Source organism: Coregonus clupeaformis, unplaced genomic scaffold (genome assembly GCF_020615455.1).
Source record: "Coregonus clupeaformis isolate EN_2021a unplaced genomic scaffold, ASM2061545v1 scaf0007, whole genome shotgun sequence".
Lineage (NCBI taxonomy): Eukaryota > Metazoa > Chordata > Actinopteri > Salmoniformes > Salmonidae > Coregonus > Coregonus clupeaformis.
The window spans coordinates 1,736,240-1,860,731 of record NW_025533462.1 but is presented as its reverse complement, the minus strand read 5'-3'; the positions used below and the strand labels follow the sequence as shown (position 1 = coordinate 1,860,731).

The 124,492-nt window shown below is 44.0% G+C and overlaps 4 protein-coding genes across 7 annotated transcripts; 1 reads left to right on the top strand and 3 right to left on the bottom strand.

Moving 5' to 3' along the window:
* Positions 1-50,646: 50,646 nt before the first annotated feature.
* On the bottom strand, positions 50,647-61,893 carry mtfr1l (mitochondrial fission regulator 1-like). Of its 2 annotated transcripts, none has more exons than XM_041847119.2 (8): positions 61,784-61,893; positions 60,650-60,798; positions 60,324-60,431; positions 60,071-60,183; positions 59,595-59,806; positions 55,887-56,262; positions 53,251-53,401; positions 50,647-53,028 (listed from the first exon to the last, which is right to left on the bottom strand). In XM_041847119.2, exons 2-7 carry the CDS (start codon positions 60,662-60,664, stop codon positions 53,278-53,280), a joined length of 948 nt encoding a protein of 315 aa, XP_041703053.1. In that variant the 5' UTR covers positions 60,665-60,798; positions 61,784-61,893; the 3' UTR covers positions 50,647-53,028; positions 53,251-53,277. The 2 variants fall into 2 exon arrangements, with proteins under 2 accessions (XP_041703053.1, XP_041703054.1); XM_041847120.2 differs by having other exon boundaries at positions 60,324-60,410.
* A 165-nt stretch (positions 61,894-62,058) lies between these two features.
* On the top strand, positions 62,059-104,197 carry si:ch211-15d5.11 (nuclear receptor coactivator 7). 2 transcript variants are annotated; one of them, XM_041847121.2, is made up of 15 exons: positions 62,059-62,479; positions 64,039-64,252; positions 66,103-66,293; positions 68,405-68,484; positions 73,764-73,937; positions 74,363-74,494; positions 76,153-76,337; positions 78,311-78,714; positions 79,004-79,166; positions 79,431-79,611; positions 80,201-80,317; positions 83,362-83,514; positions 83,856-83,951; positions 101,218-101,291; positions 102,792-104,197. In XM_041847121.2, the coding sequence occupies exons 2-15, from the start codon at positions 64,188-64,190 to the stop codon at positions 102,925-102,927; spliced, it is 2,151 nt and encodes a 716-aa protein (XP_041703055.1). In that variant the 5' UTR covers positions 62,059-62,479; positions 64,039-64,187; the 3' UTR covers positions 102,928-104,197. The 2 variants fall into 2 exon arrangements, with proteins under 2 accessions (XP_041703055.1, XP_041703056.1); XM_041847122.2 differs by lacking the exons at positions 62,059-62,479; positions 64,039-64,252; positions 66,103-66,293; positions 68,405-68,484 and adding an exon at positions 68,683-68,758.
* On the bottom strand, positions 103,820-110,630 carry selenon (selenoprotein N). The gene is made up of 12 exons (XM_041847123.1): positions 110,158-110,630; positions 109,260-109,377; positions 109,006-109,136; positions 108,501-108,713; positions 108,117-108,241; positions 107,883-108,020; positions 107,575-107,656; positions 106,491-106,679; positions 106,221-106,326; positions 105,872-105,984; positions 105,402-105,503; positions 103,820-105,191 (listed from the first exon to the last, which is right to left on the bottom strand). Exons 1-12 carry the CDS (start codon positions 110,377-110,379, stop codon positions 105,024-105,026), a joined length of 1,707 nt encoding a protein of 568 aa, XP_041703057.1. The 5' UTR covers positions 110,380-110,630; the 3' UTR covers positions 103,820-105,023.
* Positions 110,631-116,640: 6,010 nt separating this feature from the next.
* znf593 (zinc finger protein 593) lies at positions 116,641-118,003 on the bottom strand. Of its 2 annotated transcripts, none has more exons than XM_041846884.1 (4): positions 117,893-118,003; positions 117,316-117,545; positions 117,152-117,214; positions 116,641-116,965 (listed from the first exon to the last, which is right to left on the bottom strand). In XM_041846884.1, the coding sequence occupies exons 2-4, from the start codon at positions 117,513-117,515 to the stop codon at positions 116,839-116,841; spliced, it is 390 nt and encodes a 129-aa protein (XP_041702818.1). In that variant the 5' UTR covers positions 117,516-117,545; positions 117,893-118,003; the 3' UTR covers positions 116,641-116,838. The 2 variants fall into 2 exon arrangements, with proteins under 2 accessions (XP_041702818.1, XP_041702819.1); XM_041846885.1 differs by having other exon boundaries at positions 117,836-117,942.
* Between the last annotated feature and the right edge of the window lie 6,489 nt (positions 118,004-124,492).

The window sequence follows — 124,492 nt, the reverse complement described above, 5'->3', positions numbered from 1 at the left end:
CCCAAGAACACAGTGGCCTCCATCGATCTTAAATGGAAGAAATTTGGAACCACCAAGACTCTTCCTCCAGCTGGCCGCCCGGCCAAACTGAGCAATCGGGGGAGAAGGGCCTTGGTCAGGGAGGTGACCAAGAACTCGATGGTCACTCTGACAGAGCTCTATAGTTCCTCTGTGGAGATGGGAGAACCTTCCAGAAGGACAACCATCTCTGCAGCACTCCACCAATTAGGCCTTTATGGTAGAGTGGCCAGATGGAAGCCACTCCTCAGTAAAAGGCATATGACAGCCCGCTTGGAGTTTGCCAAAAGGCACCTAAAGACTCTCAGACCATGAGAAACAAGATTCTCTGGTCTGATGGAACCAAGATCTAACTATTTTGCCTAAATGCCAAGCGTCACGTCTGGAGGAAACCTGGCACCATCCCTACGGTGAAGCATGGTGGAGACAGCATCATGCTGTGTGGATGTTTGTCAGTGGCAGGGACTGGTAGACTTGTCAGGATCGAGGCAAAGATGAACGGAGCAAAGTACAGAGAGATCCTTGATGAAAACCTGCTCCAGAGCACTCAGGACCTCAGACTGGAGCGAAGGTTCACCTTCCAACAGGACAACGACCCTAAGCAGACAGCCAAGACAAAGCAGGAGTGGCTTTGGGACAGGTCTCTGAATGTCCTTGAGTGGCCCAGACAGAGACCGGACTTGAACCCGATCGAACATCTCTGGAGAGACATGAAAGTAGTTGTACAGCAACGCTCCCCATCCAACCTGACAGAGCTTGAGAGGATCGGCAGAGAAGAGCGGGAGAAACTCCCCAAATACAGGTGTGCCTAGCTTGTAGCATCATACACAAGAAGACATGAGGCTGTAATCGCTGCCAAAGGTGCTTCAACAAAGTACTGAGTAAAGGGTCTGAATGCTTATGTAAATGTGATATTTCAGTTATTATAAAAAACAGTTTTTGCTTTGTCGTTATGGGGTATTGTGTGTAGATTGATGAGGGGAAAAAACAATTGAATCCATTTTAGAATAAGGCTGTAACGTAACAAAATTTAGAAAAAGTCAAGGGGTCTGAATACTAGTGAAGGCACTATATATTATTACCCTTACAACAACAAAACATTTCCTGTGATAGATTCTTTACATTTGCATTTTTCGGAATCAAAGTTTGTTTGTTCACAACATTAGTATTGTAGTCCTAGCACATGAATAGCTGAGAGAAAACGGGATTGTAATGTATTTGAGAATGTGTGAAAGTGTTTGCTATTGCCATAATATATTTGGCGGCAGGTAGCTTAGTGGGTAAGAGCGTTGTGCCAGTAACCGAAAGGTTGCTGGTTCTAATCCCAGAGCCGACTAGGTGAAAAATCTGTCGATGTGCCCTTGAGCAAGGCACTTAACCCTAATTGCTCCTGTAAGTCGCTCTGGATAAGAGCGTCTGCTAAATGACTAAAAATGTATGAAGTTTTAGTTTTCCGTTTTCTTTAGCGATGTCACTGCATTGTAGCATACTCTATTCTCTGATTTCTGTTCTCTACTTAGCTTTATTTGTCAGAGAAAGTAATGCATCGTTTGCATCCAGGGGTGGAGGTGAAGACCTTGAGGGAGACAGCAGAAACAAACTTTCAAACGAAAGGAAACTTCTTGGCAGGGAAAAAATACATTTGAATAAATTATACGATTTAGAGTTAAATCCTTTGTTGTTGTTGTTGTTGTTGTAATTCATTACAGTCATGTGTTTTTCATCGTATTTTGAATAACTTGTAGAAAATACACTTTATGACACTGTAAAGAAGCATTATTGCCATCATAATCATATAAGCCAGATAGGCCTTATGTCTGTCATCAGTCACAAAGAGGGTGTCTGCTCCTGCATTCATCCCAGTCATCAGCAACAGAGCATTAGGGTATGTCTGACATCAATGTGTGCCAATTTTAATAATAATTTAATATGGTACATTTCAGAAAATGTTATATAACATAAGCATACTGTTGACAAGTAGGCTATGGTGTAATGGAATGGTTTGCGTTGTGTGGAAGGTTTTGAGGGGTTTGATACTCTTATGTAGGTGTCATAAGCAGCCATAAAATAATGCAATATATGTCACAACAGGTCTAAATATATGTGTCATGACAGTGGTATGACCATATTATGACATGTTATGACAAGTCATCTCAGCTGTTATGACATATTATGACATGGTTATGACCGTGTCATAACGTGTTATGATGCTAGGTGTCAAATAAAATGTTACCATAATAATAGTAATAAAATATGTATTTTATATAGCGCTTTTCATACAGAATCTCAAAGTCGCTTTAAAAAACAAACAAAAACAAATTCAGGCAGTTGGCAGTTGATGGGAGATGGTCTTCCACAGCTAGATGATGATGCTGTTCATGGGTGATGGTCTTCCACAGCTAGATGATGATGCTGTTCATGGGAGATGGTCTTCCACAGCTAGATGATGATGCTGTTCATGGGTGATGGTCTTCCACAGCTAGATGATGATGCTGTTCATGGGTGATGGTCTTCCACAGCTAGATGATGAGGCTGTTCATGGGTGATGGTCTTCCACAGCTAGATGATGACGCTGTTCATGGGTGATGGTCTTCCACAGCTAGATGATGATGCTGTTCATGGGTGATGGTCTTCCACAGCTAGATGATGATGCTGTTCATGGGTGATGGTCTTCCACAGCTAGATGATGATGCTGTTCATGGGTGATGGTCTTCCACAGCTAGATGATGATGCTGTTCATGGGTGATGGTCTTCCACAGCTAGATGATGATGCTGTTCATGGGTGATGGTCTTCCACAGCTAGATGATGATGCTGTTCATGGGTGATGGTCTTCCACAGCTAGATGATGACGCTGTTCATGGGTGATGGTCTTCCACAGCTAGATGATGATGCTGTTCATGGGTGATGGTCTTCCACAGCTAGATGATGATGCTGTTCATGGGTGATGGTCTTACACAGTTAGATGATGATGCTGTTCATGGGAGATGGTCTTCCACAGCTAGATGATGATGCTGTTCATGGGTGATGGTCTTCCACAGCTAGATGATGACGCTGTTCATGGGTGATGGTCTTCCACAGCTAGATGATGATGCTGTTCATGGGTGATGGTCTTCCACAGTTAGATGATGATGCTGTTCATGGGAGATGGTCTTCCACAGCTAGATGATGATGCTGTTCATGGGTGATGGTCTTCCACAGCTAGATGATGACGCTGTTCATGGGTGATGGTCTTCCACAGCTAGATGATGATGCTGTTCATGGGTGATGGTCTTCCACAGCTAGATGATGATGCTGTTCATGGGTGATGGTCTTCCACAGCTAGATGATGATGCTGTTCATGGGTGATGGTCTTCCACTAGTCTTGCGTTGCCATTCTTCCAAAATCACCTTGTTGTCACGCCACGCCACCCTTGGAGGTCTGGAGAATTTTGTATTGCAAAAACGGTTTGAATGGTCCACTGGTTCCCAGCAGCAAGATTTTGATTGAATGTTACATTTCAAGAACCCTCCCCCCACACACCCATAGAAGTGGTGCTGTGTGTTATGTGTCACTGTTTCCTGTGCGAGTAGGACACATTTTGTAGAGAGTTGTTGCGTATTGTAGTTTCAAGTGCTGGTTTCAAGTGTGGCCGACAGTCTGCAATTTACATTTATTGAAACTGAAAGTGGATTACGTTGTGTTTGTCACTGCTTTGGTGACAAACACATTTTTTGCCTCCATTCGTCCACATGGCTGCAGGCTGCGCTTTGCTACCACCGGAAACATTTTGAAGATTGACCATTATTTCAGTTTGACCCAAAAATGGAGGCAGTGGGAGAACCTACAGTATATATACAGTGAGGGAAAAAACTATTTGATCCCCTGCTGATTTTGTACGTCTCCCCACTGACAAAGAAATGATCAGTCTATAATTTTAATGGTAGGTTTATTTGAACAGTGAGAGACAGAATAATAACAAAAAAATCCAGAAAAATGCATGTCAAAAATGTTATAAATTGATTTGCATTTTAATGAGGGAAATAAGTATTTGACCCCCTCTCAATCAGAAAGATTTCTGGCTCCCAGGTGTCTTTTATACAGGTAACGAGCTGAGATTAGGAGCACACTCTTAGAGGGAGTGCTCCTAATCTCAGCTTGTTCCCTGTATAAAAGACACCAGTCCACAGAAGCAATCAAGCAATCAGATTCCAAACTCTCCACCATGGCCAAGACCAAAGAGCTCTCCAAGGATGTCAGGGACAAGATTGTAGACCTACACAAGGCTGGAATGGGCTACAAGACCATCGCCAAGCAGCTTGGTGAGAAGGTGACAACAGTTGGTGCGATTATTCGCAAATAGAAGAAACTGTCAATCAATAACTGTCAATCTCCCTCGGCCTGGGACTCCATGCAAGATCTGACCTCGTGGAGTTGCAATGATCATGAGAACGGTGAGGAATCAGCCCAGAACTACACGGGAGGATCTTGTCAATGATCTCAAGGCAGCTGGGACCATAGTCACCAAGAAAACAATTGGTAACACACTACGCCGTGAAGGACTGAAATCCTGCAGCGCCCGCAAGGTCCCACTGCTCAAGAAAGCACATATACAGGGCCGTCTGAAGTTTGCCAATGAATATCTGAATGATTCAGAGGAGAACTGGGTGAAAGTGTTGTGGTCAGATGAGGCCAAAATTGAGCTATTTGACATCAACTCAACTCGCCGTGTTTGGAGGAGGAGGAATGCTGCCTATGACCCCAAGAACACCATCCCCACCATCAAACATGGAGGTGGAAACATTATGCTTTGGGGGTGTTTTTCTGCTAAGGGGACAGGACAACTTCACCGCATCAAAGGGATGATGGATGGGGCCATGTACCGTCAAATCTTGGGTGAGAACCTCCTTCCCTCAGCCAGGGCATTGAAAATGGGTCGTGGATGGGTGTTCCAGCATGACAATGACCCAAAACACACGGCCAAGGCAACAAAGGAGTGGCTCAAGAAGAAGCACATTAAGGTCCTGGAGTGGCCTAGCCAGTCTCCAGACCTTAATCCCATAGAAAATCTGTGGAGGGAGCTGAAGGTTCGAGTTGCCAAACGTCAGCCTCGAAACCTTAATGACTTGGAGAAGATCTGCAAAGAGGAGTGGGACAAAATCCCTCCTGAGATGTGTGCAAACCTGGTGGCCAACTACAAGAAACGTCTGACCTCTGTGATTGCCAACAAGGGTTTTGCCACCAAGTACTAAGTCATGTTTTGCAGAGGGGTCAAATACTTATTTCCCTCATTAAAATGCAAATCAATTTATAACATTTTTGGCATGCATTTTTCTGGATTTTTTTGTTGTTATTCTGTCTCTCACTGTTCAAATAAACCTACCATTAAAATTATAGACTGATCATTTCTTTGTCAGTGGGCAAACGTACAAAATCAGCAGGGGATCAAATACTTTTTTCCCTCACTCTATATACACTACCAGTGAAAAGTTTGGACACACCTACTCATTCAAGGGTTTTTCTATATTTTTACTATTTTCTACATTATACAATAGTAGTGAAGACATCAAAACTATGAAATAATACATATGGAATCATGTAGTATCCAAAAAAGTGTTAAACAAATCAAAATATATTTTATATTTGAGTTTCTTCAAAGTAACCACCTTTGCCTTGATGACAGCTTTGCACACTCTTGGCATTCTCTCAACCAACTTGTCCCAAGATATACCCATGGTATGTCCTATATGCCATGGGTTATACTGTATGTGTAGGTCTACCTATGTTAGCACATGTTGTATACAAAAATACAGTTAAACATCACACACAATGTATAAACAATTGGAGCAGGCCAACGCTGCTGGGTGTGCAGGGTTCTGTTTCAGCCCAGCAATAACACACATAATTCAACTTATCAACCCTAATGAGTTGATAATCAAGTGTGCTATTGTTGGGCTGGAATAGAAGTCTGCTCACCCAGTAGATCAGGAATCAGTGGAGCAAGGTTGGCCACCGCTGGTATGGAGTTTTTGTTGTTGACCTGAAATGATGCTTTAGTAATAATAACCTACTGGTTACTACTCAATGATCTATTGTTGTTTAGACTAAGATGTCTAATCTTTAGAAACATGTTTGCTTATTTGTACATTTTGTAGTGATGAAGTGTTGATTCTTTGAAGTAAAGTGTTCAAACATGTTTTAATTGTTAAACTATTATTCAAAATGAACTAGTGTCAATGTTGATTGATCACATATCACAATTCTGCAATAAAGAGTGGCATGGGTTCTGTCTCTAATGTGTATGTGTTTCTGTGTTGTATTCTCAAATGAACATTTCCTTTTTGTCTAGTTGTAAGATCTCCGATCTGTTTTATTTGATTGTCACTCTGTCTCAGTATATCAGCTGTGTGAATCCATTTTGCAGCTTATCGTATGGTATGCATTGCCATTGCAGCCATAGGCCTATAGAATGATGGCATTACTGGCCTTGTGGGGATCTGTCATCTGAAGCAGAGCATAGCTAAACTCACACATTGAGCTACAGTAAATGTTCTCAATTTAAAATGATACCAGTAGACAATGTACAGTATATGAGGCAAACCATATACCAGATTTTGTACATGCCTTTTAAGTGCTGACATAAAATTGTTTAGTGCAAATCCAACCCTTGTAATTTAGATACAGTGTGAAAACATGGAGATGACAAGTAGGCTACAGGAGATGAGCATTACAGGTAACCTATTATGAGGTTCAGTTTATTAATATTAGCAATGTCGCTTGTAAAAAGGTTGCAGTTGTTCCCATAGTAGATAGAGTCCAGGGGTATTCAACTCTTACCCTATGAGGTCTGGAGCCTGCTGGTTTTCTATTCTACCTGATAGTTAATTGCATCCACCTGGTGTCCCAGTTCAAAATCAGTCCCTGATTATAAGGGAACAATGAAAAAAAGCAGTGGCAGTGGCTTGGAGGTCCAGAGTTTGAGGGAGATAGAGCAACCATGTACTCTCTATGTAGGTGTCACAGATCCCCCCGGTACTGCTGCTCATTCCGTTCACCAGCTCCGGAGGTCTACGTCACCGGCCTTCTAGGCGTCACTGATCTGGTTCATTACCATCAACCCCAGACTGTCTTGTCTCATTACGCACACCTGGTTCCCATTCCCCCTGATTAGTATGTGTATATATGTGCCCTCTGTTCCCCATTGTCCTTGTCGATAATTGTCACATGTCCGTTGGTCTCGTGAGTACCGTGTATTGTGCTCTTGTTGTTTACGGGTCTCGTCCCGTGTATTGTGTAGAGGTTACACCTCGCTCTTTGTTTGGGTTACATCCCTTTGGTATATACGTATTCCTGAGCCTGTCTTCTAATCATTATACAACGTGACAGTAGACTTATCACTGACCCTGGATAAGCTAGATAATGGGCTCACATCTAACCCTTTAGGCCAATAATATGCTGTTTTTTATTAACATTTTGTTGGCTTTATAATCGTGAGAGAAATGTAACTAGTTAGTATAGAAACTTTTCTCAAAACGAATTTGTATTACATTGGGCTGAACTACACTGCAATGTATTTTGTAACATGATACTTTCGAGAGCTGTAATTTGTATTTTCAAAATAAATTTCTATACCATTATTTTATAGCGGTTCACCATTTTGTGGCCCCCTTTCACCCTGCATTGGTATCAGAAGTCTGACACTATGGTGTGATAAGAGCAGCTGCTAAATGAACTAAATGTGTATGTAAAAATGTACAATTGCAAAGCATGCTGAGTATTATTCTAATGAGCGCCGTCTCAAAACAAGGTTTTGTCGAGAAGGGATACAGCTTATGTCAAAATTTACTTTTCGTAGCAGGTTTAGGAGAACTTTCGTAGAAGGTTAGGATAATTAATGTAGCAGGTTAGGAGAATTCGGTTAAGCTGTATGCCATCTAGACATGACCCTGAAACAAGGCCAATAATAATACCCAGTGTGCTTTGCAGTTCATTTTGGTATGTTCCTTTTCACATACATTTACATTTTGGTAATTTAGCAGACACTCTTATCCAGAGTGACTTCCAGTCAGTGCATTCAACTAAGGTAGATAAACAACACATCACTGTCATAGCAAGTCAAATGTTTCTGTAACCGTTACTGAGAATATTGTTGCTGTTTGGGGGGGCTACTTGCAAATGTATTTTAAAATACAAAATGCATGTATTTTAATTGAATACATTTCAAAATACAAGTATTTTGTAGTTTATTTTGATACATTGATCTTTATGGTATTTTGTCATTGTAATTTGTCATTTTTGATGATGCAGTTTATGAGAGATGGTCTTCCACTGCTAGATGATGATACATTTCACCTAAGGTGTAGCTTGAGTGCAGGTGGAGTCGATGGTACAGCCAGGGAGAGAGAAACATCACACAGGCCGCGATCAGGCACCTCTGTTCTTTGAAGTTCACAGCTACTCCTCCTCTGTAGGTAGGCTGGAACATCCACCACCGAATGTGTAGCACCCACCTGGGTGATGCTTCGGCAGCTGTAAGCGCCCGAGATACCACCACAACTCAGCAGCAGTCTCCCACGAGACGAGCCTCTGTCATTCCCTCACACCAGTGTTGTGAGATTTGTCCAAACAACACTATGCAAGTACTAGTCTTCAATGGACTGTCTGTGTAAATGTTCACACTCTGTTCTGGTACCAGAATCATAATACCAGCTGCTTTATGGAATTCTATTTGCTAGATGGGATGATGAATGCATGAATTAACTTGGAATTACCTGTCAAGCACTGCATGACTGAAAGTCTTGAATAATGAGAGGTCGTGATCATCCACTTCTCAACTGGATATTACAAATAGGTGCCAGTTTCATTTTTAGAACTGTAAAAAAATATCCACTTGAAATAAAGGTGACATTCACAAGTTCAATGTTTGAGAGCACATTCCATGTGGTTCCCCTGGCAAGGCTATTCAAAGGACTGGTGGTCATAGTATTTACTAGATGGATGTTGTGTCCTACACAGAGAATAGAGAAGCAATAGGTATGGATGTGTAGGCTTTGAATGTTAGCAGTGAAGTCTTTTGCTATAACGGTCAATGCCTTGGCAGTGCCTTTCATGATTTAGTCCTTGTATGTTGAATCAGAATCAATGCTGTGCTGTGCCGTCAGGCCCATTGCCTTCCGAGAAAATACACACACACATACACACACATATACACACACACTCTAGAGCCCACAGATGCTACTCATTAAGGGAAGGTCATTTCAAGTCTCTCAGCTGCCTCATCACCTACTTTACCAATATGACACTACTTTCATAGTCATTACAAAGGAAAGCGAGAGTGAAAAACAAAAAAAAAACAGAAAATTAAACTGAACATATTTTGGGAATATATAAAACAGAAGTTGGGGGAAAAATCACAGATTTTGTAGGGCCCCCCTTAGTTGTTTATGAACCATTATTTTACCAGGTATATTGACAGAACATAGTGCACTGCCTTCTCTTGTACACTAAGGACCTGGGGAAGAGTTGCAGGGGAGAGGAGAAGAGCTGAAGCTGGAGACTTATCTCCCTCACTAACTTTAAGCATCAGTTGTCAGAGCAGCTTACCGATCACTGCACCTGTACACAGCCATTCTGAAATTAGCCCACCCAACTACCTCATCCCCATATTGTTATTTATTTTGCTAATTTGCACCCCAGTATCTCTATTTGCACATCTATCATTCCAGTGTTAATACGAAATTGTAGCTATTTTGCACTATGGCCTATTTATTGCCTTACCTCCATAACTTACTACATTCGCACACACTGTATATATATTTTCTGATGTATTTTTGACTTTATGTTTCGTTTACCCCATATGTAACTCTGTGTTGTTTTTATCGCACTGCTTTGCTTTATCTTGGCCAGGTCGCAGTTGTAAATTAGAACTTGTTCTCAACTGGCTTACCTGGTTAAATAAAGGTGAAATTTAAAAATTTTAAAAAAGAGAAGAATGTGCCTATTTGAAAGCTAGAAATAAATGTGTAGCTCGCAACATGTTTCATTTTTTAAAAGTAGCTCTCATGCTAGAAAAGGTTGGAGACCTCTGATCTACACATACTCGTCTAAGACCACAGCCTTTCTTTGTTAAAAAAAAGTATATTTATTGACGTTTTTCACATTTATAATCATAAATAGTTCACATAAATACAAATCAACTTTCACATCAATACATTTGAGTTCATAATTACATAACATGATTTACAGCCTTTCTTTCCATCAGTCCCAATAGACGGGTGGATTGTTTAGCAACAAAACCGATGTGTGCGCAACTTTGGGGTAAAACAACTGTCAACTCCAAAGGATTATTGACAAGGTTAACTATATTTAGTCTACAAATATTTATTGAAAACATAAAATGTGCACAGTAAGTGCTTGTTGTCTCTCGAATACATCATTACAGTTGGTGGTTAGCTAGCTAGCAAATCTGATCCATATTAGCATAGATGTGACAGGTCAAAACACCTCAAAACAAGATACAGTGGGGAAAAAAGTATTTAGTCAGCCACCAATTGTGCAAGTTCTCCCACTTAAAAAGATGAGAGAGGCCTGTAATTTTCATCATAGGTACACGTCAACTATGACAGACAAAATGAGAAAAAAAAATCCAGAAAATCACATTGTAGGATTTTTTATGAATTTATTTGCAAATTATGGTGGAAAATAAGTATTTGGTCAATAACAAAAGTTTCTCAATACTTTGTTATATACCCTTTGTTGGCAATGACACAGGTCAAACGTTTTCTGTAAGTCTTCACAAGGTTTTCACACACTGTTGCTGGTATTTTGGCCCATTCCTCCATGCAGATCTCCTCTAGTGTCACGATCGTTAGAGTGAGTGGACCAAGGCGCAGCGTGAAAGGTGAACATATTTATTAAATAATGAAAACACGAACAAAAACAACAAAAGATAACGTGACATCCTCGGTCAAACACAAACCACACTGGAACAAGATCCCACAACCACTGTGGGAAAACAGGCTGTCTAAATATGGTTCCCAATCAGAGACAACCAGCCACAGCTGACACTCGTTGCCTCTGATTGAGAACCATTCTGGCCAACATAGAAATACAACAACTAGACACGAAAAAACAAATGAAAACTCACACCCTGGCTCAACATACTAGAGTCCCCAGAGCCAGGGCGTGACAATACCCCCCAAAGGCGCGGACTCCGACCGCGCCAACCAAACACCACAGGGGAGGGACCGGGTGGGCACTCCGCCTTGGCGGCGGATCCGGCTCCGGGCATGATCCCCACTCCCTCTCTAACCCCCCAAAGTACCCCTGGTCCGGTCTGGCCCTGCTGACCGGAGCTGGACTGCACACTGGTGGAGCGGATTGCTCTAGCTCCGGCGTGAAGCAGCTGACCCGTGCCGAACCAGGCACCGGTGGAACAGGCACGGGCTGTGCCGGACTGACGACGCACACCACTGGCTTGGTGTGGGGAGCAGGAACGGGCCGAGCCGGGCTGACGAAACGCACCCCTGACTTGGTGCGGGGAGCAGGAGCGGGCCGGACCGGGCTGACAAAGCGCACCACTGACTTGGTGCGGGGAGCAGGAGCGGGCCGGACCGGGCTGACGAAGCGCGCCACTGACTTGGTGCGGGGAGCAGGAGCGGGCCGGACCGGGCTGACGATGCGCACCATAGGTTTGGTGCGTGGAGCAGGAACAGGCCGGGCCGGGCTGACGACGCGCACCACAGGCTCGATGCGAGGAACAGGACCAGGCCAGACCATACTGGGGACACACACCACTGGCCCTACGCAGGGATCAGGAACGGGCCGGACCGGACTGGTAACACACCCCAGTACCTCTCGCCGTGCCTCTACACTTTCCCTCTCCTCTGTGACCAGTGGCCCCCTTAACCTGGCGGCCTCCTCTGCAACCCCGCTGGACCGCTCTATAGCGGCCTACTGCTGCCCCGTCGTCCACGGCATGAGCCCCCCCCCTAAAACCCGGGCGGTGTGTTTGGGATCATTGTCATGCTGAAAGACCCAGCCACGTTTCATCTTCAATGCCCTTGCTGATGGAAGGAGGTTTTCACTCAAAATCTCACGATACATGGCCCCATTCATTCTTTCCTTTACACGGATCAGTCGTCCTGGTCCCTTTGCAGAAAAACAGCCCCAAAGCATGATGTTTCCACCCCCATGCTTCACAGTAGGTATGGTGTTCTTTGGATGCAACTCAGCATTCTTTGTCCTCCAAACACGACGAGTTGAGTTTTTACCAAAAGGTTCTATTTTGGTTTCATCTGACCATATGACATTCTCCCAATCCTCTTCTGGATCATCCAAATGCACTCTAGATTTGAGTCCCTGGTGGCGTAGTGTGTTACTGATGGTAGGCTTTGTTACTTTGGTCCCAGCTCTCTGCAGGTCATTCACTAGGTCCCCCCGTGTGGTTCTGGGATTTTTGCTCACCGTTCTTGTGATCATTTTGACCCCACGGGGTGAGATCTTGCGTGGAGCCCCAGATCGACGGAGATTATCAGTGGTCTTGTATGTCTTCCATTTCCTAATAATTGCTCCCACAGTTGATTTCTTCAAACCAAGCTGCTTACCTATTGCAGATTCAGTCTTCCCAGCCTGGTGCAGGACTACAATTTTGTTTCTGGTGTCCTTTGACAGCTCTTTGGTCTTGGCCATAGTGGAGTTTGGAGTGTGACTGTTTGAGGTTGTGGACAGGTGACTTTTATACTGATAACAAGTTCAAACAGGTGCCATTAATACAGGTAACGAGTGGAGGACAGAGGAGCCTCTTAAAGAAGAAGTTACAGGTCTGTGAGAGCCAGAAATCTTGCTTGTAGGTGACCAAATACTTATTTTCCACCATAATTTGCAAATAAATTCATTAAAAATCCTACAATGTGATTTTCTGGAGAAAAAAAATCTCAATTTGTCTGTCATAGTTGACGTGTACCTATGATGAAAATTACAGGCCTCTCTCATCTTTTTAAGTGGGAGAACTTGCACAATTGGTGGCTGACTAAATACTTTTTTCCCCACTGTAGATGTAGGATTTTAATTTGATGCAACGCAGTACATTTAAAACTTGTATTGTATCTGAGGTTTAAAAAGGCTTCTGATATTTGAAATTTCAGACTTGATTTTCCCTTACAAAAAATTCATCAACCCCTACAAAAATGGCCATTAATGTTGCGCTATGCAGAAATCACTCCGTCATTTCCTGGTTGCTAAACCTCTAATAGTTCACCTAATTTCAGTTTATGTGACAAAATATGCTAGTATGATGTAGAGAATCATTGTACCGTCTAAAATAACATCAAATTGATCAGAAATACAGTGTAGACATTGTTAATGTTGTAAATGGCTATTGTAGCTGGAAACGGCTGATTTTTTTTATGGAATATCTACATAGGTGTACAGAGGCCCATTATCAGCAACCATCAGTCCTGTGTTCCAATGGAACGTTGTGTTTGCTAATCCAAGTTTATCATTTTAAAAGGCTAATTGATCATTAGTAAACCCTTTTTCAATTGTTAGCACAGCTGAAAACTGTTGTGTTGATTAAAGAAGCAACAAAACTGGCCTTCTTGAGACTAGTTGAGTATCTGGAGCATCAGCAATTGTGGGTTCGATTACAGGCTCAAAATGGCCAGAAACAAATAACTTTCTTCTGAAACTCGTCAGTCTATTCTTGTTCTGAGAAATTAAGGCTATTCCATGCGAGAAATTGCCAAGAAACTGAAGATCTCGTACAATGCTGTGTACTACTCCCTTCACAGAACAGTGCAAACTGACTCTAACCAGAATAGAAAGAGGAGTGGGAGGCCCTGGTGCACAACTGAGCAAGAGGACAAATACATTAGTGTCTAGTTTGAGAAACAGACGCCTCACAGGTCCTCAACTGGCAGCTTCATTAAATAGTACCCGCAAATCACCAGTCAACGTCAACAGTGAAGAGGCGTCTCCGGGATGCTGACCTAGGCAGAGTTGCAAAGAAAAAGTCCAGTGTCTGTGTTGTTTTGCCCATCTTAATATATTCTTTTTATTGGCCAGTCTGAGATATGGCTTTTTCTTTGCAACTGTTGACGTTGAGACTGGTGTTTTGCGGGTACTATTTAATGAAGCTGCCAGTTGAGGACCTGTGAGGCGTCTGTTGGTAAAGATGACTCTGCCATTGTAATAAAAGAAAATCGCTATTAAAAGAATATACAAAAAATATAAAAGAAAAAAATATAAAACAAAATAAATCATTAGTCTGCCAAACCACATGTTACACATGTGACAATGATGTCATTGTCACTGCCAAACCGCACCCAATTCAAACACGGTACAATGCTTATGGAGGAAAATCTTGATTCTGTAGCCAATATCTCTGTTATGTCTGGTGACCATCTGCGTCTGTGATTACCATACCTAATGATGACATAGGTTTCAGAAGCACTAAATAAACCGAAGGCTCAACATTCTCCGTATCTTCACCAGGCTGTCAGATTTCTTGGTTTTATTTTGGGACCTGTCGAGTTTAGCATGTGTGAATGATGTACTGGGGTAGTTGTGCTCACTAGATGTTTGCAGGTTGGCTTCATGGACCTGTGAATACTAGATATACACGGTTCCAATTCCACAATCAATATTTAATGATTTCACACACATACAGTTGAAGTCGGAAGTTTACATACCCTTAGGTTGGAGTCATTAAAACTAGTTTTTCAACCACTTCACAAATGTCTTGTTAACAAACTATAGTTTTGGCAAGTCGGTTAGGACATCTACTTTGTGCACGACACAAGTAATTTTTCCAACACTTGTTTACAGACAGATTATTTAACTTATAATTCACTGTCTCACAATTCCAGTGGGTCAGAAGTTTACATACACTAAGTTGACTGTGCCTTTAAACAGCTTGGAAAATTCCAGAAAATGATGTCATGGCTTTAGAAGCTTCTGATAGGCTAATTTTCATAATTTGAGTCATTTGGAGGTGTACCTGTGGATGTATAACCTGAAAGACTGCTCAGCAAGGAAGAAGCCACTGCTCCAAAACTGCCATAAAAAAGCCAGACTATGGGGACAAAGATCGTACTTTTTGGAGAAATGTCCTCTGGTCTGATTAAACAAAAATAGAACTGTTTGGCCATAATGACCATTGTTATGTTTGGAAGAAAAAAGGGGAGCTTGCAAGCCGAAGAACACCATCCCAACCGTGAAGCTTGGGGGTGGCAGCATCATGCTGTGGGGGTGCTTTGCTGCAGGAGGGACTGGTGCACTTCACAAAATAGATGGTATCATGAGGAAGGACAATTATGTGGATATATTGAAGCAACGTCTCAAGACATCAGTCAGGAAGTTAAAGCTTGGTTGCAAATGGGCTTCCAAATGGACAATGACCCCAAGCATACTTTCAAACTTGTGGCAAAATGGCTTAAGGACAACAAAGTCAAGGTATTGGAGTGGCCATCACAAAGCCCTGACCTCAATCCTATAGAACATTTGTGGGCAGAACTGAAAAAGCGTGTACGAGCAAGGAGGCCTACAAACCTAACTCCGTTACACCAGCTCTGTCAGGAGGAATGGGCCAAAATTCACCCAACTTATTGTGGGAAGCTTGTGGAAGGCTACCCGAAATGTTTGACCCAAGTTAAACAATTTATAGGCAATGTTACCAAATACTAATTGAGTGCATGTAAACTTCTGACACACTGGGAATGTGATGAAAGAAATAAAAGCTGAAATAAATAATTCTCTCTACTATTATTCTGACATTTCACATTATTAAAATAAAGTGGTGATCCTAACTGACCTAAAACAGGGCATTTTTACTAGGATTAAATGTCAGGAATTGTGAAAAACTGAGTTGAAATGTATTTGGCTAAGGTGTATGTAAACTTCCGACTTCAACTCTATGTGCTATATTGAAATACAGCTGCTCGGTTCCCTCCCTATGAAGTGTAATCAATGCCCCAATATCTTCTAATATGAGTATTTCACCTGGTTAGGGAATATGGACAAGATTATGTTTGTCCTGACAAACAAAAAACACCAGTACTGATATAGCACATACAGAAAGGCTTTTTATGGCTATTTGTTTTACCTTTTGTTTGAGATTGTTTTACATTACAGTAGAACACATTTCCCTATGCAGGCTACTAAATTCTCATTCCACACCAAAAGCAGTGCCAGAATATGGTAAAAAGTACTGTAGATTGGCAAGGGACTCTCTCTCTCTCTCTCTGTGCTTCATGAATTATATTTGCCTTGATGCTTTGTAAAATATCAGGATGTATAAAAAAAAACATCCAATGCATCAGAAGCTTTGACACCCTTGTTGGCCAAAATCTCAATTTCCCTCTTTGTGATTCTCAGCTCCTGTGAGAGACTGAACGTGTCATTCGCACATGGTGTTAACTGCCTTTAGAGGGGAAAAACAAATCATATACAGTATCCATCACTGTTTTGAAGTAGAAGTGAGAATGTCTAAATCATTATGCTGACACCACCCTGTGAAAAACGTCCTGTAAAAATCCAACAAAATTGACCTTTAAAGATGAAGCACTGCAAATGAATCTGCATTTCAGTGAAATTTCTAAGTTATGGATGAAAGATTGCTAATTCCCTTCATAATTGCCTTTCTCTGGCAAGAGTTCTCTCTGATGGGCATATCAACTATTACAGGCTGTGGGAATTTCAGCACTCCAGTTATTCTAACAGAATTTTGATCAGGACGCTAACAAGCTTTGTGTCTCACACTGACAGAGACCTCAACCCCAAAAAACATGATGTTGAAACCAAATATGTGACCGAAATATACTGTGTCCCCACATGACATGAAACACACCTCCCTACTGTCTGTACCTACTGGGGAAGGCAGAGAGAGGAACAGCGTGGGTTTGGAGTAATGGGTAAATGGATTCCCTAAGAAGCTCTTCACTGGCACCGGGCTAATTAACTCATAATGAGGAATCCAAGGAATGGTCTCAGCAGGGAGGGAGACTGATGAGAGATAAAAGACAGAAACTATTATTTAATTGAGCAGGGTAATTTTGTGAATGTATCTTTTAAGATTACACAAATTATAATCCGTGCACAGCATCACTTTTTTAAACAGAATAATGTACCATGGTCAAGTGGCTGTGTAGCACTAAATAGTACTTCGATATCACCATTTACTTGACTATCCTTTTATTAATAACTCTCCCGAGTGGCGCAGTGGTCTAAGGCACTGCATCGCAGTGCTAGCTGTGCCATTAGAGATCCTGGTTCAAATCCAGGCTCTGTCGTAGCCGGCCGCGACCGGGAGACCCATGGGGCAGTGCACAATTGTCCCAGGGTAGGGGAGGGAATGGCCGGCAGGGATGTAGCTCAGTTGGTAGAGCATGGTGTTTGCAATGCCAGGGTTGTGGGTTCGGTTCCCACGGGGGGCCAGTATAAAATGTATGCACTCACTAACTGTAAGTCGCTCTGGATAAGAGTGTCTGCTAAATCACTTAAATGTAATAACCTAAAAATGTAACAGTTGTATGTATTTGTATTGGAAATGCACTGCCTTAATTCTCCGAATGGGGAAAATACAGCAACGAACTGTCAACAAAGTAATGCTCCCTTTTCAGTGTCGTTGCCGAGTGTCATGTTTTAAACCTTCCATCCTGTGTATTTTCATCTGCTGACGCACACAACTGAACCCCAAAGACCATGATGCTGCTGGTCTCCAGCTGGTCACTCCGTCTCTGTGTGCAGCAGCCAGCATTAATGAGGCTGCGTACGGGCTAAAAACAGCACGCAGCAGCAGCCCCCTGCCTCACTGAAAGCATCTCTCTTTTAGAGTAGGCCTGTGCTAAAGGCTGCCTCACCCCAGGGAGAGATGCAACACACAGTGAGGGCTCACACAGTGAAGATGGTCTGGTAGTGAGGGCATTGACAGCATGCAACCTGGAAAACCCCAGGGTTGAATTCTTTCCCCTTTAACATTTATGTACCGCGTTTTCCTCTCAATCCACACATTTCTCATTCTTAGTTGAAGTGATAACCTCTATATACATTGTGTTCAGAAAGTATTCATATCCCTTGACTTATTTCACATTTTGTTGTGTCACAGACTGAATTCAAAATGGATTTCATAGATTTTTTTTATTTCACCCATCTCCACACAATACCCCATAATGACAAAGTGAAAACATGTTTTTAGAGGTTTTTGCAAATTTGTTGAAAATGAAATACAGAAATATCTCAGTCAATACATGTTAGAATCATCTTTGGCAGCGATTACAGCTGCGAGTCTTTCTTGGTAAGTCTCTAGGAACTTTGCACACCCTGATTGTAAAATATTTGCACATTATTCTTTTTTAAATTCTCCAAGCTCTGTGAAATTGGTTGTTGATCATTGCTAGACAGCCATTTTCATGTCTTGCCATAGATTTCAAGCCAGTTTAAGTCAAAACTGTAACTAGGTCACTCAGGAACATTCAACGTCGTCTTGGTAAGCAACTCCAGTGTATATTTGGCCTATTGTTTTAGGTTATTGTCCTGTTGAAAGGCGAATTTGTCTCCCAGTGTCTGTTGGTGTCAGAGGCTGATGTGGATGCGGTGTTGGAGTCAGGCGCAGGACACAGAAGCTTAGTCGATCCGACTTTAATAGTCACAGAGGCAAAATACAAAACAACGGGCCTCAACAAACAGGAGGCGAGCGATTACGCAAACAGTGCGTAAAGTGCGTAAAGCACGAACAACAAGAAAACAATAAACCTACACCAACGGACAGGCGTACAACAACACACAACTACAAACAAAACCAAAGGAAACTTATAGGTGACATAATCAATACTGTTATGATTTAACTGGATAAGAACCCAAATGCAGACAAGTACACCAAGCCAGAGAAGTTTTAACAGGTTTATTTACAATGTTCAAAGTCCAGGTTTCCAAATATATGGGAAGAGCAAGTCCAGGTACAGGGAGGGTAACAGATCCAGATCAGGGCAGGTGTGGTACCGTAATGTCCTAGTGTCCGTGGTGAGTCCAAAAGAGAGGTCCGGTAATGGAGAGCAGGATGGTGGTGGCAGGAGTGAAGCGGAGGCAGGAGTCAGGTTCCAAATATCTGTGGCACAGGAGAAAAAGTAAATAGAACAGACCAAAAACTCAAAGAGCAAAAATAACCAGGTTGAGTCGGCAGCGAGACTAACATGGTCGTCTTGACTCTGATCTGACGATGAGTGGTAAGTTTGACCGGGTCTTAAAGGCTGAGGTGATATGGTGAATGAGCTGCAGCTGGAACCCTGACTCCCGCACACCAGACTTCACTCCTGCAATCAAGGACAGACAGAGGGGAGGGAGAGAGCAGAGAGAGCTACCTATCAGCAGTAGGCCTAACAGTACCCCCCTCTACGGACGCCACCTGGCGGCCGACGGGGTTTATCGGGATGTAACCTATGAAACTCTCGGACCAGATCAGGATCCACAATGAAGCTCCTGGGCACCCAGGAACGTTCCTCGGGACCATAACCCTCCCAATCCACCAGGTACTGGAAACCACGACCTCGGCGGCGAACATCCAGAAGTCGCCGGACAGTGTAGACCGGACCCCCACCCACGATCTTGGGCGGAGGAGGGGGACGAGAGGGCGGGCACAAAGGGCTAACCGACACAGGCTTAATCTGGGAAACATGAAAGGTGGAATGAACCCGTAGGGAGGCAGGAAGCTGTAGCTTAACCGCGCAGGGGTTAACAATAGACAGTATCTTGAACGGTCCTATAAAACGAGGCGCCATCTTCTTAGACTCCACCTTCAATGGAAGGTCCCGTGACTTCAGCCATACCTCTTGACCAGGAGAGTAACCGGGAGCCTGGGACCGGTGACGGTTGGCTTGCCTCTGCATGTACGCCGAAGCTCGGGACAGAGCTACCCTGGCCTTCCTCCAGACCTTGAAGCAGCGGCGCATGTGGGACTGCACCGAGGGTACCGCAAGTTCCCTCTCTTGGGAAGGGAACAGGGGAGGTTGATAACCCAGAGCACACAGAAAAGGAGACAAACCAGAGGAAGCGTTAGTCAAGGTGTTATGAGCATATTCCACCCAGGGGAGCATGGAGCTCCATGACCCAGGGTTAGACCCAGTGACACAGCGAAGAGCGGTCTCCATCTCCTGGTTCGCTCTCTCGGCTTGCCCGTTGGTCTGGGGGTGATATCCAGAGGACAGGCTGGCTGTAATGCCCAAAGCTTTACAGAAAGCTTTCCACACCTGGGAGACAAACTGGGGACCCCTGTCAGAGACAATATCCGTGGGTAGACCATGAGAGCGGAACACATGTTCAACCAAAATATCAGCCGTCTCTCTGGCAGTGGGCAGTTTAGGTAGGGCCAAAAAATGAGCGAACTTAGAAAACGATCAATCACCGTAAGAATGACAGTCTTACCAGATGAGGGGGGAAGTCCAGTGACAAAATCCATAGCGATATGCGACCAGGGCCGGCTGGGTATAGGTAGAGGTCGTAGATGACCAGCGCTGGCCTGGGTGGAGTTTTTACTTCGTGCACATACCGTACAAGCAGCAATGAAGGCTCGAGTGTCCGCCTCCATCGTGGCCCACCAGAACTTCCGTCGCACAAAGTCAAGGGTCCGCGAAACTCCAGGGTGACAGGTAAGGGGAGACGAGTGAGCCCACTGAAGTACCTGGGAGCGAGCAGACTCAGGGACAAACATCCGGTTAGGAGGACCCCTCCCAGGGTCAGCTTGATGATGTTGAGCCTGTCTAACAATCCCCTCGATGTCACATGTGATGACTGCAATACTGCAGGTAGGAGGCAAAATGGGTTCAGGGTTACTACCAGTATCAACAGCCGAATGAACACGAGACAGGGCGTCAGGCTTGACGTTGCGTGACCCAGGACGGTAAGACAGAGAAAAATTTAATCTCCCAAAAAATAGTGCCCACCTGGCTTGACGGGGGTTGAGCTGCTTCGCTGACTGGAGGTAAGCCAGATTCTTATGATCCGTCCAAACGATGAAGGGTTGTTCCGCCCCCTCCAACCAATGTCGCCACTCCTCGAGAGCCAGCTTAACGGCGAGCAGTTCACGATTTCCAACATCATAATTCCTCTCTGCCTGAGAAAGTTTCCTTGAGAGAAAAGCACAGGGATGCAGTTTGTTATCTTCAGGAGAACGTTGTGACAACACTGCACCTACCCCAGTGTCGGATGCATCCACCTCCACGACAAACTGGCGGTCGGGGTCCGGCTGCATCAGAATGGGAGCCGAGGCGAAGCGATGTTTCAGTTCTTCGAACGCTGATTCGGCCCCCTTCATTCCAAGCGAACGGTCGTGAGATGGAGGTGAGAGCGGTGAGTGGCGCCGCAATGCGGCTGTAGTCCTTGATGAACCTCCTATAGAAGTTCGCAAACCCCAGGAATCGTTGAAGTTGTTTTGCGGGTAGAGGGAGCTGGCCAGTCCGTGACAGCAGAGATCTTAGCTGGGTCCATCCGCAGCTCCCCCTGAGCTATGATGTAACCCAAAAAGAGGTCTCAGACACATGAAATTCACATTTCTCCATCTTCACAAACAGTTTGTTCTCCAACAACCTTTGCAACACCTGGCGCACATGCAGTTCATGTTCCTGGGAGGACTCTGAGAAAATCAAGATATCATCCAGATAGACAAAAACAAACCGATTCAACATGTCCCGAAGGACATCATTGACTAGTGCCTGAAAAACAGCAGGGGCATTAGACAACCCAAAAGGCATAACCCGATACTCAAAATGTCCCAAGGGTGTGTTGAAGGCAGTCTTCCATTCATCACCCTTACGAATGCGCACTCAGGTGATACGCATTTCGTAGATCCAGTTTCGTAAAGATGGTAGCACCATGAAGGAGGGGAAAAGCAGAATTAATCAAAGGCAGAGAATACTTGTTCTTAATGGTGATGTTGTTAAGTCCACGGTAATCAATACAGGGTCTGAGGGTCTTATCCTTCTTAGCAACAAAAAAGAATCCCGCTCCTACAGGTGACGAGGAAGGACGCATAATACCTGCCGCCAAGGAGTCCCGAATGTAGTTCTCCATAGCCTCCGTCTCCGGCCGGGAGAGATTGTACAGGCGACTGCTGGGGAGCGGGGCTCCTGGCTGGAGGTCAATGGCGCAGTCGTAAGGCCGGTGAGGAGGAAGAGAAGTAGCTCTGTGTTTGCAGAAAACGGATGCCAGGTCATGATACACGTCAGGAACAGCAGAAAGATCCATGGACTCCAGTGGAGGTTGAGGCACAGTACTGGCAGGAGTCTGAGCAGAACACAAACAATTCACATGACAAAATGTGCTCCATGAAACAATGCTACCTGTCACCCAATCAATGTGTGGATTGTGTTTTATGAGCCAGGGGATACCAAGGACCAGGGGAGTCTGTGGGCAGTCGATAATATGGAATTGAATGTTCTCCTGATGATTTCCCGACACTCTAAGACAAACAGGAACAGTCTGATGGGTAATGCGGGTCAACAATTGTCCATTTAGACCCTTAGCCTGCAGCGGACAGTCCATAGGAACAGTCTCCAAATCCATTTGTTGAGCCCACTCTCTATCCAAAAAGCTTTCGTCGGCACCAGAGTCAATCAGCGCACTAACAGAGAAATTCTGGGACTGCCACTGGAGGGATGCCTGGAGCAGAATGCGGGAGAAGAGGAAGAATCCGCTGCTCGGCTCACCAAAACTTCTCCCATTAATGATGAGCCGGCCCTTTTCCCGGACGAACTGGGCAGGAAGGAACGAAATGACCAGCTTCTCCACAATACAGGCAGACCCGAGCCTGAATACGACGTGCACGCTCCTCTGAGGACAACCGTGCACGACCCACCTCCATGGCTTCGGGTTCAGTGCTCCTCGTATCGACTCGGGAAGACACGGCTCTCTCCGTAGGGACGATGCAGGAAGGAGTTTGTTGATGACAGACAGGTTGCTTGGAACTAACACTCCTCTCCCGGCGGCGCTCCCGAATCCGATTATCCAACCTGATAGTGAGTGAAATAAGATTATCCAGCGTAGGCGATTCATCATATGACACCAATTCATCTTTTAAGGTCTCAGACAAAGCATTGATGAACACTCCTTGTAATGCCTCGTCATTCCAACCACTCACTGCTGCTAAAGTCCGAAACTCCACTGCCATCTCCGCCACCTACGAGCCCCCTGCCGAAGAGAAAACAGCCGTTTCGCAGCCTCCTTGCCTCGTACGGGGTGGTCAAAAACCTTCCTCATCTCCGTGGTGAAGGCAACGTAAGCGTTGCAAATGTCCGACTGACTCTCCCAGACCGCGGATCCCCAGGCACGAGCGGAACCGCTAGTAGAGTTGATAAGGTAGGCAATACGGGCTCTTTCTGAGGCGTAGGTGAGGGGCTGTTGTTCAAACACTAACGAGCATTGAGTCAAAAAATCGCCACAGGTTCCCATGTTCCCGTCATAGCGCTCTGGAGCAGGAACAAAAGGCTCTCTGATCTGGGCTGAAGGGGTAGTAAGGGCAGATACTTGATTGGAGAGTAATTGAACCTGATTAAGCAGCACCTGACTGTCCTCAGCAATCGTTTTAAACAGGGTATCATGTTGGCCAAGTAAAATGCCCTGATTGGCTATGGCAGTCCAAATTTGAGTGCACTCTGGGGTGGTATCCGAGCTACTGTCTGCTGGGTTCATGTTGGTCAGATCATACTGTTATGATTTAACTGGATAAGAACCCAAATGCAGACAAGTACACCAAGCCAGAGAAGTTTTAACAGGTTTATTTACAATGTTCAAAGTCCAGGTTTCCAAATATATGGGAAGAGCAAGTCCAGGTACAGGGAGGGTATCAGATCCAGATCAGGGCAGGTGTGGTACCGTAATGTCCTAGTGTCCGTGGTGAGTCCAAAAGAGAGGTCCGGTAATGGAGAGCAGGATGGTGGTGGCAGGAGTGAAGCGGAGGCAGGAGTCAGGTTCCAAATATCTGTGGCACAGGAGAAAAAGTAAATAGAACAGACCAAAAACTCAAAGAGCAAAAATAACCAGGTTGAGTCGGCAGCGAGACTAACATGGTCGTCTTGACTCTGATCTGACGATGAGTGGTAAGTTTGACCGGGTCTTAAAGGCTGAGGTGATATGGTGAATGAGCTGCAGCTGGAACCCTGACTCCCGCACACCAGACTTCACTCCTGCAATCAAGGACAGACAGAGGGGAGGGAGAGAGCAGAGAGAGCTACCTATCAGCAGTAGGCCTAACAAATACATGATATGAAACAGGTGCACCAACCAGACAAAACCAAACAAACATAGAGAACATCAAACGGTAGCAGCTAGTACTCCGGGGACGACGAACGCCGAAGCCTGCCCGAACAAGGAGGAGGAGCAGTCTCGGCGGAATTCGTGACAGTACCCCCCTCTTGACGCGCGGCTCCAGCCGTGCGCCAACCCCGGCCTCGGGGACGGCCAGGAGGACGTGGAGCAGGGCGCGTAGGATGACTACGGTGGAACTCAGTCAGGAGGGATGGATCTAAAATGTCCCTCCTAGGCACCCAGCACCGTTCCTCCAGACCGTACCCCTCCCACTCCACGAGATATTGTAGACCCCCCATCCGACATCTCGAATCCACGATGGACCGGACTGAGTACGCCGGAGCCCCCTCGATTTCCAGTGGGGGCGGAGGGGTCTCTCTTATCTCACTCTCCTGGAGTGGACCAGCTACCACCGGCCTGAGGAGAGACACATGGAACGAGGGGTTAATGTGATAGTCATTAGGCAGTTGCAACTTGTAACACACCTCGTTCAATCTCCTCAGGACTTTAAATGGCCCCACAAACCGCCGGCCAAGCTTCCGGCAGGGCAGGCGAAGGAGCAGGTTTCGAGTCGAGAGCCAGACTCGATCTCCAGGGGCGTAGACTGGACCCTCACTGCGGTGGAGATCGGCGCTCGCCTTCTGCCTGCGGATGGCCCGCTGCAGATGTACGTGTGCAGCGTTCCACGTCTCCTCCGAGCGCCGAAACCACTCATCCACCGCAGGAGCCTCGATCTGGCTCTGATGCCATGGTGCCAGAACCGGCTGATAACCTAACACGCACTGAAAAGGGGTCAGGTTAGTAGAGGAGTGGCGGAGAGAGTTCTGAGCCATCTCTGCCCAGGGGATATACCCCGACCACTCCTCCGGCCGGCCCTGGCAATAGGATCTCAGAAACCTACCCACATCCTGGTTCACTCTCTCCACCTGCCCATTACTCTCAGGGTGGTAACCCGAGGTAAGGCTAACCGAGACCCCCAAGCGTTCCATGAACGCCCTCCAGACTCTAGAGGTGAATTGGGGACCCCGATCAGACACTATATCCTCGGGAACCCCGTAGTGCCGGAAGACGTGGGTGAACAAAGCCTCAGCGGTCTGTAGGGCAGTAGGGAGACCCGGCATTGGAATGAGACGACAGGCCTTAGAGAACCGATCCACAACGACCAGAATAGTGGTATTCCCCTGAGAGGGGGGAAGGTCCGTGACAAAGTCCACCGAGAGGTGAGACCACGGCCGTTGTGGAACGGGCAGGGGTTGTAACTTCCCCCTGGGCAGGTGTCTAGGCGCCTTACACTGAGCGCACACCGAGCAGGAGGAGACATAAACCCTCACGTCCCTAGCCAATGTTGGCCACCAGTGCTTAACACTAAGGCAGTGCACTGTCCGGTCAATACCTGGATGTCCAGAGGAGGGTGACGTATGAGCCCAATAAATGAGACGATCACGGACCTCGAGCGGCACGTACATCCGACCCACTGGACACTCTGGGGGAGTAGGGTCGGTGCGTAACGCCCGCTCAATTTCCGCATCGACCTCCCATACCACCGGTGCCACCAGACAAGACTCCGGCAGTATGGGAGTGGGCTCAATGGATCTCTCCTCTGTGTCATACTGCCGGGACAGGGCGTCTGCCTTACCGTTCTGGGACCCTGGGATGTAAGTGATCTTAAAAACGAACCGGGTCAGGAACATGTTCCACCTAGCCTGACGAGGGTTCAATCTCCTAGCTGCCCGGATGTACTCCAGGTTACGATGGTCAGTCAGAATGAGAAAAGGGTGTTGAGCCCCCTCAAGCCAATGCCTCCACACCTTTAGGGCTTGAACCACGGCTAACAGCTCCCTGTCCCCTACGTCATAATTACGCTCCGCCGGGCTGAGCTTTTTAGAATAAAAAGCGCAGGGACGGAGCTTAGGAGGCGTGCCGGAGCGTTGCGACAGTACTGCCCCAATACCGGCCTCTGACGCGTTCATCTCTACCTGGAACGCTAAAGCGGGGTCCGGGTGCGCCAGCACCGGAGTCGAAGTGAACAGGTCCTTCAGTTTACAAAACGCCCTGTCCGCTTCAGCCGACCACTGCAAACGCACCGGGCCCCCCTTCAGCAGGGAAGTAATGGGAGCTGCTACCTGTCCAAAACCCCGGATAAACCTCCGGTAGTAATTGGCAAAACCCAAAAACTGCTGCACCTCTTTAACAGTGGTTGGGGTTTGCCAGTTACGCACGGCTGACACCCGGTCAATCTCCAACTTCACCCCTGACGCGGACAACCGATGACCCAAGAAGGAGATGGACTCCTGGAAAAACAGACATTTCTCTGCCTTGACATACAAGTCATGCTCCAACAGCCTACCCAACACTCGGCGCACCAGGGCTACATGCTCGGCTTGTGTAGCAGAGTACACTAGGATGTCGTCAATGTACACTACCACTCCCTGCCCATGCAGGTCCCGGAAGATCTCGTCCACAAATGATTGGAAGACTGAAGGAGCATTCATTAACCCGTATGGCATGACAAGATACTCATAATGACCTGAGGTGGTACTAAATGCCGTCTTCCATTCATCTCCCTCCCTAATGCGCACCAAGTTATAAGCGCTCCTGAGATCCAGTTTTGTGAAGAACCGCGCTCCGCTTAATGATTCAGTCATACTCGCAATCAGAGGAAGAGGGTAACTGTATTTCACAGTGATCTGATTGAGACTACGATAATCAATACACGGGCGCAAACCTCCATCCTTCTTCTTCACAAAAAAGAAACTTGAGGACGCAGGGGAAGTGGAGGGCCGTATGTATCCCTGTCTCAGGGACTCAGCTATGTATGTCTCCATAGCCGCCGTCTCCTCTTGAGACAGAGGATACACATGGCTCCGCGGAATGCCGCACCTGTCTGGAGGTTTATCGCACAATCTCCCTGCCTATGAGGTGGCAAACGCGTCGCCCTCGTCTTGCTGAACACGAGTGCCAAATCCTCATACTCGGGGGGAATGTGCATTGCACTTGGTTCGGACTCTCCACCGTGGTCGCCCCAACGGAAACACCTAAACATCGCCCAACACACTGGCCAGACCATTCCTTGAGAGCCCTCTGTTGCCAAGAAATGGTGGGGTCATGGGTGATTAACCAAGGAAGCCCCAGCACCACGGGATACGCAGGAGAGTCAATTAGGTACAACTGAATAATCTCCTCATGACCCCCCTGCGTCTTCATCTTTAGTGGCGCTGTGACCTCCCTAATCAACCCAGATCCCAACGGGCGGCTATCTAGGGCATGGACAGGAAAGGGTGCATCAACGGGCAGGAGGGGAATCCCTAACTTAGAACAAAATTTCCGATCAATAAAATTCCCAGCTGCGCCTGAATCGACTAGCGCCTTATGCTGGGAATGAGATGCAACCTGAGGAAATACCACAGGTGTACACAAGTGAACTACAGAGAGCTCTGGGTGAGTGGGGCGCCTACTCACCTGAAATGACTCCCCAGTGCGCGACCTGTTGCCCCGATTCCCTGGAGACCCTCCCCAGCACCTAGCCGCAGTGTGTCCTCCACGGCCACAGCTGGTGCAGGGACGGCCCCCTCGGGTTCTCTCTCCTTCTCTCTCTAGCGCCAGCACCCCCGAGCTCCATTGGGCTCGGCTCGGAGGTGCTGGGGGATGGAATGGACGGCCCCATCTCGGGACGTCCGCGGGTGGCCAGCAGGGTATCCAGACGGATGGACATGTCCACTAGCTGGTCGAAGGACAGATTGGTGTCCCTGCAGGCCAGCTCTCGACGAACGTCCTCACGCAGGCTACACCAATAGTGGTCGATGAGGGCCCTCTCATTCCACCCCGCATCCGCCGCTAGAGTCCGGAAATCCAGGGCGAACTCCTGTACGCTCCTCTTCCCCTGTCGGAGGTGGAACAGACGCTCCCCCGCCGCTTTACCCTCAGGAGGGTGATCGAAAACAGCCCTGAAGCGGCGGGAGAACTCCGCGTAGCTGATGGTGGCGGCGTCTATTCCCCTCCATTCGGCGTTGGCCCACTCCAACGCCTTGCCGGAGAGACAGGAGATGAGGGCGGAAACGCTCTCGTATCCCGAGGGCGCCGGGTGTATGGTGGCCAGGTAGAGTTCCACCTGAAGGAGGAACCCCTGACACCCGGCTGCTGTGCCATCATACGCCCTCGGGAGCGAGAGCCGAATCCCACTGGATTCCGGAGCTGGTGTGTTGTTCTGTCAGAGGCTGATGTGGATGCGGTGTTGGAGTCAGGCGCAGGACACAGAAGCTTAGTCGATCCGACTTTAATAGTCACAAAGGCAAAATACAAAACAACGGGCCTCAACAAACAGGAGGCGAGCGATTACGCAAACAGTGCGTAAAGTGCGTAAAGCACGAACAACAAGAAAACAATAAACCTACACCAACGGACAGGCGTACAACAACACACAACTACAAACAAAACCAAAGGAAACTTATAGGTGACATAATCAATACATGATATGAAACAGGTGCACCAACCAGACAAAACCAAACAAACATAGAGAACATAAAACGGTAGCAGCTAGTACTCCGGGGACGACGAACGCCGAAGCCTGCCCGAACAAGGAGAAGGAGCAGTCTCGGCGGAATTCGTGACAGTTGGAAAGCAGAATGAACCAGGTTTTCCTCTAGCTCTATTCCGTTTCTTTTTATCCTAAAAAACTCCCTAGTCCTTGCCGATGACAAGCATACCCATAACATGATGCAGCCACCACCATGCTTGAAAATATAAAGAGTGGTACTCAGTGATGTGTTGTGTTGGATTTGCCCCAAACATAACTCTTTGTATTCAGGACATAAAGGTTGTGTCTACACTTGACACTTACATGCGACTTCTGTTATCAGAATAAAAGAAAAGACGGGTCTAGATGCACAAAAGTTGCTTTGTGGTCTAATTGTGTTCAGATCTGGCTGACCAATTCAGGAGGTGGTCAGGGATGCATTGTGTGCAGATTTCTCCTCAGTCCGGACGTATTCAGGGTACCGAAACACATACAGTGGGCGACGTCATCAGCACTTCTCCCACAAGTCTACAGAAAATGTGTGTTTTGGGACCGAGAGGCACCTTTTCATATAACGTTGGAGGAAAATACGTTCCTAGCATGTGAGGAACGTGTTTGCTGCGGGTAGTATTCAGACGCGCCCCCAACATCAGTCAAATGGTGGTGAGGCCACGTAGCACCTTCCTAGACAATATGCCGGACGGTAATTACACATGTTGCCAATGTACCCAGTGCAAGTTTACGAACAAATGCACAATGTTCAATCACCCTTTCAGAGAATTGTATGGGACTCACCTTTTGTGCACCATGTCTCCTAAAGGTCTGAACCAAGAGTTTGTTATCAGACCATTTCTTACATGAATATGTCACGTTGATTTGTCTTGCCTTCCAGGTCTCCTACTTGGTCATTTTGTACATATATATTAGATTCTGTAACTACTACATGTGCCCATCTCATTGATATCACATTATTAGAGATACACAAATTGTTTTTGGAATAGGAATGATATCTACGGCCACCACGCCCCCTGCGCGTAATGGTCATATGGGCGAGTATTCCAACAGTTTCCAACAATCTTTTTTTACTGTTGCCTAGGTTTTAACTTGAACCCATTTGTATGTATATAATCCTTTATGACCATATGTACCTCTTTGATTAATTATGATTGATTGTGCACAAAAGTGAATTGAATTTTTTCCACCATGCATCATGTGCGTAATGGTCATGTGAGGTGAAATGTGTATATTTTGGGAAGTGAGCACTCAGTTTGACCTGACGAAGATCCGATTTGGATCGAAATGTTGTCAATAAAGCGGTGAATTGGGAGCTTTAACAATGTGCGGGCCTTCTTGTTTTTTACAACGTGTTTGCTGGCCTCTTAAATGCTAGCCAGCTAGCTAATATTTAGAAAAGCAGTTTTTTGTTTGGCTAGACTTATGCTAACCCGTTTGCAATCCCTTTAGCGTTGCTTGCTAGCTTGCTGGCTAGCTACAGAGGTTAGCTGGCTAGTTAGCTACAGTAGTTACCTACTGCCATCAGTTGTTGTGTTATTATCATATTTTGCCTATTCCACCGTTTGTAGAATGTATACTAGCGTTTGAATATAGCGCAGGAAAAGGGAATCCGGACACACTGTGGACATGGTAGACACATTTAAATGTAAGCGTAGACTGATGACGCGTTCGGAATTCCATGATCAGAACTCTACGATCAGAATACTAAAGCTGCATGAACTGTCAAGTCTAGACACAGCCTAAGTTCATTTTTTGAGACTTTTTTTGCAGTTTTACTTTAGTGCCTTATTGCAAACAGGATGCATGTTTTGGAATATGTTTTATTCTGTACAGGCTTCCTTCTTTTCATTTGGGTTAGTACTGTGGAATAACTACAATGTTGATCCATCCTCAGCTTTCTCCTATCACAGCGATTAAACTCTGTAACTGTTTTAAAGTCACCATTGGCCTCATCGTGAAACTGAATTAGGATGGGTGCCAGTATCTTTATAGTGACTGGGTGTATTGATACACCATCCAAAGTGTAATTAATAACTTCACCATGCTCAAATGTCTGTTTTTCTACCAATAGGTGCCCTTCTATGCGAGTCATTGGAAAACCTCCCTGGTCTTTTTGGTTGCATCTGTGTTTGAAATTCACTGCTCGACTGAGGGACCTTACAGATAATTGTATGTGTGGGGTACAGAGATGAGGTAGTCATTCGAAAATCATGTTAAACACTATTATTGCACACAGAGGGAGTCCATGCAACTTATTTTGCGACTTGTTAAGCACATTCTTACTCCTGAACTTATTTAGGCTTGGCATAACAAAGGAGTTGAATACTTATTGACTCAAGATATTTCAGCTTTTAATTTTTTATACATTTGTAAAGATTTCTAAAAACACAATTCCACTTTGACATTATGGGGTATTGTGTGTAGGCCAGTGACACAAAATCTAAATTTAATATATTTTAAATTCAGGCTGTAACACAACAAAATGTGGAAAAAGTCAAGGGGTGTGAATACTTTCTGGAGGCACTGTAAGTGCTAATTGTCAGAAGGTATTATGAGTGTAGCAAAATAACACCTGCCACCTGTGAGTAGGCACCCACCAGGATGATAGAATTTCTTCAACATATGGTGCTGTGCTGAACAACATCTAAAAGCATTACATACCTAAGAGCAAGTTCCACAACAACACGTTATCTAGAGAAATCTGTCAGTTGCTCCACTTTCATCAGGAGGTCTACATTTGAGTGGCTCAAGCGTGTGTCTGAACCTAACATATTGGCATTGTCACGACTTCCGCCGAGGCTGCCTCCCCTCCTTCAGGCAGGTTTCGGCATTCGTCGTCACCGGCTTACTAGCTACTGCCGATCCATTTATCATCACTCCATTTGTCTTGTCTTATCAATCACACACACCTGGTCCTTATCCCTGATTAGTCATTGTATACGTGTTCCCTCTGCTTCCTTGTCTGTGTGGGTGATTGTTTGTAGTGAGCTGTGTGTAGCTTGGTTGAGCTACCCTTACCTTGTTGTTGCCAGGGTAGATTTCCCCCTGTGCCTATGTATTATTGGATTCTACCGTTACAGTGTATTTGCCAGGGATGAGTGATTTCCCCTGTGCCTGTTTCGTTGATCGCTATTTGAGCGCATTTGTGTGTCATCGAAGGAATAAACTCTGTATTCGGTGATTACCCTCCTGCGCCTGACTCCTTTCATCACACTCATCCCAGGCATATGGCTCTAAATAGCACAATGTGTGGCCCCTGGCTGTTGCCGGACTCCCTGCAGCTGTGTGCTTTAAACGGAGTGCCAGCGGGAATGCTCTCCTAACGCTCCCTTAACCTCCACCTACCTAAATCTCTAATGAGGTATGCGTTGGTTATTAGTTAACCTCTACGGGATCGGTGTCCCGTATATGGGACGGTTGAGCTAACGTGCGCTAATGCAATTAGCATGACTGTTATAAGTAACAGCAAACTTTCCAGGACATAGATATGTCTTATATGGGCAGAAAGCTTAAATTCTTGTTAATCTAACTGCACTGTCCAATTTACAGTAGCTATTACAGTGAAAATATACCATGCTATTGTTTGAGGAGAGTGCACAACAACAAAACTTATCACGGCAACTGGTTTGATACATTCACCTCTGAAGGTAAATAATGTACTTACATTCAGTAATCTTTCGCTGATTTGTCATCCTAAGTCCCAGAGATAAAATGTAGCATAGTTTTGTTTGATAAAATCCATTTTTATATTCAAATGTAGGAACTGGGTTCTACAGTTTGAACCCATGCTGTCTCTGGCTCCAAACCCACCCCGCCCGGCCATTTAGATGTGTGAAAGTTAGTGTATAAGCTAATGATCCATAATGTATGACATTCCTGGGAGTGTGTAAACTTACCTTTTGTTTTACCATATCATTTTTGTATGTTCTCTATAGTTATGTACTTGAAAATGTATCACTTGACCAATTCGGCACATTTGGGCAGACTTGATACAAAATAGTCCAGTATTGCAATGCTTCACTGGATCAATCTGAAACTTTGCACACACACTAAATTGCGCCTAAACTGCAATATTATATTGTGGCCTTTCTCTTGCATTTCAAATATCTTTTACCAGATCTAATGTGTTATATTCTCCTACATTAATTTCACATTTACACAAACTTCAAAGTGTTTCCTTTCAAATGGTATCAAGAATATGCATATCCTTGCTTCAGGTCCTGAGCTACAGGCAGTTAGATTTGAGTATGTCATTTTAGGCGAAAATTGAAAAATATAGTGAACCTTAAGAGGTTAACATAATGTTGGCACAAGGTCTCACAGGCAGCACTAAAGACATATTCCATACTGAATGTATACGAAAAGAGTACTATCTGCTTTACTTTTCCTCAGTTGTTAACGGTGATGGTAAACCATTGTCTTTTTGATATTCTCATTAATGGTAAGAAATTGTGTTATGTCATTTTGACTCTGTTTTGTTTGCTTCATATACCATCACATATAAAAGCATAGTGTATATTGCTTTCATACTTCAGAAATATTAATGTCCCTTTGATCTAAATGGAGAGAGCTTAGATAAGATGTTTAAACTTAGATTTATCAAAAGCCATACATGAAAGCAAAAATATGTTTAAACGTTTTTTTTTCTCCAATGTTTTTAGGAATATCGCTAGCAACTAAAGAATAAACTAATTTTGAATTACATACATAGAAAATAAGATAACGTCTTCTTTATAATGATGTCAACTTTATTTCTCAATTTCTAATATTGAGCAAATTACACTCACTGTAGTATCTGACATAGGCTTTGAAAAAGCACAGGTGAACAGGCTACCAGTGCGGGAAGTGCCGCTGGCTGCTGGTAAGCTTTCTTGACTTAGACATACATTTTTGCCGACACATGGCTTACCTTTGTTTACAGTACTGCTTATTCTAATTGTGTCTTTTTGGTCGAATTCAGTGTCAGACCCCATATTTACAATGGGGAAAAAAAGTATTTAGTCAGCCACCAATTGTGCAAGTTCTCCCACTTAAAAAGATGAGAGAGGCCTGTAATTTTCATCATAGGCACACGTCAACTATGACAGACAAATTGAGGAAAAAAAATTAAGAAAATCACATTGTAATTTATTTGCAAATTATGGTGGAAAATAAGTATTTGGTCAATAACAAAAGTTTCTCAATACTTTGTTATATACCTTTTGTTGGCAATGACACAGGTCAAACGTTTTCTGTAAGTCTTCACAAGGTTTTCACACACTGTTGCTGGTATTTTGGCCCATTCCTCCATGCAGATCTCCTCTAGAGCAGTGATGTTTTGGGGCTGTCGCTGGGCAACACAGACTTTCAACTCCCCCTCCAAAGATTTTCTATGGGGTTGAGATCTGGAGACTGGCTAGGCCACTCCAGGACCTTGAAATGCTTCTTCACGAAGCCACTCCTTCGTTGCCCGGGCGGTGTGTTTGGGATCATTGTCATGCTGAAAGACCCAGCCACGTTTCATCTTCAATGCCCTTGCTGATGGAAGGAGGTTTTCACTCAAAATCTCACGATACATGGCCCCATTCATTCTTTCCTTTACACGGATCAGTCGTCCTGGTCCCTTTGCAGAAAAACTGCCCCAAAGCATGATGTTTCCACCCCCATGCTTCACAGTAGGTATGGTGTTCTTTGGATGCAACTCAGCATTATTTGTCCTCCAAACACGACGAGTTGAGTTTTTACTAAAAAGTTATATTTTGGTTTCATCTGACCATATGACATTCTCCCAATCCTCTTCTGGATCATCCAAATGCACTCTAGCAAACTTCAGATGGGCCTGGACATGTACTGGCTTAAGCAGGGGGACACGTCTGGCACTGCAGGATTTGAGTCCCTGGCGGCGTAGTGTGTTACTGATGGTAGGCTTTGTTACTTTGGTCCCAGCTCTCTGCAGGTCATTCACTAGGTCCCCCCGTGTGGTTCTGGGATTTTTGCTCACCGTTCTTGTGATCATTTTGACCCCACGGGGTGAGATCTTGCGTGGAGCCCCAGATCGAGGGAGATTATCAGTGGTCTTGTATGTCTTCCATTTCCTAATAATTGCTCCCACAGTTGATTTCTTCAAACCAAGCTGCTTACCTATTGCAGATTCAGTCTTCCCAGCCTGGTGCAGGTCTACAATTTTGTTTCTGGTGTCCTTTGACAGCTCTTTGGTCTTGGCCATAGTGGAGTTTGGAGTGTGACTGTTTGAGGTTGTGGACAGGTGTCTTTTATACTGATAACAAGTTCAAACAGGTGCCATTAATACAGGTAACGAGTGGAGGACAGAGGAGCCTCTTAAAGGAGAAGTTACAGGTCTGTGAGAGCCAGAAATCTTGCTTGTTTGTAGGTGACCAAATACTTATTTTCCACCAAATAAATTCATTAAAAATCCTACAATGTGATTTTCTGGATTTTTTTTTCTCAATTTGTCTGTCATAGTTGACGTGTACCTATGATGAAAATTACAGGCCTCTCTCATCTTTTTAAGTGGGAGAACTTGCACAATTGGTGGCTGACTAAATACTTTTTTTCCCCACTGTGTATTTGTGGATAAATCAAGCACATAGTTAACGTGAGGGCAGACACAAACACTCATGTAGTAGGTAACGTCACAAAAGCATGAATCATCTCTGACTGGAAATGACTTATTTGTGTTCTGATGCAAGAAATTGCCAATTAGTCACCAGTAGTTAATATTTATATTAGACAAAATGGGTTTATTTATGTGTATGACTCAATAATTCACAAATAATTCCACTTGCCTTCTGTAATTGTTTCTTCATTAACTCACTTTACTCTCATTTTGTCACGATCATTACTGGATGAAGCGGACCAAGGCACAGCGTGGTAAGCGTACATATTATTTAATTAACGTACTTAACACACACGAACAAAAACAACAAACCAAACAATACGTGAAGTCCTAGGTTAACACCAAAACAAACCATACGGAACAAGATCCCACAAAACATACATGCCAAAAGGCTGCCTAAGTATGGTCCCCAATCAGAGACAACGAGCTACAGCTGTCTCTGATTGGGAACCACCCTGGCCAACATAGAAATAAACGATCTAGAATGAAACACAAAGAAAACTAAACAATAAACCTACACACCCTGGCTCAACATTAAAGAATCCCCAGAGCCAGTGCGTGACAGTACCCCCCAAAGGCGCGGACTGCGCACTGCGCCAACCAAACACAACAGGGAAGGGGCCGGGTGGGCATTCCGCCTCGGCGGCGGATCCGGCTCCGGGCGTGACCACCACTCTCTTTCTACCCCCCCGTAGCGCCCCTGTTCTGGTCTGGCCCCGCTGGCCGGAGCTGGACTGGACAACGGTGGAGCGGAATGCTCTGGCTCCGGAGTGGAGCAGCTGACCAGTGCCGGACCAGGCACCGGTGGAACAGGCACGGGCCGTGCCGGACTGACGACGTGCACCACTGGTTTGGTGCGGGGAGCAGGAACGGGCCGGACCGGGCTGACGACGCGCACCACTGGCTTGGAGCGGGGAGCAGGAACAGGCCGGACCGGGCTGGCGACGCGCACCACTGGCTTGGTGCGGGGAGCAGGTACGGACCGGGCTGACGACGCGCACCACTGGCTTGGTGCGGGGAGCAGGTACGGACCGGGCTGACGACGCCGCACCACTGGCTTGGTGCGGGGAGCAGGAACGGGCCGGACCGGGCTGACAGACGCGCACCACTGGCTTGCGCGGGTGCAGGAACGGGCCGGACCAGGCTGGCGACGCACACCACTGGCTTGGTGCGGGGAGCAGGAACAGGCCGGACCGGGCTGGCGACGCGCACCACTGGTTTGGTGCGAGGGACAGGAACATGCCGGACCGGGCTGGCGACGCACACCACAGGCTTGGTGCGAGGGACAGGAACAGGCCGGACCGGGCTGACGACGCGCACCACTGGCTTGGTGCGGGGAGCAGGAACAGGCCGGACCGGGCTGACGACGCGCACCACAGGCTTGGTGCGGGGAACAGGAACGGGCCGGACCGGCTGATGACGCCGCACCACTGGCTTGGTGCGGGAGCAGAACGGGCCGGACCGGTTGACGCACGCGCACCACTGGCTTTGTGCGGGGTGCAGGAACGGGCCGGACCGGTTGGCGACGCCGCACCACTGGCTTGCGCGGGGAGCAGGAACAGGCCGGAACGGGCTGGCGACGCGCACCACTGGTTTGGTGCGAGGGACAGGAACAGGCCGGACCGGGCTGGCGACGCGCACCACTGGTTTGGTGCGAGGACAGGAACAGGCCGGACCGGTTGGCGACGCGCACCACAGGCTTGGTGCGAGGGACAGGAACAGGCCGGACCGGGGCTGACGACGCGCACCACTGGCTTGGTGCGGGGAGCAGGAATGGGCCGGACCGGGCTGGCGACGCGCACCACAGGCCTGGTGCGAGGGACAGGAACAGGCCGGGCTGGACTGTGGAGACGGCCTGGAGGTCTGCAACGGAGAGCTGACACAACCCGTCCTGGCTGAATGCCTATTTCCACACACTCTGTGTGAGGCATCAGCACAGGACGTACAGGGCTGTGCACTCGTACTGACACTACAGCACGCGGCACTGGCGCAGGATATCCGGGACCGAGGAGGGGTACTGGAGGCCACGAGCGTTGAGCCGGCACACTCCGTCCTGGCTGCATGCCCACCTTAGCACGACACGTGCGTGGTGCTAGCACAGGACGTACAGGCTTGGTGCGGGGAACAGGAACGGGCCGGACGGGCTGATGACGCGCACCACTGGCTTGGTGCGGGGAGCAGGAACGGGCCGGACCGGGCTGACGACGCGCACCACTGGCTTGGTGCGGGGTGCAGGAACGGGCCGGACCGGTTGGCGACGCGCACCACTGGCTTCGTGCGGGAACAGGAAACGGGCCGACCGGTCTGATGACGCGCACCACTGGCTTGGTGCGGGGAGCAGGAACGGGCGGACCGGGCTGACGACGCGCACCACTGGCTTGCGCGGGTGCAGGAACGGGCCAGACCGGGTGATGACGCGCACCACTGGCTTGGTGCGGGAGCAGGAACAGGCCGGAACGGGCTGGCGACGCGGCACCACTGGTTTGGTGCGAGGGACAGGAACAGGCCGGACCGGGCTGGCGACGTGCACCACTGGTTTGGTGCGAGGGACAGGAACAGGCCGGACCGGGCTGGCGACACGCACCACAGGCTTGGTGCGAGGGACAGGAACAGGCCGGACCGGGCTGACGACGCGCACCACTGGCTTGGTGCGGGGAGCAGGAACGGGCCGGACCGGGCTGGCGACGCGCACCACAGGCCTGGTGCGAGGGACAGGAACAGGCCGGGCTGGACTGTGGAGACGGCCTGGAGGTCTGCAACGGAGAGCTGACACAACCCGTCCTGGCTGAATGCCTATTTCCACACACTCTGTGTGAGGCATCAGCACAGGACGTACAGGGCTGTGCACTCGTACTGACACTACAGCACGCGGCACTGGCGCAGGATATCCGGGACCGAGGAGGGGTACTGGAGGCCACGAGCGTTGAGCCGGCACACTCCGTCCTGGCTGCATGCCCACCTTAGCACGACACGTGCGTGGTGCTAGCACAGGACGTACAGGACTGTGCCGGAACACTCGCGGCACAGTAAGGTTCATTTGACCTTTAGTCCTGCGGCAACATAACATGTCTCCGATACGGACTTCTAACACAGAAGCCATGTTGCCAGAGTACCATATGTGGAAGACAACTGCCTCGCATTAATTTCTAATCGAAACGTGACCCTGAGCTGAGGAGGAGGGGGAAAAGACTTCACAATTACTCCCTGAGGAGGAGGGGGAAAATACTTCACAATTACTCCCTGAGGAGGAGGGGGAAAAGACTTCACAATTACTCCCTGAGGAGGAGGGGGGAAAAGACTTCACAATTACTCTCTGAGGAGGAGGGGGAAAAGACTTCACAATTACTCCCTGAGGAGGAGGGGGAAAATACTTCACGATTACTCCCTGAGGAGGAGGGGGAAAAGACCTCACAATTACTCCCTGAGGAGGAGGGGGGAAAATACTTCACAATTACTCCCTGAGGAGGAGGGGGAAAAGACTTCACAATTACTCCCTGAGGAGGAGGGGGAAAAGACTTCACAATTACTCTCTGAGGAGGAGGGGGAAAAGACTTCACAATTACTCCCTGAGGAGGAGGGGGAAAATACTTCACGATTACTCCCTGAGGAGGAGGGGGAAAAGACTTCACAATTACTCCTTGAGGAGGAGGGGGGAAAATACTTCACAATTACTCCCTGAGGAGGAGGGGAGAAAATACTTCACAATTACTCCCTGAGGAGGAGGGGAGGAAAGACTTCACAATTACTCCCATTGTCTCTCTCCTCTCTTCTCCCTTTTATCAGCTATGGGAGGCAGCTGGCGGTGGAGGCAGGCTAGGAGCAGGAACTGGGCCCCAAATCAAACCGTTTGCTACCAAGGTGTCAGATTAACGCCAAATGACCCCCACGAGGAGACGGCTGCCTATAGCAGGACATTGATGATGACATGCTCCAATTAACGGTGTAACTGATGGTTTTGAGCATCCCAAAATATCTGGGGTGTAGGTATTGTTTTCAAACAAGCCCAGCAAGCCCTAATACATACAAAAACCAAATCAAGCGTCATGAACACATTGTGAATCTAATTTTAGTCAGACTTGGGGTCAATTTAATCTTTCTCAGTCATGTAAGGAATTTAATCACATTCCAAAATGGTGTGATGCCATGTCCAGAACATCTTGGAATAATGCCATATCAAGAATAACAGGAATTGAATATGTAAATGTTCTGCGGATCTAGTGATCTAAGAACACACTGGAGAAGGACGCTATCCCTGATCAAATGGGTAGGGGGGGGGGGGACTCTGGATGAGACACTGCTTGCGCTGTTAGACCACACTGACAGACCACAGACAAGGACATACAGCGAGACGAATGATGATCAAAGAATCCTGTTCACCCACGGAACCTCCCTGACTGTCCTGAGACCTTTCTTGACTTTTGGTCTAGAAAGGTCATTCATGATTCACGATGACACCACAAAATACTAAAGTCATGAATCACATGTTTGGTTCAAGTGATAATCTTTATCAAAACTGATTGATTAAATCTTGCATACTGCTCCATTTCTCACCTATACATAAAATATAATTAGTATGGACTACATGTTCAAAATACTTTCAAATCAGCAAAGCCATAAGGCTATGTAGTGAAGAAAACACTGTTCATTTCTGAGATCTCAGCTCAATTAACATGTAATAGGAGGATTAATGGAGCTCAGAAGAAGAAGAAATAAGTGAGTTATTGTGGCAGCTTTCAGCCAACACTGAGTTACAATAGCTAGTTGAAGGTCAACAACATTAGAACAATATTTTTGCAATATACAAAGCAATATTTTGTGATAGTTCTCTAGCGTTAGTCCATTTCCTGAGTGCTATGGGCCCGATCCCGATTTAGTAATGTATGCTTTTCCGACGCACGCCTTTCCTACGCACTTCTCAGTATTTGGTATTCAGACTTACGTGTACCTTATTCAGTCACTTAACACGCTCTGCAGGTGTGGCTACCTTGTGCGCTCTGAATAAATTTCATTCCATCACTGAAAACACTACACTTTTCTTATTCAGTTTTCATTCAATGGGGTTTTCAGTACATTTATCTTAAGCCATTACTTTAAATATGGTGTACCTTTAATTAGAATTTTGGTGACAGACTCAATAGAATACATTGAGAGAACGGGGTCAGAATATAGGGATCAATGAAAGAATGCCATCCATGCATATTCGTCTCCGTTTCAGCACCAATTGGTAGATTTAAAAATAATTGTAGATTATTTAGGCAACTTTAAGGGTTAGGAAAGTCTGTATAAACACAAATAAAAAACAGTTTGGAGAGCCTTTACGCACGAAATACTGTATATTGATGAATAAAAATTACAGTGGTTGGATTCACCCTGAAAGTTGTCATATTCACGTTCAATCCATGAAATATTGGAAGGTAGAAAAGTGTACAATAGGGGTTGAACAATAGTCCTATTAATCTACCCAAATTCTCACTTATCATGGAACTGTATGACAACAGTCCAGTCGTCGTGAACCGTGCGCCAGGCTCCAGGTTTAACCTGCTACGTGTGGTCTGAGTTCCATAATGATTCAAATAGGCTACATGTCCCAAATTATTGCAAAATGTTAGCCTAATATGATCCACTAATGCTAGCAACCCTCAGGAACAACTTACAGAGACGTGACAGAGGAAAGAAAGGTAAACAGAATGGAATGGAATGATGCAAAAATAAATGTATATGGGTATTATTGACGGTTTCTCCTGACAGTGGCTAATATTTGACATGCTACAAATTGTCAAATAAAATAGAGGAAAGCCCAGGCATGTAATCAGAACATTCTAAAGTGCATGCATCAACTCGGCAGATTCATCCCTACAGAAGCCTATAGGTTGGGTGTGGAAATTTCATCCATGCAAATTATGAGGGCAAACAATACAAATTCTGAATAACGGCACAGCAGCTATTTATATCCTATTTCACTGTGGAAAAGGGGCCGCAATACGTCATGTTGATATGATTTCCAGTTTGCTTCCATATGGCTGGTTTCACATTCGTCTCCAGGGATCATAAAGAGAAATCATCTAAAACAATTGCTATGTGATTTTACAATCCCCTTCTCCAAAAGGATGACTCATTTACCTAGCTCTTATCAATAGCTCTTATCAATAGCTCTTATCCATTTAGAAATTGCAGTACATGGAGAATAGTGTTATTTCTATCAGAAAACATAAAGTACAGTTGAAGTCAGAAGTTTGGTCCTCTGTAGCTCAGCTGGTAGAGCACGGAGCTTGTAACGTCAGGGTAGTGGGTTCGATCCCCGGGACCACCCATACACAAAAATGTACGCACGCATCACTGTAAGTCGCCTTGGATAAAAGCGTCTGCTAAATGGCATATTATTAAGTTTACATACAACTTAGCCAAATACATTTCAACTCAGTTTTTCACAATTCCTGACATTTAATCCTAGTAAAAATTCCCTGTTTTAGGTCAGTTAGGATCACCACTTTATTTTAAGAATGTGAAATATCAGAATAATAGTAGAGATAATTATTTATTTCAGCTTTAATTCTTTCATCACATTCCCAGTGGGTCAGAAGTTTACATACACTCAATTAGTATTTGGTAACATTGCCTTTAAATTGTTTAACTTGGGTCAAACGTTTCGGGTAGCCTTCCACAAGCTTCCCACAATAAGTTGGTTGAATTTTGGCCCATTCCTCATGATAGAGCTGGTGTAACTAAGTCAGGTTTGAAGGCCTCCTTGCTCGCACACGCTTTTTCAGTTCTGCCCACAAATGTTATATTTTAAGCCATTTTGCCACAGTCATTGTCCATTTGGAAGCCCATTTGCGACCAAGCTTTAACTTCCTGACTGATGTCTTGAGATGTTGCTTCAATATATCCACATAATTTTCCTTCCTCATGATGCCATCTATTTTGTGAAGTGCACCAGTCCCTCCTGCAGCAAAGCACCCCCACAGCATGATGCTGCCACCCCGTGCTTCACGGTTGGGATGGTGTTCTTCGGCTTGCAAGCAACCCCCTTTTTCCTCCAAACATAACAATGGCCATTATGGCCAAACAGTTCTATTTTTGTTTCATCAGACCAGAGGACATTTCTCCAAAAAGTAAGATCTTTGTCCCCATGTGCAGTTGCAAACCGTAGTCTGGCTTTTTATGGCGGTTTTGGAGCAGTGGCTTCTTCCTTGCTGAGCAGTCTTTCAGGTTATGTCGATATAGGACTCGTTTTACTGTGGATATAGATACTTTTGTACCCGTTTCCTCCAGCATCTTCACTAGGTCCTTTGCTGTTGTTCTGGGATTGATTTGCACTTTTCGCACCAAAGTACGTTCATCTGTAGGACACAGAATGCGTCTCCTGGTCCCATGATGTTTATACTTGCGTACTATTGTTTGTACAGATGAACGTGGTACCTTCAGGCGTTTGGAAATTGCTCCCAAGGATGAGCCAGACTTGTGGAGGTCTACAATTTTGGCTGATTTCTTTTGATTTTCCCATGATGTCAAGCAAAGAGGCACTGAGTTTGAAGGTAGGCCTTCAAATACATCCACAGGTACACCTCCAATTGACTCAAATGATGTCAATTAGCCTATCAGAAGCTTCTAAAGCCATGACATCATTTTCTGGAATTTTCCAAGCTGTTTAAAGGCACAGTCAACTTAGTGTATGTAAACTTCTGACCCACTGGAATTGTGATAATGTGAATTATAAGTTAAATAATCTGTCTGTAAACAATTGTTGGAAAAATGGCTTGTGTCATGCACAAAGTAGATGTCCTAACCGACTTGCGAAAACTATAGTTTGTTAACAAGAAATTTGAGGAGTGGTTGAAAAACTAGTTTTAATGACTCCAACCTAAGTGTATGTAAACTTCTGACATCAACTGTTGATGCTTTTTCCACTTGGAACTGGCAGATTCCCTCAACCTTAATCATGGTTTCCTTCCTTGCATCAATTGCGACAGCTAGTCTTACTGGGGTCTGACACAGTGAAAAAAAACATTACAGACAAAATACTTTACAATTTACATACATTTAAAAACATTAACATGTAGTTTGTGTGTGTGTGTGTGCATCTATCAGTTACACATACATGTCAGTACATACACAACAAGTAGGTCACATCGGGGAGAGACGTTTATGTCAAGGTCAGAATATGGCGTATCTGTAGACACACCTCTGCCACACCTTCATTTATTAGAGCTCCACATCAAATTAATAGCGGTTGAATAGCCTGTTATTCTCATGCTTAAGTTCAAGGTCAGAAATCGCATTGAGAGAAAAGCTCATAGAAAGGGAATTACATTCCATTTACGCGGGTTTAACTCAGGTTCGGAATCGGGGCCTATCTGAGTACCCTTAGAGAGACACTTTATTTTCCATTACAAAGCATCAAGAGGAGAAGGCAAACACATTTTCAAAAGCAGGAGAAAACAGAGCGCTGAAAATAGATCCAATTGAATATACAGTACATTCAATAAGGAGACCCTCTTTGTTGTTGAGGCTTTATTTTCTTGGCTGTGACTCATAAGCATTTGGTGTTTTGAGGCGACTGAGGCGGGGTTTGAGGCGGTGGGGGGTGTTCCCCAAGACTGTTGTCCTCCATTTAGTTTAACAACATCCAATTGGCTGTTGCTACAATACCTCCTCCCGATGTGTGATGTCAAGAGGCAAGAAATGACTCCCCGGGCAGACACAAAAATGATTGCCAACTTTTCATACACATCCTGGGAACCCTTTATTGCATGGCAACATACTTACTCATCACGCACATCTTTGAATAAGTCATGGAGGCCTACAGTGCCTTGCAAAAGTATTCATCCCCCTTGGCATTTTTCCTATTTTGTTGCATTCAACCTGTAATTTAAATGGATTTTTATTTGGATTTCAAGTAATGGAAATACACAAAATAGTCCAAATTGGTGAAGTGAAACTAAAGAAATAACTTGTTTCAAAAAATTATAATTGTAATTGCTGCAAAAGGTGGCTCTACAAAGTATTGACTTTGGGGTGGGTGAATAATTATGCACGCTCAAGTTCTGTTCTTTTGTCTTATTTCTTGTTTGTTTCACAATAAAACATATTTTGCATCTTCAAAGTGGTAGGCATGTTGTGTAAATCAAAGGATACAAACCCCCCAAAAAATCAATTTTAATTCCAGGTTGTAAGGCAACAAAATAGGAAAAATGCCAAGGGGGGTGAATACTTTCTGTGGGGGTTATCTAGATTCAAACCAGTCCATGGTGTATATTCTTGTCATTATAACAATCTAGAAGTTGTGCCAACGAGTCTGAACCCCTTTGAGGGATTGCTTTAGTTATAGTTCTGGTATTTTAGATATTGTTAAGTGAGTGATTACTTTATGTAACCCATGGACGATAGCACTGTATATTCCTGCGCCTCCATCTAACCCAGAGGTGGGCAAGTTTTTTTAATGAATTTTCTTGGAGTGGGGGGTGATTCTTTTTGGCTAAAAAAACACTCCAGGCTACACTTGAACATCGATAACTAGATAGAAGGTATGTAGAAATGATAATGGACATATATATTTTTAAATAACTGCCATTTTTTGGCTCGCAAATTGATTTTGACAAACACATTTCTAAAAAATAAAAATAAATATGAGTGGCCCTCGGTTGAATTTCAAAAAGTTTACCCACCCCTGAGCTAACCATTTAGTAGACAGCTGGGCCCTATAAAGCAATCATAATAAGACAGAGGGCAGAAGCAAGGTGCTGTCAATGGATTTCATTCATATGAAATACTGGCGTAGGGTGGGTTCTTGAAGGTAATGTTCTCCTGCTAATCTGTTGCTATGGGTATGGTTGGGACAGAGTTCAGACTGTCATGCTCATTAAGCTGGCAGCTGGCAGCTGGCAGCTCTCTGTCTCTGGTATTTTCATTCATATTGTGATTGTCTTCCAATTACTGTCAGACGCAAATGAATTTGAGCCAACTTTTTGTATAAAACACACTTTCTTATCGCTCTTTTGAGTTTGATATGACATTGTGATAAAAAGACAATACAACTAATTTACAAAAAAACAGAGCTAGTGTACATTAGTACAAACATCATGCAGTTAGTTTCTGCTAGAATGGGTATGAACCATGGATGAGGACATTCCACTGCGCTGAAGTGACTTTCCCTGAAAGCCCAGAGAGGGTGTAAATCTGCCTAAATGACAGCTTGCAGTTTTACAAGACTGATGACCGTTAGGGCAATCTCTCTTCCCCTGGTTGGAGCAGAGACGTAGTCAAATCGCTCTTTGACCTCAGCCAAGCCTAGCAAGGCCTCAGAATGACCTCTCTGCTCGGTCTGCTGCAGTGCCGTGCCTCAACTCTCTCCACATTTGTCAGAAAGATAGATCGAGGCTAAAGTTGCCACTTCATCACTTTGCTGAGCAAGTGTCTTGTTCCCCGGACACTTTGAAGACCGACAACTAGAGAACAACACTTACAATCACAGTGTGGGACTGGGACAAATGGACAAGTTGTAAATGGTCATGGAAATGTCTGGGAACATTGGGAAAGTTTCCAGCTTAATGACTTGTCTGTTTATAAAAGGTTTCCGGCAAACGAAAAAGGCATTGATGAAAAACACTGTAGCTGAACAAGTTGAAAAACCATGTTGGTTTATATGACAGATAGGACCACTCTATTCCGGAAACCACTAGCTAGCAGCCTAGTTGAAATGGCAAAGGAAGTGTAGGAACAGTTTAGGTGTTGGCTTGACAGTTGCTGGAGCCGGGGCTACCCCCCGAATTCGCTACAATATACTTCTATGGTTGGTTTCATTGACTCTCCCCTTTAACTGCCCTTAATTGACCTATTTTTAGCTACAACTGCTGAGTCCGTTGGAGACGATCAGCTTGAGCAAATTGAGGTGTAGTATCACTGATCTACAAATAGTATTCCCTGCCAAATAATAGGCTGTTGTTCGATTATGATTTACAGAGCTACCCCTCCCCTGGCTTAGGCCATCCCCCCACCAAAACACACACACACACAACCAGACATTGATTGATTGATTGATTGATTGATTGGAGACAGCTTGCATCAATTACAGAACATTTCCTAGGATTTCCCACCTGCAGCAACACTAGTGGACAGTTCTGGAAATACCGGTAAAAGTATCCCCAAAAAGTGCCCCCAACCTCCTGGCCCCACCCATATGTAACATGGTGTCAGAAGTGGGATCCATAGTGATTTTGGCAAAATATATGGATGAGACTGAGAGAGATGAGTAAAGTTAAGATGTTTAGGACTTTAACATGGATTATTTGAGAATATAATACGGCAACAATACACATCAAGTATCCAAAGTCTTTGAACTTGACCCACTATAGAATTGACCCTTTACAGGACAAGTTGTAAGGGAGTTTAAATCAAAAGGCCCAAATCTCCATGTCACATTATTGCACCCACTTAGTGTAGAAATGTTACTAAGGCCTACCTTGCAAGGGAAAGGAAAGACGTTTACTAGGCCAGACTCATAATGGGTTCCGAAGCATATTGAATACCATCTCTCATGGTACTTCTCATGTCACAGTCCGTTCATTTTCTCTCAGAAGCACAGTAACCTGCTTTGAGGAGCTTTACATATATCTTGGATTACGAAACCGTCTCAATGTCACCCTAAGGTCTGTATTAATAGTTTTAACAATGCCACGTTGTGACACAGAGCTCTATCAGATCAACTCTCCACAGACATCTCCCAGCATCTAAAATAGCTAGGAAGGTCTTAGTGGAGGTGAGGGTGGAGAGACGAAGTAGGCCAAGGACTAACATGGAAAATAGACTGGCCTGGATCATCTTGGGCCATCGCGAAAGAGAGAGAAAAATAACGAGGTTAACTAGAATCTTCTAAGTTATTAGCCTCCCTCGGGTATGAAGGAGAGAGCTTTCGAAGATTGTCAAAGAACTGAAGGTATCATGGTGGATAGGTTTTTAGGGCAGGTGACAAGAGATCATCTTAACAACAGGGCAACAAGATCTGAGCTAATTACAACTGACTTGTTTTTCCATCTGTGCGCTACTGTCCACAACAGATTTGAGCTTGGGGCCTTGCCATTTCAGAATTAGTCTGGAGGATGTTTTATATACAATGGTACTACTGTCACTATTTTTTTTTAAATCAAGCATTTTGTACCACAGTATATGCCTACACACTCAAGAGGAGAAAGGGGATATACATTATAATACAAAGTATGTGCTTTACCACTTAGCTACATATTAATAAAATGTACACTGAACAAAGATAGAAATGCAACATGTAAAGTGTTGGTCCCATGTTTCACCAGTTGAAATAAAAGATCCCAGAAATGTTCCATATGCAGAAAAAGCTTATTTCTTTTAAATGTTGTGAACAAATTTACTGGTGGTAGGGAAGACTACTGACCCTATCTATGTGGGTTAGGGTTAGAGTAGAAATTGTCTGTCTCCTGAGTTGATACCCCTTCGAGGCAACCAGCTATGATTCTCTATGATTTTGCCTGGCATATAAAAAAGAAAAGTGATATACTGAACAAAAATATGAACGCAACATGTAAAGTGTTGGTCCCATGTTTCTTGAGCTGAAATAAAAAAATCCCTGAAATGTTCCATACGCACAAAAAGCTTTTTTCTCTCAAATTTTGTTTACAAATTTGTTTACATCCCTTTTAGTGAGCATTTCTCCTTTGCCAAGATAATCCATCCACCTGACAGGTGTGGCATATCAAGAAGCTGATTAAACAGTATGATCATTACACAGGTGCACCTTGTGCTGGGGGCAATAAAAGGCCACTAAAAGTTGTCACAACACAATGCCACGTCTCATGTTGAGGGAGCGTGCAATTGGCATGCTGACTGCAGAAATGTCCACCAGAGCTGTTAGAGAATTGAATGTTAATTTCTCTATCATAAGCCACTTCCAACGTCAGTTTAGAGAATTTGGCAGTACGTCCAACCATCCTCACAACCGCAGACCACGTGTAACCATGCCAGCCCAGGACCTCCACATCCGGCTTATTCACCTGCAGGATCATCTGAGACCAGCCACCCAGACAGCTGATGAAACTGAGAAGTATTACTGTCTGTAATAAAATAATTAAAATATATTCTGATTGGCTGGGCCTGGCTCCCCAGTGGGTGGGCCTGGCTCCTCAGTGGCAGCACCCCTGCCCAGTCATGTGAAATCCATATATTAGGGCCTAATTTATTTAAATTGACTGATTTCCTTATATGAACTGTACCTCAGTAAAATCGTTTAAATGTTGCATTTACATTGTTAAGTATAAATACATTTACTGACTTAATTCTTGTTACAGTATAACAGATCAGTAGATAGTGAACCTACACTGCCACCCAGTGGTGATTTAGTGCCACTATACGGAAATGCACAACTATACAAAAGGTGGCCATTTTGGCCTGTTCTGTGTTTACAATCAAATTATCAACCAACTGTCCACACTATTTATAGCAATTAAAACTTGGATATATATTACAACATTCTGAAAGTCAGCAACAAGAGCTTTTGAACGATGGTCATGTGTAGCTCAGTTGGTAGAGCATGGCGCTTGCAACGCCAGGTTTGTGGATTCGTTTCCAAAGGGGGGCCAGTATGAAAAAATGTATGCACTCACTAACTGTAATTTGCTCTGGATAAGAGTGTCTGCTAAATGACTAAAATGTAAATGTACTATCAAAGGGGGGTGACAAGGAATGAGTCTGGAGTTTAAAACATCAGCCCATCTTTATTTACGTTTCAAAAGAAGACAGACAAAGAGCTCTTTCTTCCATTTGGCAGAATACAAACAGACAAATATGGCGGGCATATTATCAGAGACTATTATGTGGCATGGTCAATAGTTATCCAAAACAAAAATTGTGGCAAAGCAGAACAAAAACAAAGCTGGTGACCGAAAGGGTCAGTAAAGATCCCTTTTTAGCAATCGGAACGCCGGTGCACCAAGAATAGTAATAACTGCACTGGTTCCGTTCCCTACTATGGGTTTCACATAAACTCCTGTAAAGACAATAGACTCTTGACCACATATGAGTAATGCCAAACCTTAAAAAAACTAAAAAACATCTGAAACATACTTATTTGTGAAATGCTCAGCTCAAAGCTTTGCTTCTCTCTATTTTGCACACTCAAAATGGGAATACTTGTTAAAGACTAAGAGGAGCCAGACACTGAAGAAAAAAAACAGACAAAAGACCGTAACACACAGCTGGGCACATCCTTATTTCGCCCCATAGATAACGTTGTGGGACCTCGCCTTCACTGCAAACTAGAATTCCCCTTCCCAGACGCAAGTTGCTATTAACATATCTCAACAAAGTGTACGGTAATAGAATTATGAAACATCCTGATATTATAAGAACTCATAATAAGTGGAGAGAAGCATTTCTTCTGTGAAGGGGGAGGGGTTTCATGATAAAGAATTGACACATGATTGGCTCCCAAAGCAGTCAAGTCAGTCACTTGATTTATGCAAATGTCATCAAAAGTGTGGAAGTTGACAGAGAATGATAGAGGTCTCTAGATGGATAAAACCAGTTTTTACATTGCCATTGAGGGCTTCCACCATTTTAAAGTAGTCAACTTGGTGGGACTTCCTATGGGTTAAGGAAGGATCATATAATTCCATCCAGGTCACCAGGAGGGATCAGCCAATGAATTGTACTTGTGAGCAAAAATTCCATAACTGCAGGTGGCAGTAAATCGCCAACCTTGTCTTTATACCTGTTCAAACAACACACTAGGTGGCAGTATGCACCCTTTCGGTTAGTTTGCCAACTCATAGAAGTAGTAGAACGACAAAATGGGCTACTTCAAAATGGAGATTGCCTCAATGGCGCTGCCTGTGCCCTCACACACGCCATAATGGGACAGACACAATGATGCCATGTCCATCCAAGTCTATGGGTGGTTGCGTAAAGGTTTAGGGGCTCAAGAGGTGGGGCAAACTGAGGAAAAAGCCAAAACAGTGGAAAGTCATGGCACACCAACCAATAAATAAAAAGAAAAACTGCCATATTGGAAGAGGCAATAGGTTTTGTTGTAAGGCGTCAACAGGAGAGATCATATTCAAAAGACACACAAGAGTCACTCATACTCATATTTTTGTGTATCGTGACAGCACACATGCACATTGTCACACTCTCAAGAGACACGAATTCCACACCATAGGGGAATCTGAAATTCTGTATCTACATTTTTTTTATTTTTATGGTACAGTTCTTCTCTGGTGTCTTAAAAAGGCAGATATAGCACAACAGCACACAAGGAAGGAAAGAGAACGCATTCATTCACATTTTACAATAGATTTATAAGTCTTCCAAGCTTTCCTTGTATAACACAAGTCCAAAGACCACACATCAAACACATATCATTCATATTTAGCCATGGCCGTCCACTGATTTTAATCGGGATTTATTCATCTGTATCATGTTACCCTAGCGGCCATCAATCAAGCGAAATTCTGAGAGTTATTACCCCAAGGCCAGCAATAACATTTTCTTGTACTGATGCAATGGGGTTTATGAGTCGGTCCTGAAGGAGACTGCAAATAAACAAACCTATGCTGTACACATAGACTATGACCGCAAAGTCAATATTGTATTTCTAACGCAACTAAACACTGAAAAACGTGATATTTTTAGCTGGAAATGAACATAGGATTAAGTGTTTTGTAGTACTCGTTACTCTCCGCAGTCTGTTATTTGTACATACAACTTCAAGTATGTATTATCAGGACTATACATAAAACTAAATGAGAGAAAAAATATCTAACTATCCCACTCCAGCAAATGCATCCATCCACAACAAAAAAAGGGGGGAAACAGTTTCTCTCAAGGTACCAGGACAGGTACTATATCCTGGAGAAACCCCAGCCTGGACACAAAAGGTGACTGGGCAGCACTGGAGTCAGTCTGGGGACTAGCGAGAGCCATCAAAGTAGGTGAATCTGAAGAGGATGTTGTACAGCGCCCACAAAACTACGTTGCCATGATGTTGCTCCTGAAGCGATGGGATAAGGAATCTTCCTTTTTGAGAGGTGTGTGGGAGCAGACAGCGAGTGTAAAGGGAGTGTTGATTGAATAACGAGAGGGGTATGGTTTAGCTAGCATATTGTAATGGCTAATGTGATGCTCCATTGGCCGTTACAGGTTAGGTACCGTTTGGCGTAGCACAGATAATGTTTTACCAACGTTTACTTGGCGAGACTTCCTCAATTCCTGACTTGGAAGACAATCAATGTCTTCTAAAACGTCCATGTCTAGTTGCTTTGGGGTGGACACCCACCTGACTTAATCAATGAGAGAAGATTTGGAATAGGCACGATGGCGGTGTACACGTTGGGTTACTTCATGGAGCAAAACACATTACATTTTATTATAATTTTTATGTGGGGGGTAGATCAGCTTTAATATTGCAGATAGATTGTAGGTTCTATCCATTTAATTGTTTGCATCATTTCCAATCTCCTTATACATTTTTCCCCCTACCCTGATAGGCGTAAACTAACAGACTACAATACTTCTGCTAATTACAGCTATTTCGCTCACATCTACGGTCCCTGTCGTTAAATAACTATACATATTTCTAATTTCCTCTTTCTTCAAGTGCTGGATTTTCACCCATATCGGCCAATCCACACTTCATTCCCGATCTTAACTCAAACCCTCTCATGTCCACAGATTAACCCATCTTTCCCAGTATAACGCCATTTTGCTATTTCCTTTTGCAATACATCCCTCCATTTTACTGTGATGTCTTACTGAACTACTGAAGGGTCCTGATCCTCCCTATTTGTAACACTTCTACTGATATTGCCCTAAAAATAAATACTTTACCCAAGAGTATAATGACGTTTCCCATTGACTGATCGTGGTTGTTCCGATGCCAGAACCCTGATACTATGACATAACCCATTCCTGGACCTGACTCAAATGCGAGCCACCGATGGACATTACCAGAAAATATGTTCTATTGATTCTACTGCACAAGGCTGACTGTCCAATTCCGCAAATATTGAGCATTCTTTTTGTAGCAAGTATTTTATATAATAGCTTAAATTGAAATGAACGGATTGATGTCAACTATTGTTCATAGACCCGATGCCAAGGTATTGGGACATCAAAAACCTGTTCCCAACTGACTTGAATTTTATACGGTATTGCTGTCAAATCTTTAGACTTTTTTTTGTATCATTAATAATGGGTGGCAGACAAAAATGTATTTTATTAAAGGAGCATTTTTCTAAATTCAAACAACCCCCTGAAACTAGACATGGACTTTTAGAAGACATCGGTTGTCTTCCAAGTCGGGAATTGAGGAAGTATCGACAAGTTACGGTTGGTCTAAAATTCTCTGTGCTACATCAAACAGTACCCATCTACTACCACCTACCAGCCAGCTGCTACCATGGTCTGACTAGGCAATATTTTTAATAGCTAGGGTATGGTTTATATTTGGTTGGGTTCTGACTGACTGGGCCTATTGGGAGGAGGTGGTTTGTTTTTCCAGATGTCTGGTTTAGCTGTTGCCACGGTTGATGAGGTGCAGCCGGGTCTCCACGGGGACTGGGTCGTCAGGCACAGGCCTGGCAACAGAAGAGAGACACGGAAACAATGAGAGACCTCTGCGAACCAAGAGTAAAATCCTGGCATGCAACACACATTGGAAAGTCCACTGGCAATTGAACATTTTCAAAATAAAGCTTGATAGATGAGACCCAATAACAACTGTTTCTGTCTAATCTTGCAAGCCATACTCTGTATGAATGTCTGTGGAGAGGGACTACTTTCTGTGTGGCCTGACTTACGTGGGGAGGTGGATGACTACGGAGGCTCTAGTTGTGTTTCTTCATCCCCCTGATGTCTTCATCCTTCAGGGTAAACTTCTTCCTCAGGGCCTCGGAGATCAGTGAGGCGGAGTCCGACTCCCCCATCAGGGAGGTGCAGCCTCTGCTGCACCTGCATGGACACGTTAAGAGCATGGTCTGGTACAAAGACAAACTGAAACTCATGACCTAATTGAGGGATGGCAACTGGTGGCTGAACCCCCCGTTTGTAGGCCCACATTCCCCACCCCACCCCCCAAAAAAAAAGATTATATTTATATATATATATATATTTTTTTAGGAACTCAGTCGAGGTCTCAACGTACTGGTGCCATTTCGAAATTTGGTTGTGCATTAGCAGTTTTTCTCTTGTTGTGTCAGTCTCTGACAGTCACTCAATTAGCTCAGCTAACATTTTTTGATTGGTAAATTAGTGTATCTAAACCTGTAGTAATCATGGTCGATTGTCGGACCGGGGGGGGGGCCATAAATGTTGTAAGTCACACTTACTCAGATATCATATTAGTTATAAAATTGCTAAATCTTCTTTTGTGTAGAATTGCATCAAACTTGCTTTAAAAACAGCAACATTTTCTCTACGCCCCATGGCAAAATGTGTAAAATTAAAGGAAATTAATTTAAAAACAAAACAAATCTCTCCGCTGTAAATTTTGCTGTAGCTTAGTGCCCCTAAAAGGCTAGGGCCGGCTGACAATGTGTGGGTATTAAGGCTCACAATATGATATTATCAGGATACTTAGGTAACGATACGATAGGTTATGCAATTCTCACGATTCTACAGTGCATTCGGAAAGTATTCAGACCCCTTGACTTTTTCCACATTTTGTTACGTTACAGCCTTATTCTAACATTTATAAAATTGTTTTTCCCCTCATCAATCTATACACAATACTCCATAATAACAAAGCAAAAACAGTTAAGAATATTTTGCTAATTTATTAACAATAAAACCTGAAATATGACATTTACATAAGTATTCCGACCCTTTACTCAGTACTTTGTTGAAGCACCTTTGGCAGCGATTACAGCCTTGAGTCTTCTTGGGTATGACGCTACAAGCTTGGCACACCTGTATTTGGGGAGTTTCTCCCATTCTTCTCTGCAGAACCTCTCAAGCTCTGTCAGGTTGGATGGGGAGCGTTGCAGCACAGCTATTTTCAGGTCTCTCCAGAGATGTTCGATCAGGTTCAAGTCCGGGCTCTGGCTGGGCCACTCAAGGTCTTGGCTGTGTGCTTAGGGTCGTTATCCTGTTGGAAGGTAAACCTTCGCCCCAGCCCTTCGACCTCATGGCTTGGTTTTTGCTCTGACATGCACTGTCAACTGTGGGACCTTATATAGACAGGTGTGTGCCTTTCCAAATCATGTCCAATCACTTGAATTTACTACAGGTTGACTGCAATCAAGTTGTAGAAACATCTCAAGGATGATCAATGGAAACAGTATGTAGCTGAGCTGAATTTCGAGTCTCATACTTATGTGAATAAGGTATCTGTATATTTTGTATAAATTTGCAAAAATTTCTAAAAACCTGTTTTCGCTTTGTCATTATGGGGTTTTGTGTGTAGATTGGTGAAGAGGTTTTATTTTATTTTATCCATTTTAGAATAAGTCTGTAACGTAACAAAATGTGGAAAAAGTCAAGGGGTCTGAATACTTTCCGAAGGCACTGCATTGCGATTCAATACTGTGATTTTGTGATTTGATGTTCCAAACATATTGCTCACTATATGTCTGCTGCAGAGAGACTAGAGAGCATAAGAAAATGAGTTACAAGCTATAGGATGAAAAATACCGGCGTTTTGGCGCAGGTACAGCAAGCTCACGTTACCAACAGCAGCAAAAAAAGTTGTTTTATATATATTTTTTTAAATCGATACTTGGGAGTCAAATATTGGTATAATATCGTTCAAAAATAATATTGCAATATGTAACTGTATCGATTTCATCCCCCATTACGTGTAGGTATGAATGTGGGAATGCAGACCAGCAAGCCACTGCGGCCCCTCATAATGAGTTCAGATTTTTTGTGACCCACCCCCCACATCAAAGTTGCCCATCCTTGACCTAATTGATTCCTCTAGCTGTGGAAAACGGGACGATGACCAGTTGTCCTTGATTCCTGCCAATGCATTATCATACACCTTCTGCTGACATGGTATTTAGACTGTGTGTGTACTAATGGACATGAGAGGAAGCCATTTTCCTCCGTCTCCTGACTCTCCCTTTAACCTCCATCTCCATGTCCTGACTCGCCCTTTAACCTCCATCTCCATGTCCTGACTCGCCCTTTAACCTACATCTCCATGTCCTGACTCGCCCTTTAACCTCCATCTCCATGTCCTGACTCTCCCTTTAACCTACATCTCCATGTCCTGACTCGCCCTTTAACCTACATCTCCATGTCCTGACTCGCCCTTTAACCTCCATCTCTCTACTCTTTAACCTATCCATCTCCATGTCCGCCCTTTAACCTTCCTGTCCTGACTCTCCCTTTAACCTCCATCTCCATGTCCTGACTCGCCCTTTAACCTCCATCTCCATGTCCTGACTCTCCCTTTAACCTCCATCTCCATGTCCTGACTCTCCCTTTAACCTACCTGTCCTTGCTCATCTTCATGCGGTTCATGTCCTTCAGGATGTCCATGACGTCGGCAAAGCTGGTGGACTTCGACAGTGACACTGTGTCCTCCTCCGCCTCCCGGAAGTCCATGCAGGGATGGTCCAGGTCAAAGGTCGCCGAGGCCGTCATGGAGGCAGACATGTTCGCGGGCGGCATGGGGTCCGGCATCAGCTCCGAAACCACAGACACCACATCCTCGTCTTCATCTTCCTCCTCTTCCTCTTCCGTCACGTCGCTGATGACGAATGAGGCTGAGGCGGCAGGCTGGTAGGGCGCCGTCTCGAAGGGCGCCATGGAAAAGCTCATGCTGGTGTCGTCGGGGGACAGGAGGTCGGGGGTCAAGGGGTTGGAGCCTTTAGAAGAACAGAGCAGAGAGAGGCTAGTTATCACACTTTTCAGAGTTTATCCAGATTTTTTTATTTTCCCATAAATAAACCTCAGAATTGGGACAGAGCCTTAAAGGGACGCAGATTGGCAATCAAATCGTCTCCTGCACTGGGGTCACATGGTCAGGCTATTTAAAATACAGAGTCCTCTGAAGAGCTTCTAATGCATGGGCAGGCAGGTCAGTGTGCTTTCAGTTTTAATCCCAAAGCCCATCACTTTGAGGGCCAGCCCTACGCTCGTCTTCAGAGGGTCAGCCCTACGCTCGTCTTCAGCGGGCCAGCCCTACGCTCGTCTTCAGAGGGTCAGCCCTACGCTCGTCTTCAGAGGGCCAGCCCTACGCTCGTCTTCAGAGGGCCAGCCCTACGCTCGTCTTCAGAGGGCCAGCCCTACGCTCGTCTTCAGAGGGCCAGCCCTACGCTCGTCTTCAGAGGGCCAGCCCTACGCTCGTCTTCAGAGGGCCAGCCCTACGCTCGTCTTCAGAGGGCCAGCCCTACGCTCGTCTTCAGAGGGCCAGCCCTACGCTCGTCTTCAGAGGGCCAGCCCTACGCTCGTCTTCAGCGGGCCAGCCCTACGCTCGTCTTCAGCGGGCCAGCCCTACGCTCGTCTTCAGCGGGCCAGCCCTACGCTCGTCTTCAGCGGGCCAGCCCTACGCTCGTCTTCAGAGGGCCAGCCCTACGCTCGTCTTCAGCGGGCCAGCCCTACGCTCGTCTTCAGCGGGCCAGCCCTACGCTCGTCTTCAGCGGGCCAGCCCTACGCTCGTCTTCAGCGGGCCAGCCCTACGCTCGTCTTCAGCGGGCCAACCCTACGCTCGTCTTCAGCGGGCCAGCCCTACGCTTGCCTAGGAAAATCAGGTTATCTGCCTTATAAGAACTCCAGTGTCATCTAACAGCGCATGGCTATAGCATGTGACACTGGTCATCATAATCTCTGCAACAATGACTATACAGTGAGGGAAAAAAGTATTTGATCCCCTGCTGATTTTGTACGTTTGCCCACTGACAAAGACATGATCAGTCTATAATTTTAATGGTAGGTTTATTTGAACAGTGAGAGACAGAATAACAACAAAAAAATCCAGAAAAACGCATGTCAAAAATGTTATAAATTGATTTGCATTTTAATGAGGGAAATAAGTATTTGACCCCTCTGCAAAACATGACTTAGTACTTGGTGGCAAAACCCTTGTTGGCAATCACAGAGGTCAGACGTTTCTTGTAGTTGGCCACCAGGTTTGCACACATCTCAGGAGGGATTTTGTCCCACTCCTCTTTGCAGATCTTCTCCAAGTCATTAAGGTTTCGAGGCTGAAGTTTGGCAACTCGAACCTTCAGCTCCCTCCACAGATTTTCTATGGGATTAAGGTCTGGAGACTGGCTAGGCCACTCCAGGACCTTAATGGGCTTCTTCTTGAGCCACTCCTTTGTTGCCTTGGCCGTGAGTTTTGGGTCATTGTCATGCTGGAATACCCATCCACGACCCATTTTCAATGCCCTGGCTGAGGGAAGGAGGTTCTCACTCAAGATTTGATGGTACATGGCCCCGTCCATCGTCCCTTTGATGCGGTGAAGTTGTCCTGTCCCCTTAGCAGAAAAACACCCCCAAAGCATAATGTTTCCACCTCCATGTTTGACGGTGGGGATGGTGTTCTTGGGGTCATAAGCAGTATTCCTCCTCCTCCAAACACGGCGAGTTGAGTTGATGCCAAAGAGCTTGATTTTGGTCTCATCTGACCACAACACTTTCACCCAGTTCTCCTCTGAATCATTCAGATGTTCATTGGCAAACTTCAGACGGGCATGTATATGTGCTTTCTTGAGCAGGGGGACCTTGCGGGCACTGCAGGATTTCAGTCCTTCACGGCGTAGTGCGTTACCAATTGTTTTCTTGGTGACTATGGTCCCAGCTGCCTTGAGATCATTGACAAGATCCTCCCGTGTAGTTCTGGGCTGATTCCTCACCATTCTCATGATCATTGCAACTCCACGAGGTGAGATCTTGCATGGAGCCCCAGGCCAAGGGAGAATGACAGTTATTTTGTGTTTCTTCCATTTGCGAATAATCACACCAACTGTTGTCACCTTCTCACCAAGCTGCTTGGCGATGGTCTTGTAGCCCATTCCAGCCTTGTGTAGGTCTACAATCTTGTCCCTGACATCCTTGGAGACCTCTTTGGTCTTGGCCATGGTGGAGAGTTTGGAATCTGATTGATTGATTGCTTCTGTGGACAGGTGTCTTTTATACAGGTAACAAACTGAGATTAGGAGAACTCCCTTTAAGAGTGTGCTCCTAATCTCAGCTCGTTACCTGTATAAAAGACACCTGGAAGCCAGAAATCTTTCTGATTGAGAGGGGGTCAAATACTTATTTCCCTCATTAAAATGCAAATCAATTTATAACATTTTTGACATGCGTTTTTCTGGATTTTTTTGTTGTTATTCTGTCTCTCAATGTTCAAATAAACCTACCATTAAAATTATAGACTGATCATTTCTTTGTCAGTGGGCAAATGTACAAAATCAGCAGGGGATCAAATACTTTTTTCCCTCACTGTATGCTAATGCATCCACGACCTAAGACATACAATCCCAACGACCAATAAGACACATACGTCTTCTAAATATACACACGGTAACAGAGGTTGATTATTACAGGAGGCTCTTATTATTACACATCACTGCATTAAGTACAGCCATATTGAAGATTCTGACACGTAAAAAGCAACTCTTAAGACAATCCCCTGGCTGCATAAATGACAAAGCGTCAGATACTGTATACAGGCACCAGAGGAAGCTGGTGGGATGAGCTATAGGAGGACGGGCTCATTGTAATGGCTGGAATGGAATAAATGGAACAGTATCAAACGTATGGAAACCACATGTTTGACTGCATTCCATTGCAGCCAATACAATGAGCCTGTCCTCTTATAGCTTCTCCCACCAGCCTCCACTGATCGACACTTAGGCAGGGCTCTACGCTGACCTTTTTTTTTTTACAAGGAGCACGTGTGCACCTAAGTTGAAAAATGTAGGCGCGCACAAAGAAATCTAGGAGCATAATGAAAAATATTTTAGATATTAAAGCTAGAATCCTTAATTTTTCTAGGAGCACTAGCGCTCCAGGTCACACAGCAAAATATTTAGGCACATATGCGAGTAGAATGGTCGCACTGTAGAGCCCTGATAGGCCTAATATAGCTAGCTAGCTTTGACAGAGAAAGAGCCCCTTTCACTGGTGAATTTAACTTAAATGATAGCTGTGGGGAAATTAAGGGGGAAAAATTCCTTTACAAATTCCCTACCAGATTCTGTGGCTACGATCTTGGCGATCTGGGAGCGGAGTCTGCTCAGCTCGTCCTGCAGGGAGGTGGTACGGTTCATGGCCGTCACCGCAGGCTTCCTCAGCGTCTCCACCTTCTTGACGTCGCGGCGGAAGTTGGGCACTGAGGAGTTCCTGTGCATAACCAGGAGAGGCGTGGGTCGCCACTCGTGTCTCAGCGGGCGTGAATCGCTCCTGAGAAAAGAAATTGACCACTAGAAAACTCTTGCATTAAAAGAACAGGAGGTGAAAACCCAAGATTGACAGACACAAATACAGTGGAAATCTACCACACCTACCAGATAGTCCTTTGTCATAACTAATGCTTGCATAACCAATAGGCCAATTATTTAGAACCCACGATAGCTGACATAATTTTTTGCTGCCCCACTGAAGGAACATACTCAAGTTCAGCAGCAACATTCTTCTGCACTATGGGTGAGAAAAGCACATACTTACCGCACTCTGGCATAGGTCTCAGACTCCTCATCTGCTGCGATCCAGGCAATGTCTGCCAGTGTGGGCACCATGGGGCCATCCATGGGCCGCAGAGGAGGGAGGCCTGGGAGTTCCTGGTAAACAGGTGCAGGTTCTCTTTGTTAGCACCTTTAATGCAATTTGGCCACAAGGTTGGCCTTCTGACAGCAAGTCATTGTCTGTACTGTGTACTTATGCTATGGCATGTGTTGAATTTGATAATGACCATATTTACCTGGAAACATGCCCTGGGCGGGGGTTTCATGGGCACAATAGAGCCTATTCTCCTCACAACACTGCGAGTCGACCCATGAGGCTTGTTCTGCCAAATAGGAATAACCTCCTGAATAGCGGTAAGAAACGTGCTGTTAGTTTTTCCAACACACCAAAGATGTAGCCTGGTCCCAGATCTGTGCTCTTGCCAGCTTTGCTGTCATTGTCAACACAATGAGTAGGCTGGAGGGTATAAACAGACTGGCATCCAGGCTACCACAATCTCTTGTTAGTACACTGCAGAATGCATGCTTTTAATCTTTAAAAAGGGCTAGCTAGCTAACTTACTGCTTCAGTTTCCATTGTGAATGAGCTTGTTCATACACTGTTCAGAGGATACCTAATTGGCGCTGGGCTCAGTAGGCTATTGTGTGTTTAGTAAACAAAGGTCATGCCGTAAACAGTCTTCAGATGCTGATACTGAGGTCTTCCAACATCTGTGAGGGAGACAAAGACACATGTTGACAGTGAGAATGGACTACGTAGATTATCAACAGCAGGCCACACACTCAGCTGAAAGTTAGAAAAGGCTTTGGATAGCTACATAAAGTTAGATAGAAGACTAGCTAGTATGAATGGCTAATGTTAGCCATCCAGCCTTTTCAAGCCAACTCAGTAGCTATGACATTAGTAGAAGAAGTCGCATCAAAAGTGTGTTGAGGATTATATTAAAGGCTCAGTGCAGTCAAAAACGTGATTTTCCTGTGTCACACACACACACATTTTTTTATTTTTTTCACACTGAGGTTGGAATAACACTGAAATTGTGAAAATGATGATCATGCCATTTTACTGTAAAAACTGTTTGAAAAGACCACCTGAAATGTCAGCCTGTTGAGTTTTGACCTGCCTGGTGGAATCACCAGGCAGTACATTTTCTGATAGATCAATAACAAACAGAGTTCCAAACCTCTTTGCCAATAACAGCTAGTTTTCGGTTTTCCCCTCCCCACTCAGACAGGTATTTGCTTGAGAAATAGCTCTTTGCTAAGAAGCTATTTGTTTCTTTTTGACCATTTTAATTGAAAACAATCACAGTAAGGTACTTCATTGTTACCCAGAAATTATTTGACATCGAGATAAAAACGGATGCATTGCATTGGACCTTTAATGTTGCTGTAAATGAAGCTGATCAAATGGCATTTGAGTGGATTTTCAATAAGCAACCGTTCCAAACACCACAAGTATAATTTTAGTATACCATGCAATGCAAATGGTTCACAATAAATTGACTAGCTAGCTGACCGCAGTAGCAAACTGACGATGATAGCCAGTTGATCTGTTAGCTGGCTGGCTAACGTTAGTTGGCTAGCTAACAGGCTTCAGCCGGTCCTTTGATTGACCCTCAAGCTTACATCGAAATTATACCATGTATTTCGGTTATCTTAACACAAAATAAAGAAGTGTAAACGTGCAACTCACATTTGTTAATGCAATGTCTGGGAGATTTCAATAATTATTTTCTTTTCGACAAACACGTTCTCCTTTTCGTCTTTCAGACTTCAGCAATGTTATCGTTTTGCTAGGCCCGGAAAAAGCACTATATTCTATAATTTGATTGGTCGGATCTTTACACATGCTTTTTCTCCAGCCAATACATTTTGAGCATCAACAAGCGAGGCGATGTGATGATAGCGCCTCGTGTGTCAGGAAAAGCAAGTGCAAGGCTTTCTGCAGAATGGCTGCGGACCCACTTATAAATAAGGGTAATATTTCCCAAAGGTGGAAGCCACTCCAGTTTTATATTCTAAGTAGAGGAAGGCCATGTTATTTGCTCCGACTGGTTTATGCATAGGCTATTTCTCTGCAATGAATGAGTGCAACAAACCAAAGGAATTTTTAAAAATTAGCATTGTAATTTAAGGTGTTTGTATGGGGTGCATGAAAACATTGGAGTTGGATTGATGATTACAAAAAATAGTTATTCCAGCCATGCAATGATTCTGCATATCTGCTCAAATACTCCTCAATCACCGGCCCAGGAGGATGGGCGGAGCGAACATGCTCAACTTTTTGCTGTTGTCTGCGGTGATATCACGAAACATAACACCCTGCGTAATATGAAGACTTCCGAAAGCACTCGCTTTCGATCAACATTCCGGGCAATATTTTTGACAGGTTAGTCCCTAAATCCTTTTAATATTCATATTTCCGAATTCAGTGTACCCCACCGCTACGTTTTATTGTCGGATGCCTCGAATTTTCGATATGGAAGTGGGGATCATCCATGTTTAAGAAGACTACAGTAATCTATTGCAATATTCTACAAGGCACAATCATTTGTCGGGATGCTTCCTTCTACAGTAAGAACCCTTATCCATTATGTACTTGAGGTTAGTGTAGAAACAAATCTTCTGGTGCAAGAAAGAAAATGGAAAATATATTACATAAATCACAGGAGTTCCATTCATTGCATCAGAACTCAGGCCCAAAGGAATTTGAGCACTAGCCCTAATAGACTGTGTTGCAAATGAAGCAAATAAAATATGTTATGTCTGCTTGTCAAGAAATAAGGCAACAAGAATCCCTATCAATCAATCAATACAATTTATTTATAAAGCCCTTTTTACATCAGCAGATGTCACATAGTGCTATACAGAAACCCAGCCTAAAACCCCAAACAGCAAGCAATGCAGATGTAGAAGCACGGTGGCGAGGAAGAACTCCCTAGAAAGGCAGGAACCTAGGAAGAAACCTAGAGAGGAATCAGGCTCTGAGGGGTGACCAGTCCTCTTCTGGCTGTGCCAGGTGGAGATTATAAGAGTACATGGCCATTAAGGCCAGATTGTTCTTCAAGATGACCAGCAGGGTCAAATAATAATCAGTGGTTGTAGAGGGTGCAACAGGTCAGTACCTCAAGAATAAATGTCAGTTGGCTTTTCATAGCCAAACATTCAGAGGTCGAGACAGCAGGTCCGGGACAAGGTAGCATGTCCGGTGAACAGGTCAGGGTTCCATAGCCGCAGGCAGAACAGTTGAAATTGGAGCAGCAGCACGACCAGGTAGACTGGGGACAGCCAGGAATCATCAAGCCAGGTAGTCCTGAGGCATGATACTAGGGCTCAGGTCCTCCGGGAGGGGAGTGAGAGATAGAGAATTAGAGGGAGCGTACTTAAATTCACACAGGACACCAGATAAGACAGTAGAATTACACCAGATATAACAGACTGACCCTAGCCCCCCGGCACATAGACTATTGCAGCATAGATACTGGAGGCTGAGACGGGGGGGACACTGTGGCCCCATTCGACAATACCCCCGGACAGGGCCAACCAGGCAGGATATAACCCCACCCACTTTGCCAAGGCACAACCCCCACACCACTAGAGGGATATCAACAGACCACCAACTTACTACCCTCCTCCACCGCACGACCCCGAGGATGCATGTACATTCAATATACCTGCATCCACTTCCTGGCTTCTCTTCCCTGGCATGTTTCTTGCCTATAGTCTTTGAGAGCATTGTCTCAATACGAAAAGTTATTTTTTTAAGAGGATCTACGTTGCTTATTTGACAATGTTTCCAGCGCAATCTTATACCCCTGCTAAAATGCTCTGAGTCATCATGGATTCTCGAGTTGAATTGAATTGAAAGGCCTGACTTCATTACTTGGAGCTTATGCACTCAGTCTCACTCTCATTCTTCTAGGTGCACTAACTTTTACTCTCCTGTAGGTACGATTACAGGAGCTTAATAAGCATGGAGACTGAACGGAGGAGCAATGCTAGCAGAGCCCCTCAACCTACCAGAACATCGCTGTTGTCAACATCACAGTAGTCGCCGATAGGTCCCTGAGAAGGCCTTCTTGCAAACCCTCAGAGCCATGGAACATAAACTACAACAGAGGGACAAAAACAGGCCCAGCTACTTTGGCAACGTCAAGACCAGGTCAGACCTGCGATTAAACCGTTTATTGGCTAAAAATTAAGAAAAGCACTGCTTAGACTTGTTGTGAGTGATGCATTGTTTAGTTATTCCCAGAATGTGTCAGCCTGTACAGTGTTTCTCTCCCGAGATGAAGTGTTGAGGTGAAGGGAGCACTGCAGCACAAAACAGGCGATGTACCGTATACAGCACTCATCACCATTTTTTTATATAGTCACTCTTGTGAATGTACTTCTCCTTTGAAAAAACAAACACAAACAGTCATGGGCATTACGTGGGAGAGAGGAGTGCAGGTGCTTGCCAGGAACAGCAACAGCCTATTCCGAACTCCCACAATCCTGCATGAATCAACAAAATATAAACGCAACATGCAACAATTTCAAAGATTTTACTGAGTTACAGTTCATATAAGGAAATCAGTCAATTGAAATAAATTCAATAGGCCCTAATCTATAGATTTCACATGACTGGGAATACAGATATGCATCTGTTTGTCACAGATACCTTAAAAAAAAAGTAGGGGCGTCGATCCAGAGCATTCCAAACATGCTCAATGGGTGACATGTCTGGTGAGTATGCAGGCCATGGAAGAACTAGGCCATGGAAGAACTGCAACATTTTCAGCTTCCAGGAAATATGTACAGATCCTTGCGACATGGGGCCGTGCATTATCATGCTAAAATATGAGGTGATGGCGGCGGATGAATGGCATGACAATGGACCTCAGGATCTTGTCACGGTAGCTCTGTGCATTCAAATTGCCATCGATAAAGTGCAATTGTGTTTGTTGTCCATAGCTTATGCCTGCCAATACCATAACCCCACCGCCACCATGGGTCACTCTGTTCACAACGTTGACATCAGCAAACCGCTCGCCCACACAATGCCATACACGCTGTTGCCATCTGCCCTGTACAGTTGAAACTGGGATTCATCTGTGAAGAGCACACTTCTCCAGCGTGCCAGTGGCCATCGAAGGTGAGCATTTACCCACTGAAGTCGGTTACGACGCCGAACTGTAGTCAGGTCAAGACCCTGGTGAGGACAACGAGCACACAGATGAGATTCCTTGAGACAGTTTTTGACAGTTTGTGCAGAAATTCTTTGGTTGTGCAAACCCACAGTTTCATCAGCTGTCCGGGTGGCTCGTCTCAGACCATCCCGCAGGTGAAGAATACAGATGTGGAAATCCTGGGCTGGCGTGGTTACATGTGGTCTGCGGTTGTGAGGCCAGTTGGACGTACTGCCAAATTTTCTAAAATGACGTTGGAGGCGGCTTATGGTAGAGAAATGAACATTACATTCTTTGGCAACAGCTCTGGTGGACATTCCTTCAGTCAGCATGCCAATTGCATGCTCCCTCAATTTGAGACATCTGTGGCATTGTGTTGTGTGACAAAACTGCACATTTTAGAGTGGCTTTTTATTGTCCCCAGCACAAGGTGCACCTGTGTAATATTATGCTGTTTAATCAGCTTCTTGATATGCCACAGCTGTCAGGTGTATGGATTATCTTTGCAAAGTAGAAATGCTCACTAAAAGGGATGTAAACAAATTTGTGAACAAAATTTGAGAGAAATAAGCTTTTTGTGCGTATGGAACATTTCAAGGATTTTTTTATTTCAGCTCATGAAACATGGGACCAACACTTTACATGTTGCGTTCATATTTTTGTTCAGTATATCACTTTTCTTTTTTATATGCCAGGCAAAATCATAGAGAATCATAGCTGATTGCCTCAAAAGGGTATCAACTCAGGTGACACACAATTTATACTCTAACCCTAACCGATATAAATAGGGACAGTAGTCTTCCCTACCACCAGTATCCCTTCTGTTCTGACTCCCCACCAGACTGGGGTCCAAGCTCCCTCCTGGTGTCGCTCAGCCCCCCGGCCTCATCGCAGGCCCCTCGGAGACAGGGCCTCAGACCGGCCCAACCAAGGAGGCCAGGGGCAGCGGTCAGTCCCACCGTGCCGTGGGGCGTCCCCTTGACCACGTCCGCCACATCCGGAACCCCCAACTGCGCCAGTATTACCTCCAAGGTGAGGTATCTCTTAACATGGTTATATAGATATCTAGGACAGCCTGCGCTTTGTTTGCCCCAGTAGGGGCTTGGTAGCTGCAGTAGTTCCATATCCAATTATTTATATGGCGTTTATAAATGTTTTGTGTATTTTCGTCGCAAACAACCTACAGAATGACAGATAACACACTTAAAGGAAGGTTGGTAAGGAGAATTCCTCTCTCTAGCATTTATTCAACTTATGAGGAATTGCAACACTGCAGCTAGGAATGACAAAGATACAACATACAGTACCAGTCAAAAGTTTGGACACACCTACTCATTCAGAATATTAGTGAAGACATCAAAACTATGAAATAACACACATGGAATCATGTAGTGACCAAAAAAGTGTTAAACAAATCAAAATATATTTGCCACCCTTTGCCTTGATGACTGCTTTGCACACTCTTGGCATTCTTTCAACCAGCTTCACCTGGAATGCTTTTCCAACAGTCTTGAAGGAGTTCCCACATATGCGGGGCACTCTGTGAAGCGTTTATTTGGGCTGCAATTTCTGAGGCTGGTAACTTTAATGAACTTATCCTCTGCAGCAGCGGTAACTCTGAGTCTTCCATTCCTGTGGCGGTCCTCATGAGAGCCAGTTTCATCATAGTGCTTGACGGTTTTTGCGACTGCACTTGAATAAACTTTCCAAGTTCTTGAAATGTTCTTTATTGACTGACTTTCATGTCTTAAAGTAATGTTGGACTGTGTTTTCTCTTTGCTTATTTGAGCTGTTCTTGCCATAATATGGACTTGGTCTTTTACAAATAGGGCTATCTTCTGTATACCCCCCTACCTTGTCACAACACAACTGATTGGCTCAAACGCATTAAGAAGGAAAGAAATTCCACAAATTAACTTTTAGCAAGGGACACCTGTTAATTGAAATGCATTACAGGTGACTACCTCATGAAGCTGGTTGAGAAAATGCCAAGAGTGTGCAAAGCTGTCATCAAGGCAAAGGGGGGCTATTTGAAGAATCTCAAATGTAAAATATTTTTTGATTTGTTTAACACTTTTTTGGTTACTACATGATTCCATATGTCTCATTTCATAGTTTTGATGTCTTCACTATTATTCTACAATGTAAAAATAAAGAATAACCCTTGAATGAGTAGGTGTGTCCAAACTTTTGACTGGTGGTGTACCTGTGTCACTCAGAAACATTCACTCAGAAGATCCTATTGTCATTTTCTCAAACCATCCATAACTGAGGGAACGGGTTTCGCCAACACTCACAGTAAGACAACAGTGATTCAGAATGTGCTTGTCTGTGGTTAAATGTCTTGTTTTCGAGTCCCTTTTACAGAACACAGCAGTATGTTTTTAGTGATATCCAAGTAGATAAGATGATTAGTATGTTGCCTGTTTGTGACATGTAATTACCATGTGTGATTGGTAGCATTTTCACCATAGACGATTGTTATAATGCTCAAGTACTTATGACCCACTTCTTTCCCTAAATCTGACAATGCATTTTTGTAATAAGTCGCTCTCTTTCACGCAAGGAAACAATTATCCAAGAACTGTAGAGGTGCAAGTTTTGTAATAAGTTGCTCGGTTTCACACTAGGAAACAATTATCCAAGAACTGTAGAGGTGCAAGATGCCTTCTGCCTCACGTATTCTATATTGTAGTATTTCTTTAGGATTATATTCAGTACCGAGGGCACTGACACAGAACTTTGATATTCTCTTTTGGGATTTTACTTCTGGTCTAGGTTGTAGCACAAGTGTACACACACAAACACTCACATACACACACACACAGTGTGTCAGCGCGAACACAGCTGCTTTGTTGCAGTCAGGCCTGACGTTCAAGGAGAAACGTCAGTACCTTTAATAAATCTCCAAAACATCCATAATGTCTCATGTGCCTCAGGAGATGCCACATTTTGTAAAGATGCACGCCACATACAGGGCTAGATTTAAGGGAGTTATTTTGCATGAGTTAAAATGATATACAGGACCACAAACAAGTAGATTCGGAGAAACAGCTGTTGTATTTCAGGAGCAGAGAGAATTGGTGGAAAGAGTCATCATCCATTGCTTATCAACACAATGTTTTTACATCTTGCCTTCGTAGAGGCTACATGGCTACCAGAGCGCGCCACAGCTAAATCCAAGGAAGAGGGTCAACCATCTGATGACAAAGCAGACTGTATGGTGAGTCACAATCTCATGTAGACCTACTCGTAGCTCAATAATGATAACATGTTTAAGACCGGCTGTACCCACACACTTGATAACCAATACATTGCATAATACTGTATATATGGCATTGAAAGATGCTGATAAAGATGTTCAAAGGTCAGACAAGCTGTATTTCAGTGAAACAGTGTTCAGAGATCAGTCCCAGATCTTCCCTATTTCAATGGGTATCCACAGGTATATTCAGAAGCTCTACAACAATTATAATGGGAGGACAGTGTGTTCCAAGGTATGTGTTGAAAATAAATGCTGGTAATTCTATTATATACAGATTTAGAAGCTTATATTACTACAGCTTTTAAATGTTGTTATCAGATCATGTCTTTCGTAAAGCATATATGGATATGTGGAACTACTGTAGTAACCTAAACATACTTAAAATCAAGGCAAAACCATGTATTCATGTATAGAAAATCCCCATCTAATGCATTTCTGTCTAGAAAATATACAATACCAGTCAAAATGTTGAACACACCTACTTATTCCAGGGTTTTTCTTTATTTTTACTATTTTCTACATTGTAGAATAATAGTGAAGACATCAAAACTATGAAATAACACATATGGAATAATGTAGTAACCAAAAAAGTGTTAAACAAATCAAAATATATTTTATATTTGAGATTCTTCAAATAGCCCCCCTTTGCATGATGACAGCTTTGCGCACTCTTGGCATTCTCTCAACCAGCTTCATGAGGTAGTCACCTGGAATGCATTTCAATTAACAGTTGTGCCTTGTTAAAGGTTAATTTGTGGAATTTCTTTCCTTAATGCGTTTGAGCCAATCAGTTGTGTTGTGACAGGTAGGGGGGTATACAGAAGATAGCCCTATTTGGTAAAAGACCAAGTCCATATTATGGCAAGAACAGCTCAAATAAGCAAAGAGAAACGACAGTCCTCATTACTTTAAGACATGAAGGCCAGTCAATCCGTAAAATGTCAGAATTCGCAAAAACCATCAAGCGCTATGATGAAACTGGCTCTCATGAGGACCGCCACAGGAATGCAAGTCCAAGAGTTACCTTTCTGTTGCAGAGGATAAGTTCATTGGAGTTACCAGCCTCAGAAATTGCAGCCCAAATAAATGCTTCACAGAGTTCAAGTAACAGACACATCTCAACATCAACTGTTCAGAGGAGACTGTGTGAATCAGGCCTTCATGGTTGAATTCCTGCAAAGAAACCACTACTAAAGGACACCAATAAGAAGAAGAAGCTTGGTTTAAGAAACACGAGCAATGGACATTAGACCGGTGGGAATTTGTCCTTTGGTCTGTAGTCCAAATTGGAGATTTATGGTTCCAACCACCGTGTCTTTGTGAGACGCGGTGTGGGTGAACGGATGATCTCCGCATGTGTATTTCCCACCGTAAAGCATGGAGGAGGAGGTGTTATGGTGTGTGGGTGCTTTGCTGGTGACACTGTCTGGGATTTATTTAGAATTCAGGGCACACTTAACCAGCATGGCTACCACAGCATTCTTCAGCGATACGCCATCCCATCTGGTTTGGGCTTAGTGGGACTATCATTTGTTTTTCAACAGGACAATGAGCCAACACACCTCCAGGCTGTGTAAGGGCTATTTTACCAAGAAGGAGAGTGATGGGAGTGCTGCATCAGATGACCTGGCCTCCACAATCCCCTGACCTCAACCAAATTGAGATGGTTTGGGATGAGTCGGAGAGCAGAGTGATGGAAAAGCAGCCAACAAGTGCTCAGCATATGTGGGAACTCCTTCAAGACTGTTGGAAAAGCATTCCAGGTGAAGCTGGTTGAGAGAATGCCAAGAGTGTGCAAAGCTGTCAAGGCAAAGTGGGGCTATTTGAAGAATTTATTTAACACTTTTTTTGGTTACTACATGATTCCATATGTGTTATTTCATAGTTTTACATTTACATTACATTTTAGTCATTTAGCAGACGCTCTTATCCAGAGCGACTTACAGGAGCAATTAGGGTTAAGTGCCTTGCTCAAGGGCACATTTACGTCATTTAGCAGACACTCTTATCCAGAGCGACTACAAATTGGTGGATTCACCCTATAGCCAGTGGGATAACCACTTTACAATTATACTTTTTTTTTGTTTTTTGTTTTTTTTGGGGGGTAGAAGGATTACTTTATCCTATCCCAGGTGTTCCTTAAAGAGGTGGGGTTTCAAATGTCTCCGGAAGGTGGTGAGTGACTCCGCTGTCCTGGCGTCGTGAGGGAGCTTGTTCCACCATTGGGGTGCCAGAGCAGCGAACAGTTTTGACTGGGCTGAGCGGGAACTATGCTTCCGCAGAGGAAGGGGAGCCAGCAGGCCAGAGGTGGATGAACGCAATGCCCTCGTTTGGGTGTAGGGACTGATCAGAGCCTGAAGGTACGGAGGTGCCGTTCCCCTCACTGCTCCATAGGCAAGCACCATGGTCTTGTAACGGATGCGAGCTTCAACTGGAAGCCAGTGGAGTGTGCGGAGGAGGGGGGTGACGTGAGAGAACTTGGGAAGGTTGAACACCAGACGGGCTGCGTCATTCTGGATGAGTTGTAGGGGTTTAATGGCACAGGCAGGGAGCCCAGCCAACAGCGAGTTGCAGTAATCCAGACGGGAGATGACAAGTGCCTGGATTAGGACCTGTGCCGCTTCCTGTGTAAGGCAGGGTCGTACTCTCCGAATGTTGTAGAGCATAAACCTGCAGGATCGGGTCACCGCCTTGATGTTAGCGGAGAACGACAGGGTGTTGTCCAGGGTCACGCCAAGGCTCTTCGCACTCTGGGAGGAGGACACAACGGAGTTGTCAACCATGATGGCGAGATCATGGAACGGGCAGTCCTTCCCCGGGAGGAAGAGCAGCTCCGTCTTGCCAGGGTTCAGCTTGAGGTGGTGATCCGTCATCCATACTGATATGTCGGCCAGACATGCAGAGATGCGATTCGCCACCTGGTTATCAGAAGGGGGAAAGGAGAAGATTAGTTGTGTATCGTCAGCGTAGCAATGATAGGAGAGGCCATGTGAGGATATGACAGAGCCAAGTGACTTGGTGTATAGGGAGAAAAGGAGAGGGCCTAGAACTGAGCCCTGGGGGACACCAGTGGTGAGAGCACGTGGTGCGGAGACAGCTTCTCGCCACGCCACTTGGTAGGAGCGACCGGTCAGGTAGGACGCAATCCAGGAGTGAGCCGCGCCGGAGATGCCCAGCTCGGAGAGGGTGGAGAGGAGGATCTGATGGTTCACTGTATCAAAGGCAGCAGACAGGTCTAGAAGGACAAGAGCAGAGGAGAGAGAGTTAGCTTTAGCAGTGCGGAGAGCCTCCGTGACACAGAGAAGAGCAGTCTCAGTTGAATGACCAGTCCTGAAACCTGACTGGTTTGGATCAAGAAGGTCATTCTGAGAGAGATAGCAAGAGAGTTGGCTAAAGACGGCACGCTCAATAGTTTTGGAAAGAAAAGAAAGAAGGGATACTGGTCTGTAGTTGTTGACATCAGTGGGATCGAGTGTTGGTTTTTTGAGAAGGGGTGCAACTCTCGCTCTCTTGAAGACGGAAGGGACATGGCCAGCGGTCAAGGATGAGTTGATTAGCGAGGTGAGGTAGGGGAGAAGGTCACCGGAGATGGTCTGGAGAAGAGAGGAGGGGATGGGGTCAAGCGGGCAGGTTGTTGGGCGGCCTGCAGTCACTAGTCGCAAGATTTTATCTGGAGAGAGAGGGGAGAAAGAAGTCAAAGCATAGGGTAGGGCAGTGTGAGCTATTATAGTGTCTTCACTATTATTCTACAATGTAGAAAATAGTAAAAATAAAGAAAAACCCTTGAATGACCCTTGAACTGTTGACCAGTAGTGTACATACATACAGTACATACATACAGTATATGACACTGGTAACTCCCTGCTCTGTCCCTGTATCTGCATTCAAATAAAATGCAATTTTATTTGCCACATGCGCTGAATACAACAGGTGTAGACATTACAGTGAAATGCTTACTTACGAGCCCTTAACCAACAATGCAGTTTTGTTAAGAAAAAGTAAAATAAATAAAAAGTGTTAAGTAAAAAAATTTAAGCAAATAACTAAAGAGCAGCAGTAAAATAAAATAACAGTAAGGAGGCTATATACAGGGGGGTACTGGTACATAGTCAATGTGCAGGGGCACCGGCTAGTCGAGGTAATTGAGATAATATGTACATGTGGGTAGAGTTAAAGTGACTATGTATAAATAATAAACAGAGTAGCAGCAGCGTAAAAGAGGGGGATGGGGTGGGGGGGCAGTGTAAATAGTCTGGGTAGCCATGATTAGCTGTTCAGGAGTCTTATGGCTTGGGGGTAGAAGCTGTTGAGAAGCCTTTTGGACCTAGACTTGGCGCTCCGGTACTGCTTGCCGTGCGGTAGCAGAGAGAACAGTCTCTGACTAGGGTGGCTGGAGTTTTTGACCATTTTTAGGGCCTTCCTCTGACACCGCCTGGTATAGAGGTCCTGGATGGCAGGAAGCTTGGCCCCAGTGATGTACTGGGCCGTAGCACTACCCTCTGTAGTGCCTTGCGGTCGGAAGCCGAGCAGTTGCCATACCAGGCAGTGATGCAACCAGTCAGGATGCTCTCGATGGTGCAGCTGTGGAACTTTTTGAGGATCTGAGGACCCATGCCAAATCTTTTCAGTCTCTTGAGGGGGAATAGGCTTTGTCGTGCCCTCTTCACGACTGTCTTGGTGTGTTTGGACCATGATAGTTTGTTGGTGATGTGGACACCAAGGAACTTAAAGCTCTCAACCTGTTCCACTACTGAACCTTCTCCTTACTCAACATGTGACACTGTGAAATGTGACAGAAATGTGACAGAAATAACACGTAACACACTAATTGCAGGCCTGCGGGTATGATCAGCTTCATACCATTTGATGAGAAACTGGACAAAATGTACATCGTGATCTTTTATCTCCATACGTGTGTTTTCCTTCCAGTATAATGATCAAACGTCAGCGTAGTGACATAATATGTTGCTATTTTGTTTGTACCTTCCACTATGGATTTGACATGCAAAGTGAGTGACAGAGAATAGCCTTCACCACATAGCCTTCTGAGAAAACCTATTTGCATTGTTACCAATCAAGCGTCCAGCAGGCTACAGATGAGACCGCAGATGTGAAGTTCACAGTTAGAAAGAGGAAGTGGGAGGTCCTAGACTGGGCAGAGTATTATTAACAGCAGTGAGTGAGTGTGTGTTGTTCTGTTCTGTGTTGTGATGTTTCTCCGCGCTTCCATTTTGAAGCACCTCCGCGTTCCCAGGAGTAAAGGCTCTGGCCAAGGCTCATCTCCCGTGGCGACGTACCCTGACCCCAACCTCAGGCTGGGGCCAGATTTGGACACTGTCCCAGGGCTTTCTCCGGCCCCATCGGCCAGCCCACACTCCCCGTCACCGGACGCAGAATATGACAAACTACTGGTAAGGATAATTTGGATAAATGGATAAATCTATTCCACAATCCATACAGAACAGGAAGTACATTTAACAATGTTTTTAAATGATTTAACCATGCTTTCCTGTCTCTTGTCAGGCCTTTAATGGAGTGTGCTTTTGGTGTGGTGAAACTTGTTAAGAGCGGCTAAATTAGCTTAGCGGAGCTGAAATTGTTCAATAGAAACGAGAGTCAATGCAGGACTGGAAAAACTCTTAGCTATTGGCAATGATTGATTGTTTCTTCAAATGCTGTTCTTTTGGAAGCTGCTTAGTCAGCTTTCAATTTAAAGCACTGTTTTAATGAGTGGAGAATGCCTGCTTTAAACACTGCGCTAACTGAAGTCGGGGGGATCAAAAAAAGGGAATTTCCTCTGCTGTGTTAAAAACTGTGCTTGCTTTGATTCTCATAGGATGTGGAGGCGGTGCCAATGCCTGATGGACAGCTCTGCCTACTGGCCCTCCCACCTGAGTGTTCCCTGGGGGAGGGGCCAGCTGCCATGCCGTGCCTCAAGCTCTTCTGCCGCTACATCACTGACCGCAAGGTGGGTGGAGACGAGTCATTCTCACTCATTCCTCTCTAACCTCTTGCTGACCTCTGTTTCACCACCAACTCACCTCTCTCACCACCCACTCACCACCTGTACTGCACTGACACAAATTACTGATGATTGACTGAAAGACATTGGTAATAAGAAGATTGTAGGAGCTGTATTGTTAGACTTCAGTGCAGCCTTTGATATTATTGACCATAATCTGTTCTTGGAAAAACATATGTGCTATGGCTTTACATCCTCTACCGTATTATGGGTTGAGAGATATCTATCCAATAGAACACAGAGGGTTTTATTTAATGTAAGCTTCTTTAATGTAAAACATGTCAAGGGTGGCATTTCGCAAGGCATCTCTCTTGGCACTCTAATGATCTACCACTAGCATGTCACCTTACACTGTAAATTGTCATGGTCAAGGCATATTGATTCAATTGTTGTAGAGATACTCAGCATTTTCTAACACCACAGTTGACCAAAAAAGTCACGCAGGATCTAGTTTGATCTAATCTTGACTATTGCCCGGTGATATGGTCAAGTGCTCCATGTCACCCCGCTCCTCATGTCACCCTGCTCCTCCGTACACTCCACTGGCTTCCGGTTGAAGCTCGCATCTACTACAAAACCATGGTACTTGCCTACGGAGCTGTGAGGGGAACGACACCTCCTTACCTTCAGGCTCTGATCAGTCCCTACACCCAAACGAGGGCACTATGTTCATCCACCTCTGGCCTGCTAGCCCCTACCTCTACGGAAGCACAGTTCCCGCTCAGCCCAGTCAAAGCTATTCGCTGCTCTGGCACCCCAATGGTGGAACAAGCTCCCTCACGATGCCAGGACAGCGGAGTCACTGACCACCTTCCCGAGACACTTGAAACTTTACCTCTTTAAGGAATACCTGGAATAGTGTAACAGTAATCCTTCTAATTTTTACAATTGAGACATGGATTGTGTATGTTGTCATTCAGAGGGTGAATGGCAAGACAGAAAATGTAAGTGCTTTTGAACAGGGTATGGTAGTAGGTGCCAGGCGCACCAGTTTAAGTGTGTCATGAACTGCAACGCTGCTGGGTTTTTCACGCTCAACAGTTTCCCGTGTGTATCAAGAATGGTCCACCACCCAAAGGACATCCAGCCAATTTGACACAACTGTGGGAAGCATTGAAGTCCACATTGGCCAGTATCCCTGTGGAACGCTTTCGACACCTTGTAGAGTCCATGCCCCGATGAATTTAGTCTGTTCTGAGGGAAAAATAGGGGGGATGCAACTCAATATTAGGAAGGTGTTCTTAATGTTTTGTTCACTCAGTGTATATGTACTAATGTATGTGTGTAACTGTCCGTATAACCTTTTTTGGTTCTATTGTTCTTATTTAAAATGTGTGTAGTTCTGTCCTTGAGCAGTTCTTGTCTATTGATGTTCTGTATTATGTCATGTTTCATGTTTTGTGTGGATCCCAGGAAGAGTAGCTGCTGCTTCAGAAACAGCTAATGGGTATCCTAATAAAATACAAAAAATACCTGCTCATCTCTCTCACCACCCACTCATCTATCTCATCTCTCTCCTCTCTCACCATCCACTCATCTATCTCATTTCTCACCTCTTTCTTCATATGCTCACCTGTCTCTCACCCCTCTCTCTCTCTCACCAGGGTGTGGTTTCTGGTATCTTGCTGGTGACGTCCAATAAGATGTTCTTTGACCCGTGTAAGACTCACCCGTTGGTGATAGAGCACGGCTGTGAGGAGTACCTGCTGTCCTGCTCAGTGGACAGCCTGGCCTCGGTCTCCTTCTACTCTGACATCTCCCACGTGCACTTTAACTCCTCCACACACAGGTCAGCACTGAATGACTATGTGCACGTTCAAGGCACACACCGATTTGGTGCAGCTCTGCACAAATCAACATATCTTCACAATGCCTGGGAAGGCGTTTTAATTTATGAGGTCACTATAATGATTCTATATTCTGCGCAGACCTGTGTCAAATTGGTGTGTCTGGAATACGCACTATGACTGGTTTAGTGTGGGTCTTTGACATTTTAGTTTGTTACAAAACAAGTAGAGAATCATTGTACCATCTAAACCACTGTGAAATATATTTTCAATAACCAAAAATATTGTATTTTCAGCTGTTTGAAGCTGGTGCACAAAACCGAAAGTAAAAGACACAAAAACTAAACTTAAGAACGGGAAGCATAGAAATAGCGCACATAGAACAGATCTACCACTTCTTAGACTTGCTTTCAATGACAATGACAGATCTATAACTCACATTTCTATGTGAATTTGGTCAGGTCTCCCAAAAAGTTAACATATGTTGCAGCTTTAAATACTGTATAATCTCTGAAATCTAGCAGTGGAAATGGGGTATACGATATGATACAATATACTTTATTGTCCATTTACATGGAAATTCATTTTGTGAATCCAGCATACACAAGAAAACAATACACTATAATACATATCTGTCCTATGTCCCATTGTTCAGCATCCTACATCTGTCCCATGGCCCACTGTTCAGCATCCTACATCTGTCCTATGGCCCACTGTTCAGCATCCTACATTTGTCCTATGGCCCACTGTTCAGCATCCTACATCTGTCCTATGGCCCACTGTTCAGCATCCTACATCTGTCCTATGGCCCACTGTTCAGCATCCTACATCTGTCCTATGGCCCACTGTTCAGCATCCTACATCTGTCCTATGGCCCACTGTTCAGCATCCTACATCTGTCCTATGGCCCACTGTTCAGCATCCTACATCTGTCCCATGGCCCACTGTTCAGCATCCTACATCTGTCCCATGGCCCACTGTTCAGCATCCTCCATCTGTCATATGGCCCACTGTTCAGCATCCTACATCTGTCCCATGGCCCACTGTTCAGCATCCTCCATCTGTCCTATGGCCCACTGTTCAGCATCCTCCATTTGTCCTATGGCCCACTGTTCAGCATCCTCCATCTGTCCTATGGCCCACTGTTCAGCATCCTACATCTGTCCCATGGCCCACTGTTCAGCATCCTCCATCTGTCCTATGGCCCACTGTTCAGCATCCTACATCTGTCCCATGGCCCACTGTTCAGCATCCTACATCTGTCCTATGGCCCACTGTTCAGCATCCTACATCTGTCCTATGGCCCACTGTTCAGCATCCTACATCTGTCCCATGGCCCACTGTTCAGCATCCTCCATCTGTCCTATGGCCCACTGTTCAGCATCCTGATGGCCATCAGAATGGAACTTGCCCTGCTCTTATTCTTGCTGAACAGTGGGACCTTGTATCTCCTTCCAGAGGGCAGCAGCTCTAAACATTGGACAATATTGTGTGTAGAGTCCTCTATGATGCGCTTGGCCTTGTTCCTTGCCTGTCTATCATAGCCAATGAAATTGCCCCTTGGACATCTATGATATCAAGGAATGTTTGTTGGGTCAGATATTGCAGAACATGCAACATACACTGAGGATACTAAAAATTAGGAACACCTTCCTAATATTGAGTTGCACACCCCCATTAATTGTGTCTTGCCCATTCACTCTCTGAATGACACACATACACAGTCCATATCTCAAATGTTTCGAGGCTTAAAAATCCTTCTTTAATCTGTCTCCTCCCCTTTATCTACACTGATTGAAGTGGATTTAACAAGGGATATCAATAAGGGGTCATAGAATTCACCCGGATTCACCTGGGCAGTCTATATCATGGAAAGAGTAGGTGTTCTTAATGTTTTGTACACTGTGTACATAGAAACAACACAACCATCCCAATGCAAGTAACCAAACAACATTGGTTGTTTTTCTGTTACTAGGTGGAAAGGAACTAAAAACATACAGAAAGCTGGCTCCAAAACTGGCAAGACGCTCCAGGAGGGTGGGCGGCTAAGTCGCAGTAGCCCTCCACACCACAAGGGGGAGACTGTCCCAGCACTGGTGTCTGCTGCTACGTTGGAGCTGAGGTCTGCCCTGGCTCTGAGCCTGGTCCAGGGGGTCTCTGAGGAGGAGAAGAGCAGTGACATGGCTGAGTGGCAGCTGGAGGGGAAGGGTAGTCCGCTGGAGGAGCTGGTTATGCAGTCATCCGGGGCTGTGGGAGTAGCCGTGTTGAGCAGTACTGCCACCTTCTGTTGTGGAGGACAGGAGGCAGCAGGGACAGGGATGGAGCTGGTGGACAGAGAGGGGATGGAGAAGCAACAGTCTGTGAGGAATCAGACACCAGGTAAGGAAAGGAATCAAGTCAATAGGTTTATATCATGGTTTTATCCCAAGCAGTATTGTTTAGTTGAGGCCTTCTTGATGTTTGTACAAAGATGGAGGTATCATAACAAATGCTTCCCACTCTCTTTTTCTTTCTGTCGGTTGCCACCCTCGCTCTCATAATTTTTCTCCATCTTTCCCCCTCTCTTTCCCCCTTTCAATCTCTCTCTCTCGCTGTCTCTCACTCGCTCTCTCACTCGCTCTCTCTCGTTCGCTCTCTCTCTCTCATCCTCCCCCTCCCTCTTCTCCAGGCCCCTCTAGACTGTCTTCAGAGACTTCTGGCGGGCTGATGTTCGTCAGGCTGCGACTCCAGCAGTCCGCTGGGAAGAAGAAGGGTGTGGCTGCAGGCTTGCTGCTGGGGACAAACAAAACCTTACCCCGGAGGGACTCCTGGTTCGCCTTCTCCCAGGAGAGGTAACCGTCTGCAGTCTGGAGCCACAGAAACAAACTGTTTTAGTTTAGCATTAACATTCCACTTACATTCTGTGAACATTAACACCTCACACTGACAATGTCTAACATTAACATCAAGTTCAACATGTCTCGTGTAGCAGTTTGAATTGCTGAGGAATGCTGAGGAATGTAGAGACTTTAAGTTGTAACATTTTTTTCTCATTAAAAGTCGGTCAAAGGTCTTTAGCACTACATTTTTCTGCTGTCCTGTCTTGTCGCCTGTAGCTCAGATGAGCTCTACGCCTACCTGAGCCACTGGAGGCCTGACCTGTGCATGCTGGAGGGAGGGTCAGAGGAGGGCGACGAAGAGGAGTTTGTACTGGTTGACGACAGGGAAGAGGAGGAGGAGGAGGAAGAAGAAGAGGAGGTGTCCAAGAACCACGGGCGGACTGGGGAGGACTGGGAGGTAAGTCTGGATTTTACTGGGGAGGACTGGGAGGTAAGTCTGGATTTTACTGGGGAGGATTGGGGAGTAAGTCTGGATTTTACTGGGGAAGACTGGGAGGTAAGTCTGGATTTTCTGGGGAAGACTGGGAGGTAAGTGTGTATTTTATTGGGGAAAACTGGGAGGTAAGTGTGCATTTTATTGGGGAAGACTGGGAGGTAAGTGTGTATTTTACTGGGGAAGACTGGGAGGTAAGTGTGTATTTTACTGGGGAAGACTGGGAGGTAAGTGTGTATTTTATTGGGGAAGACTGGGAGGTAAGTGTGTATTTTATTGGGGAAGACTGGGAGGTAAGTCTGTATTTTAGAGTCTTTGAGGAGAGTCATAAAGAAAGGCCTGATGGACATACAGGTATAGCGTTGACTATAGCGTTAAGTAAAGACCCCTTGTGCACATGTTTGCCTGGGGAAGTTTGAGCAACTGTTTAAAAGTTTGAGAAGTGTCTAGTTTAGGTGGGGTCAGGGGTTGTTGTTCGACATGTGTGTGTCAAGGTTTGGCGAGAGTGGGATTTTAATGGGTTTATAACTCGGTTGTGTGTCTTGTGTTGCAGCTGGTGACAGTGGAGGATGGTAGTGGGAGACTCCTTCTGGACATCGACAAAGATCCAGAGGGACTGTGTGAGATCGCAGCCCAGAGTCGCATCTTAGACACATCGCTTGTCAGAGAGGTGAGTGTGAGCACACATTCACAGACAAAACACATGTCAGAACTTCACAAAACACGCTCCGTCTCATCTAATCACACACACATTCACAATGGAAGATCATTCACAGATCTCATCCATTCTTAGATAAGAAAGAGACATAATTACTTAATTAATCCAAAATGGGAAATTAATGACAGCTTCTCATGACGTGTCGCTGGCCAGTGCCACACATATAGAAGAAATTGCACACGTTACTCTTCTTGCCTCTAGTTCCACAAATGCTTTGACTTGGTCCGGGGTTAAAGTTCAATCCAGAGTCTAAAACTTAACCTGACTTTCCTACTTCTGCCTCAGGCTCCCTCGAGCAGTACTGGCCTTCAGTCAAACACAGTGCCATTCATTTACTGAACCTTCGTGCTGAGTAGAGTACCGACAATATTCTAAACCCCTACTGTGGCCATGTCTCACGAAGGGGGTTAGGTATGAAGGGGGTCAGGTATGAAGGGGGTCAGGTATGAGGTAGAACACTGGTAGTGACCTCCTGTGGAGAGATTTAAAGTTCCAATGCAGCCGTTTTTATCTCAATATCATATAATTTCTGGGTACCAATTCAAATCAAATTTTATTGGTCACATACACATATTTAGCAGATGTTTTTGTGGGTGTAGCGAAATGCTTGTAAACAATTAAGTACAATTACAGTGAGGGAAAAAAGTATTTGATCCCCTGCTGATTTTGTAAGTTTGCCCACTGACAAAGAAATGATCAGTCTATCATTTTAATGGTAGGTTTATTTGAACAGTGAGAGACAGAATAACAAAAAAAAATCCAGAAAAACGCATGTCAAAAATGTTATAAATTGATTTGCATTTTAATGAGGGAAATAAGTATTTGACCCCCACTCAATCAAAAGATTTCTGGCTCCCAGGTGTCTTTTATACAGGTAACGAGCTGAGATTAGTAGCTGTTACGTTCTCCCCTCGGGTTTAGTTCGTCTGAGGAGAAGACGTAAGTGCCTGCGCACACAAGGTAAAGTAGATGGATGGGGAAGAAATGTGGGGTGTAATGAGCTAAAATAACCAGACAACAACCAGATCTCAAGGTTAGCCCTCGGGGGACATTTAGTAAGATACTTAAAATATACAACACCCATAAAGAAACAGTAATGAAACAAAAATCAATCAAACAAACCAGGGAAGGTAAGAGAAGGGAATATTTGGGAACGGGGTCCAATTAATGAAAATAAACAAAAGGTCCCTCTTCTACACACCTAATCCTTCCTATCACACTCTAAATCCTAACCCACTTTCCTACCTGTTTACCAAAAAATACAAGGGTGACACCCGCCCGGCTAACCTAGTGTGTAAAACAATGGGTTATCTACGTGGGAATGTACACCCATGGGCAGATCTACCTTTCCCTTCTCCAGGACCTAGGTAGAGTGGAATACATCAGGAGGACCGGCTGGAACACAAACAAAGATAAATTAACACAACCAAACAGCCAAACAACAAGTGTCCGCTACCCCCCTCTTCGAGCTCACACGGTAAACAGGTATACTCTCGTCAATCAGCTACAGCTGCCAGGACTCCGGACCGAAGTAAAAACACGTCACACGTAACAGTAGCACACTCTTAAAGGGAGTGCTCCTAATCTCGGCTTGTTACCTGTATAAAAGACACCTGTCCACAGAAGCAATCAATCAATCAGTTTCCAAACTCTCCACCATGGCCAAGACCAAAGAGCTCTCCTTAGGATGTCAGGGACAAGATTGTAGACCTACACAAGGCTGGAATGGGCTACAAGACCATTGCCAAGCAGCTTGGTGAGAAGGTGACAACAGTTGGTGCGAATATTCGCAAATGGAAGAAACACAAAAGACCTGTCAATCTCCCTCGGCCTGGGGCTCCATGCAAGATCTCACCTCATGGAGTTGCAATGATCATGAGAACGGTGAGGAATCAGCCCAGAACTACACAGGAGGATCTTGTCAATGATCTCAAGGCAGCTGGGACCATTGTCACCAAGAAAACAATTGGTAACACACTACGCCGTGAAGGACTGAAATCCTGCAGCGCCCGCAAGGTCCCCCTGCTCAAGAAAGCACATATACATGCCCGTCTGAAGTTTGCCAACTGGGTGAAAGTGTTGTGGTCAGATGAGACCAAAATCGAGCTCTTTGGCATCAACTCAAATTGCCGTGTTTGGAGGAGGAGGAATGCTGCCTATGACCCCAAGAACACCATCCCCACCGTCAAACATGGAGGTGGAAACATTATGCTTTGGGGGTGTTTTTCTGCTAAGGGGACAGGACAACTTCACTGCATCAAAGGGACGATGGACGGGGCCATGTACCGTCAAATCTTGGGTGAGAACCTCCTTCCCTCAGCCAGGGCACTGAAAATGGGTTGTGGATGGGTATTCAAGCATGACAATGACCCAAAACACACGGCCAAGGCAACAAACGAGTAGTTCAAGAAGAAGCACATTAAGGTCCTGGATTGGCCTAGCCAGTCTCCAGACCTTAATCCCATAGAAAATCTGTGGAGGGAGCTGAAGGTTTGAGTTGCCAAACGTCAGCCTCAAAACCTTAATGACTTGGGGAAGATCTGCAAAGAGGAGTGGGACAAAATCCCTCCTGAGATGTGTGCAAACCTGGTGGCCAACTTCAAAAAACGTCTGACCTCTGTGATTGCCAACAAGGGTTTTGCCACCAAGTACTAAGACATGTTTTGCAGAGGGTCAAATACTTATTTCCCTCATTAAAATGCAAATCAATTTATAACATTTTTTACATGTGTTTTTTCTGGATGTTTTTGTTGTTATTCTGTCTCTCACTGTTCAAATAAACCTACCATTAAAATGATAGACTGATCATGTCTTTGTCAGTGGGCAAACGTACAAAATCAGCAGGGGATCAAATACTTTTTTCCCTCACTGTATCTCCCTTTCTTTCCCCTTTTCACGTTAACACTTTATTTTCCGCTCATCTTAAACATAATAGGTGTCTATTCTCCCCTCTCCCGCCACTCTTTCTCCTTCTCCATCTTTCCGTCTTTCTCCAGCTCTCAGCGGAGCTGCCACCCAGGACAGTGGGCCACACGTGGCAGCTGGCTTACAGCACGTCTCGTCACGGCTCCAGCCTCAAGTCCCTCTACCGGAGGCTGAACGGCAGCGACTCGCCTGTACTCATGGTCATTAAGGACTCGCTCAATCAGGTGACCTTTCTATGTACTCAGATTTGTTATTTTCAAGTTACAAACAACCCCCTAATGTTCCACGCACCACCCTCAATATTTTGAATATCTGTCTGTATTAGGTGTAAGAGATTACACAGAAGCGTGTGCCATAGACTACCTGCTTTTCATTTCATTTGCACTATTTACTTGGACACCCACAGGTCAAGAATACTGTGGGGTTAGTTTGAATAACATACCGATTTGCATACAGAGTTTGTTGTGGTCACCTAATGAAGTCCCCCATTGTATGACGTCTGTCTCGTTTGGTTACCAGAGGGTTGAGTTTTGGTTAATGGTAGGTTTGTTTCTTTGTGCCCCAGGTGTTTGGGAGCTACCTCTCTCACCCACTGAGGCCGAGCGAGACCTTCTATGGCACAGGAGAGACATTCCTCTACATGCTGCTTCCTCGCTTCAAGGTCAGCCAAGACACACACACACTATGACTCACACACACACGCTATGACACACACACACACTATGACTCACACACACACACTATGACTCACACACACACACACTATGACTCACACTGACTCACACACTATGACTCACACACACACACACTATGACTCACACACACACACACACACTGACTCACACACTATGACTCACACACACACACTATGACTCACACACACACACACACTATGACTCACACACACACACACACACACTATGACTCACACACACACACACACACTATGACTCACACACACTATGACTCACACACACACACACTATGACTCACACACACGCACTATGACTCACACACACGCACTATGACTCACACACACGCACTATGACTCACACACACGCACTATGACTCACACACACGCACTATGACTCACACACACGCACTATGACTCACACACACGCACTATGACTCACACACACGCACTATGACTCACACACACGCACTATGACTCACACACGCACTATGACACACACACACACACTGACACACACGCACTATGATACTGTCGTAGAAATATTTGACTCAAAAGTAGCCAACTCTAAAATATCTCTCAAGAAACTGGAGCTTGTGATTCCAAAATGTAGACTTTATTATTGCGTAACAAAGCCGAGCTGCTCCATGGAACACCTGCCTCTCCTTGGCTCAAAGATCTCCTTTTATACAAATACAAATGCATAGTCATGCTTACATAGAATATACAGTTACCCCCTTAAGGCAAATTATTAACTTCTTTCAGTGCCACATGTTGTTTCACTCACGAGGGCTACTTGCGCTTCTCTAAATGGGGCCTATGTATCTTATTAGTAGCGTGACTCAAAAAATTATGTACATACGTACGTTAAAGAACAATCACACTCTGTATTGACTATATTCACTATCCAGACATGCATCTGGAGTACAAAGTATCAATCATGTTCATTCTGTTTTACCCTTAAACTTTCATAACACATTATAAAACATATCAATTAATACTTAAACATGGTTTAAACATGTCATGGCCATAACCCATTCTCAACCACATACATTTAAGCCAATCCCAAAAAGCATCCTCCCAGGATCCTTGAGATTATGTGCATGTGGCTATGTGTCAGGTCATAAGCACAAACAAATGATAACACTAGTTCCATTGTTACTCCAATCTCCACACAGCCACCACGAGGAGTTGTATCTCCATCACATGTCATTGACATACCCAGACCAGCTGCAGGGAGTTATCAAAAGCACAGCGTTTGCACTAAAGAAATGTCTCTGCTCTGTTTTAACCCTTTGGTTCTTAATCCATAAGCATTTAAGGCATATAGGTGTTTCATTCTACAACATATGTACTAGAAAATCATCCATATATTCCCCCCTTTTGGGACCTTCTAAGTCCCAACCAATAAAACAAAAGTTAACATAAAATGAGTGTAAGCATGTGCATATACTTATTCTTAGCCTTGCCATCTGTGGTTAAATTTTTATAAGAATATATATTCAGACCAATGTATCTTCCTCATTGTCTGACCCATCCTGATGAGGACAAGGAGCCCAGTCAGGTATTGGGTACAAATCCAAAAGGTTTTCCTCTAAATTAACCTCCAAGTTTTTCTGTTGAGCTTTGTAACCATTGCTCCCCTTTTTGTTTTGTTGTAGCATTTCCAATATACGTGGTAGTATCCTAACACATCAAAATATATAAGAAATAAATGCAACTTTGTTTTAACCATAATATCTAGGACATGTTAAGAATAGTGTCAACAAATCTAGCTCACATAACATTTTTACCCATATCACAAGTAGTATAACAATCAAAAGAATCAATATCAATATCTAATCCATGAATTGCAATTTCAACATCCTTAGTTATTAACATATTAATAACTTATTCAGATCAATCAGTCCACTTATAATTCGTAATCATAATCAAATGAATTACCCAAAACAACTTTAGAATGACAATTCTTAGTTAGTCACCTTGGTTCCATCATTCAAAGTTAAAACTCTCACCTTGGCACATATTGACACTGGCAGAATGTATATTTATATTATCATAATTCTAGCATTAACTTCCTCATAACGAGAATTACAACAGATCAGTATCTTAATGCATTCCTAGTCTAAATTACTATAAATGTAGCAGTGTATAATTAGATTTTAGTCATTTAGCAGACGCTCTTATCCAGAGCGACTTACAGGAGCAATTAGGGTTAAGTGCCTTGCTCAAGGGCACATCGACAGATTTTTCACCTAGTCGGCTCGGGATTAGAACCAGCGACCTTTCGGTTACTGGCACAACGCCCTTAACCATTAAGCCACCTGCCGCCCTATCTCCTTAATCAACATACTACCTTAACTAACACTCCCTTCCTCTACCGGCACTCAATCTTCTGGCGTCTTCATTATGTTCTTCAGATAGCTTCATAGTTCATCTTGGATTGCCCATGGCAATGTCCCAATTCCAATGTCACACCTGAACCACCTCACCTCTACCCCCATTCTGTTTTGTCCATTTGCCAACCAGTTTACCAGCACCATCAGAGATGTTATATTTGAATAGATCTCTATTCATGCCCACTCCAAATGGACTCCTGTCACACTCTTGAGAGAAAAGGCATAAGAGAAAAGAAAAGGCAGTTAATTGCTTCGATTGGATGCTGGTTCTGATTCAGGTCTCCTGTTAGAGGTGATGCTGAACAGGAACATCTTCAACGCCTTTGTTGCTCCTCTTCAGCCGGGTAGAGTTATTTTTTATTTTTTATTGAGGTTCACACCGTTCTGGACCGAATTATCTCTGCTATGCATCAAGACACCATCCGTTGCAACCTCGAGAAAGGACAAATCATAACAATTTAGTTGAGTTCATTTCCAATCCAAAACATCCCTATAAGCAAGTTATGATGTTTCACCAATCATTCTTAATACCAATTTCTAATACTTGATCCTGCTGCCTGATACATTTTTCCTTAAGGGGTCCCTGTATTCCAAAGGCTATCTGTATAAATGCCACATATTTCACATTCTCCCTTGTATTCTTCCAAATTCTATAACCCAATTGTTTTATTGTACCACTCCTATATATTTGCTCATAGTCTATTTGACATTACTCTGGCGCTTTCCTTTTCCTTGTTCCTATTATAATCACTAATTGCTTACCCTTCTCTCCCCATCCTGGTTGATTATAAAATTGTTTATATTTAGGATTTCCTAAATATTACAAACATTCTGCTGGCCAATATGGTCTTTCCGAGTTCCTTATATGACAAAAGTTGTGGTTGAATCATAGCACAGTCCTAGTAACTGTGGAAATGTTGAACTACTGTTCATTATTTAAAACGGAGATGTGGTGCATATTAGACTATTTTCTTTATTTAATTTTAATGTAATATATTGTACTCCTCTATACCAATCATTGTTTAACGGCTCCTTCAATTCCCTTTCTTCTGTATCTGGTATGGCTCTAACATGTACAGGGTTTAGTGCACTTTCCCAAGGAATAACTACTCCAACAACACTTCCCCCTGGAAATCTAACACTAAATACTACATCAAATTGTTTATCTAAATCTTGGGCTGTTCTCCTCATGTCTATGATTCACCTGTCTCTTTCTTTCATTATCTTAAGGTCACACTACCCCATGTGACTTCCCCATACTCTTTGTGCTGGTTCCTCCCACACCAATAATATTTTAACCCTTGTATTTTAATAGTGATCCCTTCCTGCATTTTAGTTATGGTTCCTGCCTGTGCAAGAATATACATTTTAATCCTGTCTCTATCCCTTCTATGTCTTGTTCTTCTGCTCTTTACTATTATCAGTACCCCATTCCCCTTATTCTCAGGGAACTAGTCAAGTGCAGAAAAATCAATGATGGGGATATCTGGTGCGTCTTGAATGTCTGGAATATCTCGAAGATCTAGAAGGTCTCGAAGATCTGCCCCTCCACCGAGGGAATCAGCAAGAACACGTAGCTCATCAGTAATTGCCATCCTGACCCATCTGATTCTCGCCAGCATCCTCAGCTCTCTCATCTCTCAGTCATCGGTTCCCTCACTCTGGTACAATGGTTTAGATGATACCAGGTCACGCTCCCCTCTATCCGTACCGCCATTGGTGTAACCTGGACGCCGATGTCTGGTCACTTTAGCTGGTAATCTTCTTCCGTCACTAGGGTCTCCGGATCAGCCAGAGTCCCTCTCAATCTATCGACATCGGTCTGCGAAGAGTGTCCTTCTACCAGCCTACCCATAGGGAAGCTCGGAGTCACTGCTGCAAAGACACACAAACACAGACAAACACAAAATACAACAATGCTACCCAATGACAGGCCGTCTTCCTCTCCTGGGGTTGGAACACTCCTATAGTGGGAAACATGGATCTAAGTATCGGTCTCTCCCACTTTTACCATCATTGAGGTAGCCAACAACACCTGGTATGGGCCCCTCCACATAGGGTCTTTCCAGGTCTTTCTTCTGTAGTCTTTTGCCATCACATAGTCTCCAGGGTGCAGAAAATACTCAGATTCTCCTACTCAGTTGGGCAGAGTTATCTTCACCCATGAAAAGAAAATCTTAAGAACATTGTTAGGTTAGGTGAGACACAGTATGCTACTTATGCCCTCTCATCCGTCAAGAGAAGCCTTGAGATTATGAAGCGCACCTCTTCCAGCTTGTTGTAGTCCACTCATTTCATAGACATACCACCTCTACACCCTGCCTCCTATCACAAAAACAAAAAAAAGATTTAATTATTACTACTGCTCATATCCTTAATACACCTTGCATATTTCCCCACAAAACCATTATAAAACATTAAAACCTCTGTAAGCCCAACTTCCCCCCTAGGACACATGCATCACATCGTGATTAATGTGTTCAAAAAACAAAACAACAACAATATTGCCTATCAAACCAAAAATAATAACTAAACTTAAAATGACAACCTTTGAGCATATCTTTACTTAACTGTATCCCATAACACTATTCAAGGAATACCTCTCCTTCAGGACTAACTCTCTCACTTCATCCTTGTCCTGTTTGGACTAATATGTAGGATTTTTTCCAATTTATAAACTTCTTCACAATTATCCTTATTATATCTAACCCCCAATTCAGCATTCCTCTAGGATTTACAGTGCGGGTGATCAGGTCACACTATAAAGCCAGGACAGATTGCAGAGGTCATTGAAATCATTCAATGAATTGTTCCATCCAATAGTATACTACTCATTAACAACCATCAAAACATTTCATAAATGTTGTATCCCAAGCATACTGTAAGTCCTTAGTACAGCTCTTTTCAAAATAAATCACACGTATTTACTTATCCCTCAGTAAATAAAAACCCAAATTACATGTGTTTGCCCCTTTAAGATATTTCACTTCTATCCCGTGAAAAAAACTAAAATACAAATAAAAATCCTATACAGCTAACATTTCATACTAAGTGGGTTGTTTGTGGTTATTTAAACACCATATAGTAAAACAATAAACAAACAAAAATGACCAGGCCCTATTTATAGTCTCTGAAAGTATTTCAAAGAAAAGAGAAAATCACTACCCCCTTTTTCTTGGAAGAAAAAGTACACATTTAGTTAGTTTACATTTTGATACCTCCTAACCAGTCCAAACATTCGAAATTCTCATTCTCTATTCCCACATCTACTCCTACTCAGAAAACCCTCAAGAACATCACTTGTGACTGCTCCCTTCCCCGATGAATTCCACAATCCAGAGCACATAAAACAACAAAGTCCCATAAGATTTCAACCCCCGAGGCTTTTCCGTAACCTCAAATACAGTCAATTTCTCAGTGTAAGGAATCAGTGAAATTTGATCCCAAGTATCTATTAAAATGTTGTTTGAGACGTGGGTCTCCTACATTTCCTTCATCATTCATTCTGTAGGGGATTTCCATCAATCCCAGAAAAGACTCCCAACCAAGACACATCAGACATTTATCATGTTTCATTAAGTGGAATATACACCTATAACATAACAAACCCATAACCACTTTCCAGTAATCTAATAATTTCAACCTGTTGCTTTGTTTTTAGTAAAAATATAAATTGTTGTGTAACCAATCCAGAACCCACAAGAAGTTAGTGCTGTCTCCTGTCCCCTAGTCCAAAATAAATGCTTCTCTAGCTATCCTGATTTGGTCCTTCCCACAAGTTCTAAGACTGCTGCCATTCAGCCAAGCTGGGCCCATTCCCTTGCCAATTACCATGTTGTGGTTGCCTAGGCCATCACGGCTTGGTAGGGCAATCCCTTCTTGTATGTCCTGATTGACTGCACCCCCAGCAGACCCCTGGTCTTCTTGGACAGTGGCAAAACCAGAATGGTGGACCAAGGGATTGTTGTGTGTACACATTCACTACTGGTAAGGTAGGAGCTCTTTGGCCTTGCTGCTGAGGCAGTGGTTGTTGACCTTCCTGGACGACAGGTGTAGCTTGTGTTTTGTCCTTTCTTACCATCTCTTCCAGCTGCAACTGTCCCAGTTTTCTCAGAATCTCTCTCCATTGCTTCGCCAATTTCCGTTCATCCCTCCTGTATTTCTCCATTGCGTGGATAATATGGTCGCAGAATTCTTTGCGGGATTCTGCCGTTAGTCCCACCACATCTTCTAATTGGCTTCTGACAGGGGTTGGCATTGCTTCCATCAATGATGTCCTGAACAGTATTGTCATCAGTGGATCCCCCTCTGGATCTCTTTCTGTTTCTTGTTCAGAGTTAGCATACTGTTCAAGTTCTTCATCCTCCTCATTACTTGTCTTCTCCACATCCTTTTTCCCATCATACTCTTGTTCATCCATCACAGTCTATATCTAACTGTGATTGTTCTTCTCTTCCTGGTGTGAAAACCTGCTGCTTCCTTTTTTCTGCTTCTGTCTCTACATTCCCTGTTATTGAGACTCGTAACCTGAGAATACTGCCCCCCTTCTGTGTGTGGTGGTGGTGTAATTAAGCCAGCCTTTTTTGGTTCACTCTCCCTCTATTGTTATCCTTCTAGCTTTGTATCATTACTGGATTAATGACATATGTAATAACTGTTTCGCATTAGATTGTGCCTTTTTCTGATGTTGTAATTGTAGCCTATTGCATTAATTTAGTTTAAAATACAAACTTGTTGTTGAACAAATCTAGAACCTACATTAAGTCGGTACTATCCCATCAGCATAATAGTTAAAACTACCTACACTCCACTGGTCCACGTAGCAAAAACAAATTATTATTTTAGAATTCATTAACTATTTGCATACATCACTGGTATCACGCAAACTATAGAATAAAGTAATAACAATTAGAGTTTGTCAAATAAATGTTTTCCATCCAACTATTCAGACTTGCTTCAAATATCTCTTTCAGCTCGATGCAGTCAAGCAAGTACGACTCTCTTTTACCCGAGAACTAAAACATGGCATTAGTCAAGTCTATTCACAACCCAACAATAACTAATAGTATATTTGTATTCATATTATTAAAAGACGTTACTTTCATTCCAGTCTACCTAAACAATTCAAATTATGGCCATAACTCTATCGCAATTGCCAGTCCGCTATTAAAATGTATGTAACTGTCCTTTCTGATTAGACTATAGTCCCTCCTCCTTCTTTCCCGTTGAATAAGTGAGTCCTTCAGTCTGAAAAGACGCAGGCTGCTAAATCGTCCAGTCTTATCCTGACTGTTCCGTCAATCTAAACAACCCACAACCATAGTTGAACTATACTTAGAAAACCTAGACTCTGATCAGCGATGTAGAATCTATGCTTTATTGAAATGACAAGTAAATCCTCCTTTATTCCAATGATAATGGTCAGTAGTTTTAGTATCTGGCACATACCACACTTTATCAGAAAATAGCTTTACAGGACTAAGATTTCACAAGCTAGAAGCTTTAGCATTCAACAAGTCAAATCTACATTCATTCATTTGGAAACAGATCTAATGAATTCAATCAAATGGATTATGTTCTTTCCCCCTATTATACAAAAATTCCTTTACTATCTCACCTCTGCTTCAAAATGATAGATAGTTATCATAATGCCTACTCTTTTTTCTATCAAATGATCTATGTACTTTCTCCCACCCCTCACGTACGTCTATGTTTTTGGGTGTGCAAGTCAGCACCTATTATTTTATCCAATCCCTCGTAACAAATTACACTCACATAAAATTCATTCTATTCTAATATATTCACATCTACCAAACCATTCATGTTTCTAATGATTCTTTATTGCCACAAATCAGTTAATCACAATCTAGTCTCAGCGGAACAAACAACAAATTACCCAAATCCTTCCCCTCAGTCATAGAATCCTCCCAGAATTGTATAGGCTGGTCACTATTCACTGATCTTACACAATTCTATGACAGGCATTGTTGTAGGAAACTCCAATATATCATTTACATGAAAAGCTTATTATTCAAACGTATATATAATTATCATTCACACCTCTATCTCATCATTCAAACTTCAGAGTGCGACTCATTTACACCATTATACCACTCTCATTCCACATTCATACAATGTTGTTCTCAAACGCGCTTAATTACTATTTGTATAACCTACAGGAATATTTTATTCTATCAAAGGGCCCAAATTAGGAATGTTAACCCTATTCCAGTTATTATTTAACTGTAGTCAATTTATCACAATCCTACATCACCTCTAAAGTTTCCAAATATGTCAGAAACACACCCTGAAAGATTGACCAAAATACAATGTATAGACGTCATATGATCACACCGGTACACGTGACCTGTTCCTCCAACAGGATTCCTCATACCCCTCCTAGTAATGTGAATTTTCCACTCAGTTGGTAAATGTATATCCACATAACATTAATTATTCTCTTTCCTAATGCGAGATTGGGCATGCCCTTTCTCCACCAGGCAGAAGCTTCAAACGACCTCAAATATGGTTCCTTTCCTTACAGAAAAGGCTATTTACTTGCAGGATTTCTTATTATTCTCACTCACACAGATGAGCAGCCACTTGTGCCCAAATGAATCAGACAGTTGAATGACTCACAGTAGCCCAAGCAAACCACTCATCCACATGAGATGATCAGACCTACTCTATCTAACACTTTCTCTATATTTTGAAGCCTTAGTGGCTGTTTAACCCGTTCACCTACTCAGGATGACCGGTGTTAACTCCAATTTATGTCACCTACTCCGGATGACCTATCCTTTTACCTGATCGACCCTTTCTGATTCACTTTCCCGACACAAGAAATACGTTTTTATACAGGATTTATATCTACCTATATAGCCCTCTAGGTGATTCACTTCCTCGACACACGCTTACTGGACTTCTATCTTACGCTTTCCTAAGCGACCTGTAAATTCAGCCCTTTTTTCTGATTTTTCGACACAGAAAAAAACGGTATTGCACAGGATTTCTGCCTACCTAAGCAGCCCTCTAAACAATACACTTCCTCGACACGTTTAGAGCGGTATCTGTAGGGCTTTTTACCAATTTATTCTCTGATCGTTCAAACAGATGGACAGCCGCCCATGCCAAAGCAACCCAGACAAAGCAATCAGCAGGATGAATCAAATGAATTGAACAGACGGTTCAGACGAACAACAGAGTGACATCGACATGTATTCTTAAATCCAAAAGCTCCCAGTCTCTAATTTTCTGGTTCTTAAATTTGGAGAGACCTACTTGGTATTCTGCAGCTGAGGCCGGGCCCTGGATCGAACCACACAAACTTTATACTATATAAGTAAGAACTTGGCTTACCTTTTTTTTTTTAAAGCGGCCACTTTGTTTGTATTGTCCGTCCAAGCCGTTTCACAGCCGCAGATGTCCACCGTCTCTGGTCCCTGTTTCCAACTCCTGGCAACGCTCGCCATTTATGGCGTAGAAATATTTGACTCAAAAGTAGCCAACTCTAAAATATCTCTCAAGAAACTGGAGCTTGTGATTCCAAAATGTAGACTTTATTATTGCGTAACAAAGCCGAGCTGCTCCATGGAACACCTGCCTCTCCTTGGCTCAAAGATCTCCTTTTATACAAATACAAATGCATAGTCATGCTTACATAGAATATACAGTTACCCCCTTAAGGCAAATGATTAACTTCTTTCAGTGCCACGTTGTTTTACTCACGAGGGCTACTTGCGCTTCTCTAAATGGGGCCTCTGTATCTTATTAGTGGCGTGACTCAAACAATTATGTACATACGTACGTTAAAGAACAATCACACTCTGTATTGACTATATTCACTATCCAGACATGCATCTGGAGTACAAAGTATCAATCATGTTCATTCTGTTTTACCCCTAAACTTTCATAACACATTATAAAACATATCAATTAATACTTAAACATGGTTTAAACATGTCATGGCCATAACCCATTCTCAACCACATATATTTAAGCCATTGTTACTCCAATCTCCACACAGCCACCACGAGGAGTTGTATCTCCATCACATGTCATTGACATACCTGACCAGCTGCAGGGAGTTATCAAAAGCACAGCGTTTGCACTAAAGAAATGTCTCTGCTTTGTTTTAACCCATAAGCATTTAAGGCATATACAGTGGGGAGAACAAGTATTTGATACACTGCCGATTTTGCAGGTTTTCCTACTTACAAAGCATGTAGAGGTCTGTAATTTTTATCATAGGTACACTTCAACTGTGAGAGACGGAATCTAAAACAAAAATCCAGAAAATCACATTGTATGATTTTTAAGTAATTAATTTGCATTTTATTGCATGACATACAGTGGGGAAAAAAGTATTTAGTCAGCCACCAATTGTGCAAGTTCTCCCACTTAAAAAGATGAGAGGCCTGTAATTTTCATCATAGGTACACGTCAACTATGACAGACAAATTGAGAAGAAAAAAAATCCAGAAAATCACATTAAGATTTTTAATGAATTTATTTGCAAATTATGGTGGAAAATAAGTATTTGGTCAATAACAAAAGTTTCTCAATACTTTGTTATATACCCTTTGTTGGCAATGACACAGGTCAAACGTTTTCTGTAAGTCTTCACAAGGTTTTCACACACTGTTGCTGGAATTTTGGCCCATTCCTCCATGCAGATCTCCTCTAGAGCAGTGATGTTTTGGGGCTGTCGCTGGGCAACAAAGACTTTCAACTCCCTCCAAAGATTTTCTATGGGGTTGAGATCTGGAGACTGGCTAGGCCACTCCAGGACCTTGAAATGCTTCTTACGAAGCCACTCCTTCGTTGCCCGGGCGGTGTGTTTGGGATCATTGTCATGCTGAAAGACCCAGCCACGTTTCATCTTCAATGCCCTTGCTGATGGAAGGAGGTTTTCACTCAAAATCTCACGATACATGGCCCCATTCATTCTTTCCTTTTCACGGATCAGTCGTCCTGGTCCCTTTGCAGAAAAACAGCCCCAAAGCATGATGTTTCCACCCCCATGCTTCACAGTAGGTATGGTGTTCTTTGGATGCAACTCAGCATTCTTTGTCCTCCAAACACGACGAGTTGAGTTTTTACCAAAAAAAGCATCCCCAAAGAATGATGTTTCCACCTCCATGCTTCACGGTTGGGATGGTGTTCTTGGGGTTGTACTCATCCTTCTTCTTCCTCCAAACACCATTTTGTCTATTTTGGTTTCATCTGACCATATGACATTCTCCCAATCCTCTTCTGGATCATCCAAATGCACTCTAGCAAACTTCAGACGGGCCTGGACATGTACTGGCTTAAGCAGGGAGACACGTCTGGCACTGCAGGATTTGAGTCCCTGGCAGTGTAGTGTGTTACTGATGGTAGGCTTTGTTACTTTGGTCCCAGCTCTCTGCAGGTCATTCACTAGGTCCCCCCGTGTGGTTCTGGGATTTTTGCTCACCGTTCTTGTGATCATTTTGCCCCCACGGGGTGAGATCTTGCGTGGAGCCCCAGATCGAGGGAGATTATCAGTGGTCTTGTATGTCTTCCATTTCCTAATAATTGCTCCCACAGTTGATTTCTTCAAACCAAGCTGCTTACCTATTGCAGATTCAGTCTTCCCAGCCTGGTGCAGGTCTACAATTTTGTTTCTAGTGTCCTTTGACAGCTCTTTGGTCTTGGCCATAGTGGAGTTTGGAGTGTGACAGTTTGAGGTTGTGGACAGGTGTCTTTTATACTGATAACAAGTTCAAACAGGTTCGATTAATACAGGTAACGAGTGGAGGACAGAGGAGCCTCTTAAAGAAGAAGTTACAGGTCTGTGAGAGCCTGAAATCTTGCTTGTTTGTAGGTGACCAAATACTTATTTTCCACCATAATTTGCAAATAAATTCATTAAAAATCCTACAATGTGATTTTCTGGAAAAAAAATTCTCAATTTGTCTGTCATAGTTGACATGTACCTATGATGAAAATTACAGGCCTCTCTCATCTTTTTAAGTGGTAGAACTTGCACAATTGGTGGCTGACTAAATACTTTTTTTCCCCACTGTAAGTATTTGATCACCTACCAACCAGTAAGAATTCCGGCTCTCACAGACCTGTTAGTTTTTCTTTAAGAAGCCCTCCTGTTCTCCACTCATTACCTGTATTAACTGCACCTGTTTGAACTCGTTACCTGTATAAAAGACACCTGTCCACACACTCAATCAAACAGACTCCAACCTCTCCACAATGGCCAAGACCAGAGAGCTGTGTAAGGACATCAGGGATAAAATTGTAGATCTGCACAAGGCTGGGATGGGCTACAGGACAATAGGCAAGCAGCTTGGTGAGAAGGCAACAACTGTTGGCGCAATTATTAGAAAATGGAAGAAGTTCAAGATGACGGTCAATCACCCTCGGTCTGGGGGCTCCATGCAAGATCTCACCTCGTGGGGCATGAATGATCATGAGGAAGGTGAGGGATCAGCCCAGAACTACACGGCAGGACCTGGTCAATGACCTGAAGAGAGCTGGGACCACAGTCTCAAAGAAAACCATTAGTAACACACTACGCCGTCATGGATTAAAATCCTGCAGCACACGCAAGGTCCCCCCTGCTCAAGCCAGCGCATGTCCAGGCCCGTCTGAAGTTTGCCAATGACCATCTGGATGATCCAGAGGAGGAATGGGAGAAGGTCATGTGGTCTGATGAGACAAAAATAGAGCTTTTTGGTCTAAACTCCACTCGCCGTGTTTGGAGGAAGAAGAAGGATGAGTACAACCCCAAGAACACCATCCCAACCGTGAAGCATGGAGGTGGAAACATCATTCTTTGGGGATGCTTTTCTGCAAAGGGGACAGGACGACTGCACCGTATTGAGCGGAGGATGGATGGGGCCATGTATCGCGAGATCCAACAACCTCCTTCCCTCAGTAAGAGCATTGAAGATGGGTCATGGCTGGGACTTCCAGCATGACAACGACCTGAAACACACAGCCAGGGCAACTAAGGAGTGGCTCCGTAAGAAGCATCTCAAGGTCCTGGAGTGGCCTAGCCAGTCTCCAGACCTGAACCCAATAGAAAATATTTGGAGGGAGCTGAAAGTCCGTATTGCCCAGCGACAGCCCCGAAACCTGAAGGATCTGGAGAAGGTCTGTATGGAGGAGTGGGCCAAAATCCCTGCTGCAGTGTGTGCAAACCTGGTCAAGACCTACAGGAAACGTATGATCTCTGTAATTGCAAACAAAGGTTTCTGTACCAAATATTAAGTTCTGCTTTTCTGATGTATCAAATACTTACAGTGGGGGAAAAAAGTATTTAGTCAGCCACCAATTGTGCAAGTTCTCCCACTTAAAAAGATGAGAGAGGCCTGTAATTTTCATCATAGGTACACGTCAACTATGACAGACAAAATGAGAAAAAAAATCCTGAAAATCACATTGTAGGATTTTTAATGAATTTATTTGCAAATTATGGTGGAAAATAAGTATTTGGTCAATAACAAAAGTTTCTCAATACTTTGTTATATACCCTTTGTTGGCAATGACACAGGTCAAACGTTTTCTGTAAGTCTTCACAAGGTTTTCACACACTGTTGCTGGTATTTTGGCCCATTCCTCCATGCAGATCTCCTCTAGAGCAGTGATGTTTTGGGGCTGTCGCTGGGCAACACGGACTTTCAACTCCCTCCAAAAAATGTCTATGGGGTTGAGATCTGGAGACTGGCTAGGCCACTCCAGGACCTTGAAATGCTTCTTACGAAGCCACTCCTTCGTTGCCCGGGTGGTGTGTTTGGGATCATTGTCATGCTGAAAGACCCAGCCACGTTTCATCTTCAATGCCCTTGCTAATGGAAGGAGGTTTTCACTCAAAATCTCACGATACATGGCCCCATTCATTCTTTCCTTTACACGGATCAGTCGTCCTGGTCCCTTTGCAGAAAAACAGCCCCAAAGCATGATGTTTCCACCCCCATGCTTCACAGTAGGTATGGTGCTCTTTGGATGCAACTCAGCATTCTTTGTCCTCCAAACACGACGAGTTGAGTTTTTACCAAAAAGTTCTATTTTGGTTTCATCTGACCATATGACATTCTCTCAATCCTCTTCTGGATCATCCAAATGCACTCTAGCAAACTTCAGACGGGCCTGGACATGTACTGGCTTAAGCAGGGGGACACGTCTGGCACTGCAGGATTTGAGTCCCTGGCGGCGTAGTGTGTTACTGATGGTAGGCTTTGTTACTTTGGTCCCAGCTCTCTGCAGGTCATTCACTAGGTCCCCCCGTGTGGTTCTGGGATTTTTGCTCACCGTTCTTGTGATCATTTTGACCCCACGGGGTGAGATCTTGCGTGGAGCCCCAGATCAAGGGAGATTATCAGTGGTCTTGTATGTCTTCCATTTCCTAATAATTGCTCCCACAGTTGATTTCTTCAAACCAAGCTGCTTACCTATTGCAGATTCAGTCTTCCCAGCCTGGTGCAGGTCTACAATTTTGTTTCTGATGTCCTTTGACAGCTCTTTGGTCTTGGCCGTAGTGGAGTTTGGAGTGTGACTGTTTGAGGTTGTGGACAGGTGTCTTTTATACTGATAACGAGTTCAAACAGGTGCCATTAATACAGGTAACGAGTGGAGGACAGAGGAGCCTCTTAAAGAAGAAGTTACAGGTCTGTGAGAGCCAGAAATCTTGCTTGTTTGTAGGTGACCAAATACTTATTTTCCACCATAATTTGTAAATAAATTCATTAAAAATCCTACAATGTGATTTTCTGGGAAAAAAATTCTCATTTTGTCTGTCATAGTTGACGTGTAACTATGATGAAAATTACAGGCCTCTCTCATCTTTTTAAGTGGGAGAACTTGCACAATTGGTGGCTGACTAAATACTTTTTTTCTCCCACTGTATGTCATGCAATAAAATGCAAATTAATTACTTAAAAATCATACAATGTGATTTTCTGGATTTTTGTTTTAGATTCCGTCTCTCACAGTTGAAGTGTACCTATGATAAAAATTACAGACCTCTACATGCTTTGTAAGTAGGAAAACCTGCAAAATCGGCAGTGTATCAAATACTTGTTCTCCCCACTGTAGGTGTTTCATTCTACAACATATGTACTAGAAAATCATCCATAGTACACACATACACACACTATGACACACACACACCTCATGACACAAACACACTATGACACACACACATACACGCACTATGAAGTGGTAATGCCCGAGAAGCCGGTGTTTGGAGGATATATTGGCACGGGTGTTGTTAGGCCCAAGACAAAGTCGAGCCAATATATCCTCCAAACACCGGCTTCTCGGGCATCATCACCTTTATACAATTGGTTACCAACATATTCAAATAATGATTTACATATTTTCATTAAAACATTATTTTGATTAATTTATTCATACTATTTCATTCTTCCACAAGATATAGTCCCGACACAAATCTAGGGTTGCTAGAGACGCGACCCAGTCGTTCAGTCTTTTTGTTCTGTATCTATGGACTCAACCCAGTCGTTCGTTCTAAATGTTCTATTGCCATGCTGGCTGGCAACATTCTTATCCCTTGTTTGCGAGCTAGCCAACTATGGCTAACTTACAGTCACGTCAAAAAGTGCAGCCAGAATAAAAGCAAAGTAGCTGCATTTGCATTTGTTTAAGTTGTTTTCTAGTGACATTTTATTTGGATACGTCCATAATAATAATAATAATAATAATAATAATAATAATAATAATAATAATAATAATATATGCCATTTAGCAGACGCTTTTATCCAAAGGGACTTACAGTCATGCGTGCATACATAATGCATGCATACAATGAGCTAATGAGGCGTGATTTCGCCTGACATAGAAAATGTGCTCTCTCGTCAGGACACTGTTGTTCAGAGGAGCTAGCCAACAACACAGCTACAGTAACACAATCACTTCAAACTGAAGCTGGAAAGACTGCAAATTAGCTTCGTTTCATTTTACCTTTATTCAACTGACATTTTTTTGTATATATCCATAAAAACGATGCCAGCTGATTCATGATTTCGACTGGCTGAGAAACACCGCCTGCCTGTCTGTCTCGTCCCGACTCCCAACACGTTCATTACTATGGGACAGCAGTAGATCAAATTTGAATATTGAAACATTGTTGCAAATGTCGGAGAGACAGACAGCAAAGTTTATACAAATCTCCACTGTTGAAAACGAAATGTTAGTCTAAAAGAAATGTGAGATAATGTCTAGATGCTTTTTATAATGGAGATCAAGTTTATAAATTGCCTGGCTGGGCTGATGAGACAGTGGATTGCGCAGTCAGATGGAACAGAATAAAAAGGCATTTTAACGTCATAGATTTAGCCGGTGGCTATTTGTGGAATAGACACCGGCTGGAATTCGGTTTTAACCAATCAGCATTCAGGATTAGACCCACACGTTGTATAATAATGCATACACTACACTCACAACCATTGCCATACAGTTCTCTCCCACATGTTCTAATCTGAAATGTGGCTTTTTAAGGTATCGCTGCAGGATTGTTGTTTTGCAAACTAACTGAAAAGATGATACTATTTGTTTCAAATCTTGCTGACATAATATTGTAGGAGTTTCCATAGCAACCAAATTACTATTCACATCAAGGTCTCTACCAACGTCACATCATTGATTCAATGCATGACTGTGGATTAAGAAAAAGGTCCCTTTCTGCTTTTTATGCACAAACAACGTGTAGGAACTCATTGCTGTCCATTGTGTACTGTATATGCATAGCATTACAGAAGGGCAAGTTCATTCATAAGCACAAAAAGTACTACTGTGTTGGTATCCTATACTGACTCTGTCCTTGTCACTTCCCACAGTGTTTCAGGTGGACTGGAGAAAACTCCTTCTTCATAAAGGGAGACCTGGACTCTTTTGCTATCGGAGGAGGAAGGTGGGGTCACTCAGTCATACCAATATGTCTTAGGTTATGGTTTTCTTGATGCTGATGTTATTTCTGTTTGCTTGACACGTACTGCACATTGGTGCCACAGCTACACTACATGACCAAAAGTATGTGGACACCTGCTTGTCGAACATATAATTCCAAAATCATCGGCATTAATATGGAGTTGGTCCCCCCTTTGCTGCAATAACAGCCTCCACTAGATGTTGGAACATTGCTGCGGGGACATGCTTCCATTCGTTGGGCATGGGGGCATTTCCATGCTGAAACAGGAAAGGGCCTTCCCCAATCTGTTGCCACAAAGTTGGAAGCACAGAATCTTCTAGAATGTCATTGTATGCTGTAGCTTTAAGATTTCCCTTCACTGGAACTAAGGGGCTTAGCCCGAAACCATGAAAAACAGCCCCAGACCATTATTCCTCCTCCACCAAACTTTACAGTTGGCACTATGCATTGGGGCAGGTAGCTTTATCCTGGCATCCGCCAAACCCAGATTCATCCGTCGGACTGCCAGATGGTGAAGGGTGATTCATCACTCCAGAGAACGCGTTTCCACTGCTCCAGAGTCTAATGGCGGTGAGCTTTACACCACTCCAGCCGACGCTTGGCATTGCGCATGGTGATGTTACGCCTTGATCACACCGACAGTGTTTTTACGCAAAATGGTACGCAGCATCATCTGGATATGTGTGCAACAAAAGTTCAACATTCACCTTCTGCTACCATTTCTGTCAAGCCATCTATGCATACAGTTTGACGCATACGTTCGATAAATCCAACGTATACACCACACAGAACGCATTGCAACTGCCTCTGCAACGCAATGCTGCAAGGCTAATGCAGCGTTCCATTGGAAAGGAATGTCCTTCTGGTGTGCCAAAATGCAATGACGCTGTCGGTGTGATTGAGGCGTTTGGCTTGTGTACGGCTGCTTGGCCATGGAAACCCATTTCATGAAGCTCCCGACAAACAGTTATTGTGCTGACGTTGCTTCCAGAGGCAGTTTGGACCTCGGTAGTGAGTGTTGCAACCGAGGACAGACGATTTTTACGCTCTTCAGCACTCGGCGGTCCCGTTCTGTGAGCTTGGCCTACCACTTCGCGGCTGAGCCGTTGTTGCTCCTAGACGTTTCCACTTCACAATAACAGCACTTACAGTTGACCAGGGCAGCTCTAGCAGGGCAGAAATGTGATGAACTGATGTGTTGGAAAGGTGGCATCCTATGACGGTGCCACATTGAAAGTCACTGAGCTCTTCAGTAAGGCCATTCTACTGCCAATGTTTGTCTATGGAGATTGCATGACTGTGTGCTCGATTCTATATACCTGTCAGCAACAGGTGTGGCTGAAATAGCAAAATCCACTAATTTGAAGGGGTGTCCACATACTCTTGTATATATCGTGTATGTGTCAATATGTTTAGGAGAACACATTACTTTACTCTAAAACAATGAACAAGGAACTGAGTTTCTCGCTCTCTCTTCCCCAGTGGTCACTTTGGCCTGTGGCTGGATGAGATGCTGTACCTGGGCAGGAGTAGCCCATGTTACACCTTCAACAACTGCTGCCTCTCGGAAAGAGACGACTTCCACGTCATGGAGCTGGAGGTGTGGACGTTCTGGTGAAGACATGCCCTCTTCCACTCACCTCGCCTAGCAACACATACTGACTCTCTGTCTAGCTGTCCAATCACTGCATTAAACAGGACTCTAGAACCATTCTTGAACTCTAGAACAGGACTCTAGAAACCATCTATTCTAGTACAATAAGTTGTTGGATGTACCTGACTATTTTGACTTAATTATGTGGTTTTGGGCTGCAAACTGAACTGTGAATATTCTGAACCTTATTTCTGAATGTGGACCAAACCATTACGTGGAGGGGTATTGGTGGTTTGGGACAGAGATTGTAGCCTCACTGCATTGGAAGACTTGTCCTGTTGCAGCCCCCCACTCCTTCCTTAGGTTGGTATGGTCCTCACTTTCAGGTGACTCGGCATTGTGGATACTGTTGTTCTGTGGTGGAATTCACATTTCCTTCTAACAATGGATCTCCACATCTAAAGGCCTGCCTGCATGTGAAAGCCTGCATTTCCACCCCAGCACAACTCGCACTGTTATTCTGGCACCATAGTTTAAAATTAATTAATTAAATGGAGGAACTGAAATTGGAAGAACTAGGGACTTTACTACCCCCTTGTTGCATATGGATCAACTTGTATGAACTGGTTGAGTCAACGTGAACAAAAAGCGGACTTGGGGGCGGGAAGCGGTCTAACCTTAGTATCTTTAGAAATGTTTAATGTTACCCACTATCCATCACACACAACCTGACATTTACTCTGATCAGAAATTAGATCCATGTTCACACAGTACAACACGAATAGACAATAAAATCCAAACAATGTGAAAATATGGTTATTCATGTTATAACGTCTTTATCTGATACTTCTGGGACATGTCGGTTTCACCAGTGTTCAATGCAAGCTTGGGGACACCGAAGAACACTCAAGACTCCTTTTAGCAAAGATCCATTTTAATTTTTTGCAGAAAATGTGCCACTGTTAGTCAAGCATATTTCAAGGGGATAATGTACCTCTGTAATGGCTAAATGTGCTGCCTATATTGCAGCGCTTAACAAGAGGCTGATGGAGAAACAGAACACTTTACTAAGATATGATCCATTTCAAGTTTATCACATGTTCGTGGTAGAATCCACAATGATTATCACTAAGTCCATTTCTTCTTGCCCCTGATAAATTCATTTTGTTAGATAATCTTTGGTGTAGTCTTATGGTTCTGATCTCATGGTCAAGGTGTTAAGAAATAACAAGTCAATCAACATAAGATGTACATCTACAACTGTTGGCTTTCATAAAAAAAAGAGAAACAAAAGGTATTACATTACACATTGTGCCACCATACAGCTTTGTTTTCGGGTTTCCATGACAGCTGTTGGCAACCTCGGGGGAACAGAGCAGGGGTGTTGCCTGCAGAAGCTTTAGCAATGACATCAGGTCTTGCCCAGCCAACTTTGGACTTTCAGGCAAGGCCATCACAAACTGCTGAAACTCTAGCGGGAACGACTTCACCTGTTCTGCCCCTCCAACTCTTCCAACAGTAACAGAATTAAAACACATATGTGGTTCTTTACATATTGCGCAATATAGAGATAAAATAATTATGGTGCAGTCTGCTTGTTTTCGTATGAAAATGTAGATATAAAGAAAAGTTAAAGTTTGAGTAAAGCAAATCTCAACTCACTGTTATGACATAACAGAATGCATAAATAAGTACAATTAATTAGCCACTAGGAGAGACCAGAGCAATGTTTGTAACCTGGCCACTGTTCTGACTCTGAACTTTGTTAAAATAATTGGTAAGTAACAGCAACATTAGTGATTATATGGAATGGGATTAGGAGCATGTTAACTTGAAGAACATCTACTGAGTATTGAGTTTAGTTATTAAAAAAAACAGTTTTGTCTAAAGCATATATGTCTTCAGAAGTGCTCAACTGGTATAGCGACCACTGTCGTTCGAAGAGGTTGTTGTAATACTGATACTGTTGGATGCTAGTGAAACAACCTGAAAAGTTATCAACAGCTGCCGGCACTGTAGGAATCCGATCCCTACACAGAAGTTCGCTTTTTCTTTGATCATTATCCTTCACAGAGGATTTACCCCTAATTTACACACACACTTTTGACCACCGTTTGTCTTTACTGTGCCAGGTGCTCCTTGGCTTTCTCCAGCCCCTCTTTGAGGAAGTTGATGTACGTAGCAGTGGATGGGTCCTCGAACCCCCCAGAGAAGCTAAATGTGGGAGCTTCCTCCTCCGGCTTCATGGACGTCTGGTCCAGGAAGTAATTAGCGTTGATGTGGTGGACCTAGAGTCATTAGAAAATAATTTCAGTCAGAGATTCAAGTCATTTTCAACCCTCCATAGGTTGTTGTCATTTCCTCCAAACCCTTTAAAAAATTTGTTAGCTGGTTATTTAGCAACGCCCACAATCAACAAAGTGAAGTATCCACTTAAAGGTTGTTGATAAACAACTGGGCAGTTGAGATGGAAGCATGATGGAACTGTAAGGACTTACAATAGTGCCGTTGGGCAGCGCCACCATCATTTCTACTGGAAAGTTGTACTTCTCCAGGTGTAGGCGGGCCCTGTGACTCTCAACCGGGTTATGCTCGTTAGCCTGAGATAAGATTATATGGAAACATTACCACCATATCACTCAAAACAGACAGCAGTTTCCTACACAACAGATGGTGTGGAATATGTTGGACATTAGGTCTTGAGACAAACGTTGATTTAGTAATGAACACTATCCATTTAAAGAGGTTCATTATTTTAGCCTTGAACCTTGAGGATGAGCCAGTGGTGGCTGGTGTCACTTTAAATCGAAGGGTGGGCTGATTGTAATATTTGGAATGGAATAAATGAAACAAACGCATCATTTCCATGTTTGACACCTTTCCATCCATTCCATTACAATGAGCCCGTCCTTCGATTTCACTGACTACCAGCCTCCGCTGGGCTGAGCAATATGGGCCGCTCACTCACCTGCATGTCCTCCAGCTCTTTGACCAGGGACCAGCTGCTGACGAAGCTCTGGTTGAGCAGGGCCAGGACGGGCGAACTTTCCAGGACTGTCTCCCGGAGAGTCCGCCCCGAACCTGTGACAATGTGTTTGGAGGAAGCAAAAAGGTCACATACAAAGCTAAAGACATTGTAATATTCAGTGCTTGAAGGAGGTTAGGCTATGCTGCCCCCCCAAGATGACACCCCTTGACCCCAGGTCTAGGATATACTTTATATTTTTTAAGTTAATCACTTAAAATGCTCCCAAGTGAGCATTAAGAGGTGGATTATTATCTTCATAGAGCCCAGTGTCACAGGTGAACAGTCTCACCTCAGCAGGATTGGTCATCTAGTGCACCCCAGAGGAGGATGGAGTGCACCAGCTTGCTCTCTGCCTGTGCTCGCTCAAAGGCCTCTGAGAAGGGCAGGTATGACACCTGTGGACAATCGAAGAAGAGACGTACATCGTCACAATGGTGCGGAGTCTATCAAGTTATTTTTAGAGAGCTTGGGGATACCCAGTAGTGATCGAAGTTCAAAAGTGACTAGAACAAGCCCCTAAATAGATGGTGCAAAACTGAGCAGGCGTATTGAGCCGTACCTTCTTGAAGGGGTAGAAGGTGACCTCGAGGCGGCGAGCAGCCTCCTCGCGGCTGATCTCAGACGTCCAGTGGATGTCCTCGAAGACAAACTGGACAGGGTCGCTGCCTCCCCGTCGGCTGTCGATGATGTTCCCCTCCTCATCGTGGATGAAGGAGGGCGTGGATGGACCAACGGCTTGCAGCTCCATCTGACGACACACAGGGTGTTTCTCAATATGAATACTACCGTGCCCCACACTCATGCTACGAGTTCATTCTCCGAGGACGTTCTCTTGAGTACACTCGTGAGGACGAGAGTGTGGAGAATGCATAAAATAGTCCATTTGAGAAGCACTCACACTCCCCCTACTGTATTACCTCATGCTGCACCTCCATTCACTGAACCTGCTTCCAGCCAGAACAATGGCAATAGACGAAAACAAGATATACACAAAGCAAACGTTTTACTTCATAATTATCAGCTAGCTATATGTGAATTGTAATAATCTAGCTAGCCAGCTAGTTTAACAGGCAACGACCTACAACTAATGTTATGCAAGGTAGATGACTAGCTGTCAATTTTTCATGGGTAGCTTGCTACCGATTCTTCGTGGTTAGCTAGCTAGCCAGTTAGCCATATTTACTTACTATGGTCTTGAGATCTATGCACATGCCACAATTAACCCAGTATGTATTTATTAATGTATCAATATATAATATTGTAGTCAGGCAACATATGAGATGTGAATGGGCAACATTTGTTTGCAAAGTCTGAATTATTTTCTGCCATTGATTTCAAGATAGTCGTTTTTTACGTGGTTGTCAAATTTCTGTGCATACTTTCTGTTGAAGCTTGCATCGATGCATGCTTCAAAATATGTAGTATGCATCCGAGAAGTGCCCTCCATGCTCCGTTTTGCATACTTTGATTTGGACTCATACTCCGACCCTCCCGTGCTCCAATTTGCGTGCTCGGAGCACGATAGTATGCATATTGAGAAACACCGACAGAGATCACATAGCAAATACAACACATCCTACTATGTCACATTACACCGAATCAAATGTTGGTATGCCACAGCATGACAAGGCACAGTAGCCTACCTGTGGCAGGTATCCAATGTCCACCTCCATATTGCTGCTCTCAGTGGCTCCATAGAGCCACTCCATGTCCACATTCAGAGTCCTGTGAGACCGGGAGAAGTCAGTGTCTGCCATCTTACATTCACTAACGGATATATCAGTAGCATAACAGCATTACTATCGTCCTAAAGGTCTACTCTAAATGGATAAGACACAAAGTCTGTAGACTATAGAGGTAATTCTGGTTATCGCTCTGGATCAGAGCGTCTGCTAAATGATGTAAATGTAAAATGTTATCAATAACAGAGTCAACCATGTTATTCACTGACCTGTCGTTGGGGACGTAGAGGTTGAACTGTCGGACGTGGGAGGAGTCCCGAGAGAGGACAATGTTGCCAGTGAACTGGCCTGGGGTGAACCAGAAGGGGAAGTCTGGGACGTCGTTGAGCTGGAACTCTGCATGGATCCTGTGGAGGTACAGAGGTAATAACATGGTAACAAAGTGGTAACTAGTTGTAAACTCAATGGACTAGGCTTGATGAGGAATCTCAGAGTTCCCTCACCTGAAGACTATGTCCAAATAGAAGTCACTGGCGGCTCGGATGCAGGCCACTGTTCCCTGAGGGGCAAAGCGGGACTTGATGAAGGGCCGTGGGTGGAACATACTCAGCAGGGAGTGAATGAGAACCTGTGGGGAAACAAACACAGTCATTGCTAGGTTCATGTCTTTCCTTCAAACAAGTTATGTGACGTTTTACATTTTCTACTGATACCACTTGACTATGCTGTAATTTCATCTCATCTCATAGTCAAAGTAACACTTTGTTTCGCCAATGATGTATATATAATCTTCGCCAAGATTTTGAGTGATGAACAAGTGTCGTGGACAATTATTAAAGTCAAACTGAATATAAAATATCAGATACAGTCACTTCCTAAAACCGTACCTCTTTTCCTCGTGGTGCAGGAGGGTGGTAGCGATTGTTTGGCAGGTACCCAGTGAAGATGTTGAGCTCACTCTGAACGACCCACCAGGTGTCCCCCACTTCCCCTTTGTTTTTGGGGGGCAGGAAGGCCCTGAACTGGCTGGCTGAGAAGGACGTGGAGGGCACAGCAGGACTCTGCCAGGAACGCAGCCCACTCAGGGAACTATGAGTAACCTGGCGAGGCGGAGACTTAACTGTGATATCTGAGGCTTTCTCTGCTAAGCCTTGGACTGTCTATTTTAAACTTTTTCTCTCTTTTCTGTAATTTATCACCATAAGTCCTTTTATAAAAGCAACTTACTGGTAAGTAATCTTTCAAATCCACTCAGAGACAGCTTCAAAAGCAGTAAAAAGTTTACACGGTAGGGTGTTATCTATTCTTGGACTGGCTTATAAATCACTTCAGTGTAAATCACAGGTGAGGTAAGGCAACACTGTCATTATAAGGGAAGTCTACTCTTATTACCCCTAGGAAACCATCCTTGCTCTTCGTCATTGTGTAAAGCTGCAGAGGCTGCATCTTGGCCTCCAGGGTTAGGGTCTCTCCATTGGGGTCATGGGTCACTTCCTCCTCGAAATCCGCTGGAGGCGAGATCCCTGCAGGGAGGCGGGCAAAAGGTCACAAACCAATGACTGAGTATTCGTGTTGGGTTTGTGGGGATGCAGTATTTTGGATTTGAATGTGTTAGGGTGCGGTACATAAGAAGGCTCGTGGTGAACCTGTGAGTTTCTCTGCGATGGGTTTGAACTCCTCAGGACTGAGGTACAGGTCATGGTCTGTGTCCAAGGAGGAGAAGAGAAAGAGGCCCTCGGCGCCCAGTGCTTTCAATGCCACTTCCTGTTGGAGGAACACACATTAAGAGTTCCTTATTGTGTCTTATTGTGTCAGTTCTCAAGCTCCAGTGACTTTCCTGGACACGCCCAACACAATGTCTGGCACAGATCAGAGTGCATCTTTTTAACCCTAACCTCTAATACCTCTACAATTTTGAAAAAATTGTTTTGGATAAAGAATGCAGCTACAAATGTATCAGTTTATCAAAATGTATCAAATGAGTGTTCTTGAAATTAAACATGGCAAGGAAGTGAGGGGATTAGTTTCCTAAAATAATGTTCTAACCTTGAGGCCCTTCTACACAAAAATACACTGTCTGCACGCAAGCTCTGATGTTAGCTCAGTGGAGGGAAGAAGGAGTACCAATTGTGAGCCAGACAACTAGTTCTGTAAGTGGGGTGTTGAGTGTGACCAGCTGTGGCAGACATCCAACCCCCTAATAAAACGACCTTGGGTAAAAAAACAAAAAAAACGGTACGGGGTAGAAAAGTGTTTGATCCCACAAAAACAATACGTGGCACGCAGGGTATTTGTTCAATTTCTAAAACCTTCCCAAAAATGTAAAATAAAAAAAGCCCCATGATTTAAAATACTGTGAATAACTTTTAACAGTTAATATGAAAAATAGCAGACTGCCATCAGCACAAGACTTGGCAGAGAAAATAAACTATTTGCAATAATTTAAAGGTAATTCATGTTTTATATCACAGTCAATTCAGATGCAGAACTAAAGACATCTGCTGAACAAGATGCGTAAAACATGGATACAGATGTTGAACTTACATGACGTGTAAGAAGCTGTGAGTCCTGATAATATTTGTAACCAAAGGCAAGAAGGGGAACAATAATGAACATAAGCAATGTTGACATTGCTCCAATGATCCTAGATCGCTTGGATTTGCCAGACGCCAGTCGTTCACCGCTTTGAGATTTGTCCAGATGCTCATCCTCCCCCAGACTAGCATTCTTGTCCTCGGGGATTATTTTATCCACGTCCGCGGCCATTCCTTGCTCTCACCCCTACACAAACGCAGGCATGCTCTCTAGACAATCCGCGCAAATTACCTTTATTTATTGGAAATATAGCCACCAATTACGGTAAAAATGTACTCTACTCGTAGAACTATCCGCGACTTCCCGATCGCTACTCTGTTGCAACCAACAGCTAGCTGTACATGTATAGACCTTAATTTCTTGAAATTCTCATTTCCCACATCTCTTCTTCTCCATTCATCGAATCCATTTACTGAGGGGCAAGACAGCATTAAAGGGCCAGTGTGCTATTTTGTTATTCGCTGGAATATCTGCTTGGTTCGTCATAACAATAATAATATGTTGGATTTGCCAGAGAACATTGGATGCATGGAAAGCCGTTTTAACAAATATTCATATAATTTTTAAATATATAATAATATGTTTTGATATCAATATTTCAACAAATGTATATAAATAAATTATTTATTGATATCAATAATTTGAATTTTTGATATCAATAATTCCCCATACGATTCAATGGATAAAACATTATTATCGCTATCTGATTTTGTTATATAAAAACGAATTATCGATATAAAATAATTACTATCAAATATATATATAACTGCTGGATTCCGAATATATTAGCATATATATATATATATATAGCATCATTAACACTGAAAACCAATCATCTTCGATTGACCACTTTTTCCATAAAGCACCATCACTTGTAGGTGGTAGAAGCCACTAATGTGCTGTGCTACTAGCTTTTTAGATGCCGTGAGTTCCAGTCCCCCTGCAGGCAAACATTTCCCCCGAAAAAAAACGATCCATTGCTGCTCCTCCAGAGTCCAATAATGTATATGTGCAGTGGCGACCCGTCATTTTTTGGGGTGCCTGTTTTGCATGTTATTTTGGCATTAATACGTGTCACATATAAGTTTGCAAACAATGTTTAAAAAAAAGCCTCCATACAAACATGGTATATTTTTTGCTTTCTTGAGTAAGACAGCTCCAAAATGCAGGTGTTTCAGCCTAGCTCAGTGCTTTCTGTGGTGGTGGGGCAGCCAGCAGAAAATACTAAGTATAGGGGCTGGTAATGTTCTCTAGTTGCGTCGTGATTGGCTTAGTGTTCTGTCACTCATGGGGTCACTAGTCACTGCCAAATCTAAGGGTAGAGCTCGAAAATTCAAGCCCCTTGGGTGCTGCCATTGAGTTACATTAGAAGTGCCCATCCAAGAAGGCTCAAGGTCATTGGCCACAGATAAAATGACATCAAATGACGTTATATCTACAGTAGCTTTGATTGGACTGATCATGTCAACAACATACTTTCAAAATCTTAGCTAGCAGTCATCATCATGAAACAAGTCGACAATCTACTGGCAAATCCTTTTTAATCCTTGACATATGAAGAGAAATAATGGAGAAAATATAGCTAAAATGTATCGGTGCTCATCGGCCATTGGACATCAACATTACACACTTAGTTGGAAATCGCAAATTCAACAATGAGTAGTTTGGAAGGGATCAGTGGCTAACTGCAAGCATTGCAAAGCAATCACTAGCCTGCTATTCAGTGGAGTGGGTGTGTGGTCCCAATTCTCGATTTAAGGTTCTCTTTTCCAAGCTTAAAATGATAAACATTCAACATTGGCCATGCTGTCAATGAAGCATGATTTCTGCCGCGCTCAAAACAACTGTTAACTCAGAACTGGGAAATCTGACTTCAGTGAGTTCAAGACAACTGGGAACTCAGGAAAAAACGAGCTCCGACTGGGAAAATACATTTTGAACAGTCATCCAACTCGGAATTGTAAGTCGGGAACTCGGGCCTCTTTCTAAAGCTACGACCTGAAGATCACTGACGTCATCATGATTCAACCTTGTTTTTTCCGAGTTCCCAGTTGTCTTGAATACACCATAAATCCAGAGAATGCCAGACTTTGATGACAACATTTGCCCACGAAAGACTGCCGCACCACCTTCCTGTTCAAGTGAGCACAGCACAACAAAGTAAATCCAAAAATGTAATATGCCAGGGAGATATGTATACTGTAGCTAAGAAAGTAATATGTACAGTGAGGGAAAAAAAGTATTTGATCCCCTGCTGATTTTGTACATTTGCCCACTGACAAAGAAATGATCAGTCTATAATTTTAATGGTAGGTTTATTTGAACAGTGAGAGACAGAATAACAAAATAATCCAGAAAAACGCATGTCAAAAATGTTATAAATTGATTTGCATTTTAATGTGAGAAATAAGTATTTGACCCCCTCTCAATCAGAAAGATTTCTGGCTCCCAGGTGTCTTTTATACAGGTAACGAGCTGAGATTAGGAGCACACTTAAAGGGAGCAATCAATCAATCAGATTCCAAACTCTCCACCATGGCCAAGAACAAAGAGCTCTCCAAGGATGTCAGGGACAAGATTGTAGACCTACACAAGGCTGGAATGGGCTACAAGACCATCGCCAAGCAGCTTGGTGAGAAGGTGACAACAGTTGGTGCGATTATTCGCAAATGGAAGAAACACAAAATAACTGTCAATCTCCCTCGGCCTGGGGCTCCATGCAAGATCTCACCTCGTGGAGTTGCAATGATCATGAGAACGGTGAGGAATCAGCCCAGAACTACACGGGAGGATCTTGTCAATGATCTCAAGGCAGCTGGGACCATAGTCACCAAAAAAACAATTGGTAACACATTACGCCGTGAAGGACTGAAATCCTGCAGCGCCCACAAGGTCCCCCTGCTCAAGAAAGCACATATACAGGCCCGTCTGAAGTTTGCCAATGAACATCTGAATGATTCAGAAGAGAACTGGGTGAAAGTGTTGTGGTCAGATGAGACCAAAATCGAGCTCTTTGGTCAGATGAGACCAAAATCGAGCTCTTTGGCATCAACTCAACTCGCCGTGTTTGGAGGAGGAGGAATGCTGCCTATGACCGCAAGAACACCATCCTCACCGTCAAACATGGAGGTGGAAACATTATGCTTTGGGGGTGTTTTTCTGCTAAGGGGACAGGACAACTTCACTGCATCAAAGGGACGATGGACGGGGCCATGTACCGTCAAATCTTGGGTGAGAACCTCCTTCCCTCAGCCAGGGCATTGAAAATGCGTCGTGGATGGGTATTCCAGCATGTCAATGACCCAAAACACACGGCCAAGGCAACAAAGGAGTGGCTCAAGAAGAAGCACATTAAGGTCCTGGAGTGGCTTAGCCAGTCTCCAGACCTTAATCCCATAGAAAATCTGTGGAGGGAGCTGAAGGTTCGAGTTGCCAAACGTCAGCCACAAAACCTTAATGACTTGGAGAAAATCTGCAAAGAGGAGTAGGACAAAATCCCTCATGAGATGTGTGCAAACCTGGTGGCCAACTACAAGAAACGTCTGACCTCTGTGACTGCCAACAAGGGTTTTGCCACCAAGTACTAAGTCATGTTTTGCAGAGGGGTCAAATACTTATTTCCCTCATTAAAATGCAAATCAATTTATAACTGTAAGTCGCTCTGGATAAGAGCGTCGGCTAAATGACTCAAATCTAAAATAACATTTTTGACATGCGTTTTTCTGGATTTTTGTGTTGTTATTCTGTCTCTCACTGTTCAAATAAACCTACCATTAAAATTATAGACTGATCATGTCTTTGTCAGTGGGCAAACGTACAAAATCAGCAGGGGATCAAAAACTTTTTTCCCTCACTGTATGTTGTGTAGTAAGCTTTTAGTAGCCCATGTGCCTCACCTTAATAATTTGGTCTATTTTCCCCTCTTAATTTCGCCTACTGTTCTGACTTGGTGGTGCACATGTAGCCTATAACCTGTTTTAGAGAAATGTCATCATCAAATATTGTAAGAGCTTTTATTGTCTGCTTATATGCCCCCTTTATTTATCCTACGGTTCTGACTTGGTGTACAGGGAGAACACTGTAAGAATGGCCCATGTTCTGAATTCTGTCGCTGTACATTTCAAAAGTGCTGAACAAATAGTTATATTGACTACGTCCGTCCTAGCTCGCTCATTGTCTTAATCGAAATTACGGATTGCCTCTCATCCGCTTGTCATCCCCTTATGCCATAGTTTGTACATCTCAATTGTCAGTAGAAACCACATTTGTTTAAGCAAGTCAGCCATATCAGCTATGTTTTTTTAAAAGGCAGTAAATGAGGCTGAATGAACTGTTTCGCTGCCAGACAAGGCTCCGCTGATAGCCGGGTGTAGCAGTGGTAAGGTGTTGGGACTGCTGTTGGGACAGCTTTATGTAGGCCCTAACGGTTTGTGAGCACCGTTTGTCACCGTTATAGTGCAATTAATGTATTGTTTAGTGTTGTGTTTTGGCTTTGCTGGCATACATCCCCCCAATTTTTGGGGGGTTTGCCCCACCAAGATTTACATGCTAAAATCGCCACTGCATATGTGACGGTCATTATAAATGTTGCTAAAGTTGTATTCTCTCACACTAAATCAATAATTACGTTTGTGTATTTCATAACATCAGTAACCATTTTCCCCCTTTTTAATATGGCTTGTAGGTGATGGAAGCTGTTAATGCGTTCAAGCCAATTTATGCTTGCTCTGGCAATGCGATCCAGAGGCTCCGTGCAGAGGATTTGACACAATTGCGGAGCCTCTGGAGGCTTGCGGAGGTCAAGGCGAGCTCCATACCACATCGCCTCCCAAATTTTTTACAAATGCGAAGGGCTCCACATTGACATGATTTGTTGACGGTAGGTGGAGGTGGGAGGTCCTGTATAAACGCAAACTCCCTTCCTTGACCTCTTCCTTCACAAAAGTTATGCTCTTCTCCGCGAAGCATGAATGCTCAGCCTTCTGCGGAGGCCGCATCGCACTAAATGCTGTACGGCCACTGCAGATTGACCATGCTGAGCCTTTTAGGCTTTAGACGCAACGAGGGTGAGTTCGATTCCCCCTGCAAACTTTTTTTTCCTCCCCGAAAATATTATCCACTGCTGCTCCTCAACAGCAGCAGAACAGCCATGCTTAAAGGCTCTGCAGGCTCAATCCAACATCTGCAGTGGCATTCAGCATTTACTGTGATACGGCCTCTGCAGAAGTCAGGGCATTCATACTTCTTGCGCTTCGCGGAGTAGAGCTGCCTCGGATCGCATTGCCAGAGCAAGCATAAATTGGCTATTAGGCCTACATAACAGGGTCACAGCCTCCTGGGCATCATTGCTGCAATGCTCCTTCTAAAAGGCTCTGCATGGTCAATCCGCAGCGGCTGTACAGCATTTACTGCGATACGACCTCCGCAGAAGGGAGAGCATTCTTCTCGAGCTTTGCAGAGCAGTTGACAAGGAAGTGAGTTTGTGTTTATACATGACCTTTCGCCCCCGCCTACCATTAACCAATCATGTCAATGCCGAGCCCTCCGCATTGTTAAAACATTTGGGAGGCGCACAGCGATGCGGTATGGAGCTCGATTTGGCTCCGCAATTGCTTCAAACCCTCGGTACGGAGCCTCCGGTTCGTATTTCCCGGAGCAAGCATAGGCTTTTACTTGGAGAAGTACAAGTGCAGCCATGTTGCTGTCTCTCCTGTTGGGAGCAGAGAACCTATGTAGACGCATGCAAATCTGACCCAGCCCACATTAAGGTCATTATCATATAATTATTGATATGTAAAATCAAGTATCAATATTTACATTTTATATTTTAAAAAATGCATTAAAAAAATATATATATATATAGATAATTCCTTTATATCAAAAAAATATATATATAAAAAAATACAATTATTGATATAAATAATTATATGAATTTATGTTAAAACAGATTTCCCTATTGGATGTGCTCGTCCCAAAACATCTGTGACTTCTTGCTGCTACAAATACATCCATTTCTGACATTGGTGCCAATAATATAAACAAACATAACTGCTCAATCAATTGAAAGATACATGACAACACATTGTAAAATTCGAGTTAACAAAAATACTTCCTAAACACTAATGTGACGGAATGGTACTATAATTAGAATTAAGGGTAACAGTGAATTATAGGAGCACAAACTGCTTTACAGTTGCATTTGAGCTCAAGTTACAATCTCAATCAGTGTATTGAGTTGCTCTATCACATATTAAATAGTTGATTCTAAATTCTGTGCTATATTTAATGTTTTACGGGTTGCACAGGCATTGAATACAAACTGTATCAATATTTTGCATTTGTCACTAGACATACATTGTTTCTAACCTGCTGCAAGCATGACAAATTAAAAACCTGCCTAAAATAGAAACGGACTGGCATCCAGTCTATCACTCCATTTCCTTTTAGTTTATTATTGTTTGTGTCAACAAGTTCACATTTTGCTCCAAAGACATTACATATTTACAGGTGCATATACATTTATATGTGTAATGCATTTATGCAAAGCAATGTCCATTGATCAAAGTAACCAAAAAGCAAGGTGTTCTTGAACCTGGGTGAAAGTAATGGTCAAAGAACGGCAGTCCACACTCAGTCCATCTTCTCTTCCACCTCTTGTGTTTTCACCTCTACGGTTTTGTGAGGTATGTAAGAACCCATACCTGCAGCTCTATCTGCTTCTGCCTGAGTGTAGGGTTCCTCCTTCAACAGCTTAATCCTGAACAGAGTGTGGGAGAGAGAAGAAATGCAGCTGCTCAGTCATCAAAACATCATCAACATGCCCAGCTACAAGGTTATAATGCTAGGGTGCTGGGGGCGGGGAGGAAGGTGTGTCACAGGTACTGTATCCACATTTATTCAAAGAACAGTTGTCTGCTTCAAAAGAAAACAGTGGGGATCTTACCTTTTCTTGTGCACTTTGGTTTTAAAGTGCTCCTTCAGGGCTTTCACATCAACAAAATATCGTCTGCAAACAAAACAAATGCACATAAAATTACGGCTTTCCAGTTGGTACATTTTTGTTCAGTGAACCTTTTGGATAGATACAAAGAGCATAAATGTGCTTACGCGCAATGTAAACAGTAGTGCTGCGCACTGCCAGTGACATCATAGTCCACCTCCTGTTTGAGCAACTTGGCCGCAGCTGAGGGCTTCATGTCTGCATGGATTTGGTCCAAGTGCTTCGTATAATTCTTTGTCTTCCATGTCTTGCCAATACTCTTCTTCCTGGTACTGTTGTGGTTTCCGATCTGTTTGGATTTCCCCATTGTGGTGCTAGGTAGTCTTCTTTATATGACCTATTGGAATAATAAAATGGGTGATTCATTGCAAAATCGTTCGTATTCTATTGTCCGCAAGCTGCTTTACGTTTACAAGCAACTTACAACACCATTGGCATATTGTCTGACTTAACTGTCAAAATTGCCATATGTTAAGTTTTTGACTTGATATAAACATGAACTAGCTAGCTAGTTATCTAGTTGTAGCAAAGTAGCTAGCTATATACAGCAGTTACTGCGACAGGACCAGTCTTCTAATCAAACATCTTAATCTACGCGAGAAATAATACAAAACTATTTTAACGTACCTTAGTTAAAAATGATTGCAAGACCTTTCTGTAGTCATAACACACTATTAAACTCACCCTGTTGGTTATTTTTCCACAAAACCTCGCTGTTCTTTTTTAGCTTGACTAACTAGCTTGCTAGATTCTTTCACACGTGTTTGTTGACGGAATCATATCCGGGTCAACGTGCTGTACCTAAACACGCCATTAGAGGAAGACAGAACACAGAGCAAAATGCTATAAGTAGACCTACAAGGCTGTACAGCAGGTCTCCTGCACGGAGGAGCGGGGAATATAATGAACAAAAATATAAATGTAACATGCAACGATTTCAACGATTTTCCTGAGTTACAGTTCATATAAGGAAATCAGTCAATTGAAATAAATTCATTAGGCCCAAATCCAGGGCTGCCAACTTTTGAAGAAGGCTTGGAGTGAGATTTGCTATGTGAATTTCATTGCCCCCTGGCACAACCCCTAGATGGAAAATGTTACTGTTACTGTTCCTGCAATTCTACGTATTTTGACATGGCTTAGGCATATGACCAGGGTGGAAAATAGACACATTCAAACCACAGGTCAGGTGTATTAAGGATGCTTTGAACTTTAAATGAACACACAAAATTCGACGACTTTGTTACTGGAAGAAAATCCTGCTTGCTCTACAGAAGTGCTGGGTGTTTTAAAATGTTATTGGTTTAACAATTAATTTCTCAAAATCGAATGAATATTAATATTCAGGTGGTTTATTCCTACTAGTCGAAGATCCTTGCCATCATCTTACTCTACATAAACACAATATGATGCGTTTATGAGTTGTGAGTATCCCTACCATCTTTGCCTAGCATGTGCACAATACTAAAATGTCAAAAATTATATTTGATTCCTGGAGCATTTAATTTCCAATGCTTATTGGTATGACTTATTCAAAACTGTCCATGAATGGCTGCAAAAATACATAGCCTCATTTAATTCATTTTCAAAGACACAATAGCCATAACAGATATCCCTTGACCCCTTATGTAAGTAGCCCAATCAATGTGCCGCTCTTCACAGTGCTGTGGCAAGACAGGACGATGATAGAGGTTCAGCTCGTGATGTTAAATTGCAGGCGCAGGTGCTCCGATTTCAAAACGATTTGGAGCACAGTTGAAAAGTTAACACGCTGACTAATTAGAAAAATAAAAGCAGTACTTTTCAACGAGTGAGATATAAGAGGTGTGCCGTGAGAGCGTGAGAAGAGGGTAAAATGCATGTGTCTCACAGTCAATGCGTGAGAGTTGGCAGCTCTGCCTGATCTATGGATTTCACATGACTGGGCCTTTGGGGAGCCAGGCCAAGCCAATCAGAATGAGTTTCCCCCCACAAAAGGGCTTTCTTACAGACATAAATACTCCTCCGTTTCATCAGCTGTCTGGGTGGCTGGTCTCAGATGATCCTGCAGGTGAAGAAGCCGGATGTGGAGGTCCTGGGCTGGCGTGGTTACACGTGGTCTGCAGTTGTGAGGCCGGTTGGACATACTGCCAAATTCTCTAAAATGATGTTGGAGGCAGCTTATGGTAGAGAAATGAACATGAAATTCTCTGGCAACAGCTCTGATGGACATTCCTGCAGTCAGCATGTCAATTGCACGCTCCCTCAACACTTAAGGAATCTGTGGCAGGTGTTGTGACAAAACTGCACATTTTAGAGTGGCCTTTTAATGTCCCCAGGACAAGGTGCACCTGTGTAATGATCATGCTGTTTAATCAGCTTCTTGATATACCACACCTGTCAGGTGGATTGATTATCTTGGCAAAGGAGAAATGCTCACTAACAGGTATGTAAACAAATTTGTGCACCAAATTTGAGCGAAATAACCTTTTTGTGTGTATGGAAAGTTTCCGGGATCTTTTATTTAAGCTCATGAAACATGGGACCAACACTTTACATGTTGCGTTTATATTTTTGTTCAGTATAGTAGATGGAGCTAAGGAAGCTATGGCAGTGGATGCCCTACAGCCTGTTGAGATTCAGAATGTAATTCACTGGTTGAAAAACACAGATACACTGATAGTGAAGAAGGTTGATTTTGTGGCGTTAATTGCGCGGTTGATTAATTGTACTGCCCAAACTAGCAAGAAGTCCAAGGAACTGTACATAATTATATCTATCTTTGGTTGAAAGGTTTTTGGGGTCTTCAGGAATTAACAGCTAAAACATTGCAGGGAATACTGAATGAATATGTGATTTGGATTGGACTGTGACTGAAGGAGTGGGATGTCTATATTTTTTTAAATCTGTTTTTCTTTTGTGTAATGTTGTTTTATTCCCCCTTTCCTTAATGGATTTAATTTTTCTCCAGTTCACTACCCGTACAGTAGGTGGCAGCAATACAATATATAGGTTGTAATCTGCTATAAAACCTCACAGAAGAAGAAGTGGTGGGTTGATGACGAATGGCGCCAAGTACAAACTGTACAAACCTACATCTCCCGAATACAATACAGTGGCAGCAGCCAGAGTCTGACGGGAAAATCTGGTGGGAAGTGAGCTGGCAACCGGAGGGTTGCTGGTATCATATCCTAGATGCCATTGCCTGCAGTTGTGCCCTTGAGCAAGGCACTTAACCCCCCACAACAACATATTCCCGGGCACCCAGTGTGGCAGCCCCACGCACCTCTCAAATAGCCACCCTTTGCCTTGATGACAGCTTTGCATACTCTTGGCATTCTCTCAACCAGCTTCATGAGTTAGTCACCTGGAATGCATTTCAATTAAAAGGTGTGCCTTGTTGAAAGTTAATTTGTGGAATTTCATTCCTTCTTAATGCGTTTGAGCCAATCAGTTGTGTTGTGACAAGGTAGGGGAGTATACAGAAGATAGCCATATTTGGTAAAAGACCAAGTCCATATTATGGCAAGAACAGCTCAAATAAGCAAAGAGAAATGACAGTCCATCATTGCTTTAAGTCATGAAGGTCAGTCAATACGGAACATTTCAAGAACTTCTTTCTTCAAGTGCAGTCGCAAAAACCATCAAGCGCTATGATGAAACTGGCTCTCATGAGGACCATCACAGGAATGGAATACCCAGAGTTACCTCTGCTGCAGAGGATAAGTTCATTAGAGTTACTAGCGTCAGAAATTCAGTTCAAGTCACAGACACAGCTCAACATCAACTGTTCAGAGGGGACTGTGTGAATCAGGTCTTCATGGTCAAATTGCTGCAAAGAAACTACTACTAAAGGACGCCAATAAGAAGAGACCTGCTTGGGCCAAGAAACACGAGCAATGGACATTAGACCGGTGGAAATGTGAGATTGGAGATTGGAGATTTTTGGTTCCAACCGCCGTGTCTTTGTGAGACGCGGTGTGGGTGAATGGATATCCGCATGTGTATTTCCCACCGTAAAGCATGGAGGAGGAGGTGTTATGGTGTTGGGGTGCTTTGCTGGTGACACTGTCTGTGATTTATTTAGAATTCAAGGAACACTTAACCAGCATGGCTACCACAGCATTCTGCAGCGATACGCCATCCCATCTGGTTTGGGCTTAGTGGGACTATAATTTGTTTTTCAACAGGACAATGACCGAACACACCTCCAGGCTGTCCACCTTTTTAACATGCAACATGTCAGGATCCTGTTGGCGAGTAACAGTTACTGATGTTTCAAATCCAACTACCATGGTTTCTTCCACTCTTCTCACCGCCTCCGGATAGGAGACATGCTGGACAGCCCTCACTCTTGCCACCTCGGTCTCCTTCACCCTGACAGGGCACTTCATGAATTCAGGCGCATGCTCGCCACCACAATTGCAGCATTTCACCTCAACTGGCATTCGATACTCCTCCCGTCTACATACACTTGACATGTCCAAATAGTTTACATTTATCACACTGCAAGGGTTTGGGCACGAAGGCTCTTACAGGATATCTCACATAACCCAAATATATGTACGAAGGGAGAGACTTTTCTTCAAATAACAAAATAATGGATGGTGTGGGCTTCCTCACTCCATCCACCATATACGGGTCTGTCGGCGTGCACCAACCACTGGGCTTCCTTACTCCATCCACCATACAGGTCTGTCGGCGTGCACCAAACACTGGGCTTCCTCACTCCATCCACCATACAGGTCTGTCGGCGTGCACCAACCACTGGGCTTCCTTACTCCATCCACCATAGGGGTCTGTCGGCGTGCACCAACCACTGGGCTTCCTCACTCCATCCACCATATACAGGTCTGTCGGCGTGCACCAACCACTGGGCTTCCTCACTCCATCCACCATATACAGGTCTGTCGGCGTGCACCAACCACTGGGCTTCCTTACTCCATCCACCATAGGGGTCTGTCGGCGTGCACCAACCACTGGGCTTCCTCACTCCATCCACCATATACAGGTCTGTCGGCGTGCACCAACCACTGGGCTTCCTCACTCCATCCACCATATACAGGTCTGTCGGCGTGCACCAACCACTGGGCTTCCTCACTCCATCCACCATACAGGTCTGTCGGCGTGCACCAACCACTGGGCTTCCTCACTCCATCCACCATACAGGTCTGATGGCGTGCACCAACCACTGGGCTTCCTCACTCCATCCACCATAGGGGTCTGTCAGCGTGCACCAACCACTGGGCTTCCTTACTCCATCCACCATACAGGTCTGTCGGCGTGCACCAACCACTGGGCTTCCTTACTCCATCCACCATACAGGTCTGTCGGCGTGCACCAACCACTGGGCTTCCTTACTCCATCCACCATACAGGTCTGTCGGCGTGCACCAACCACAAAAAGACAACAGTTACACAGTGGCGGAATAAATTCAACTACACATATGTTTGTTTCATCACAAAACCAGAAAGCAACATCTGTCCGGTGAAGTCCACAAAGCAAATATTGCATACAAACAGTTATATCACCTGCAGCATGGTCAAACACATTTTTTCACCTCTTCCACGCTGACTTTATGGAATTCAAAAGTACAATTCTTGTCTTTCATAATTTGGTCAGATATACTTGGATGTGTAGTGTCAGCGTTTGTTGCAGGCATGTGATACCTAAGTTTGCTTATTTTATCTAAATCTCTGAAGCTGGAGACACTTATCTCCCTCACTTTCTTTAAGCATCAGTTGTCAGAGCAGCTTACCGATCACTGCACCTGTACACAGCACATCTGTCATTAGCACACCCAACTACGTCATCCCCATATTGTTATTTACATAGTTATTTATTTTGCTCATTTGCACTCCAGTATCTCTATTTGCACATCATCTTCTGCACATCTATCACTCCAGTGTTAATACTAAATTGTAATTATTTTGCACTATGGCCTATTTATTGCCTTACCTCCATAACTTACTACATTTACACACACTGTATATAGATTTTCCATTGTGTTATTGACTGTACGTTTTGTTTATCCCATGTGTAACTCTGTGTTTGTTGTTTTTATCGCACTGCTTTGCTTTATCTTGGCCAGGTCGCAGTTGTAAATGAGAACTTGTTCTCAACTGGCTTACCTGGTTAAATAAAGGTTAAATACAATTTTTTTAAATAAAAAATCTTCCCAATGAAAAAGTCATTAAAGTAGTTGGCAATATCAGTGATGAATGAGCCATCTGATTGTCACGCCCTGGCTCTGGGACTCTGTTATGTTGAGCCAGGGTGTGTTGTGTCTATGTGTTTTGTGTGCTGGGGGATTATCTAGTTCATTTGTTTCTATGTTGGCTGGTGTGGTTCTCAATCAGAGGCAACGTGTATCAGCTGTTGCTTGTTGTCTCTGATTGGGAACCATACTTAGGCAGCCTGTTTTCCACAGTGTGTTGTGGGATCTTGTTCCGTATGGTTTGTATTGTAACCAAGGACTTCACGGTTCGTATCGTTTGTTGTTTTGTTCATGTGGTGATCATTTAAAAAATAAAGTATGTTCGCTTATCACGCTGCGCATTGGTCCACTTCCTCCGACGATCGTGACACTGATTCAATGAATGATGGAGCCGAGTTTGCATTTTTTCCTAAAATGTCATTTAAGGTGCTCCAAAGCTTTTTACTATCATTCTTTATATCATTTATTTTTGTTTCATAGTATAGTTTCTTTTTATTAAGTTTAGTCACATAATTTCTTAATTTGCAGTATGTTTGCCAATCAGTTGGGCTGCCAGACTTATTTGCCATACCTTTTTTCAATTCCTCATCAATCCAAGGGGATTTAACCGTTTTTACAGTCATTTTCTTAATGGGTGCATGCTTATTAGTAACTGGAATAAGCAATTTCATAAATGTGTCAAGTGCAGTGTCTGGTTGCTCCTCATTACACACAACAGACCAGCAAATATTATTTACATCATCAACATATAAATCACTACAGAACTTCTTGTATGACCTCTTATACACTATATTAGGCCCAGCCTTTGGATCTTTGGTTTTCCTAGATATGGCTACTATATTGTGATGGATTTGGATACTGCTTTAAAGCAAATTTCTGCAGCATTAGTAAAGATGTGATCAATACATGTTGATGATTTCATCCCTGTGCTGTTTGTAAATACCCTGGTAGGTTGACTGACAACCAGAATCAGGTTGCAGGCACTGGTTACAATTTGACGTTTTGATGAGAGCCAGTCAATATATAAATCACCCAGAAAATATACTTCTCTGTTGATATCACATACATTATCAAGCATTTCACACATA

Coding starts and splice junctions, on each gene's coding strand:
- mtfr1l (XM_041847119.2), bottom strand. Junction 60,184..60,323: donor CGCCCAGGGCATGTTTCCAG/GTAAATATGGTC, acceptor CCTGTTTACCAG/GAACTCCCAGGCCTCCCTCC. Junction 59,807..60,070: donor GAGACCTATGCCAGAGTGCG/GTAAGTATGTGC, acceptor TTCTTTTCTCAG/GAGCGATTCACGCCCGCTGA.
- si:ch211-15d5.11 (XM_041847121.2), top strand. CDS start 64,188: ATGGAACATAAACTACAACAGAGGGACAAAAACAGGCCCAGCTACTTT. Junction 68,485..73,763: donor ATGACAAAGCAGACTGTATG/GTGAGTCACAAT, acceptor TCCATTTTGAAG/CACCTCCGCGTTCCCAGGAG. Junction 79,167..79,430: donor TTCGCCTTCTCCCAGGAGAG/GTAACCGTCTGC, acceptor TGTCGCCTGTAG/CTCAGATGAGCTCTACGCCT.
- znf593 (XM_041846884.1), bottom strand. CDS start 117,515: ATGGGGAAATCCAAACAGATCGGAAACCACAACAGTACCAGGAAGAAG. Junction 117,215..117,315: donor CACTACTGTTTACATTGCGC/GTAAGCACATTT, acceptor TTTTGTTTGCAG/ACGATATTTTGTTGATGTGA. Junction 116,966..117,151: donor ACCAAAGTGCACAAGAAAAG/GTAAGATCCCCA, acceptor CACTCTGTTCAG/GATTAAGCTGTTGAAGGAGG.